The sequence below is a fragment of the Mauremys reevesii genome, linkage group 8 (genome assembly GCF_016161935.1).
Source record: "Mauremys reevesii isolate NIE-2019 linkage group 8, ASM1616193v1, whole genome shotgun sequence".
In the NCBI taxonomy this organism is placed as follows: domain Eukaryota; kingdom Metazoa; phylum Chordata; order Testudines; family Geoemydidae; genus Mauremys; species Mauremys reevesii.
This window is the reverse complement of record NC_052630.1, coordinates 48,270,841-48,411,491: the sequence shown is the minus strand read 5'-3', so window position 1 is coordinate 48,411,491 and position 140,651 is coordinate 48,270,841. Positions and strand designations below refer to the sequence as shown.

Here is a 140,651-nt window from a genome sequence, read left to right as displayed (position 1 = left end):
CTGTCAGGTTGACAGAAGTACGTACATGCAATCCCTGTGGAGGAAGGAACGCTTTGCATTACTTATCAGTCTCTATTTTGGCTTATTAAATAGCCAGGTAACTGGGTTCCACACAGGATTCTGGTTCATTCTTCACGTGGAAAGAAGACGGCTGCAAGGATGGTGGCACCAATAAGATGGGGAAAGAGATGGAGGAGAGAGGATGAAAAAATAGGGAGTTCTTTTAGGGCTCTGATAAGGACATGGATATAGAGGCATAAAAACAATAGCATCTGCCCCTTCCAAGTTTATATGAACTGTTTTGAGTAAAGAAAAAAATACTGTTGTAATCACGGCAGCAGCTTTCTAAAGGCCACACTTCAGTTTAGTAATTTATACATGAATATATTTGAAGGGGAAGTTGTTTTTTTTTGGTTTTTTTTTTTGGCAGCCAAAGCTTTTGTGTGGCATGTCATCTGATGTGGGTAGGAAAAAAGACAGGGAGCTGGCTGCAGTGGGAACATAAAGGAAGAAATGGACTCCTTGCCATTGGGACCTAACACTTTCAGATTCTAGCTGCCTGTATCAATGCTTGAATATTTCAGTACAAAAATACTGGACTTTAAAAAGTTATTTAGAGGCTTGTAGTCATGCCCTACTCATGTAATAGTGGAAAGAACACAGCTCTAATAACTGAAAACAGCAAGCACTGAAAATAAACAACTGGCTGATTACCGTCCCTCCCCAAGAAAACAGCAGAATTAATGCAGTACAGAGAAAATGTGGAGTGGTATGGCAAGCTTGAAGCTTGGGCCTGAAAAATTCACTCATCTATGGCAAATCATTAAGTTCTACAGAATTTAGATTCATAAAAAAAACTCTCAGCTTCTAGCCCTTATGTCTGAGAAGCCTTCCAAATACATCTGGGCATAAATCGATGCAGTGTGTCTTCAGTTAGCTGTGGAGCAGTCTTCAATGTGTCTGAAGACAGTCAAGCTCAAGCCTGTCTGCCCCTGCTCATAATTTACTAAGTGGCACCAGACTGAAATGAACACAACTCTGGTCAGTTTCACACAGGTTTTTCAGAAAAACCTGTGGGTCACAACCAATCTGTCAATTACATACTGCTGAGGTTTGGGGAAGCTATATGTAGAAGGGAAGGCATTGAAGTTATTCACAAGGGAAGGGGATCCAAAAATTGGTAGTGGGGAAATAGAGTAGGAGTAACTCCTTTCAAGCCTCCTAGCTGCTGTGAGGGGTAAAGTGGTGCAGGTTCTGGAGGAGGTAAGAGAGGTAATGCTCCTTCTCCCACCAGAGGAGTACAACTTCAAGTTCAGAAAACACCTTCTTGCCAGAGGCTGACACAAAATATATAGCCTCCAAACCACCAAACAGTGATCAGGAAAAGCATCCTGATAAAAAACGCAGCCCTATTACTCCCAAAAGAGAATGTGAGGAGGGGCTATGCTTCTCACCAGAGCTCTGCCCATGGGATTCCTTGGTGGGACCCCACCCTCTTCTGTCATATCTATTTCTGGCTAGTAGGACTAGTCCCTCACTGAGCTGATGTCTGGTAAGTCTTTCACATCTGCTAGAAATAACTGAAAAAGTAAAAAACCTGGCTTGGGTTTAAAAAGGTCACCTCTGCAGATACACATTTGAATTACTTTCAAACAACTGTTGCTGAATGACAGATGTGAAACACAGTTTCTGATTAGGAAAGGGAGTTGAAAGCTCCTCTGAGGCCTCTGCAGTTTTTCCCACAGCTTCCCCAGTTCTCTCCAATCCCTTTATTAAAACTCTATATTTAGTTTTTGAAGTGTGTGTGTGTGTGTGTGTGTGTGTGTGTGTGTGTGTGTGTGTTTTAAACTATTCATCACCTCAAACACTTCTGAAAGGAGAGTGGAATGTCACAAACTATTGTTCAGGAACAGTGTGTCAGATACAATCCATACACATTGTCACTTACCAATGAGCTTTCAGCATTCACTGTTTATAATATGTGTAGTATTCACATCAGAACATTAAGTTGAGAAATAACTACTATGTAATATAGAATAGTTATCATGCAACTTAGTACTAGTGCTGCAGGTACATCCTCTCTCTCTTACTACGCTAGTCAATACTGACCAGGAACAAGAGACATTGCAGGTGGAAGGGCAGGATCTGTAAGGAGGCATTAAACAAGAAATGCCCAGAACCCACACCCTGCAGCTTACCTCCTGAAAGTTATGTTGTGTGAACTTGTCAGCAATCCTCAGCAGCTCACGGCAGGAGTGAGTGTCAGCAAAAGCCCGGATACCCAGGCAGTTGGAAGGGTCCAATTGTCTTTTTAGGAACTCACAACAGGCTTCCTGGATCTCAGCCAACTGGAGCAGGCAAGCAGCTGGCAGTAAGGTCTGGACGTTGCCCTCTTCCACTGTGATCTGGGAAGTGTATGCAAAGTCAATCAGCAGTTCCATGGCCCTTTCATCGATGTCTCGAATCACTACCTCTGTCTGCCGACTTTCTGCTAGTTCCCCAGTGAACATGGCTCGGAAATAAGGACTGCAGGCTGAAAGTATCACGCGGTGTGCATAGATCTTTTTGGCACCCACGACTAGTACCACATCACACAACTCCCGGTGCTTCCGCAGAAGATTGATAACCTCTAAGGTTTGTCGAGGGTGCTTGTCTGAGATGTAGGGCATGCGAGCAGGTTGTGGTACCCCCTCTGGCAGTTTGTTGGGATCTCCAAGGGTGCAACGGCTCGTCACATCCATTCCGGTCTCTCCTGGTCGAGTACTGGTACACCTGCAAAGGAGCAAGCCATGAAACAGGATCATCATTGACTCATCTCTCACCAAATGTCATTGGTGACTCTGTGTCCATCACTGTCTGGTCTGAGCTGGACACAGAAATAGCACCACTTCCAGCATCCTTGGCTACCTACAGAAACAAGCACTTCTGATCAAATAGCTACAGAAAAAAAAAATCAGTCTAAATCAAAGCATCCCAGTGAGTTAACAAAAACCAGCTTGCAATAGGCTCATGTTTACATCTATTTTATAGACTTTTCTGGTACTCATCACTGTAGTATCTGAGCATGTCTTACACATTTAATTGAACCTCATAACAGCCCTGTGAGGTAGGGAAGTAATATCCCCATTTTACAGGCAGTGAATTAAGGAATAAGAGAGTGACTTGCCCAAGGTAACACAAGAAGTCTGACACAGAGCTGGAACTAAATCCCAGATCTCCAGAGTCCCAGTCAAACTCCTTAACTACAAGATCAACTTTCTTCTCTTCTTCAAGCTTCCCCTATGTAGATTGTTATATCACCCATCACCATGGTATCTGAGCACATGGCAGCCCTGTAGACTTTCATAAAGTAAGACAGTTGGCTAGTATCATGGTTATGTCCCAGCTTCCTGGTGCATCCACTAATTTATTTCTCTCTCTGATTTTTGTACCTGGACTCTTCAGACACAATACACACTCTGCTGTTTCTGGTGGGTTCCAAGAGGTTGTTAATTTCTCCTAGGAATGGCATACTAAGGACTGCAATTAGTGTGATTGGATCCTAAACAGTCAAAATTCCGAAAGGAAGAAAATAAAGTCAAGATGGAAACCTTAGAAACTAGAAGCCATTCATCAAGATATATAAACAACAACATTTTTTACAGAGACTGGGGGCAGGGGACTGCCCTGGTATTTCACTAATGTCACTGTCATTAGCTAAGGTGTAAAAAGTTCTCAGCCACTGGTGCAATTCTTTAGTTCTTTGTTGTCCTCCACTAGATTTTTAGGCCACAACTACCTTTCCCATACACCCTCTTGCCCCTGGATGGGTATCAGCCACAGGGCGTCTTAGGAGTAGAGCCACTGCTTTATACTATCACCACGAGCCACACAAGCCCTCCAAAAAAAGGGGTAGAAACTGCACTGTACCCCACCCACACTGGCTATAAATAGGGAGAACACAGTTGCAAAAAAGGCTAACATAATTCTGTGGTGTATTAATGAGTGTTGTATGTCAGACTTGGGCAGTAATTTTCTTGCTCTACTCGGCAGTGGTGAGGGGTCAGCTGGAGTACTATTCTCCAGTTCTGGGCACCACACTGTAAGAAAGCTGTGGACAAATCAGAGAAAGTCCAGAGAGAAACAAAAGGTTTAGAAAACTAACCTGTGAGGAAAGGTTAAAAAACCTGAATGTGTTTAGTCTTGAGAAAAGACTGAGGAGGGACCTAATAACAGTCTTCAAATATGGTAAGGGCTGTTATAGAGAGGATGGTGATCAATTGTTCTCCATGTCCATTGAAGGTTAATCTACAGCAGGGAGATTTAGGGTAGATATTAGGAAAAGCTTTCTAACTGTAAGGATAGCTAAGTACTGGACTAGGCTTCCAAGGAAGGTTGTAAAATCCCCATCATTGGAGGTTTTTAAGAACAGGCTGGACAAACACCTGTCAGGGATGGTCTAGGTATATTTGATCCTGCCTCAGTACAAGCACTGGACTTGTTAACCTCTCGAGTTCCCTTCCAGCCATACAGTTCTATGATTCTATGCTGCTCGCAACCACTAGTAGCAAAACATTCTCACTCAATCTGCACTAAGAGTTACAAGGAAATTTAGCCTCACTTTGCAATTGCAAGGTACATTTTGCTGCATGCTTGAAGAATTAAAAATAGATCACATCTTTTTCTCTCATTATGATGTCAAATGCACTTTCTAAACACAAGGAAGTTGTTCTATTCATGACATTTCAAATAATTCAGTTGCATCTTAAACTGTTTTCTCTCTTTCTCCACACTTCCTTCCCAATCGTCATATTCAGATGTTTCAGACCATTACCTTTCCCTCATATCTTGGTTACAAAGGTTCAGCTGGGTCTCTCCTCTAGGTTTTGCTGGTTACTCCTATTCAGTCTATGTACACTTCAAATAGCTTGGCTGGTTCCTCCTCAACTCTATCCTTTTTATATGCTCATTGTTATCCCTTCATAACACCTCTGACAAATCCTTTTGATTTTAAACTCTCTCTTCCTTCCTGCACTTTTCTAGCTCATTTCACCAGGTGGGGCTTTCTTATCATTTTCAAAGACATGCCCTGTTTTCAGAAAGGTAATTTCACATACAATGTTGGGAAACTCTCCAGTGTGGATTATGTAAATTAATCTCAGCAATATCCCCATGCAAACCCTAGAAAACTTGGTTATACATTCATGTACTTGCCTTACCAGTTTCGTTTAATAGTTTTTAGTAAATCAGGCCAGAGGATAGGTACTTTATCCTTCTATCAGGAGATGGAGAGGGACTCAAAATAATTTGGGACAAAATCCTCCTGTAGGAGGTCTAGTGCTAGCTAGGCAAACAAATTAGATTGCATTATGCACCACCATTTTTAAGAGGCATCAAGCCTTCTCTGAAAAAGAGAGAGCATGAGTAAAATGTGTACCACCAAGATCACTTTGGACAGCGTTTCTTGAACAAGCTTGCAGCCATAGCATCTTTGAGCAAGGTAGATGCTGCCATCAATTGCAAAATGACCCTGATGAACTTATAGATCATATCACAGAAAAGTGTGGGATATTTCTATTAGGGGAGCCATTTTCTGAAAAATGGGATGCTCCTTGTTATGCCTGAAGATGAACTTTTGAAGACATGTGGGCTTCCCAACTACATAAGCCCCCTGAAATGTGGTCCTGGAGCAGCTCTCCCAAACTCTTTTGAGAGCTGTATCTGTCTTCCATTCTACAGAGTCATGGCAAAGGCTACTCCCCTACAAGTAGGATGGTCTATTTAGCTAGTACCATTATCTGGAAGTCTTAAGCCATGTCTACACTATCGTTTATGTCGGCAAAACTTATGTCACTCAGGGATGTGAAAAAACACACCCCTGAGCAACATAAGTTTTGCTAGCATAAGTGGCAGTGTGCACAGTGCTATGTCGGCGGGAGAGCTTCTCCTGCCGACATAGCTACCGCTGCTCATTAGAGGTGGATTAATTATGTTGACAGGAGAGCTCTCTCCCGTTGGCATAGAGTGGCTACATGAGAGATCTTACAGCGGCTCAGCTGCATTGGTACAGCTACACTTCTGTAAGGTCTCTAGTGTAGACATATCATTAGCTGATTTTGAAAGCTGGGAAGAGAACCAGGCAAAAACTATGAGTGTCCTCTAGATCAGTGGTTTTCAAACTTTTTTTCTGGCGATCCGGTTGAAAATTGTTTATGCCCGCGACCCAACAGAGCTGGGGATGAGGGGTTTGGGGTGTGGGAGGGGGCTCAGGGCTGGGCCAGACGGTTGGGGTGTGGGGGTGAGGGCTGCGGGGTGGGGCTGGGAATGAGAGATTTAGGGTGTGGGAGGGGTCTCTGGGCTGGAGTGCAGGAGGGGGTCAGGGATCTGGGCTGGAGGTGTGGGCTCGGGGGTGCAGGAAGGGCTCCAGGCTTGGAGGGACTCAGGGCTGGGGCAGGGGATTGGGGCACATGGTTGGGGCACAGACTTACCTCCGACGGCTCCGGGTCAGCAGTGCAGCTGGAGTGCAGAGGCAGGCTTCTCGCCTCTCCTGGCATCGCGGACCGCACTGCACCCTGGAAGTGGCCAGCAGGTCTGGCTCCTTGGTGGAGCCGCGAAAGTGGCTTCGCGCGGCTCTCGCCCGCAGGCACCCTCCCAAGCTCCCATTGGCTGGGAACTGGCCAATGGGAGTGTGGAGCCAGTGCTCAGGGTGGTGACAACATGCAGAGCCCTGTGGCCCCCTGCCCACGAGCCGGACCTGCTGCTGGCCACTTCCAGGTAGGAACTACTAGTTTTACTACTAGTTTTTACTGGCCGGCTGCCAAGGTCCCTGGGTGCTGAGCAAGGCGACCCAGTGCCTTGCATGCCGCAACCCAGTACTGAGTCACGACCTGAACTTTGAAAACCACTGTTCTAGACTGAGTAAAGCTCCCTATGAAATCTTAGGCTCGTGGGCGTTTTATTCAGCTAAGGCTATATTTTAAGTTAGTTGAATTTGTGTGGTGAAAAACCTTAGCCCTTTGCCTCTAGTTGGGGAGAATGAAATCTCCTCCCTTCCACTAGATTGAAGCCGGTTTTAAACTGAATAGCTGAAAATGTGGCTTGTTAATTAGAAGAATTCTATTCTATTCAGGTTCTTACACCATGCCCATCGTCCTGGTATTCTAGTACCTCCAAGGTATCTGGTATATTTCCTAAAGGAAAGAGTGTTTCTTAATGATTAAAGCAAACTGAACAGATGTAAAAAGAATGAGTACTTCTGGCACCTTACAGACAAACAAATTTATTTGGGCATAAGCTTTCGTGAGCTAAAACCCACTTCATCGGATGCATGCAGTGGAAAATACAGTAGGAAGATATATATATATACACAGAGAACATGAAAAAATGGGTGTTGCCACACCAACTATAACAAGATTAATCAATTAATGGGCTATTATCAGCAGGAGAAAAAAAACTTTTGTAGTGATAATCAGGATGACCCATTTTCAACAGCTGACAAGAAGGTGTGAGTAACAGCAGAGGAAAAATTAGCATGGGGAAATAGTTTTTACTTTGTGTAATGACCCATCCACTCCCAGTCTTTATTAAAGCCTAATTTAATGGTGTCCAGTTTGAAAATTAATTCCAAGGTATGGTAACACCCGTGTTTTCATGTTCTCTGTGTATATATATCTTACTACTGTATTTTCCATTGCATGCATCTGATGAAGTGGGTTTTAGCCCACGAAAGCTTATGCCCAAATAAATTTGTTAGTATCTAAGGTGCCACAAGTACTCCCGGTTCTTTTTGCTGATACAGACTAGCACAACTACCACTTTGAAACCTGAACAGATGTAAGGAAATTTAAAGTCAACACTCCAATTAATCCATAACTTATCTCTGGATCAGGGGTCGGCAACCTTTCAGAAGTGGTGTGCCGAATCATCATTTATTCACTCTAATTTAAGGTTTCGCATGCCGGTAATACATTTTAACATTTTTAGAAGGTCTCTCTCTATAAGTCTATAAACTATTGTTGTATGTAAAGTAAATAAGTTTTTAAAAATGTTTAAGAAGCTTCATTTAAAATTAAATTAAAATGCAGATCTTATCAGTTTAGTGCAGTGGTTCTTAACCTGGGGTGCACGCACCACCTGGGGCAGGGCCAGTACAAGGATATTTTGCGCCCTAGGCGAAATTTCCACCTTGCGCGCCCCCCCCCCCCCCCGCACATCGGTTCATTGAGGGGCAAATCCCAACGAGCCTTTATAGACCCCCAAGGCCAGCCTACCCAGGGGCCGGCTGTGCCCAGGGGCTGCTCCCCAGACCAGGTTCCCCCCTCCCCGCCCCCTGAACTCCTCTGGAGGGTGCACAGCCCCCTCCCCCCCCCGCCGCGAGCCCTCCCCACCCCGGTGGCCCCCGCCCCGAGTCCACTCACTGGCTTTGACGGGCTTGGGCCACTGCAGCAGCTTGGCAGGGAGGAGCCACCTTCTGGAGGCACCAGAGAGCCAGAGCTTCCCTCTTGCGGCAGCAGCGAGCCCCAGCCATGGAGGAGCCGGCACGGTGCAGGGGGGCAGCAGCTCTGCAAAGGTGGCGGTGCCACTAGCGGGGAGCAGCCACGCCCCTCCCACCCCTCCTGCCCAGGCTGCGGCCCGGCACCCCCCCGGGAGCTCCTGCAGGCTGCAGTGGATGTATGCAGGCACCAGCCCCCATGTGCCCCCTGGCTCCCCCCTCGCCTAGGGTTACCATATTTCAACAATCAAAATAGAGGGGGGGAGCGCTGCCCTAGCCCAGCACCCATCCACTCCCTCCCACTTCCCACCCCGACTGCCCCCGTCAGAACCCTCAACCCCTCCTGCTCTTTGTCCCCTGACTGCCCTCTCCTGGGACCCCTGCCCCTAACTGCCCCTCAGAACCCCATCCTCTATCTAAGCCTCCCTGCTCCTTGTCCCCTGACTGCCCCCTCCTGAGACCCTCCCCCAACTGTCCCCCTAGGACCCTACCCCTTATCTGTCCCCTGACTGCCCCAACCCTTATCCACACCCCCGCCCCCAGACAGGCTCCAGGAGACTCCCAGGCCCCATCCAACCACTCCCTGCCCCCTGACAGGACCCCCAAAACTCCTGACCCATCCAACCCTCCCCCTGCTCCCTGACTGCCCCCTGGGACTCCCCTTACCATGCCCATGCTGGTCAGACGCTGGCTCCATGTGGAGGCAAAACTCCTCATAGAGTGCTGAGGCAGCAGGACGGGGGGAGCTGTGGGAGGGGCAGCGGCGGCGGCTCACACTTCTGGGAGCCCCAGAACCTGAGCGTGGTGAGGGAGGAGCCGGGGGGCATGCCTGCCTGGGCTGCGGCCCGGTGGCCCCCTTGGGGGGGCTCCTGCAGAGGATACATGTGGGTGGCGGTCCCTGTGCGCCCCCCAGCTCCCCCCTCGCCGTGCTCGGGCTCTGCGGCTCCCGCGAGTGTGAGCCGCCGCCGCCGCCACTCCTCCTGCAGCAGGCTCAGGGCCCCGCGCCCCAGCGGCTCACACTCCTGGGAGCTGCAGAACCTGAGCGCGGTGAGAGGGGAGCCGGGGGGCATGCCTGCTTCTGGTCTGGGGTTCCGGCCACCGGCCCCGCTCAGCCTCCTGCCGGCCTGGAGTTCCGTTCACTCAGCCGGCAGCTGGCTGAGTGGGGCCGGCGGCCAGAACCCCAGCTGGCAGCCGCGTGCCAGGCAAAATCGGCTCTCATGCCACCTTTGGCACGCGTACCGTAGGTTGCCGACCCCTGCTCTGGATAGTGCTGGAGATCAGTGGACTTTGGGAATTTTCACATTGGATCAGACCAGATGCTTGATGTTATGTACTGGGAGTTGCTGCTACATAGGGGGTACGTCCAGACTACCCGCTATATCGGTGGGTAACAGTCGATCCCCAAAGGCGCTCCCCGTCGACTCCGGTACTCCACCGGAGCGAGCGGCGGTAGCGGAGTCGACGGGGGAGCCGCCGCTGTCGATCCCACGCTGTGAGGACGGGAGGTAAGTCGGAATAAGATACGTCGACTTCAGCTACGGTATTCCCGTAGCTGATGTTGCGTATCTTACATCGACACCCCCGCCCCCCAGTGTAGACCAGGCCAGAGGCACAGAAGAGTGAATTAAAAGGACCCAGCTGATGGCATATGTCTGAACCAGGATAATAATTTAACTGCATAATATGTGCATTATGCATAAATATGTGCAGGGAATGAAATGATGACTCAGTGGCTTAGAAGTGTGAAAGACAGAAGGCAGCACTTGATTCTCACATGCTAGGCTGGCTTCCTTCCCCCACACAAAGGGCTGAGAGATGCTCCTGGGAGACTGAAGAGGAAATAAAAAACTGAGGATTCCTTGTGGCACCTTAGAGACTAACATTTATCTGGGCATAAGCTTTCGTGGGCTAGAACCCAAGCAACCCACATCCTTTCATGTATTTATACCTGCTCCTGCATTTTTCACTTCATACATCTGATGAAGTGGGTTCTAGCCCATGAAAGCTTATGCCCAAGTAAATTTGTTAGTCTCTAAACTGCCACAAGGACTCCGTGTTTTTTTGTTGTTGTTTTTTTTTTGCTGATACAGACTAACACGGCTACCACTGAAACCTGAAGAGGAAATGTGTATGCAAGGATCAAAGATTCACACTCAGCTATACAGATATTCAGGGATTAGCTTCCATCAGTGTGCAGGGCTGGGGAAATCAGCAAATACAATGGGATTAAGGACGAGTTGACAAGATCACTTTGTAGCATACAATGCTGAAAAGTAAAATAGGAACACAGCCAGCCTGCAAGTCAGCTAAATAAATGGGCTGTTTTATCTCCTCACTGTATTTGGCTGTGCTGGTTCCCAGAGCTTTATGTCACAAGCATTTATTATGCTGATGTCTACACTTAGGGAGTTTTTGCACTGCCAGTTTCACCTGTGATTAGGGAACTGGTGAAAGAAAAGCCTGCTGGTTTGTGAACTCACTTGCTTCCACAGGCATCAGATAGTGTTTACACTTGCAGCATTTCCATCACCAATGAGCAGCGCACTGAGGGCAGCTACCCCACAGTGCAGCTCTCTCCATTTTGACCATAGGTCTGGAGGTGGCGGGGGGAGCTCAGGGTCCAAACGGGAGCTCCTTTGCTCTGTGGAGCAGCCATGGTCACTTGGCCAGATGAGCGCTTGCAAACAAAACAGGAAAGGGAGTTTCAAAGTTCCCGGGTGCTTTACAGGGGGGAGGGGCGGATGTCTGTTTACCTGGTGTCAGAGCAGCAGAGCCTCTGGCCAGAGTGGTCACCCTAGGCTATCCTCCAGAGGCTAAATGCTGTTTACACAGGAAAAACATGTCTCCACTTGCACATCACTGCAAAAGGATCAGCAGTAACAACTATACACTTCTCGTAGAAGTGGTTCAGAAGGTCATCTACTCCAACCCCCTGCTCAAAGCAGGACCAACCCCAACTAAATCATCCCAGCCAGAGCTTTATCAAGCCAGGCCTTAAAAACCTCTAAGGATGGAGATGCCACCACCTCCCTAGTAACCCATTCCAGTGCTTCAGCACCCTCCTAGTGAAATAGTGTTTCCTAATATCCAACCTAGACCTCCCCACTGCAACTTGAGACCATTGCTTCTTGTTCTGTCATCTGTCACCACTGAGAACAGCCGAGCTCCATCCTCTTGGGATCCCCCCTTCAGGTAGATGAAGGATACTATCAAATCCTCCCTCACTCTTCTCTTCTGCAGACTAAATAACCCCAGTTCCCTCAGCCTCTCCTCCTAAGTCATGTGCCCCAGCCCTCTAATCATTTTTGTTGTGCTTCACTGGTCTCTCTCCAATTTGTCCACATCCCTTCCGTAGTGGGGGGACCAAAGCTGGACACAATACTCCAGATGTGGCCTCACCAGTGCTGAATAGAGGGGAATAACCACTTCCCTCGATCTGCTGGCAATACTCCTACTAATACAGCCCAATATACTGTTGGCCTTCTTGGCAACAAGGGCACACTGCTGACTCATATCCAGCTTCTCGTCCACTGTAATCCCCAGGTCCTTTTCAGCAGAACTGCTGCTTAGCCGGTCTCCAGCCTGTAGCAGTGAATGGGATTCTTCCATCCTAAGTGCAGAACTCTGCACTTGTCCCTGTTGAACCTCATCAGATTTCTTTTGGCCCAATCCTCCAATTTGTCTAGGTCACTCTGAACCCTATCCCTACCCTCCAGCGTATCTACCTCTCCCCTCAGCTTAGTGTCATCTGTGAACTTGCCTAGGGTGCAATCCATCCCATTATCCAGATCCTTAATAAAGTAGTTGAACAAAACCAGCTCCAGGACCGACCCCTAGGGCACTCCGCTTGATACCGGCTGCCAACTAGACATTGAGCCGTTGATCACTACCCGTTGAGCCCCACAATCTAGCCAGCTTTCTACCCACCTTATAGTCCGTTCATCCAATCCCTACTTCGTTAACTTGCTGGCAAGAATACTGTGGGAGATCATATCAAAAGCTTTTCTAAAGTCAAGATATATCACATCCACCGCTTTCCCCATATCCACAGAGCCAGTTATCTCATCATAGACGGCAATCAGGTTGGTCAGGCATGACCTGCCCTTGGTGAATCCATGTTGACTGTTCCTGATCACCTTCTTCTCCTCCAAGTGCTTCAAAATGGATTCTTTGAGGACCTACTCCATGATTTTACCAGGGACTGAAGTGAGGCTGACCAGACTGTAGTTCCCCAGGTTCTCTTTCTTCCCTTTTTTAAAATATGGGCACTCTATTCGCCTTTTTCCAATCGTCCGGGACCAATCCCAATCGCCATGAGTTTTCAAAGATAATGGCCGATGGCTCTACAGTCACATCAGCCAACTTCCTCAGCACCCTTGGATGCATTAGATCTGGACCCATGGACTTGCGCATGTCCAGCTTTTCTAAATAGTCCTTAACTTGTTCTTTCAGCACTGAGGGCTGCTCGCCTCCTCCCCATACTGTGCTGCCCAGTGCAGCAGTCAAGGAGCTGACCTTGTCTGTGAAGATCAAGGCAAACAAAGCATTGAGTACTTCAGCTTTTCCCACATCATCCATCTCTATATTGCCTCCCCATCAGTAAGGGTCCCACACTTTCCCAGACCGTCTTCTTGTTGCTAACATACCTGTAGAAACCCTTCTTGTTACCCTTCACATCCCTTGCTAGCTGCAATTCCAATTGTGCTTTGGCCTTCCTGATTTCACCCCTGCATGCTCGAGCAATATTTTTATACTCCTCCCTAGTCATCTGTCCAAATTTCCACTTCTTTTAAGCTTCCTTTTTGAGTTTAAGCACATCAAAGATTTCACTGTTGAGCCAAGCTGGTTGCCTGCCATATTTGCTATTCTTTCTGCATATCGAGATGGTTTGTTCCTGTGCCCTCAATAAGGCTTCTTTAAAATACAGCCAGCTCTCCTGGACTCCTTTCCCCATCATATTAGCCTCTCAGGGGATCCTGCCCATCAGTTTCCTAATGGAGTCTAAGTCTGCTTTTCTGAAGTCCAGGGTCCATATTTTGCTAATCTCTTTTCTTCCTTTTGTTGGGATCCTTAACTCAACCATCTCATGGTCACTGCTGCCTAGGTTGCTACCCACTTCTAGTTCCTCTACTGCATCCATCCCTGCAGTATAAAGGGAACTCCTACAAGGTTCCAAACATCTATGGCTATGTTTCTGAGTGAAATGCACACTGACACTTCAGTAATAATTTACTTTTAAGCACCTTTCGACTCTCAGCCCCTCACCCCCCAACCCCCACCCTCCCTAGGGTGGAAAGCAGGCAGCTCTTTAACAGCACTCTGCAACATTCATTAGGAAAATAAGTGAAGATTACAGTATCCAACTGAAGCTGCAAGGGGACTGCATTTCAGTTTGAAGAATATAAATATCAGTGTTGGAATTTGGTGTGTACACCAGGCTACAATTCCTAAATCTGTCATGGGATTTTCAGAACACAAGGAACTTGATTTTATGTCTCAACCAGAATAAGTTACCTCCAACAGCACAGTGCCCACTCACAACATGTTGGGACATTAGTTCAGTACCGATCATGAATGCCAGCTATTAAATCCTCAACACTATGCACTGGATCAACTAGATGTTTAGTGGAGGCTTCTAGGAGCAGATGACTCTAGTCATCAACAGTGGGAACAAAACCGTGTCCCTGCCCTTCACAGATTTTGGGATTTAAAGGGACACTGACAGTTTACAGTTATGCGTTGTGAACAAGCACTTTTCAAAACCTGATACTAATACCGTATATTATTAAAAATTAAATAATTGTAATAAGCCAGTTTATCTGTCACTATTTACACTGCTTACTATGACAATTCTCTTAGTTTAGTGAATTAAAATCAATTAAGTCAGTTTCACTATGAGATTATCTATATGCAGAAAGAAAGAAGCCAATGAGGCTCTGCATCCTGAGTCTTTTAATAAGGTTTCTATGCCTTCTGCAGCTAATTTCACTCAGATGAAATCCCAGTCCATGCAGCTGGCTGACTTCCCCAGTGAGAAGCAACAGCCTTCCCCAAACTACAATTTAATCTTTAATTAACTTCATCTCATTCCTCCATTGTAATCACTGCAGTGAAAACCCATACCTGCTATTTTTTCTTTGCTCAAAGAAGACAGTTTTAACCAGTTCCCTCTAAAGGCTGGATACTTGAAGCGAAAAAACAGACTGACAGAGCCAGAAGAGTACCCAGAAGTCACCTACTACAGGACAGGCCCAACAAAGAAAATAACAGAACGCCACTAGCCGTCACACCTTCAGCCCCCAACTAAAACCTCTCCAGCGCATCATCAAAGATCTACAACCAATCCTGAAAGATGATCCCTCAATCTCACAGATCTTGGGAGACAGACCAGTCCTCACTTACAGACAGCCCCCAAACCTGAAGCAAATACTCACCAGCAACCACACACCACACAACAAAAACACTAACCTAGGAACCAATCCCTGCAACAAAGCCCAATGCCAACTCTGTCCACATATCTATTCAAGTGACACCATTATAGGACCTAATCACATCAACCACGCCATCAGGGGCTTGTTCAACTGCACATCTACCAATGTGATATATGCCACCATGTGCCAGCAATGCCCCTCTGCCATGTACATTGGCCAAACCAGACAGTCTCTACGCAAAAGAATAAATGGAGACAAATCTGACATCAGGAATCATAACGTTCAAAAACCAGTAGGAGAACACTTCAACCTCTCTGGTCACTCAGTAACAGACTTAAAGGTGGCAATTTTGCAACAGAAAAGCTTCAAAAACAGACTCCAACGAGAAACTGCTGAACTTGAATTAATATGCAAACTAGATACCATGAATTTGGGCTTGAATAGAGACTGGGAGTGGCTGGGTCATTACACAAATTGAATCTATTTCCCCATGTTAAGTATGCTCACACCTTTTTGTCAACTGTCTGAAATGGGCCATCTTGATTATCACTACAAAAGGTTTTTTCTCCTGCTGATAACAGCTCATCTTAATTAATTAGTCTGGGATGACGGAGCAGTGGCTGCAGAACTTTCAGATGAGAAAAGCCACTTTCATGGGACTGTGTGCTGAGCTCGCATCCACCCTGCAGCGCTAGGACACAAGATTGAGAGCTTCCCTGCCAGTGGAGAAGCGGGTGGCTATTGCAATCTGGAAGCTGGCAACTCCAGACAGCTACCGATTAGTTGCTAACCAGTTTGGAGTGGGAAAGTCGACGGTTGGAATTGTGTTGATGCAAGTTTGTAGGGCCATTAATCGCATCCTGCTAAGAAGAACCATGACTCCGGGTAACGTGCATGACATTGTGGCTGGCTTTGAACAAATGGGTTTCCCTAACTGCGGAGGGGCGATAGATGGGATGCATATTCCTATTCTGGTCCCAGCCCACCTAGCCTCCGAGTACGTTAACCAAAAGGGGTATTTCTCCATGGTTCTCCAGGCGCTTGTGGATCACCATGGTTGTTTCATTGACTTTAACGCAGGCTGCCCGGAAAGGTGCATGACGCACGCATCTTTCGGAACACTGGCCTGTTCAGGAAGCTGCAAGCCAGGACTTTTTTCCCAGACCAGAAGATCACCTTAGGGGAAGTCGAAATGCCCACTGTGATCCTTGCAGACCCTGCTTACCCTTTAATGCTATGGCTCATGAAACCCTACACAGGGAGCCTGGACAGCAGCCAGGAATGGTTCAACTACAGACTGAGCCGGTGCCGAATGACTGTGGAGTATGCTTTTGGCCGTTTGAAGGGCTGCTGGCGCTCTCTTTATGGGAAGCTGGACTTGGCCAAAGACAGCATCTCCGCGGTTATACCTGCATGCTGTACCCTCCATATTATTTGTGAAGGGAAGGGTGAAAGCTTCACTCAGGCATGGGCCTTGGAGGTTCAACACCTGGAGGCTGAATTTGAACAGCCAGAGAGCAGGGCTATTAGAGGGGCCCAGCGTGGGGCTGCAAGGATTAGGGATGCCCTGAGGGAGCAATTTGAGGCTGAAAGCCACCAGTAATGTCTGGTGCTCTGCATGGGAGTTAAGTCCAGTGGCTGTGTGTGATCTTTCTTGCAGTCCTTGTTGCTTTCCTGGGCTAAGGTATATTTTGCTTTATGCACTAATAAAGTAAAGTAAAAAACTCCATTTATTGAAAAGAAAATTCATTTATTGAAAAAAACCAAAGTAACACAGAAATAATAAGAGGGCGAGTGGGGTGGGGACCAGTTCACTCATAGGCTTGAGTATGTCCTGATTTCATACACTCGAATCCTGTCTGGAGTGCTGTGCACTGAGTGATGCACTTCAGGATGGCTATAAGGCATGTTGAGGGGGGCTGAGTGCAGTGAATAAGGGTCATAGTTTTTGTGGGTGGGTGGTGAAGCTACGGGTGTAGGAGGCAGCTGGGGGTGGTAAGAACCCGGATGTTGGGGAAAGTGGGTTGGAGGGGACATGGGGGCACAAGGGGAAGAGTTTTGGGACAAGGGCTGCGGGGGTGGGGGTGCGAGCACAGTAGTGCTCTGCCTGCATGGTGACGAATGCTTGGATAGAGTCTGATTGTGGCTCCATTATGCTAATCAGCCATTCTGTTCTTTGTCGCCGGTGTGTCGCATTTTCCTGGCGGATCCTCCTTTTGCTCTCCCTCTACTTCTGCGCCTTTCGATTCTCGTTTACAGACTGCTGCATGACTTCATGCAGCATGTCTTCTTTGCTTTTACGCAGTCTCTTCCTGAGTCTTCTCAGTCTGTCGGACGGTGATAAGAATGGCGGCTGAGAGATCTCAAGGTTGCACCTAGACAGGCAAAATGCAACACTTAACAGAGGCAGCATTGTACACACCAGACAGAGCAATGATTCCCCCGCACTTTAGGAGGGCAATCACAAAAAACATACTTTGCCTGTCCCAAAGTGAGCGCACATAACCCACGGGAGCCCCAGAAATGGTGAGTAAGCACGGGGTCCAGTGGGGACTGATTGTTTCATGGCTGTACTGTCCCCTGGGTTTCTGTGCCTTGGGGAGAACCAACAGCTGCAGGGGGCACCTACACTGAACACTATCCCAACATTCTCCACAGGAGTTTGTCCTGGAAGATATCTCGCTTCTGAGGGTGACCAGGGAAGCAAGGGAGGGTCTTCTCCTACAATGCAGTTTCCACCCTGGCTCATACGCAGCTTACCTGTGTGCAGCAATGGTCCTCCCGCCCCTCACGGCACAGTGGCACGGACACATTAGCCTGACTGGGACAAGAACCACGCTGGCTCTCCCAATAAACCTGCGCAAGCGCATTGCCCACGTTCTGGCTGAGTCTTTTGAAGAGATCATCGATGCCGATTACCGCAATGTGATAGACCACATCAATGCGCTATTCCGCATCTAGGCATGCATGCAGCCCCTACCCTCCTCGCCCAAAGAGCCCGTACCTAAAAACTTCCTTCCCAAAAAGAAAGACACTTACCAGGAACCTCCTCTGTTGTTTGTCCTTCCCCAAGCACCGGATGCTGCGACTGGCTGCCTTCCTCCTGGCTCGAGAAGAGCTTCTGGCTGCATGCATCTAGGGCAGGGGTCGGCAACCTTTCAGAAGTCGTGTGCCGAGTCTTCATTTATTCACTTTAATTTAAGGTTTCGCGTGCCAGTAACACATTTTAATGTTTTTCAGAAGGTCTCTCTCTATAAGTCTATGTATTATATAACTAAACTATTGTTGTATTGTAAAATAAACAAGGTTTTCAAAATGTTTAAGAAGCTTCATTTAAAATTAAATTAAAATGTTGATCTTACGCTGCCGGCCTGCTCAGCTGCTGCTGGTCTGAGGTTCTGTTCACCTAGGCTGGCGGCGGGCTGAGTGGAGCCTGCGGCCGGGACCCCAGCTGGCAAGAGTCCGGCAGCCAGAACCCCAGCGGGCTGTGTGGGGCTGGCGGCCGGGACCCCAGACTGGCAGTGGGCTGAGTGGCTGATCCCGGCTGCCGGACCCGCTCAGCCCGCTGCCAGTCTGGGGTCCCAGCCCTGCCCACATACAGTGGGTACCTACCTTCTTCCTGGTTCTGGCCCATTCTCTTCCTCTCTCTGCACTGAGATGAGGGTGGGAGTGCACTGAGCACAGGGCTGGGGGTGAAGGGTCTAGCCAGGAGCTAGAATGAGGGAGGGGGCTCAGGGTTGGGGCAGGAGGTTTGGGTGTGGGGCACTTACCTGGGCAGCTCCCATTTGGTGCGAGGGGGGCAGGTGGAAATGTGGTGGATGGTGGTGCAGGAGCTCCCATTTGGTGCTCGGGGGGGGGGGGAAATGTGGGGGGTGCAAGAGTCAGGATGTGGGGGGAGCATGGGGTGGGGGGGGGCTGGGTATGTGGGGGGGTGCCAGAATCAGGGCTGGGGTCGTGGGGGGGCGGTGAAGGAGTCAAGCAGAGGGCTGGGTGTGTATGAGGGGGGTACAGGGCTCAGGGCAGGGGCCTGGGGTGTGTGCGGGGCACAGGGCTCAGGGCACAGGCCTGGGGGGTGTGCAGGGCTGTGGGGCTCAGGGCAGAGGGCTGGGTGTGTGTGACGGGGGGTCAGGGCAGAGGGCTGGAGGGGATATGTCCCTATTACACCCCCCCTTCCCCAAGGCCCTGCCCCCACTTCTTCTCTGCCTCCGCCTGGAGCAGCGAGCACGCTGACTCTGCTCCTTCCGGACACCCTCCCTCGCAAGGGCCATCAGCTGATCAGCCAGCAAGGAGAGAGGGACAAAGAGGAGGAGGAGGAGGGGCAGGAACCCAGCACACTAGGGAAGAGGCAGGGGCGCCAGCAGGACCAAGCTTCTGCCCCTTGCCCCCGCTGGGGGCGGACGGAGCGGAGGGCAGAGAAGAGTGGGCCGGGCCGGGCAGGATTTTTAATGGCATGCTTCTGGCAGGCAGCAGCGTGCCATTAAAAATCGGCATGCATGCCATAGGTTGCCAACCCTTGATCTAGGGATTCTGGGGTGTCTCCCCTGGCCCCAGCACCATCGCTTGTGCTTTCCTCCTCCTCCCCTGCATCCTTGCTGTGCTGGGCTCGGAAGTGTCCATGGTGGTCGTTGCAATGGAGGTGGGATCACCCTCAAGTATCGCGTCCAGCTCTCTGTAGAATTTGCAGGTCACGGGGGCAGCACTGGAGTGGCCGTTTGCCTAGTGGGCTTTGCAGTAGGCATTCTGCAGCTCCTTTACTTTAACCCGACACTGCACTGCATCCCGGTCATGGCTCCTGTCCATCATGGCCCTTGATACGTGCCGGAAGGTATTGTAATTCCTATGGCTGGAGTGCAGATGGGACTGCACAGCTTCCTCCCCCCAAACACTGATGAGGTCCAGGACCTTGCTATTGCTCCATACTGGGGCTTGCCTGGCACGTGGAGGCACGGCCACCTGGAAGGATGCACTGAGAGCACTCCACACCTGGCTGAGCAAACAGGAAGGGGATTTTCAAAATTCCCAGGGAATTTAAAGGGCGGGTCTGATGCTTGGTCACCTGAGGACAGGGCAGCAGAGTTCAAAAGCGATGACCAGAGTGGCTAGAACAGGCATTGTGGGACACTTCTGGAGGCCAAACAGAGCGCAGTAAGTGTCCATACTGGTGCTGCGGCGCAACGAACGTTATTCCTTTCGGGGGGGGGGGGGGGTGGAGTATCAGGAGCACTCCAGCCGTGGAGTCAGAGCGCTCTATGTGCCTTTATTGTGCTATAACGTGCAAGTGTAGCCAAGGCCTTAGTCTCTAAGGTGCCACAAGTACTCCTGTTCTTTTTGTGGATACAGACTAACACGGCTGCTACTCTGAAACCAGATCTAATATAACCATCTATCCAAGTAATGACCCAGCCCAACCCCACTTTGCTTGTGAGCTCTGACAAGACCATCACACAAGGTGCTACTATGTCTGCAGGGCATTGATTAAGGATAAAAGTAAATGCTTCCCCAATAGTACAATGTAGCAAGATTTGTTTGAAATACATTTTGGAAGCAAATAAGCAATAGAATGACAAACAAAACAGGAACCTAATGGGTCACACAGAGCTCCCTGAGATATGCAAAAGATTAGGAGCCCTCCCCCCACCCAAAAAAAAAAAAAAAAAGATGATCCATGCCATTGTCAGCTTCTGGCTGGACTACAGCAATGCAATATACTTGGACATGAAGCTGTCAGCTCTTAGGAAACTCCAGTTAGTACACAGCACAAACACCTCAACAACACAAGTTAGCATTAGCACATCACAACTATCATCTGCTCTCTCCACTAGCTTCCTATAGAACACTGAGTCAAATTCAAGATCTCTGTCCTTCTCTTCAAGGTGCTAGAGGGTCTGGACCCAGTATATCTAAAAATTTTGCCTAATGTTCCAGGATTAGGACCATGATAGAAAAATCTGCTGCTCATTACCCTGTCCATTGCCAGGGTAAACTTGTCTGTGCAGGAGACAGAGCTAAGACTGAGAAATGAACTTCCACAGGATCTAAAAACAACCTCAAACCTCAACACTTTCCATTCCTTGTCATACAGCACAGCAGCCAAAATAAATGCAGAAACAATTTTTAAAACCTCACATATTTTTTTCCCTTGTGCGCGCACACACACACAAAAAAGGGGGGGGGGGGGGAAGAGAGGTAAGCCACACATAGCAAATGCTTATCACACTGTTTTATGCGTTTAGGCAAAGCATTCAGGTACTACAGTGATGACGGCAGTACAAGAACCCGAATAGAATAGATGTGGCCTTATGGTTGCTAAAAATGTTTAAACTGCTCCCACTGAAGAAGATCAAGATGCAAATATCTGGTAGATTATTCAGTCCGTCCTCTGAGGAAAAAACTCACAGTAGAAAGGCAACTGTGTCCCCTCACAGCCTAAATCAATCTCCTTGTCTCAGCAAAATGCTGAATGATACAATGACACCTGTGTCACGTCCCAGGATGTATTTATTAGCTTAATTGAAGCAGTAGCATGGATAATCTTTTTCTGGTTGTTGAGGGGTTCATTTAATTCAATAAGGGTTTGTACAATGACATTACTGAGCTAATATGCAATGCAATTCCTACCACCCTGTTACACAACCAAGTTTATGTTAGTACTTGTTTCTGCAAATGCAGTAATTAATATCCCTCTACAAAGTGGCTAATGCTAAAATCCCACCTCTTTTCTTACTGTAATGTTTATGTGATTACCGGTGTGCATCTAATAAGTTTTCCCCACTTCCAACAGATATTTTGAACTAAGGGACACAACCAGCTTATCAGGCTACATGATATTCATGAGTCTTGGCTGTCCAATACCTTTGAAAAGTGATTCTCAACCATGCAAACAGACAGGCCTTTTGTAGGCAGCCTGTTTAAAAATACAGAAATATATCTGCTATAAAGCATAAACTATGGCACACTCAGTATTAAAATAATCAAAATGGACAGATACAATTCATGTCAAACAGGCTGGTCAATGTCCCTTTTTAACAACACAATTCTTCTTTCCTTTACAGGACAGAGACTGTTTCTGACATAGCTGATGTCAGCATTACACAGGAAAAAGCAGCAAAGTTAGTCTATAAGGTGCCACAAGACTCTTTGCTGCTTTTACAGATCCAGAATAACACGGCTACCCCTCTGATACATTACACAGGAAGAGATTGCAGATGTGTCCACAGCCCATTACAGTAGATGCAATTAGTATCCACAAATAGGAGACAAATCCCCTTGGCCTGTAGAGAACTTGAGTCTACAGTAAAGGTCACACTAATGCACATCAGGAGCATGATTAGGTTTAAGAAATACTGCTAGATGGTTCATGAGGAAATATTGGTATAATCACACCATAAAATAAGTGGTCCAAAGTACATTTTTTAAGCAACACAGGGAACTATTTTAAAATGGATGATTATGGCAACACATATCTTGTATACTTCCTTTCTCTAACAGCATATTCGTGTTAACAGATGTTTAGTTTTGCCCCTTAAATAAATATTCTCAGTTGTAGAATACACACCTCAAATAACCATGTTATGGACTAGCTACTTACCAAATCAACTCAATATCAATTGTCAGGTTTTGATCAGAGAAGAATAATTTCTTCTTCTGCACCTTACCTGCGCATTGGCTTTCCGTCCATGCACCGTGAAGAGAAGTCTGCACCTTACACTTCAAGATCTGACCTAAGGGGGGGAAAAAAGGATGAAAAAAGTGAGAGTATGTCCTCTTTCAGCTCTTCACCATGATACAAACAATAACTAATCATACCCAAATAGTATGACTTCAAGCCCTTATCCAGCTGCAAAATTCACAATCTTGCTAAACAATGGCTGGGTTGCAGAGAATAAGACAGAAGAAAAGTTAAGCACCTAACAAATAATGAGTTTAATACATTTAGCACAGTGATGGTGTCGGCACATGTGACACCCATCATGCGCTCAGTAAACTGCATACTACGCTGGACACTCTAAACAATTTTATCAAGGAAAGAAAGGTTATCTGGACACTGGGGGGTGGGGAATGGGATGCTTCTCTCGATATTTCCAAAAAAGTGCCAGAAAATATTTATACTTCACACACTAATGAGAAAAAGATGGCACCCATTAAACAGTACAGCACTGACCTAGGGTCAGTATTTGGTATACGATCAGGTTAGGGGCTGAACAACTGTATGTCCCAGAGGTAAGAGGAACGCTAACAAAGCCACATATCCACAGAATAAATAGATGAAGTTGCATGATACTGTAACTCACTTTCCAATTCTATTAAATGTATATTTACTTTTTAGTAGAAGCAATAGTTACATACTTTGTACTCCTCAGACTTCCAATTCTAATGCTGAATACACCCTCTTTTTACAGGAACCCTTGTCAACTAGATTATTTAAGAAAATGATTAATATAATGAAACTCCACTTTTCTGGTACAGCATCCTTTAAACCAGTGGTTCTCAAACTTTTGTACTGGTGACCTCTTTCACACAGCAAGCCTCTGAGTGTGACCCCCCTTATAAATTAAAAACACTTCAAATATATTTAACGTTATAAATGCAGGTGGCAAAGCAGGGTTTGGAGTGGAGGCTGACAGCTTGCAACCCCCACATGTAATAACTTTGTGACCCCCTGAGGGGTCCTGACCCCCAGTTTGAGAACCCCTATTTTAAATGATATGTGAAGCTTCTTTTTATTACTCTCTCTCTCTCTCTCCCCCCCCCTCGTTAATAATCATAAAGGTCTTTTCAGCAAGGGAGAAGCTTTAGGTAGAAAAATCTATAGTAAGTACAAAAAAGAAGTGCAATGTTCATGTTTCTTTTAAAATAGGAACATCAAGCCAATATATAAACTAAACTTTACAAAAACACCAAATACTCCCTCTGTATTGTGGTGTTTCATAACAGCCTTTAACATTTGAACTCAAGAAGCAAGAGCAGTATAACAATACTTTCTAATTCCATAGCACCTATTCAAGAATCAAAGAGCACTTCACAAACAATTAAGATGCACAACATTGCTAGGAGACTGGAAAGCGGTAAATTATACCATCTACAAGAGCAGACATCCTCAGCATATGAAAAAAGCTTCAAAGAATGGTCTTGTGGTTAAGGCACCAGACAGGAACTCAGGAGATCCGGACACAATTCTCCACTGTCACAGATTTTCTTTATGACCAATCTCTCTGCCTCAGCTCTTTATATGTAAAATGGGGATAATAATAATTCCCTAACTCCTGTATATATTAAAGGTTTAGCTTTACATATTGTTTTTCCAGCCTAATTTATAAAAATCTTACATGGTCAGATCAAGAAACAATCATACATATATTCCATCAACATGATATATTATGAACACATAGGGAAAATTTAATATTTTGCCCCAACGAGGTTGTTGATTAATCAAGATGATGTTTAGATTTGCTCTCTTTAGTTTTGCAGGCTTCTCAAATTAATCAGTACCTATTTATTATTTGCTAGTAAATGTGACTAATAAATCATTTGGAACCTATTCCTGGAGGGTGTTGAGCACATGCAACTCCAATGCAACACGTGAAACACTTTTCACATGTATGAAGGGGCTTCAGAGAATTATAAAGATCATTCCACTACAAGATTAACGGTACTGGATGTCACGAATCACCTGTATACATTTAGATAAATGGGCATGTCCACACCTGACCCTTTTACAGGAATGTGAATATAAGATGTTCACAGTATGCTGCAGGCATTTTGTGCTGTAAAGGGACTGAGGCTATGTTCTTCACAGTCCTTGTGTGTTTGTGTCAGAATTAATCCCCTCAAAATATCATTAAAATCAAGAAAATACATTTCTGTACAATTTTGCTATAATGTCCCTGATTTAATGTCCTCAATGGGATAGTAACACCACGTAATACTTAGTCCCATTTGTTGTTCCATTCAATTAATAGTGTTCTTTACTCTCTGATAGTGGTCTCAGTTCCAGGATATACAGATATAGCTATATAGCAGATATATGCTGCTGTTTTCATGAATAAGCATAGCTGGTTTTCTATCACCTCCTGATATGAGACCTTCCTTTTGCATCATGTCATGTATAAGACGTGACATGAAACGAAAAGAAGTCAGCAAGAGAACTAGCAAATAATGTTGTTGAAAAATAGAAAAGCAACTTAAACAACATTATTCCCTGCATTCCCTTCGCCTCCAAAAAAATACCAGATCAGGACCTTAGGTGCATCATCACTCCTTATACCTCATCAATAAGAAGGTTTAAATCTCTATGCCTCTGTTTCCCCATCTGTAACACTCAGGGAGGGGAGGGAATTTCAAAGGCACAAACAGCAGTTAAGAACTTAAATGTATTGACTTCCAATGTGAATGGGCCCCCTAACTACCATCTGTGCCTCTGAGACTCTCCCCAAAATCAGGTATTCATCTCACCGTGATGCTGGATAATTTGTTCACATTTGCAAGGCAGTACCGTGAGCCCAGGATGGGAGGTGCGCTCAGATACCATCAGTACCCTCCAGACACAGACAAGACTCCAGCGTGACCCACTGTCTATTCCCAACCAGGCCGGGGAGGAGGAACGGCTGCATTGGGAAGGGTAAGGAATTACAGTTGAAGATGGGAAGCCCCCAGCCCCGACCCTGCACCCTGCTCCTCCCCTACTTCCCCAGCCCCGACCCTGCACCCTGCTCCTCCCCTACTTCCCCCAGCCCCGACCCTGCACCTCCCCTCGTCATCCCCCCCACTCCCTCCCCACCAAGTCCCAGCCCCAGCCCCAAGGCCCGGGCCCCCGGCTCCCCGCCATCCCTTGCGGAGGCCTGACCCCTTCGCTTGAACGGGGGCGGGGGAGTCTTCCCCTGAAGGACCCGCCACCTGGGAGACTGTAGCCGGCGGAGAAGGGACCCGGACCCCCGCCCTGTCACTCACGGGAGCGGGGTCTGTGCCTGCGGGTGCGGCGGCGGCTGCTGCTGCGGGTCCCGGAACAGCGAGTAACCAGCCCCCTCAGCCCGTCGGCTCCGCCAGCAGGACGTGGTCCGGCCTCTCCAGCCTTCCCCCCGGAACCGCAGCCGCGGACACCGCCGTTCCGGGCTCAAACCGGCCCGCCCCCTTTCTTCCCCCGGAGATGGGGGCTCAGGGGGCCCAATGGCGGCACCAGGCTGAAGGCGAACGCCTGGCCGTCATGGCAGCGGACTGCGCTGGTATCGCCCTGAGTTGTCACGGCACCACCATGAAGTGTCATGTGAAGCCTCCTGGCAGTGGGTCACCACCAAATAAGGTGGCCACCAGTCCCTTATTACAAGAATGTCCTTTATTTTTCATCTCTGAACAAGATTGGGAGTTATTGAGTGCTGCAAAAACAGCAAGAAATACCCCCACGCGAATGTAGGTGAGTACTGCTTATTATTATTATTAATAATGATGATCATAATAATGTCAGGAGGAGGAGTGGGGTGAGAGTGCTAAGAAAACAGTCCCTTATTTTTTGAAATGTTGGCAACCCTGCTGTCAAGTGTCACTGTGTCACAGGAACGGTCACCACCAAGCATTATGGTAATGGGTCACCGCCAAGTGTCACGGCAAAGTGTCATGGTAACAGGTCACCGCTAAGTGTCACTGTGTCATGGCAAAGCATTATGGCGGCAGCCACCACCTAGTGACATAGTAGCGGGACACTGCCAGGGGTCACTGTGTCATGGCAAAGCATCATGGCAACAGTTACCACCACGTGTCATGGTAATGGGTCACTGTAAAGTGTCACTGTGTCATGGCAATGGGTCACCACCGAGTATCATAGTGTCCTGGAGAAGCACTCACCTCACAGCAATGCATCCCTCCATCATGGCAGTGTGTCATGGAGAAAAAGTCACACCAAAGGGTCATACTGCCATAACTGAGCATCACCAGGCCACAGGAAAGCATCCTAGCAAAGTAGCACCACATCACGGTGAAGTGTCACTGTGTCATGATAAAGCGTCACAGCGAACTCTTGTGGAGAAACATCCCAATGAAGCATCACCATGTTGAGGCAAAGCATAGCCATATCATGGTGAAGTGCCACCAACCCACAGTGCAAAATGTCGCCAAATGTGGCTTAATGCCTCAGCACTCCCGATGACAAGAATTCAGAATAATAAAATGCAGGGTTACACATTTTTTTAAACATTCAAAATTTGTAGGCATGTTCAGGCTACATTAGGATCCATAATTACAGCGCTTGGCACATTTTCACTTATTTAAAGTGGGATGACCCTGGAAATTTTGGGGACAGGTGGGATTTCTTCCTGTTTACTAGGTAAGGATTATTATCCCCATTTTGCAAATGAGGAAATGGAGGCATGGACAATTTACAAGACTAGCCCATGATCACACAGTGAGTTAGTGACAGAGCCAGGTATAGAACTCAGGACTTAGTGCAACATTCCAGCACAATCCAGCAGCCTAAGTAAACCTGAACTAATAATATTTTACATTTCTAGAGCACCATTCCTCCCAAAGAATATCAAAGTACCGTACAAATTGCAACCTCTGCAACAAGTGTGTTGTGATTTTTATTCTTTGCCTATCAGAATAACTCAAGATGCTCAGAATGACTCAAGACAATTCCCATCTCCACACCAGGCAATAACAGTGGTGAGAGAATAGCAGATTTGTGTTGGGTCAAAAATGAAAGAAGAGCAGTTGCAAGATCTCATCTCAGTGTACTTCAACTGGACTCTGATTCTACAAAGACTTATGCTCCTTCCTAAGCATGACAACCCATTTCAAAACAAATTACATGATACCAAGGGTTTGGAAATGGCTTTTAAATCCCTTCCCTAAAAATTACAGTGTCAGGAGATGCAGGCTGGCATCAGAAAGCTTTGATGATTCCTCCAGCCGTATTCACCAGTGATTTCCCTCGCATTTCCAGACTCAGTGGTATTGTGCACCCTGGAACTCTTGGCAGGGAGGAGAGTGACAGTGGCACACAGAGAACTGTTGCTATGGCAACAGCAGAAGCTGTTTGCATCGGTGGGGCCAAGCAGGGCCCGGAATAGCTTTCTTGGGACTCGGAGGTGAGGACATCCCCGCTGTGCACAGGTTTGTGTGAGCCCTAGAGGGGCCATGGGGCCCTAATTGTGTCTTGTTCAGTGTGATCATTTAGGGCCTGATCCTGAGAATCTGCACTAGGGAGCTGTGGGACGTTGCAGGTGTGGTGCTTGTTTTCCCACAGCAGCCTGGGTCCAGTCGAGAGCCACTAAGAAGCATTTGAGCAGAGAACAATGAAGTTGCATGCACGAATCCAGTGCAGCAGGCCCCTGTCTTGTGAGCTTCGATGCCACTGTGCAGGGGACCTCCCCTTGGCAGCTGGCCCTTTGTCCTATGTTTTTCAACACAGTTACCCTGAAAACTGTGTGAGCATGGTACCTGCAGCTCCCACTGGGATCAGTTAGTCTGGGGCACCCAGCACCAGTCAGGATCAGATCCTTCTATGACAAATCCTCCTCTAACATGGCTTTCCTTCTTAAATGTTTGTGAAAATGGCACTTTCCCATGGGCTGGAGAGAGAAGTAGCCTCACAGTAAGAATGTATTTGCCCTCTCATGAGAAAACAGAAACAAAATGGTTCCTGTCAGCTTAAGTGACGTTGGGCCTGATGCAATTTCCAGGTATGGACCCTTTCTCCTGTGCAGAGCCCCACTGACTTCACTGGGACGCCACGTAATCCTCTGTCCTGAATTAACTGAGTTAGGCCCTGATCCTGGGAAAATACATGCCAAACTGTCCCTAGAAAGTCTCTCTCTTATGGAGTACATAGATATTAAAGTCCCCTGTGTTTTTGTTCCTTAATCTCCAAGTATTTGTGTATTTGAAATCTATGAATAAGTGCTTTTGTGATAAAATGAAAATAAACAATGGCTATATATATATATATATATATATATATATATATATATATATATATATATATAAATGGCTGTCAAACGATTAAAAAAATAATTGCAATTGCGAGATAAAAATATTTGCAATTAATCAGTTTTAATCACACTGTTAATAATAGAATACTAATTTAAATATATTATAAATATTTTGGATGTTTTTCTACATTTTCAAATATTGATTTCAATTACAACATAGAATACAAAGTGTACAGTGCTCACTTTATATTTTTTGATTACAAATATTTGTCATGTAAAAAAGATAAAAGAAACAGTATTTTTCAATTCACTTCATACAAGTGTTGTACTGCAGTCTCTTATCATGAAAGTGCAATTTACAAATGTAGATTTTTTTTTTACATAACTGCACTTAAAAACAAAAGTCCACTTCTTCAGCCAATTGGTAAGACAAACAAATTTGTTTACATTGACAGGAGATAATGCTGCCTGCTGTTTGTTTATAATGTCACCTGAAAGTGAGAACAGATTTCGCATGGCACTGTTGTAGCCAGCGTTGCAAGAAATTTCCGTGCCAGATGTGCTAAACATTTGTATGCCCCTTCATGCTTGGACCTCCGTTACAGAGGACATGCTTCCATGCTGATGATTAAAATAAATGTGTTAATTTCTGATGGTGGCATCTGACTCAGATGATGAAAATGAAGGTGCATTGCTCTGCACTGCTTTGGGTCTTTTTTTTTTTTACTGTGCAAATACTTGTAATAAAAAATAACATAAAGTGAGCACTGTACATTTTGTATTCCATGTTGTAATCAAAATCAAAATATTTGAAAAATGTAGAAAAACATCCAAAATATTTATAATAAATTTAAATAGGTATTCCATTATTGTTTAACAGTGTGATTAAAACTGTGATTAATCCCTGTTTTTAATGTAGTTAATTTGTTTTGTGTTAACTGCAATTAATTGACAGTCCATATATATACAAAAAACATACTGTGCCCAGTTTCAATGGGATTAAAAACTATGTCCCTATCCCCCAACCAATATCACTGTTGCTAGCTTTCTTGGGCTGTAATTAATTGCCTCACAACAACCTTGCAAATTTACATTATTATCCCCAATTTACCAGTGGTGAAACCAACACACGGAGAAGTTATGTGACTTTTTTCTGAGGTCACACAGGGCCTCATGCTTCTACTGAAATCAATGGGAGTTTTTCCATTGATTTCAATGGGTGATGGAGCAAGACCATTGCTAATAAGTGACAAAGCAAGATCTAGAACCCAGCAATCCCAACTTTCAGTGGTCTACTCTAATAATTAGTCTTGCAGACTCCCCAACAGCTGCAAGAGAATAGGAGCCCATGATCTTCAATACCAAAATAATTATCCTTCTCCAGCAGCCCAGTAAAAAGTAAAACTGCGAATTGCTATGTTTCACTTTAGCCAGCAGGAGGAGCCAGTAATGGGATGAATATACACTATAGTAATGGAAATAAATTGACACTGGGCAGAAAAATCACATTTGAAATCTTTATGTAAGGGCTACTGAGTTCAAAGAAAGTTCATTGTCTTGCTCATACCAAGCTCTTCCTGATGTATACTCATGGAAATCTGTCTTAATTTATCACAATGATCTGCACTTAATGTGGTCACTAGTTAATTTGATCTGCTCTGCCTGAGTTAGGTGGCAAGCCCTTTTAAACATTACATTCTGCAAAACTGGCATGTGCATTGGTAACAATATAAAAACAGTATTGCCAACCCCAAAGTTCAAAACTCATGAGTCTGACTCACACAAATCACAAAATTGGCTTTAAAATCATGAGATTTTTTAAAAAATAGTAAATGTTGGGTTCTTGGTATTTGCCTTCTGGGGTTTAAGCCATTAGGGTTGACATTTTCCAGCTGTACTCTGCAACCACAAGGCACGCAGTGTACTTTGTTTTTTAAATGAAAGTTGAGATTCTCATGCAATATCATGGTTCCAACATCTGGGGCTTTAAGAAAAATCACAAGACCCACGATAAAATAATGAGAGTTGGCCACACTGTAAATAAAAATAATACATTCATATCAGGGAGGGTCATTGGTGAATATTGGATGTGCCCCATTCTATTTCGGAAAAGACCCAGGTTACAATCCTGGTGAATATATATACGGGCAAACCACAAAACCAATCAGCTGCTTTAAAGGATTCCATACTGTTCCTCCTTTTTTGGCAGACATTGCTCTAGAGACAATGGAGCTAGTAGAAGCTACACAGCCAGCAGATACAGGAGAGCCTAAGGAGCCAGAATATTCTAACCCTCTCCTGAGGCATGCTCTCACTGGAGATGTGGAAGGTGTGCAGCAGATTTTTGCCGACCCAGAAGACCCTGATGGTGAAAAGGCCATGCAACTTCTCATGGAAAAGGACATCGTAGGGAGAGACCTACTGTACGCAACCAGCATGGCTGGACAGAGTGCAGTCATCAGAGCACTGGCAAAATACGGAGTGGTCATGAAGGATAAAACAGCCAGAGGTATGCTGCTGACAGCAGCGGGCGACAGATTGGGCCCCACACCTGCTCACTCCGGCCCTGACCCAGTTCCCATCCAAGCCGACTCATTGACTTCATTGGTGCAGGATCAGCCCTTCTGCTCCTTCAAGCTTAGCCTGACTTCTCTGAATTCACATTCACTTACTCCTTCCACCTTCTGTGATCCAAGCACCACTGAAGTAATGGGAGTCTTTCCATTGACTGCACTAGGCTTTGGATCTGACCCTAGATCCCCACATGGCTTTATACTCACCTCCTCTCTATGCTCACTCACTCCCCCTATCCTGGCCTCTCCTCTGTTCCCTTCCTGTAACTCTCCACTGTTAGAAATTGATCTTCCTGTTCTGTTGTCCCAGCTGCTTGGTCATCTCTCACTTCCTGCAACCTAAATTCTCTAACCCGCTTGCTGCAAAACTTCCCTTTCCTCTGTTGTACCACTGATTCCAGACTCCATATGCCTTTCCCCTCCCCTCCATGGCTGGCTCCTTCCCGGTACATTTTGTCGGAGGATTGCCCTTGGCCACAATTTTCTCCCCATCCGCACTCTGCTGTGCAGCACTGGTTAGTTGCTGACCTCCCCTCCAGTGGCGGCTGCATTACAGAGGGGTTTCACATGTACTTAGCACTTTGGGAAGAAAGTTGCTCTGAAAATGCAAAGTATTATTAGCTGGCATTTGACCCCCAGCAAGATACCTCTCCCTTTGATTCTGATGACTTCTCTGTCATCCCCCAGGTTACACACTCCTCCACTGTGCTGCGGCCTGGGGCCAGCTGGAGACTTTGAAAACTCTGGTAGAACTGGAAGCTGATATTCTAGCAACGACTTTCCAGGGTGAAAAGGCCCGAGATATAGCCCACCGTTATACACAGACAGACTGTGTCGAATTCCTGGACTGGGCAGGTGAGACTGGTAATGCCCAGCTACACAGAGGTGGTTGTGATCACCATGGGTTAGAGCCTCAGCTGGTGAAAGTCCATCAGAGCTCCATTGGAGTGAATGAAACTATGCTGATTTACACCAGCTGAAGATCTGACCCCCATGTCTGTAGGTCACGTGAATTTTAAATACTACTCTAGGCCTGACATGTAAGGTGATTGATTCAACAACAAATGCAGCTCCTAAGGTGAGAGCTGCACCAGTAACTCTGTGGGTGGACCGTTGGTGCCCATGCCCTAAGGAAAGTCCTGGATAGCAGAAATGTAAAGCATCAGGCTGAGGTTCTCTGGTCCTGCCAAGCAATGCTCAGTGCAGGACCAGAGGAAAAGGGACAAAGCTGCTTTACCCTGTCCATGCAGCTCCCTGACACGCAGGGAGCAGTTTGGCCCCTGGTGTGACCCAGCAGCTAAAGCCCTAAGGGGCCATTCTAGCAGCCAGGGGTTGCTGGATACAGTGGCTCTCCAGTCATGCCCCCCGTTCCTTGGCCATGCCCACTGTGCTGGAGGAGCTGATGTACAGCACTTATTCTGGTTCTATGCCATATGGGGATTCACCTTTGGCTAGAGGAGTTCCCAGCTATCTGCAATAAGGCAGCTTTCTAGCTGCCTTGCATTGAGGGAGTGGCTGAAAGCAGCTGGATCACAGGAGAGAACTGGGGCTTCTTTCTGCCTAGTACAATGTAATTTGCTGATGTTCCAAATTCAAAGTGCCATCACCACGCTTCTGAAAGATTTTTTTTTAATAGTCCCTCTTTCTCCCCTCCTCCTTCCCCACCTTGTCCACAGGAACATTGACAACATTCAATTCTCAAACTGTCATCATTAGATAAACGTTCAAACAAACAGACATTGACTTCGGATTGGCTCTGTCCTTGACCTCCCCACTCTCCTGCCTTCGCAACATCTTAGCAAAGAATATGGAAAAACAATTATCAGAGCACAAAAATATGATTGTTGTCCAAGAAGGAGGCCTTTCCCTTATACTTCCTGCATCACGGTATCCGTGCTGGAGTAGTGGCTGTACAGACAAATAGGGAAGATCTCCTCATCCTTAATTTCTTCTTCCTTCCTCTTCTTACTTAACTTCCGGTGCCTGGCTTCTTTCCTATGATGGTGGCATACATACTTCAGGCATTTCATCATGATAGACGTGTTTGCCACCAGCCTGCAGAGCATTTTGTCCACGTTGCAGGTGCACTCAGCATGAAATTCTGTCGTGACAGAAACAGAAGAGGTCTTCACGGACACCTGGAAAGACAAAGCAGATGACATTGTGACAGTAATTCTTTTCATTGAGAGCCAAAAGCCATCAGCCTGGATTTCTTATTTACCAATTCAAGAGTCCGCAGGCCAGATCTTCAGCTGGTGTAAGTCACCTCCACTGACTTCAGTGGAGCTATGCTGATTTACACCAGTCTGGGGATCTGGCCCATGGACTTCAATGGAGATATGCTGGTTTACACTAGCCTGGGGATCTGGTCCAGTCTGTTGTTCTCCAGAGATTTACTTTTTGCAGGTCGTTATAAGAAAACTTCAGACTTATCCTCCCATCCACCTGCTAAGCTCCCACTGGGTTCTATCCTGGCTGTTACAGTACTTTCAAATGTCTCCATTGCCCATTTTAGGGCTTAAATCAATCTCTAACTCTTAGGGACTAGGATGAGACCTTCCTGGGGGCAGATCACCCCCACATCTGCCTATAGGGGGTTTCTTGCACCTTTCTTGGATGTGTCTGGTTTTGCCAGAGACAGGCCACTGGGCTAGATGATCACAAGTCTGAGCCAGTCTGGCTGTTCCTATGTTATGTTCATGGTGCATGAGATAAATCCTTGAGCGAGCCCATGCTACAGAGTCCTTTGCCGTTAGGTTCAGTCCTCAGAATACCAATTCAGTTTAAAACGATGAGGCCCAGTTGACCTGTCCCTTTAAAATCAGCCCTTTCCCCTTTGATGGTTCATGGAGAGGTTTCCAGCCTCTTGGAACAGTGCTGAAGAAGGAGCCAGAGCATTTTAAATAATCAACAAGTCATGTTTCTTCAGCATCGTCTAGAGACTGCTGACAAAGGGTCTAATCCTGGGCCTGCTGATGTCAATGGCAAAACTCCTCTTTTCATCGGTGTGAGCAGGACTGAGCTGTAAGGGCCACTTCCTGATGCACTTACGCTGAGCTGTACCTTGCTTTGTGAATAGTCCCATTGACATACAGCACTCTGCCCCAAAAGCAGCAGGGCCTAGGTCCTCAACGGTATCTAGGCTCCTAATTTCCATTGATTTCAGTAGAAGTTAGGAGCCAAAATACTTGGAGGAACTGGGCCAAGATCTGACTCCATCTGAAAGCCCAGGTGCAAGTATGTTGCCTCACTGAGGGCGCGTGTGGTCTGAGTACAGATGGCAGCCCTGCCATGTGGGCAAGCCGGAGCAAATCCTTGAATGTGGATTAATTTGGAAAGCTCAGTGTTTGCAGCAGCAAGGCCCCAGGCATCGACTGTTTGGTGATCACCGAATGTTTGTAGTGTTACCCCCTCTCATCTCTCCGCTGCTCCTTTCCTTACCTCTTTGGATTCAGAGAGCACCATTCGGTATCCCTAGTCCAGTGGTTCTCAACCAGGAGTCCCCTGGGGGCCATGGGCAGGTTTCAGGGGGTCCGCCAAGCATGGCCAGTGCTAGACTTGCTAGGGCCCAGGACAGAAAGCCAAAGCCCCGCCATGCAGGACTGCAGCCTGGGGCCCCGAGCCCCACCCCCTGGGGCTGAAGCCGAAGCCTGAGCAACTGAGCTTCACAGTGCTCCCTGTGGCATAGGGCCCCAGGCGGTTGCCCTTCTTGTTACCCCTTAATGCCGGCCCTGGCTTTTAGATGCAGAAGAACAGTTGTTGTGGCACAGGTGGGCTGTGGAGTTTTTATAGCATTTTGGGGGGGCCTCCGAAAGAGAAAGGTTGAGAACCTCTGCACTAAGCGACACTGTAAGCTCTCTGGGGCAGGGACTATTTTTGTTTTACTACTCTCTGTACAGCACCAAGCACCATGGGACCCTGATCCTTTACTGGGGTTCATAAGTGCCACTCTAATACAAATAATAGTAATGGCATAAGGGTAGGCTTTCCCTAGATCTCTGGCCATACCCAGAGGGCTCCCACCTCCCCCAGGAAATGGGACTCAAGGCTCAGGGATGATCCAAGCCAAAGCGGTGGGTGCTATCCTGGGCTGGTTGCTATTTCCCATATTTAAGTGCCTTGACTCTAGCTGTTCATAGCCTTTAGCTTGTATCATGGCACAAAACTCGAAAGCTGACAACCGCCTCTGGCCAACACAGGATATTTCAACACCTAAATAAGTGGTCTGACTTCCCAAAGTGCCAAGCACACAGCAGAGCCCCTGGAGACATGAGTACCATCAATGGGAGATCTTGAGTTTATTGACAATCAGGCCACTTTCTGAGGTACCCAAATATGGACTTAGCTTTAGTCTCCTATTTCTGAACCTCTTGGCCTTGGTGTCTTCAAAAGTTAGGCTTAAGTGACTTGCCCAAGGCCACCCAGTGAATCAGTAGTAGAGTTAGTCGATTTCCAGTCCCGTGCTGTAATCTAACCTGCACTGTTCCTACCTTGCTCATTTCCATCACTCACCTTCTTCTGCGGTCTTCTCAATTTGCTCCAAAGACCGCATACACATAAGCCCCCTAGGAGGAAAAGTATAATTTTGCAGCTGGTATACAAAACCTCCAACCATCCTTTGGCTATTTCCAGGTAAGTAAAGCAGTGAGACAGTTGGTCCAGAGGGTAGGGCAGGCAGTTAGATTGAAGTGCAGTTCCAAGTTGCAGTTGCTCCAGATCCTCTGGAAGAATTTCCCATCCAACTCTAACCCAGCTGGGGCGATCACAAAGGCAGAGGGTCTCTTGGAACAAGAAGGCAATCCAGACAGGAAAGACTAGGGAGACACCTCGGACAAACATTATCTTTTTTTAAGAGGAAAGGTCTCCAGTGACTTGATCATCAGCATGTACCAACTGCAGCCAGAGATCCAGCAGCAAATAGCCTGTAGAATTCATACTGTAGTGCCTTGGATGGATTTTAAGCAAATGAACCACTCCACCCTGGCGTTTTGTGGCTTGGGACCAAGCTCCAGTCCTGAGTGCCAGAGAAGTTGTCAGCTGGTAACATCATCAGCCAGTGGCGTTTGCTTTCAAGAAAGGTATTGTGATGTCATAAGGATCTCAAAGCTTTTTTCAGTGGGCATCGTAAGAAGTTAAAGATATAAGCAGCCTAACATGGTCTAGCAGCTAGAGTGGGGAAGGGGGAGTTAGAAAGATTGACTTCTAATCCCAGCTCTGTAACTGATTTAGCCGCTCTGTGACTCAGTTCCCCATTTGTAAAATGGAGATAATATTGATCCGTTTTGTACAGTGCTTTGAAATCCACAGATGAAAGGAGCGATATAAGTGCAAACTATTGTTAATACAGATGTTTGACTTGCTAAGGATGCTGTTCTAGTACAGCCAGTTATATTTATGAAACTAGGGAACATGAGAAACCTGGTGTCATTTAGTTGTGAACCTCTTGTGCACACAACTAGTCCCATTGAAGTCACAGCTTCTCCTGTGAGTAACTGCTCTGTTGTGAGTCAGGGGTTCACAGTCTGGCCCCCGAATGACTTGGTCAGGGCAGTGCTCTGCATTGTACTCTTTCTAATATACACAGTTTTGCCAATGACTGACCCCTCAAGTTTGCAGCCTACAAAGATGACCCTTAGTGTAGGTGTGACCCTGTGGGAGGCTGAGCTCTTGGGACTTCCCTTGAAGTCCAGAGGAACTAGGGGCACCCACCACCTCACAGGAGCAGGCCCATCATTTCTAGATCCTTAGCTGGCATAAATTGTCATTGAAGGCAGTGATTTACACCAGCTGAGGATCTGTCCTGTTGTGCCTAGTTTCCCAATCTATAAAATGGGACAATAGACTTATCCACCTCCCGGGAGTATGATGAGGCTCCATTCATTATAATTATAAACCCCAAGGGCTTCCAAGGAAGGGCAAATAATTGGTACCTAAATAGCCTTAAAGCAGTCTGGATCAATATGGGACACAAGGCTGGTTCCTTTTGTGTAGCAGTCTCTCTCTCTATAAGCCCCTGCCTCGTTCTGTGACTACTTCCCCATGACTAACCTTGTCTCTTCATCGTGTGTGTCCTGTTTCACAGAAGCTAAGCAGGCTCTGCAGACGTTCATTGCCCACATCCAGGCAACGATTGCAGACCCAGAGAAGGTGCAGGGAAGGCTGAACAAGGAAGACAAGGTACAGTGCAGAGCTCTTATCAGGAGAACCGACCTATTCGCAGTAAAGTTTAGAACTGCCTTCTTGATTCCATGTGGGGATATGTTTTCTGCTCACAACACCCTTTGCAGAATAAGAGAGAAGGAGACTACACTCAGCAGTGCTTGCAATGGGGAGCAGATCAGTGTATGAATGATAATACTTTGATAGCCTGCTGGAGAAGGTGCTGGATAAACACAAAGGCTCAGATCGCCAAGGTATTTGGGTGTCTAACTCCCATGGATTTCAGTGGGAGTTGGACACCTAAATCCCTTTGAGGATCTGATGCTTTGCACATATGAATGAAGCCTTATAGGTCCTGTGTGAGGTGAGTGTTATCCCCAGTTACAGATGGGGAAAGCGACCCATGGGAGAGGTATTCCAAGGTTACACAGGGAGAACGGAGCCCACGCTCCTCCTGCCTGCTCTAGCCCTTTCACTGCACTCTTAACGCTGAATTGCTTGGCACCTCGTATTGCTTTGCAGCATCTCCTGTAGCCCAACAGCATTTATGGGCTCTGAAGAGAGTCGCACCCACTTCTCCTGAACCCAGAGGCACAGGAAGAGTGAGCGTCTGGTTCTGGATGATATCTTGGGAGCTCCTGGCTCCCAGTCCTGTGCTCTGATCACTACACCATACCTCTCTCTTCAATTAACTGATACAAACTTAATCTATGTACCTTATTTGTAACTCCTAACAGGAGAGGCCAGTTTCAGTTCAAGAAGGCCAATGTTGCATCCTCTCTTTTGTGGCTGGCAGAGGCAGGCATGTAAGAGATCACACGGGCAGTTTGACCCTGGGTTGTTACCTGACCTTCTGATTGAATGAGAGGGGCCACTTGTAACCTCATCTAAAACGAAGTAACTGATTTCCGGAGGTCGCCTTCTAAAGGTTAATGTCCCTTGTCTCTTCTACAGAACATGTCTCTCAGCGCCTGTCGTGTAAAATCTGACTGGCTTGAGAACGCCAAGGAGCCCACCAGACAAGACTTCCTGGATCAGAAGCAGCAGCTGGAAGATATCTTGCTTCCCATCTTCACAAAGCTGGCCACGCCCCGTGAGTATTGGGGCTACAGAGCTCAGAGCCTGAAGGGCAGGATGAATCCATTATATGATTATCAGTATCTGTATATAATAATAATAAATAATAATAATGAATAGACTAATAAATTATTTAAAAATAAATTAAAATAGTCATAGCCACTGATTACAGAGTGGGGTCTTGAGTGACCATATAAATTAAAATGGTACACATTTGTTGCCCTACACAACATAGTATATGGTATTTCTAGGACAAGATTACCTGAGGGTGTGCTGTGGCGGAAAGATTATGGGCCCAATTCTCTAGTCCTTTAGGGTAGCTTTGTGCTGGTCTCCACCCCTTCTGACTGGAAAGCGGGGAGGGATGGATGAACACCTCCATCCTGTGTGTACAGAAGGTGCTCAGACTCCAGGCAGACAGGTGCCATAACAGAATGCAGGTGGAGAGATGGGAACCTGCGATGGGGAGAAATGAATCTGAAGAGTTATTCACTTTTGAGTTAGGAGTGTGAGAAGGACACGCCAGAGGCCAGGGAACCTCCTAAGGATGCAGGGGGCTCTTTTCCTCCTACTGCCGTCTGCCTCAGGAAATCCTGGATTTCCTTGCCCAAACATATCTCACACCCAATTATCCCTGGCTCGGATGCCCTCCCACTCTCCTGTAGCTCCCAAACCCCAGCAGTCCCTCAGTCACCCAGCCTCTTGACCTCTGCCACCCAAATTCTCCCCTTGGAGCCACACAAAGCAAGTGATGGGGAGAGACCCTGCAAGCTCTAAGGGGGTCGCTCTGCACGTGCCAGCTGTGCGGGGACTCTCCTTAGACACCAAAGGAAATTCCCAGACAAAGACTTTGTTAGTTGGAGTTAAGACGGAGAGCACAGCAGAGACTTCAGGCTAAAACCCCTCCCAGGGACTAAAAGCACTGAGATTCAATAAGTCTGATGAGGAAGGGGCACACAGCAAGGGAATGGTCATTCAGCATTGCTGTCAAAAGTGACCAGAGCACAGAGCCCTCTGTCTCTATGTCTGGAAATGATGTTGACAGTTTTCTCAGCTCTCTCAGCTGCAACACATTGTATTTGCCATATCCATTAGTCTGTAACTGCACTAGAGGAGGTAGTATTAGAACGCAATGAAGCATCGCTTGGAAATCTGCTGTCTTGCAGGTCCTCCGACAGCTAAGAGCACCAGGTCGACATTGAACTGCAGCAAAATCTGAAGCTTCATTTCCACAGCTCCTGCCTGTCTCAGGTCTTATATTTTTTTAAGCCTCACACATGTATAGTCATTAATCTGAAAATGCAGCCCTAGAGCCAAACTTTGGGAGAGGCTGGGTCCACATGCAGACCCGGCAGCATGGACCCATCCCTGATCAGTTTCTAAATGCCAAGATAGCAAGGTTGTTTTCGGTTCGTGAAAGGTCAGATGAGGTGCTGGCTATTCTATGTTATCTGGGTCAGTGGCACTTTCAATTCAATTCAATTCAGCGAGACTTTATTGGCATGACAAGCTTTACAAGTGTTGCCAAAGTGTTAAAAAGGGACAGACCCCTTAGGCCTCTGTCAGAGGCAGGGATGACCCACTCAGGCTGAAATTAGATACAGTCTTTGGGGTTAGATCTCCTGTAGCTCGGTGTCATTGCTGGCCCTTTCTGATCCAGAGGCTGGTTGTTTCAGCACCACAGTAATTTAGAGGCTGATTTTGAGGTGCTGGGCACCTGCAACTCCCAGTGATGCCAATAGGGGGCAGTCCTTCTCAGGGTTAGGGCCTTCATTATAGTGTTTTTTTGCACCACAAGTCTACTAATTGCAGACCTGAGATCCCCAGCTCCTGCTCACCCTGAACTTTCCACTTTAAAAAATCAGCCTGACTTTGCAGTACCTCTTTGATGCTTTCCCAGGTGTAGCTGTTGTCCCAGATGGCAGAAAACCTTCTGAGGATCATGCCTCCTGAAACAGGAAGGACAAAGCACAGCTGGGCTGTCAGGCTCGCTCTCCCACTTCAGTTATTACTATAGGGCGCTAGTCATGTTAGCTGCTTTACAAACACAGAAGGCAAAAGCCCTGTCCTGGAGAGTTTGCAATCTAAAAATAGCAAAGTCTCTCACCTGTCCCTCCCTTGAATCAACGGGTGCAGTTTAAAATCACCCAGCTGAGCACGTGCTGGAGGCTGCGCTCTGGCTGCTTTGGCTGTCCTTAGTGGAGCTTCTGGTTTTTTTTTTTCCATGCTGGTTTAAACCTCAGTCTCCTTCTCGTTTGGGTCAAGGCCATTCTGTGACTGGGACAAGGGCTTGGCCTACATGTGCTCATTGTGTTCTGGGCCAAGCATGGGTGGTCCCAAGGGTTATGCTGGGGCATCTTTCCCCAACTGGAATTGCCTGGCTGCCAGAGCCTCCGTGACGTGACTCCCATTCTGTAGTGCTATGTGCTGCCCACAAGCAAGGTGCTCACAAGAGGCTTTCAGCCAGGATCCATCAGAATGAATTCCATCCGTTCACCTGGCTAATGGAGCCAGCCCATGGCTGCTCACATCATCTCCTTGATGATGCAAAAAATTAATCAAATAGCATAATAACTCCTCAGCCATCCAGTGTGACTCATTGCCATGGCAGCAGACAGAAAGCCAGTTTGCACCAAACATGCCATAAAATTAGTCAAATCCACCGCGGTATGAGCCATTGCTTTTGATTACTTAGCTGTCCCGTGCATGCACCCTTTGGCTGAGCTCTGACTAGGTCTTAAGGGAAGCTTGTGGGTAGGTCAGAGAGTAGCTCTGTTTGGTCCTTCTGTTGCCACAGGCACCTTATAAAATGCCCTCTTTAAAAAGTGTACCTGTCCGTTCACTCCAGGTGAAGTTCAGCCTATGCAGATAGCCACTGCAAAGCTCATGCCTCATTTAAACTTGACTTAGGGCTTGGCTACACTTACAAATTTGCAGCGCTGCAGCAGGGTGTGAAAACACACCCTCTCCAGCGCTGCAAATTGCGGCGCTGCAAAGCGCCAGTGTGGTCAAAGCCCCAGCACTGGGAGCGCGGCTCCCAGCGATGTACGTTATTCCCCACAGGGAGGTGGAGTACGGACAGCGCTGGGAGAGCTCTCTCCCAGCGCTGGCGCTTTGACTACACTTAGCGCTTCAAAGCGGCTCCCCGCCGCCGGTGAGTGAGGGGAAAGGATCGCCTCCCGCACTCACAAGCAGCAGGAAGCAGAAGGTTTAAGTGGAGCATAGGCCTCAAGCTGGCTCTCTGCATGAGCAGAGGAGAATGTCACAAAGAGCTGATACATTGCTAAGCTAATGACCCTCAAGGTGTCATTGTAAAGGACTTGCTGAGTGGGGCCCCTGTGAGTGACACTAACTAATTAGGGCATGGCTACACTTGCAGATGTAGAGCGCTTTGAGTTAAACCAGCCTTCGTCGAGCGCAGTGGGGAAAGCGTTGCGATCTGTCCACACTGCCAACTAGCATTGGCCTCTGTTCGAGGCAGGATACTGGGCTAGATAGAGCATTGATTGGTCTGACCCAGGCTGACTGTTCTGATGTACACTCTCCTTGGCAGCATTGTTGGGCTCACTAGCAGAGATTCCAATGTGTGGGCGGAAGAAGTGATCTGAAAGAAACCTCACCTCAGGCTATGCATATGTTAGTACCCCACAGAGCTATGCAGGAGGCAGTGATTGGGTTCCAGTCACACACTCACTAGGCTTTGGGGACCAGACAAATTAATTAAAACAGTGTTATTCCAGAGGGAGAATCTTAATGGCTTGGGGAGCATAATGAATCATGCTGTGGTATTCCCCAGTATTAACCTATTCCTCATGAATAGTCCAGTATGTTTAGAAAGACCAGCCTAGTCCCTCCATTACCTCATGTAAGAAACCTTGCATCTAGTGAGCTAAAACTTTGTTAGGGCCAGGGCCATCCTTAGGCATATGCAGCATACGCAGCTACGTAGGGCACCATGAAATTTGGGGCATGAAATTGCCCCATATTTCATGGTGCCCTAGGCAGCTGTGTCCTGCATATGCGGCAGCTCCAGCCCCGGCGACCAACCCTATACCTCGGCCAGCCCCCCCTGCAAGGGGCAGGGCCGTCCCTGGGGGGGGGGGGGGGCCCGAACAACTCCCTCCGCCCTGCCTCTTACCCTTCCCCCCTGCTCCGCCCCAGGCCTGCCCCCATTCCACCTCTTCCCTCAGCGACCCTGCACTCACCAGCAGCGGTGGGAAGCAGAGCAACCGGGCCGCAGCCTGCTCTACTCCGCCAGCTCCCAGCCATGGTGCTCCCCGCCGCCGGTGAGTGAGGGGAAAGGATCGCCTCCCGCACTCACAAGCAGCAGGAAGCAGAGAGACGCGGCCCCAGCGATGTCGCTCAGGTTGGGGAAAGACCCGCCCCCAGCTCTCACCGGCGGCAGAAAGCGGAGCGCCGCGGCTGGGAGCTGGCGGAGTAGAGCAGGCTGGGCCCGGACTGCTCTGCTTCCCGCCACTGATGGTGAGTGGGGGATCCCTTCCTCCAAGCCGTCTCCCCGAATCGATATGGCTGGGGCCAGGGCGAGGGAAGCGGAGTGGGCTGCTCCCAGCCCCCACAACCTCCCGGGCCACTCTGAGCCTGTGGGGCCCCCAAAAGTGGCCCCCCACAGCTCCTGCCTCCCAGACCCTGGGGGGGGGGGAGAGGCAGGGGGGCAGTGTAGGGCACCCAAATGGCTAGGGATGGCCCTGGTTAGGGCTGCCAGCTCTGTAGCACTTCTGTGCCTGTGTTAATACTTCTGTGGCACCTGGAAACCAACAGTCCCATGACCCTGAGCTAAACCTCACCACTCCTAAGCAGGTAGGTATTATCCCAGTTTTACAGAAGGGGATCTTAAGGCAATTAGAAGCTAAGTGACTTGCTCAAGGTCACATGAGAAATTTGTGGCAGAACTGGGGACAGAACCAGCTATCTTGAGCTAGCTGATAGAAAAAGCCTAAACTCCAGAACTTAGAAGTGGAGCAGAAGAAGAGTCGCACCTTGGGGTCTAACTTTTACCTTCACAGGCTATTTCTAACTTGCTCATGCCCCTCATCAGGTTTTTATTAACATGGTGTTGATCCTCCAACTGCAGCTGCTTCTGCTGGTGTGTGAATGGGCAGGGCATGTATGGTAGCAGAGCCTGCCAGGGAAGTGTATGGTGGTACATTCAGGGCCGGTGCAAGGATATTTTGCACCCTAGGCAAAACTTCCACCTTGCGCCCCCCGCCTCCCCTCCCCCCAGAGCATCACTTATTATAAACTTTCAAACATGAATACTGCATAATGTGGCATTGTTCATTAGAATTAATACACGTTCGCCTTGAAAATTTATTAATTTCATTATTTAGTCTACTTATTTAATGAAAATAAATGGCCTTGGGTCTCCTGCACGTGGCTAGAATCCCTCCTGCCCCCTCCCCCACCTGAATCTGGAAAGGGCTGTTTGGGGGGATCAGAGCACAGAGCTGGGAGTCAGGATCTGGCGTCTGTTCTCCACCCTGGCACCAACTCACTGGATGACTTCAGGGAAGTTACTTTGCTGTTCTGGGCTTCAGGTCCCCTCAGCGCCAAGGTGTGAAATGGTTCCTTGCTCCTGGGCTGGAAAGTGCAATGCTGGCGGGGGGGTGTCTGAAGGCCTGTCTTCCCTACAGGTGTGAGGTGAGAACAGAGTTCCAGCCTCCGTCATGACCCTCCTGGTTGCTTTACTCTGCCCCATGCCAATCACTGCTGAAGCCCCTTACTCAGAGAGCTCTGGCCCAGGACAGAGGCATCAGTGTCATTCTGGGCCTGATTTTCAGAGATGCTGAGCACCTGCGGTTCCCCCGATGTCTGTGGGAACTCCAAGGTTCTCAGTACTTCTGAAACACAGGGCAATTTGTTTTGAATGCTGGGCCAGGACTGAGCCTGCAAAGGCAGGTCCATATACACCCCTCAATCCACAGCAGATCTCCCATCACTAACAATACACGCAATCAGGAGAATGATGAGGGGCAGTTGGCCCAATGCTGGGAATGAGGAGGATATGACCCTACTGTGGTCACTAAACTTCTACCTAGTAAAGTTACTGGTGCATCTGCTGTCATTCAGTGGGAGAACAAAAATCTCTTGGGTGCTGCAGCTTGCCCAGGGTTCAGCTGCACTTAACCTAAGTTGCTCGCACACTTGCAGTGGTTGTGCACCACGCAACTGGTCACCCATGTTACATGAAAAGTCTAATTATGACACCGTCAGAGCCAGATTAACAGTTACTGACGCATTTCCTAGAGCTGTTGTCCCAGGCTGGCTGCAGACTCAGGCAGACCGAACTGTGTCAGCTAGACGCCCATCACCTTTGGAAGATTTTCCTTGTAGCCATAAGGGCTCGAGGCAGCCATGTTTCCTCACTGAAAACTTGCAGAGTGCTACCTCTGAATCTCAGATTAATGCCTTGTGTGGGCAGGTGCAGCGCTCAGGGCTTGAAGGCCTCTGGTCGAATGGTCTGAGCCAGCGCAGAACTAGGAGCCTCACTCTCCTGTGTTCAAAGCAGGACTCCGACAATGACTCCCCAGGTGACCTTGGGCAAGTCATGTCCCTGTTCTCTGCCTCAGTTTCCCCAAAATGGGGCTCTATTTACCTGCTCCACAGGGTTGCAGGGATGAAGGGGGATGAAGCCTTGGAAGGTGGCATGTGCTGAGGACGGTTACACTTTTGCAGCTCTTTAACCCTGTATCTTCTGGCAAGGCCATGATCCACCCCCACAGGTGGACCAGTGGGTACAGTCTCCTCTTCCTTTCTCCCACCCCAGCCCCCGCTCCCACTGCTGCATTGTGTCAACAGGGCCAGCTGCAGGCAGGCTGATGTCACCCGCTCTGATCTGCAGCCGGCAGCCCTTGGGCAGCAGCCGCTGCAGTGGCATGGGGTCCGGGACCAGGGCCGGTGCAACCATTTAGGCGACCTAGGCGGTCGCCTAGGGCACTAGGATTTGGGGGGCACCATTTTTTTCGGCAGTGACCGCGGCCCAGTCGCCGCTGGCATTTAAGTGGAGGGAGCTGGGGCAGGGGCGCGCGGGGAGGGCCACCTGCAGCAAGTAAGGGTGGGGGCGGCACGCAGGGGAACTCCCCGCCCCAGCTCACCCCTGCCCCGCCTCCTCCCTGAGCATGTCGTGGCTGTTTCACTTCTCCCACCTCCCAGGCTTGCGGCGCCTAAGCTGATTGGCACCGCAAGCCTGGGAGGTGGGAGAAGTGAAACAGCGACGGCGTGCTCAGGGTGCTCGTGCATGGAGCTGGGGCAGGGGGGTGCCTCAGGGCAGAGGGTGGGGAGCTGCCGTGGGGAGGGGGCACCTCAGGGGAGGGCGCAAGGTGGAAGTTTTGCTTAGGGTGTGAAACATTCTTGCACTGGCCCTGTCCGGGACTGCCAGAGCCCGAGGGAGCAGGCTAGGGAGCAATGCAGAAGCCCGAGGGCTCGGGGAGTAGGCAGCTCTGGGCTGGTGGCGGGGGGGAGGCGCGAGTGGGCAGAGATGTGGGGCGGAGCGGAGGGAGGCGGCGGCGGGGCCCGCAGTTGCGGAGGACACCCGTAGAGGTAGGTGCTAACGTGGCTGCGAGCGACCCATCCCCCTGCCGGGAGCAATAGTATAAAAATATTGGGGGGCACTGCTTTTTGGTACCCTCAAATCTTGGCGCCCTAGGCAGCCGCCTAGTTCACCTAGTGGTTACACCGACCCTGGCTACAGTTGGGACTGCCAGTGGTGGTGGAAGCAGAGTTGAGGTAGTTCCTTAAACCAACTTTACTAATTCCTTTCCCTGAGAGACAAGCAAACTAGACTGGCTTCTTAGGGTAGGTTTACACTTACCTTCTGGGTCGATGCGGTGAGTTCGACTTCTCGGAGTTCGAACTATCGCGTCTGATCTAGACGCGATAGTTTGAACTCCGGAAGCGCTGCGGTCGACTCTGGTACTCCACCACTGCAAACGGCGGTGGCGGAGTCGACGGGGGAGCCGCGGAGTTCGACCCCGCCGCGTCTGGACGGGTGAGTAGGTCGAACTAGGGTACTTCGAATTCAGCTACGCTATTCACGTAGCTGAATTTGCGTACCCTAGTTCGACCCCCCTTCTTAGTGTAGACCAGGCCTTAGTGAAATGACTGTAATTTAAGATTTCAGAAGCCCTGGATGTAAATCCAACAGAAGCCATGCATCACAATGGTGTGAAATCTGAGGTCCCTTCACATTGCTGACAACAAACCCACCATAAATAAATAAAAAAATAGTTAATGCTAATTTACACATTCCTTTCCCAGAGAAACAAAAACTAACCCCGCAGCTGGCTTGATTGGGTGGGGCTGTGCTTTGGGCACAGAACATAAGTTCAGTTCCTGATGAACTTTTGTGTTGGTGAGAAAAATAAAGGTGGGTGTGTTTCATGCTGACTTGAGCTGTGTGACTTACCAATTCATTGTAGTAGCACACACCTAAAATAATACATCCTGTATGAAGATGAAAGCCAGTTCTGCTGGTTTCAATACGTGATAGGCCCTCAGATTGGTTGGGAAAAAGATATCTTTGAACACTGAGGCAACAGCTTGTGGGGGATTTACAAGTTCCTATCAATGAGAGAAAAAAGCAGTGTGTGTTTCAGTCTCAGGGGATGGTTCTGCTTGTGTGTGACACACATCCTACCTGGGCAATGGTTGTGACACATCTTGTGACACATCGGGTGGTGTTCAATTTTGGAGGACATTCCTCTTGCTTAATGTGCAAATTACTTCCCACGGAAAGCCAGGCACCAAGTTGGCTTCATTAGTGGACATTATCAAGGTGAGACTCTAATACAGGGGTTCTCAAACTGGGGGTCAGGACCCCTCAGGGAGTTGTGAGCTGTTGGCCTCCACCCCAAATCCTGCTTTGCCTCCAGCATATATAGTAATGTTAGATATATAGAAAGGTGTTTTTAATTTATAAGCGAGGGGTCACACTCAGAGGCTTGTTATGTGAAAGGTGTCACCAGTACAAAAGTTTGAGAACTACTGCTCTAATAGGACATTAGGGGTCCCAAACCAACCCTCGTGTGCAAGGCCAGAAGGATGGCCCCTTTACATTTCTCTCCAGAATAACTTGGGCCCAGATTCTCACAGGTATTTAGGACTCCCACTGCAATCAGTGACCTGAGGTTTGATGCCTTAGGTGGCAGTGCCCAATGGCACTGGCCCCTTAGCTCAGGCAGCACAGACTCATGTGTGTAAATCCTGGGATCTCTCCCTGTAGCTAGCTCATCCACCTCTAAGAGCACATCCATTCACTCATGTCTGAATACAGGTGACATCATAGCAAAAAAATTTTTTGGATGCCTTCTTGAGCCATTGCTAATTTTGCATGCTTGGCAGCTAGCTGCTCAGTGATATGCTGCACACCATCTACCATCTCCTCAGTGGTCATCCCCTACTACAATGACCTGCCACCATTCCTTCCTCCATAGCCTTCTCAATGCTATTTCCCTCTGTATGCCTGATGTGACCAAAGTACATAAGTTTGCGCTTGTTGATTTCCGACAGCAGGGGCTACTTCTCTCCAATTATATTTCTAACATAAGCATTCATCACCTTTTCCCCGTAGGAGATACTGAATAGATTGTAGGAGCCAGCACCACAGCTCAAAGGCATCAGTTATCTCCTTGGTTACAGCTTTAGTTTCCAAAGATTCGCTGCCATAAGTTGCTATGGAAAAAAAATGAAGCTTTTTATCAGTCGAACCTTGGAACATTTTGAGATAGCATGGTTTTCCCACGCTTTCATGAGGGAAGCCATGTCTGAGTGAGCCATCTGCAGGCTTCTTCTGATTTCTTTGAAGCAGCCTCCATGATGGGGTATGTATGAGCCCAGAGAATTACATTGATGTACTGCCTCTACAGCTTGGCCATTAATTGTGATGTCCTGTTATTATTGATGGGGTCAATAATTGCTCTGAGAGCACTCCCTACTAAACATGCTTTGATTTGATTCCTAATGCTCTATTTCTCTGGTAATCAGGGGAGCTCTACCAGTAGAAAACTGGAAAACAAGACCCCTGTTCTGGTTGCCATTACAAACAGCTCATCTATAGCTTTCCTCTCCCCCCTTTTTATGCTATGCGTACCATCCTTTGAGCTGATCTTCATCTCTTGGGTTAACAGATTAAACAACTCTATTGTGTCCAAATGGACGCCTCTCCAAGGGAAGGGGCTACAGCTTGGCTGACCCTGGGGCCTGAAACAGGGTTAAGGGCATGAGCTGTTACAGTGCCAGTCTCTCCCTATGAGTGCTGTACTAGACTCCTCTCTGCTGTGTAGCAGTTGCAGAGGGGGACCAGTAGCAAACACTGCCCAGTGCATTAACACAGGCACACTTGGAAACAAGTCAAGCTCTTCTCACTCTGATTATCAAGCACTCCTCCAGGTCTGGAACAGCTTGATAGACAGGTAAACAATCTCTGAATGTTAGGAAAGGCTATTTCACTTGCTTGTCTAATGAAAACAGAATCAATAGAAGAGAAAGTATTGTATTGCTTCTCAAAGCTAAACAGTCCATTTCCCTTGGCCTGGTACGTAGAGCCTGATCCTCAGCTGCATAAATCAGCATAGCTCCATTGAAGTCTCCACTGAAACTCTGGCCCATAGTTGTCCTTCGTTGCAAAAGGAAATGACCCGAGCTGTCCAAACCCTGCCGCCCCCATCACAAAGTCTTGGTAAATTGTTCCAATGATTAATTACTCTCACTGTTAAAACATTTGCACTTTATTTCCAGTCAGAATTTGTTCAGTGGCAACTTCCACCCATTGGATCACGTTTGACCTCGCTCTGCTAGATTTAAAAGACATTAAATATTTGTTCCTGACGTAGGCTTTTATAGGCTGTGACCAAGTCACTCCTTAACCTTTGCTTTGTTAAGTGAAATAGATTGAGCTCCTGGAGTCCATCACTACAAGGCATGTTTTCTAATCCTTTGATCATTCTCATGGCTCTTCTCTGACCCTCTCCATATTGTCAACTTTCTTCTTGAACTCTGGGCACCAGAACTGGCCATGGTATTTCGGCAGCGGTCACACCCGTGCCAAATACAGAGGTAAAATAACCTCTCTTCTCCTCCTCAGTATTCCCATTGATGCATTCAAGGATTGCATTAGGCTTTTTGGTCACAGCATTGCACTGGAAACTCATGTTCAGCTGATTATCCACCACCACCACCCCCATCCAAATCTTTTTCACAATCTCTGTTTCCTAGGATAGAATCCCCCATCCTGTAAGTATGGCCTACATTCTTTGTTCCTAGCTGTACGCATTTACATTTAGCTGTATTAAAATGCATATTGCTTGCTTGTCCCCAGTTTACAAAGTAATCTAGAATGCTGTGTTAGTGACCTGTCCTCTCCATTATTTACCCACTCCCCCAATTTGTGTGTCATCTGCAAATTTGGGGGGAGGGATAGCTCAGTGGTTTGAGCATTGGCCTGCTAAACCCAGGGTTGTGAGTTCAGTCCTTAAGGGGGCCATTTAGGGAACTGGGGTAAAAATCCATCTGGGGACTAGTCCTGCTTTGAGCAGGGGGTTGGACTAGATGACCTCCTGAGGTCCCTATGATTACTTCTTTATCTCCCCCCACCCCATCCAAGTTTCTATTCTAGTGCACATGGCAGGTTCTTGCAAATCTCTGTAAAAGTGGAACACTGCATCTACCAAAGCCAAAATAATACTGTCTCTTCTAGAATATGAGTTTATAAAGAGGTAATTTAAGTGGACAAACTGATTAATCCAATCCCTCTAAACCTGAAAGTACTCAAAATAATTGTTTGAGACTGATCGTGTCATAACATGAATTTATTAAATAAAAGAGGACAAAACCAGGCAGGTGTGGTAGAAATCCCTAAGAGGGAAAGGAAGCAATATACATTTGGAAACAGCACCTCTTACTTTTAGCTAAAGCTAGATTAAGAAACAGCATTGCTGCACTGATGCCATCTACTGGATAATGCATCCATTGCAGTTCAGAAAACTCAAAAGCAGTTACTGTACTTCCAAATGCAACATAGTCCAATGCTCTAGCCACTGATGTTTGTCATGCCACCGTTCACTCTATTGCTCCGTCCCCAATGGCCCTGCACTGTCACCTTCTGCTGTCACCTGCCACTGTGACCTCTGCGAGTCAGTCTCTTGAGGTTCCACCCAGCTCTCAGGGATTTCAGCTCTCAGTGGGGGAACCTCACTGCTAGTGCAGGCTGGGTTGTCTCTTCCACAGCAATGCTGTCCTGCAGCAGGTCTAACCACTTAGACCTGATTATCACTGATTTCAGCTCTCATGGCCACTTAACAGATCAAAAGACTTTCTATGAATCCTAATCAGCTCTCTCTAAACAGGAGAGAGGGGCAGGTCAAATAGTGTCTGTGACTCTTAGGCAGAGCCCACACCACCAAGCAAAACACCTGTGCCCCACCCCACCTCTCTTCACTAGGAGATGGCATCCAAACCTCCTACTTAGTGAGTGCAGTTCAGTGAGGGTGACCAGTGCTTAATTTGTAATGAAAGTGGTGCCAGGGCTCAAACAAGTTAGTTACTTTCATAACTGATGTGAAAAGCCCAGAGGTGCTGGGGCTATGAACTGCCAAGCCTAGAGGTGCTGAGGCTCAGACCTGCAAGCCCTGGCACAAATTAAACACTGAGGGAGACCCCCTCATTCAGTCAGGCTAAGCACAGTTCTGCTGCCCTTTACTCATACAATAAGAACATTTCATGACCCTCACATAAAATACTTAAGTGATTTGTAACTCAACACCAGCCAAAATTGATCACTTGGGTAGCACAGCTCAGTCTGCTAGATAACTAGGCAGAGTAGGTGTTCATGTAAATACAGTCTGGTCCTGAAGCCTTTCCACTCACCACTGGCTCATCATTAGCTGTCAGGGGAGAGCTCATTCAGACGAGTCTCATTTTACGTGCATTTAACATGCATGAATTCAGCTTTGTGCAATTGGCAAAAAACACACACACACAAAAAAAGAACAATTTAAATACTGTTCGTGCAGTGTGGGCGATTCCGCCTGCCCTTACACTCAATGTAATTTTGACTGTGTGTGTTTTTTGCTTTATGAGCTGACAGTGGAACATAACTCCAGCATAAAATGAGACTCGCCTGTAAATAATTTGAAATTATTAGGTAGGCCAATGTAGCCTAACAAATGCATCGACATTGTCATAAACAACAGCTGTATGAGGAAGCTAGTCTTTGTTCATACTTTTCAAACCCATTATGCTTTCCCAGGTACAAGTATTTTCTCATATACTGTATATGCTTTTCAAGTGTGTATTGATGTTTCAATTTCAACTCAAATTTCAAACCAACAATTAATAGCAACAATGCATGTAACTGGGGGAGGGGTTTGGAGAAATTGGGGGGTACTTCCCCCCCCCACACACAGGAGGGAACTAGGGAAATCCCTGCCTGGAGAGGAAGGCCAGGGCAGGAGAGTTTAATCTCACCATGTGGAGGTTGTGAAAGTGCATTAAAATACAGGCCAGGAATACAGAGAGCCAATCCACATAGCCCAAGAAGCCAAGGCAAAATGGCCTTACAATACACAGGGACTTAATTTTTTAATTACTAAAGCATCATGCAGTGAGCAGTATTACATAACTTCCAAGGCCAGCAGGGTACTGGGGTCATCTAGTCTGAACTCCTGCATAACACAGGCCATAGGACTTTGAGTTAGGGAGCATACTTTTGGGCCTACCGCTATTGCACAAGCTGCAGTGGTGTGCGCAAGTAAGATTCACGATTGGACCCCTAAACCATGTGGGAAATCTGCTCTTTAAAGTGCCATTGTTAGGCTACGGCTGCAGACCATTCTCCAATTTGCTGAGTTGCTGGACTAGGACAGAGTTGCACCTGGAAGGTTCTCTCTGGCTGTAAACCCCCCCCCCCCCCCCAAAGGGCTAGTCTACATTGGCAATGCTAAAGCGCTGCCCCGGCAGTGGTTTAATGTGCCTTGTGTGGTCACGGCGCTCTCCCAGCCCTCAAAACACACCACACAAGCCCACCTCTACAGGCAGCGTAGCTCCCAGTACTGGGGCACGGTCTACACTGGCACTTTACAGCGCTGAAACTTGCTGCACTCAGGGGAGTGTTTTTTCACACCCCATAGCAAGAAAGTTGCAGCGCTGCAAATTGCCAGTGTAGAAAAGCCCAAAAGCTTTGATTCTGCAGGATTCTTCACAGCTGCTGATTAAATCCACCCTCCAGGCTGGGTGGATGACACCCTCCTCTAGTGAGTCAGCAGGGAGTGCTGCCTGGGTAGTCAGCCAGCTGTCAATCCACAGCCATGATTTTTCAGCATGAGAGTTTAGACAGAACAGCCCCTTCAGATGGGATTTAGCTCCAAGGACATAGGGGCAGGCTCTCCCCTACAGAGCAGAAAGCCGGGAGAGGCCGTGCAAGCCCAAGCCTGGGCCACCCAGCTGGCAATCACCTTAAGAGAGAAGACAAGAAGCACCAGTATCCAGTTATTTCATCTTTATTTACAGGGAAGGGCAGAACAGTACATCAGTCTTGAAAGCCACCCCACCCAGGCTGAGCCTCCAGCCCCTGGAAACCACCTCCCCTCTGTAGGGCTCCAGACACTAAGCTAAGGGCTGGCCTCTGGCCCTCCTGGGACAACCCAGGCATCACTGGGTCTCAGGAGTAGGGAGACTGAGATGCCTCAGGAGTTTGTTGGAGGGGTTTCTGGACAGGGTGGAGGGGAGAAGGGCTTCCCATCCCACAATAGGAGAGGAAGAGAGGGAATGGTTTTCCCCTGGCAGTGCTGACTTGGGGCATCTATTCCCTTCCTTGCCCCCTTGTGGTCTCAGAGAGCCTATCACACACACCACAACTTCCCTCTCCTCCAGCTGAACAGAGATGGGAGAAGAGCCAGCAGAAGGTGAATAATAAGCTTCTCTTTTCTCTAAGAAGCCAGGCCTTTAAGTTATTCCTCATTAGTTAGCCCAAGAACAGGACAGGCAGCAGCCTTGCAGGACTCTAGATGTCCACAGGGGGGCAAGAACAAGCCTGAGCTTTGAAGGCTCACCCCAAAGCACAGGAGCCTGGTACTGAACACAGCTCACAAAGACACTGAGTCCCCAGGGAAGCCACCCAGTCCCATGCGGGGAGCCGCTCAGGGAAAAGGAGAGCAAAGCGCCAGCAGGCTTGAGGGCAGAGGCCACGGCACAGAGCTCAATGGGACATGACAAGGTTAGCACTGGGGGAATTCCTCTGTTCTTAAGGGAACCCAAGATGAGCAGAAGAGACCCTTTCCAGTGCTGCTCCTTCCCCATAAAGAGCCATCCCTTTGCTCCCAATTCCCCCCAATGGAGGCTCTTGGGGGGGGGGGTCTCTAGCACCACAGTGATAGCCCCTCAAGTACAGCTGTGCCTGACAGCTGCAGCACTGGCATTAAATTGAAGTCCCATGGTCTGTGCCACATCATGCACAGTCACTTACAGCCAGCATGGCCACCTGCCCCTCGGAATGAACTGTAATGGCTTTGGTCTCCGCAGAGCTCTGTGAAAAGAGCAAGTGCTTCGGGATACTCTCTCTCTCTCTCAAGGCAATACTGGCAGGCTGGGGTCTGAACACAGGCACATGTGGGTTTAGCACCGTCTCAGGGAGCAGAGAACTCTCTCCGGGTCCAATCTAGCTCAGATCCTTAACCAAGCCAATTCTGAAGTAATTTGGAGGGCTAACATCTCAGCCCAATCAGGATGGCCTCTCAGGACCTGCCCTCTACCGTACTCCCAATAGTGGTGACTGCTCAAGCCTTTGCTTCTCTAGTAATGGGGAAAGAGGGCATGTGCCCAGGGGGCTCTGAGCGAACAGCAAGCCCAAAGCTAATTCAAGGGCCCTGAAAAGAGGTTGCTTTGCCCAGCACCAGCGGGGAGAAGATCCCACCAGCTGGCAAAGAAAGCAGGTAGCAGGGAGAGTGTGGAGACAATCTGCTCCTCTGGCCTAAATCCCAGCCAAGGCACTCAGCGGTTTGCCGTGGAAGCTTCAAGTAGAAACTGGGCATGGGGCCAGGCTTCTCTAGGGGCAGAGGTTCCAGTCTCAGAGGGGCTTGCTCTAGGGTGGCCCCAGAGTGCCAGCAGCGCTAGGCTCTCCACAGCCAGCTGGGCATGGGACACGCCCCCCGTACCAATGCTGCAGTGCCCTGGCATAGCATTACTCTGCAGGGCTTACTGGGAGGGGCTGCTCTGTAGCTTCTAACCCAACTGCCCTCTCTTCTCCCCGCAGACCAGCTGGGGAGCAGCCTCAGGGATGCTGGGAGCAGCTTCAGCTCAAAGCCCGCTCAGGGAGGAGCAAGGCCCCTTCAGACAGTATGCACATTCTCTGCCCCCGCCAAGCTCTCACCTGGCGCTCTTGCTATTTCAGCAGCTGGCCAACGGGTTGTGCTAGAGCACATGCATGTCTATCATATTGCTCCACCCATGGCCCCAGGCCTCCCCTCTACCCACCTTCCAGGAAGCTGGGGAGAGCCCCCAGACACTTTTAGCCAGGCAGGGGTGAGGTGCTCCTGACACCCAGCCCTGTGGCAGGAGTCTGACAGGCCAGCAGCTGTTAATAGCCAAGCCCAGAATTTCATCCTTTCAAACCCCTCCCCCACCATGCCAGTTCTTTGTGTGATGAATCACTCCAGCCCCAAAACCACAGCCAGCAGGAAGTCAGCTGTGGGACAGGGGCAGCGCTGAGTGACTCAGGCAGGAGCACTGGGGAGCCTTGGCAAGGAAGGCAGCTAGCAGGGATGGGGGAGGGAAAGCAGAGTAGGAAAGAGCAGCCGAGGTTTCAGCCATTGTTCTCCCCTACTCCACCCTCCCCACCAACCAAACCCAGCACCCTCCTGCAGAACAAGCACAGCAGCTGTGTGACAAGCCATACAGGCCAGCAGCAAAAGCATCACAGTATGCACACCAAGCCTCCACCCACCCCGCAGCCATGGGGTGGCTGCTTCTGGCTCCTAAGCCACTTGGTCACCTAGTTTGAAGCCTTTGGTGCAGGTTCTCCGCCCCCCCCCCCCCACAGACACACCAGTTCCCCATGCCAGAAGCACCCATGTGTCCCCCTCCACCCCCGTCCCAGCTGCCCTCAGCAATACCAAGCCTGGCAAATACCTTATGGCAAGTAGTTTTACATTGTTCTTTTTACACAAAAATAGAGCGATTCTTTATTGATAGCTGGTTCCATGCTGGAATGGTTACTGAGCGAAGCCAGCAGTAGGCATCTCCAGCGGCATCTGGGAATCCAGATGCGCCTCTCTCATTTCCAAGATACAAAATTAAAGGCATGTGTCTCCATCTGGTTTCTTAAATATCGAGGTGGGGATGTGATTGGACACAGTACGGACAGATCAGCTGCAGCAGAGCCTAACCACCATCCACCCCCAACCTCACCCCAACGTCTGGGGTCAGTGTGGCCGACTACTTGACTCAGAAGGCTGCCTCTGGCATGGAGCGGTGTAGCCATTCAGACAGCTGTTGATCTGGCGTTTGCTGTGTCCTCCGTTCAGAATGTCCTGGATGTGCTGCACGATCAGGTTTATGGCCACTGGGTGTGGGGGAAACAGAGCTGGGGTTAGGATTGTATAGTGTAAACAAGTCCCAAGCTACAGAAAGGTGGCCACTCTCAGCTCCCTTTGCAATGCAGTGGGGCACACGCCCGGGAGTGCCAGGCTGTCAGCACTGCAAGGAATAGCGACGCCAGCCAAGTCATTGAGTGATAGCTTCCCACATGCAGGCGGCGCCTCGTTCTAGCCACACAAGTCAGTGAAGTGACACTGATTCACAGCAGCTGAGGAGCTGGCTTTGCCTCTCTACTGGGACTATCCGAGTATATGTACTTTAGACATACTAAGCCACCTTTGCCTTAACGTCTTACTCCAGAAGGAGTTCACGCTGCAGGATACGCCCTACTCTGAGTTACTGCCTCTTGTACTCACACAGTAAGCTGCAGCCTGCCAGCCCACCCATGCAGCGACAGGGAGTACCTAGGAGTTTCCCATGGGAGAGCACCTCCTCCAACCAAGTCTGCAGACCGTAACTGACCTTGAAAGCCAAATATGGGACTCAACACCTCGCTAGGAGCCACACTGGCTCCCATCTAACCCCAGCCCTGCAGGAGTCATTGACGTCCACATGCCAAACAGCAGTCATGGCCCCAATTAATCAGTTTCCCCACATGAAGCCTCCCCCATCCATTAAGAAGGAGAATCACCACTCACCTTCATTATCTGCCCCCCTGGGGATGATCACGTCAGCATACTTCTTGGTCTGTGAGAAGAGAGTGGGAGAGACCAGAGGTGTAACTGACCCAGCCTTGAAGTATTTTAATTGCTCCTGTGCCTCTGAAGATTTCATACCATAATCTAGCATTGCCAGCCCCAGTCAGGCCTCAGAAACCAATGAACCAGCCATCCCACCCTGGGATGTTAAAAACATATTCTGGCTTCTTTTCATTAGCCCTCTTGTTTGAGCTTTAGGCTACATTCCGAGTATGTTTTCATGCTTTTCTCCACAACCATGGAGGTGACAAAGTTTCATTAGTAAAAGTTGTGATCAGGTGAGACTCATGATTCTGGAAGTTGGTGCTTCAAGATAAACATCCCACCAAAGATCACCAGACTCGCAATAAGGGTCACAGGAGTTGACAAGACTGAGTTGCACAGGGAGTTTGTGGGGAGAGGCTGCCAACTAGTTTGTTTAGATGGGATTTCAATGTTGCTTACACTATCCTTCTGGAAGGTTAACGATGCAGCATCCTACTCTTTGCTGGCTCACCCCTTCCTTCCCCACAATGCCAACGCCAGCTTCATCCCCATCTTGGCATTTAGCCTGGAGCACAGCGAAGCCACCCACACTGCACTGCTATCAGCAACAAAACCAGAGCACCGGGCCAAGCCTTTAATAGTTCTCGCTGCTGCAGGATCTGCCCTGCACAGCCACCCCTTGAGGGCTCCCAGAGGCAGTGGCCAGACTGTGGAAATAGCCTCTCCCCACAAACTGCTACATTATTCATGGATTTAGATAATGACAGTTATGAGAGCCCATTACAGCCTAGCTCTGGCTCTTAATGCTTATCTACACTAGCACTTTACAGCACTGCAGGGGCATGAAAACACCCCCCCGAGTGCAGCAAGTTTCAGTGCTGTAAAGCGCCAGTGTAGACAGTGCACCAACGCTGGGAGCTACGCCCCTCGGGGAGGTGGTTTAAAAAAAAAAGCTGGGAGAGCTCTCTCCCAGTGCTGTGCCATGACTGCACAAGCCATGTTAAAGCACTGCCGCAGCAGCACTTTAGCGTTGCAAGTGTAGACTAGCCCTAAGAGAAGGTGGGGAAAGTAATATTGTTTATTGGACCAACTTCTGCTAGTGAGGGAGACAAGTTTGAGCCACACAGAGTTCTTCAGGTCTGGGAAAAGTACTCTGAGCATAACAGCTGCATACAAGAGCAAACAGATAAATGTACACTAACTACTTAAGCTAACCTAACTGTTCGCTCTGATATTTAGTTGTGACACTCTGCCTACCTTTCCCACACCCGAAGAGCTCTGCGTGTCTCAAAAGTTTCTCATATCAACATCAAATGATCCAATAAAAGACATTACCTCCCCCATCTTGTCTTTCTAGGATCCTGGGACTGACATGGATACAAGAACACTACATAGCTATGGATCTGTCAGATTCCAGTCATGGGGATTCCCTCCCAGCTCGTCTGACCCGGAGCTTGTTAGGAGATCAGCACCAGGTTGCCTGTTCTGCACTGCATGCAAGTAGAATAGCTGCCCCTTGAGCCATGAGCCTAGGGCAGGGGGTGCAGATCAGTCAGAGGCAGGATTCACTAGGTCAGGAGGAGAAGAGATGTTGCGGCCATCTCTGTTGCGCACTCCTCTCCCTGCAGGACCATCAGCAGATGAGGGCAGCAGTGACACTTTTGCTGGGGATTGATGATCAGTAGAGGAGTGTGCCAAGGTGGCTAGAATACAGCTTCTTGCCTGCTTTCTGGAGTCGACTACCTACCCTTCCTGCCAGGCCTCTACACCCTTCCCTGACCCTATCAAGGAAGGCGCTAGAGTTGGCTCCCATGACAGGTCTGCTCCACTCCATGTCTCCCAGAAGCCAATGATGACTGTGTGTGACAGCAGGTAGCTGGAAAGGAGGGTCCAACCCTGGACTATCCCAGAGCCTCCTTAGCCAGGCCTTGCATCCCCAAGGGACCCACTAATGTATCTCTCTCTCTGGAGCAAAGCAAGGCTCTGTCCCACCTTTTCCCTCCCTGGCTTGAGGAGAAGGAAGTGCAGTGCTGGGAATAGGAAAGAAACAATTAAGGAGGAGGGTGGTCAAATGGTTAAGGCACTTGACTGAGTCAGGAGTTCTGGGTTCTATTCCCACCTCTGCCACTGACTGACCTGCGACCTTGGGCAAGCCATCTCAGTGTCTCACTTCCCCCACGTGCAAGAAGGGGATAAAAATCCTTCCTGGCCCGTGGTGCTTAGATGTGCTCTGTGGGGCAGGGTCTGTCTCTTACTAGGCACATGGCCAGTACCTAGTGCAAGGGGGCCCTGATCTTTGTTCCAACCCTCTAGGTGCTACCACACAGACTAGCAATGTGGGCTCCTTGTGTTCACCTCCCAGGTCCCCCGCTCTCCCTCTGCCTTCCCTGGGAGCCAAAACCATCTCCACCTCCACTGGCAGCACCTGAAGTCACTACACTTTGATTCCAGGAATCCACAGCTGGCACCCAGCAAGCTCTTCTTTGGCTTTGTAGCCAGCCAGAAGTGGGAACCCCAGGCCAAGACCTGCAGCACAGAGCTCGGTCCCCTGCCCCTCCATTTGGGCCATTCAGAAGGCATGAGCACTAGCTGCCTCCCAGGGGTGGGGAAGGGAACATCAGTGTGTCCCAGCACACCTATGACAGCCCGTAAGCCACTGGGGCTATGCACAAGCTGCAGCCACAAGTAGGGACTTCCCCTGCTGCTGCATCCAGCCAGAAATTCCAGCCACAGGGAAGTGACCATTGAGAGCAACAGACTATGTGCCCTGCCATACAGCCATCTGTGCCTGCAGGGAGAGAATGCACACTGTCCAGGCTGGCGCTGCCCTGAGCAAAGTGACGTTGCTGCCTGGTAGCGCAGGTCCCAGCGAGAAGAGAGCTCCCAGCCAAGGAGCTCCCAGCCGTCTCGTGGGGTGGTTGTTTTTCCTCACTCACTGGCAAGCAGAATTCCTCAAAGGCTGGTTTGACGAAAGTAATGTACTGAGACAAGATTTGCTCAAGGTCCCGGCCTCGCTCACTGATGTCTCGTAACACTAGGAGGAGAAAAACAAGGCAGTCAGGAGCCAATTGCATGGGCCAAAGCATCCCCGCCCCCGTTTCCCAGACAGGCTCCTTTCCCAGCACTCTTCAGGCCACACCCCAGGCAGGCTAGATTGCTCACAGTTTAATGCCATTTGTTGCAAGAGCTGCTGATAAGAGGGGGCTGATATTACAGGCCTGAGCCAGGCAACACGGAGCAGGGGCTGTGAATGTTCCCCCCCTTCTAGGTCCATCAGTGCACAGCATTCCAGTCCTGCCTCCAGAGTTCGCCCAATGCACCAGTCCTAGCCTATAGCCCAGATGTTACTACATTACTGGGGTCCCCCCACAGCTCTGCTGATGCCCCTCAATCCTGACCTGCAGCCCCCTGTTATTCTAGTCATAGGCCCCTCACACAGATCTGTGAATACCCTTAAATCCTGCACTGACCCCCAAGGCAGGGAGACTCAGAAGCCGAGGCTAACAGTTCCACAGCAGCTTTCGCATTATAAATCGGATAGTTCTACCTGGGGGGCAGGAACACAAGGGTGGTGGCTCTCAAACCAGACAAGTGACCTCACCAAAGTCTCTAGAGTGGAGAAGTGAAAGCTACCCCACTTCCCCACCATGGACAAGCCACTGCCTCGCTATCCTTGTCTAGCCCCTTTTGGGGGGTGGCTGGTCTGAGTGCAGCTTGTGGGAGGTGAGGGATAAGAGAAGGTTGCATGATGCTTGGGAGTTCCAGGGCTCATTCTGGACCAATCCCATCCTTCCCCACAAACTCCTGGTAGCTATCAGGAGAGGACAGTCTCCACTTTCTCCTGGTGGTGAGATAGCCGGGCCTTGCCTGCACTGGAGATTCCTGCTGACTCCAGCAATCGGCTGTAACCGCCTCAGGGAAGACAAGAGAAACAGATTCACACCAGTGCAGGTTCTGTCTCCCTCCCATGCAGGAGTCGGGCTCCGCTGGTGTAGAGTGGCTTTGCCCTCTACATGAGGGACTGGCCCTGGTACAGCCAGCTGATGGCTGAAGTTGGGGCAAACCCACAGAGCAGACAGTGCCAGGCTCTTTTCAGGAAGAGCTTGAAGGAACTTCTCCCCCAGCATGCCAGGGCAGCATGGAGCAGGGTGCTCGCAGCACCAGCCAGCTGGCTTTTTGTGACAATTGTCAGCAGCCTCCCCAGGAAGCCAGTCACTGGCCCGGCGAACATCCAGAGTGCTGTCAGGAGGCAAAGCAGCACTGGTCTCTCTTTACTAGTTTGGAGCTGACCCAGCAGCTCCGATGATCTCTTTTCCTGCTTGTGTTTGGCTGTCAGTTCCAAGACACGCCTTTCACATGCCATGGGATCCTGGGGTGGGAACAGGGACTGGCAAGCCTGGCGTCTGCTCCTGGCCTGGAGACCAGACCAGCCCCATTTCAGGCTGCTCCTACTGACTTCTTCCCTCTCCAGAAAGCTTCATAAAACCCAGCACAGATTTTCTGAGCAGCACACAACAAATGGGCAAGAAGAGGGAGAGTTTAGCTTTCCTGGTGCCACACTGCACTCCCTGGCCTGAGGGGGAGAAAGCCTGTATGAAGGTCACACACAGCCCCATGCGTGGTGGGGTTTCTACAGTTCCCTTCTAACACAACTGAGTCGATTAACCATTGCTCAAACCCAGAGCCAGACAGATCCTCATGCTTCAGGGCATAGCTAACAGGGGATAGGAAGAAACTTTCCCGGGGCAGTTTATCCCTTAAACTCGCACTGTGGGGTCCTTGCACCTTCCTCTGAAACAACTGGCACTGGCCACTGTCTGAGACAGGATACTGGACTAGCCTGATCATGGGTCTGTTTCTGGGTGGCAGTTCTTCTGCCCCACGTGCCGGGTGCTTCAGCATACAGGTTACAGCTGCAGGGAGTCCAGCATCCTCAGACTTAACCACAGCATCAGCAGTGATACTCTGAATAGGTAAGGCACCCTCAGGATACGTAGGGAGAGCATCCAAGATGACAGGGGAGGCTCCAGTTCCGTTTCCACAAGGCTCCTCCCCTGAGGAATTGGGCTTTACAGTAACTCCTCACTTAATGTCTTCCCGCTTAACATTGTTTCGAAGTTACGTCGCTGCTCCATTAGGGAACATGCATATTTAAAGTTGTGCAATGCTCCCTTATAATGTCATCTGGCGGCCTGCTCTGTCCACTGCTTGTAGGATTCTGTGGAAGAGCTCTGCCTCCCCCCACTCCCTCCCAGCACTTCCCCTGCCACCAAACAGCTGTTTGGTGGCACTTAGGACTTTCTGGGAGGGAGGGGGAAGAGCAGGGACGTGGCGTGCTCTGGAGAGGAGGTGGAGTGGGGGTGGGAAGAGGTGGGCCTGGAGCATCCCCCAACAAAGCTGGCACCTGTTCTTCTCGGGGGAAGCTGTCGCTGTACAAGGTGCTTCCTAGTGTCCTTGCCTGCAGCGGGCTGTGCCTGTGTGGGGTAAGCCGGGGCACCTCCCCACCACAGTACGGTACAATGCTTTTTGTCTGCCTAGAAAAAATTTCCTTGGAACCTAACCCCCCGCATTTACATTAAGTCTTATGGGAAAACTGGATTACTTTAACATCATTTCACTTAAAGTTGCATTTTTCAGGAACATAACTACACTAAGTGAGGAGTTACTGTACCTGCCACCATGGCTATTCTTTTATTTCTAGTGGTCTATATGCTTTGCTGATGCTTTCTGGATGGGTGTTAATCGTGCCTGATATACATGTGAGAATGAGAAGGGCTGGCAAAGATCAGATCAGGCCTGATGCATCACCCATCAGAGTCCCTGTACAGACTCCTTTGTGATGGGGCTGATCGTCTCCTGTCAGTCAAGGAGTAGTATCTGGAGCAGCTGGCCAGTTCTGCGATCTTGCAGCAGAACCACTCTTGGCGGAAAGAGCATGATGCAATTTACAAAAACCAAAGTCCCAAGTTTACTGCTCCAGCCCGTGCTAATCCAGGATTCTGGGCTCTGGTTCCCACAGTAACATTCGATTACAGTAATGTCACATGAGTGGGCTGCGACTCAGTAGCCAGATCCCACTACATCAGTGGTTCCCAAACTTTAACAACCCGCAAACCCCTCTCACTAAAATGTCAAGTCTCTTGAACCCCCTCCTAAAAATGAATGTTTCCAGGGATTTTCTCCCTTACCTGAGGATAAAGTATAAAAGCAGTAATCTTGGAAGTATAAAATTGGTTTTTATGACATGCTTATTACACATTATTTATCACAGTATTTTATTACATTATGAAAACGGCAACACTCTTCCAAGATCTCACTTTCGTAGCTTGTATCACTTTGATTAAGCCTGTTATAAGACAAGACTTTTAGATTTCATCAAGGAGTATCAGATGTGAAACAGCATAAAGGTATTTAAGAAGCCAACTCAGAGTTCCGCCTGCACAAGCATTCAGGTCTTGAGCAGTCCAGGCAGACAATGCACGTTACACAAAGCTTAAACTTGTTCTTCATAATAATTTAAAAAACAATACTAGCAGCCTATTTAATTTTAAAAACAGCAAAAAAAATCCACCTCCCTTTCAGTTTCTTATAAGGAATGTTGAAGTTTAAATCTCCTCAGTGTGATAGATATGCTTGCTTTGATCTGCATAGCTCTTGGAAGTCCCCAGGGCTCTGGGCTGCTGGCCCTGTGGTGCCTGGGATCCCTAGGGACAGCTCTGTCCGCCATTAGAGAATCCCCCACCCCTCCCACGAGAACCCCCTGTAACATTTTGTGAACCTCCAGGGTTTCACAAATCCCGGTTTGGGAACCACTGCACTACATCATCCTGCCTAGTTTCTGCAGTTCAGAGGTTACAGCCAGAAAGGACCATTAGTCACCAGCTCTGGCTTTCTATGGAACACGGGTCATTGGATCTCCCCCCACATCCCATTACTGGTTGAGATAAGTACATGCTTGGTCATTGATCAGGGAAAGAGAAACAAGGCTGTGACTAGTGCTTTCCACAATGCCTATGAAAGGTAACACACAGAAAGCTTTTGGGTGGTCAATCCTTTTTTTGGGAGGAGTCCAGTCCCTTGAACAGGGAGGGGGCTGCTTTGCAATGGGTCTGCTGGACTCCAGCCAACCATATTGCAGGGCTTTAGAAGCATGGGTGGGGTGGGGGGAGAAGAGGAGGAAGAGAGAGATTGAATATGAACAGTTCCTAGTCACTGACTTTTACCTATAGCAAGGGCTGCAAGAGGGTAATCGAGCACTGATTTGATGATCGTTATCTTTAGGGGCTGTCTGTTCATCACCTATGATTTCTTGCTTCCAGGGCTCCATTAGCCAAGACCTAGAAGCCCCACTAACACACCCACCTCAGCGATCAGAGAGGTCTTTCCAAATCAGCTGGCTCAGTTTCTTCATTGAGGTGGTGGTGGGTGGGTGTGTGTGTGGTATCATTCCTCAGTTGCTATCATTGCAGTGAGGGACATTTCTCAGTTCCTAGCACCAGGAAGAACTATAGCTGGATCTTAAAAAGGGATTGGATAATTGTAAGATCACCAATGCTAGAAATCACATGCTAAGACAAAGGTAACCAAATCTCATGCTTCAGGGCATGAGCCGATTGCCACAGTGGTCAGGCAGGTTTACAGTGATCCTATATAAAGCACTGTACTGTCAGCCAAGTACAGATGATTTTCACCTTCTCTTGGGACATAAGACACTGGCCACCTACAGAGGTGGGAGACGCAACTGGACAGATGGCAAATCCTAGATCTCCAATATCATGACCACTGGTTAAGGGAGACTCGTTTTGCAAGGTCCATATACAGTGTGTGTGACCTGCTAGTTCTCCCTCCCCCACAGCAGTGACTGTACTGTGACCTCCCTGAATGAGTCATGTGGAAGCAGCAGGCTGGGCAGAGAGGAGACAGATGGGTGTTAAACAAACAAACAAACAAACAGCGTTCATCAGTAATGACGACATCTTAGCTACTGACAAGACAGTAACGTTGGCTTGACGGTGGCAGGCATCCTGGAGTATCTCCGCTCCAGCTTTCTCGGCCAGCACTGAAATCCCATCTCAGATGCAGGATGAACACATCTCTGGAATTCTACAGAGACACTCACTTGCCTTCCCTAGAGTCCCTTAATAGAGTTCTACTCTAGTGTCCAGTTTTATCTATACTCAGCAGAGGGGAAGTAAGCTGGTATGGCGTACTGGCAAGAGCCAGCACTGTGCCAGACTGGACTGGCTTCCCCAGGTTGGCAATTTAAAGGGCTCGGGGCTCCCTGAAGCGGCCAGAGCCCTGGGCCCTTTAAATCGCCACCCAAGCCCCGCTGCATGAGCCCGAGGGTAGCTGTGGCAGGGCTTGGGAGGTGCTTTGAAGGGCCCAGAGCTCTGCTGCGGTAGCAGTGGCCAGAGCCCTGGGCCCTTTAAATCACCCCTGGGGCTCCCAGCAGCCTCTGCAGCTGGTAGTTCCGGGGGCGATTTAAAGGCCACACCCCCTGCCCAGGACTCCAGGATACCAGTAAGTCCTTTAACTTACTTTCACCCCCCGATACTCAGACACCTCAGCTGAGATTTCCAAGGCTGCATACATAGGGCCCTGTGTAAAGCACATCTTTAGAAAACTCGTGACAGCATGAATGACAGTGTTCAATTTCACAGTTTGCACAGAATGAATTTTACAAACAAAATGTAGTCCATTAAGACAAAACTATTTAAAATATTGTTTGTGGGCATTTTCACAATTTCCATTCCCTCTGGGCAATCATGATTGACACAAGCTTCTAAGCACAGGGGATTTAAAGACATTAAAAAGGTGTCTCTAAATCCCTTCGGTGGATTAAAAAACTCGACCAGCATTTGCCAGTAGATGAGATCCCATAACCTCTTGCAGACCCTGTGGTGCCAAAGTCCTCCCTGCACTGCGTGAAGAGGCATCCTAACAAACAGTTGGTTTTAAGGCCTTAAATTTGCAACACAGCTCCCACAGCAGCTGGCTCAGGCTCTCAGCTCTTACAAAATGCAACACACGGCACCAAGTCTTCAGCCCAGGTCCTGTCTGTCTGTCACACACCCACCTTCTTTCCAGGGTGGCCAGAAAGCAACGAGTGTGACAGCAGCACCACTTTGTCTGCATTTCCCCAATGCCATCCTGCAACACGGCAACTTGTGTTTTATAGTTAACACTAAACCAGGCCTCTCCACCACCCGCCACAGAGCGGTGCTACCCATGGTCCCTTTTTGCTCTATAATGCCCAGCCTCCGCTGAGTGCGCATGTGGTAGCCAGTCTTCTGCTTCCTACATGCAGTTCTTGCTCCAATCAAGACCTTCAAAAAGACTATGAGCTGTGCAAGAGCCCCGCTCAGCTTCTGGAGCAGTTCAAGCAGAGCTCACTTCCACAGCCTATGGCCAGCAGCCCTACATCAAGCATTGCCAAGATAGAGGGCTGGGAACCATACCAAGGGACTAGAGTCCTAGTACAATAAGGTTCACGTTGTGAATTGTGCCTCCGCGGCTCTAAGTCATTGGTCTGAATCACTTTGAAGGAAATCCCTTTCTGAAGAGGCAACTATCCCAACTCCTCTTTGACAAGGTCCCTCACCAAAGACTCTTAAGCAAAGTAAGTAGTCATGGGATGAGAGGGGAGGTTCTCTCATGGAGCAGTAACTGGTTACATGATAGGAATCCATGGCCAGTTTTCAGACTGGAAAGAGGTAAATAGAGTCCTCCAGGGATCCCTATTGGGACCAGTGCTACTCAATATAGTCATAAGTGAAGTGGAAAAAGGGGTAAACAGTGAGGTGGTAAAATTTACAGACCAGTACAAAAATTACTCAAGATATTTAAGCCCAAAGCAGACTACGAAGAGTTACAAAGGGATCTCACAAAACTGGGAGACTGGGCAACAAAACAGCAGATGAAACTCAATGTTGATAAAAGCAAATGCACATTGGAAAACATAATCCCAAACTATACATACAATATATTGGGATCTGAATTAGCTGTTACCACCCAAGAAAGATCTTGGAGTCATTGTGGATAGTTCTTTGAAAGCATCCACTTAGTACTCAGCAACAGTCAAAAAAGCTAACCGAATATTAGGAACCATGAGCAAAGGGATAGATAAGACTGTAAATATCATAATGACACTATATTTATCTCTGGTACGCCTATACTTTGAATACTGCATGCCCATCCCAAAAAAAGATGTATTGTATTGGAAAAGGTACAGAGAAGGCAACAAAAATGATTAAGGGCATGGAACAGCTTCCATATGAGGAAAGATTAAAAAGATGGGGACTGTTCAGCTTGGAAAAGAGACAACTAAAGGGGGATATTATAGAGGTCTATAAAATCATGACTGGTGTGAAGAAGTGAATAAGGAAGTGTTATTTACCCTTTTGCATTACACTAGAACCAGGGGTCACCTGATGATGACGACAGGCAGCAGGTTTAGACAATCATAAGGAAGTACATCTTCAAACAGTGTACAGTCAACCTGTAGAACTCATTGCAATGGGATGTGGTGAAGCATACTGGGTTAAAAAAAAACTAGAGAAGTTCCTGGAGGATATGATCCATCAATGGTTATTAGCCAAGATGATTAGGGATGTAATACGATGCTCTGGGTGTCCTTAGCCTCTGACTGCCAGAAGCTTGGAATGGATCAGTCAAATATTGCCCTGTTCTGTTCTTTCCCTCTGAAAACAGGCCACTGCTGGAAGACAGGATACTGGGCTAGATGGATCATTGGTCTGACAGAGTCTAGCTGCTCTTATGTAACCCATCCAGAGTCAGCCCAGACTGTCGATACTAAGCCAGGAGGCTAGGAGCAAAGAGGGCTGACTGCAGTGGGAGCAGCCCCCCCCCAGTACTGCAACCCCATGTAATGTTGTGCTGCATGTGCTTGGAGCCAGGTTCAGGTGTTGCCAGGGCTCTCAGTGGTACTGCACGGGTCGGGAGTGGGGGGGAGAAGAGGGGAGTTTCCTCAATACCATATTGCCAGCCTCTGGAAACCAGAGCACCCAACTGACCTGCCTGCTTTATCCCAATTGGAAAACACATGACCTCCCTCAACTCCAGTCCTTCCATTGCCCCATCAGAGTCCAGCCTCCACAGCAGGCCAGCTCCTGCCATTAGGCATTACTATCAGAGTGGCAGTGGTTGTCTGGGGATAGAAGTGGCAACAGGACTCCAGGGATATACATTAGTGTTAAATACGCCTATTACTCCACAAGTTCTACAGGTAGCTAAAAAAGACAATTCAGTGTCATAAGACCTTCACCTCTCAAATTCTGTGTGTCCTCATTCCCAACCCTGAACTGCCATGCCATGCCATGCCATGCCCCCCCCCGGTCAGTTCTTGGCCAGCGTACATAGCCAGAGCTGACCGGGCCACGGGAATCCTGCCAGGCAAGCCCTTCAGCTCCCAGAAAACACTGCACCCAAGGAAATCAATTTTGGAAGTGACCCCCAAGCCCTCTGCTCCCAATGAGCACTAGGCAGGTGAGGAGTTCCAGGATGCAGTGGCATTAGCCATCATGTTGTAAGGAGAGACTGTTAGTGCAGGCCCTTAGAGACAGCCCCTTATCCACCCAAAGCAAGAAAAGTATCTGCAGAGACTACCTTCCTATAGTCACTCCCTGAGCTTACACAGCCCATCCCCACCTGTCATGCCCTCTCCTACACAACAAGCCTTGGAACTAGTCTCTAAACAGCTTTGCCCTACCGTTGCTTTTGGCACCCCATGACTGGCAGAGAACTGGCATTCCAGCCGTCTGCACTGAAGGGAATCTGTAGGGCTGCTGCAGCTAGGCACAGCTCTCTCAGAGCAGCTTCCACAACAGAACTGAACATCTGGTCTGGAATCCTGTCACTCATGCTCACCAAAGCCAGCTGCTTCAGGAAGCATAAAACCCACACAACCCACTACACTTGGAATACAGGGCAGGAGTTTCCTGATGCCAACTGGGGGTTGATCTAATACCCTGGATCATGAAGGCCAAGTGCCCTTGCATTTCTGTCTAGCTAGGAGTCACAGAAGATGCTCTTCCATCCTGGGCCGGCTCCAGGGACCAGCTCAGCAAGCAGGTGCTTGGGGTGGCCAAGGGGAAGGGGCGGCACGTTGGGCTCTTTGGCAGCAATTCGGTGGCGGGTCCCTTGGTCCCTCTCAGGAGGAAGGACCGGCCACCGAAGAAGAAAGCGGCGCGATGGAGCTGCCGCCGATCGCAACTTTTTTTTGTTTGTTTTCGCTGCTTGGGGCGGCAAAAACCCTGGAGCCGGCCCTGCTTCCATCAATCCAACAGACCAATCCTGCTTCAGAATCTCTTTGCCTTCAATGTCTCACAGAAGCAAGCTCCCCAAACCAGGTAGCATCTTTCTACCTGGCTAGCGACACGCCCTCACCTCTGCGGGACAGCCGGGTGTCTGCATCCGTGTCCACAAACAGCTTCATCCGGAAGAGATCCCGGACCTCCTGGGTGTAGAAGGCCAGGATGCCCTCGAAGAGGACCACATCAGCTGGGTACACAGTCACCGTCTCCTCCTTCCTGCCATGCATGAGAAAGGCATGTCAGAACAAGAGCTGCCCTAATGGGAGGAGTGTTGGGGCTGGTGGCTTCTTGACCCAGCTTTCCCCACTCCGTCCCATCCCAATATGGCAAAGCTTAACCAGGGAATCCAAAAGCTATGGACGCTCTTCCCTAAAACATGGTGAAAGGAGGGAGCAGGCTAGACCTTCCCCCTTGCTGCCACCACCATGTGCACATCTATCTCCCCCAGGCAGCTGCTGCATGCAGGAGTCAAACTACTCAGTCATGCTCAGGAACCCACCCACAGGTCCCTGACACCCCTTCCAGTTTCTCCAGTGGAGGAGGCAGGTGTCCTACAGACGACAGCCCCATTTGCCATGCTGCATTCCCCGAGCACTTTATGAAGCAGAGATCCTGTGGGAAATAGCACGTGATTGTACCATAACCGAGTTTAGGTTGAGTGGCTAACCTACATTCTGGTGTTTTTTTTATTTGAGTGCTTGACTTTTTAACCCTTGTAAGCTAGGGTGTTTTTGGCATTGGCTATTCAGCTCAAGCATTTGGGAGATATACAGTGCATACAAGAGCTGGCAAAATAAAGATGCCTTCTCCAGAAATAGCCCATATTGCTAGTTTCTGCTCAAGAGATCATTGCTTGGGGTGTCAGGGGAGAGAGGGTGCCGCAAATGAGGATGGCAGGGCTGCATCCCATGCTCCCGAATCAGAGCAGTAGGTGCAGAGCAAGGTGGGAGTAGTGTCTTACCTGGAATGGGAAACAAAGTCATAAACAGGAATCTGGACTGTCTTCCCTTCCATGATCTCTTTGAGCGTTTTGACGATGAGCTCGTTGTCAAAGGCATCTGAGGAGAGACAAGCTGTTATGAAGGCTGCCTGCCAACCTCTGCTCCCTACATCCTGGTATTTCAACCTAGACAGAGTCCCGGCTAAGCTAGACATGGAGGAGTGCAGGCAGACAGATTCATGCTGCCTCAAGGCCTGAGCTCTATTGGGCCAGATCCCAGCTGGTGGAAAGAGGCAGAACTCTACTGAAATCAGTGGGGCTATGCTGCTTTACACCAGCTGAGGATCCAGCCCTGGAAGATCAATACAATCTTTGTACTGATTTTGTTTAAAGCCAAGACTAAAGAGTGAATCTCCTCCTGAACCCCAGCCCCTTGAAGACCAGAGCGGCCTTTTATCCCTGAACAGCTCCCTCCCACAGCTTCACAGAAAGGGCTCTGTTAGCAAGGCAGCTGGGGTTTGGGTGAGGCGGTTCTGGAATTTCCCACCAGCCCATTAAGCAGTTGAAAGAGTCTCTGTTGTAGTAACAGGAATTGGGTTTCCTTTGTATTTAGTCCTAGTTTGTTTTCTGGATAAATCCAGCTCAGTAGGGTACCTTCCAGGAGGGGAGGGCTTAGGGGAATCAAGCACCAGTTTGAGCTACTCCCCTGCCCACTCCACCATCATTACATGCCAATCAGTGATCTGCCTGGAAAGGATGGAAGGCTGCGTCAGCTCTACTAGCACCTTCTTGGGGTTGGGGTAAGTCTTAAAATTCCAGCCTTTAAGGAGATGTTTTAACCCTACTCTCCTTGGGCAGTGTTCCCTCTGTCTGGGCAGTGCGCTGAGCACAGGCGGCTGCTTTTCAGTGGTGCAGTTTGCATAGAGAGTCTGCAGAGCACTCTAGGATCTTCAGGATGAAACCGGCTGTAGAAGTGCAAATAATGTTATAGGATGGTGCAGCCATCTTTTGGGACAAGGACAAGACCCAGGTTCATTTCACTAAGAACCTAACCAGGATATGACAACTAGTCCCAAGCAAGCCAGTGCATTGCATCACTACCCGTCCACCCCACATTAATGCAGTGGGGCAAGAAGCTGGGTCCCTGGCATTACCAAGAGGTTCTGTGCCAGTGGAATTAAAGGAACGACTCAGATCAGGAGGAGAGGTGTCACAGCCCAACACCTCCTCCCAAGGATCAGGCTCCATTCACCTGGGTGGTCAAAGTTGAACTGGCCCTTGAGTGCCTTGGACTTCTGCTCAGAGGTAAGGACCCGATAGAAGCTGTCTTGACTCAGGATCACCACCTGCTTCTGGCGATAATCCACTTCATTCTGGCCCAGTAGCTGGACGATTCTGGCGCAGACTGATGACTTCAGGCGATGTAGCAAGGGGGAAAATGAAAGAAGAGAGTCTGATGCAAATGGAGACTGAGCAGGAGACTTGCAGACTGAGGAGAAGCCTGCCTTGGGTGGCAGGGAATAGGAGGCTGCAAGCTCAGGCAGGAGACATTCCCATCCTCATCTGATGCTTGGCTCCTCAGCCAAGGAGCAGAGACCTCATTTGTCCTCTTGAGACATCCCAAAGCCATCTGAGTGCTGCCCCTGGATCCTTTTCTAAGGCCATTGTTTTGTGGCCTATTGCTCATTTATTTAGCTAATAGGTGTGAATCCACCTGCCCTCTCATTCCCCCTTGTGCATTCTAGCTGCTGGGAGGGAGAAAGGGTACTCTCGCTCTCTGTGCATCCCAGATCTGTTCTCCCAACCAGCTCAAAACCTCCTAGCTGCCATGAGTCTTCACTATCCTACTCTTCCTCCAGCCTGTCTTGTCCCCCATTCCAGGAGTAGCTCCAGGGGCTGCTCGGGGCTTTCCCCAGGCAGCAGCATGAAACCAACCTGATCCAGGTCACTTGCACTGCTGCCAGCAGGGGTCCCATTAGCAGCGATGACAGCAAATGTGACTCAGGGTCTGCCCTCACTAAAGAGCAGCTGAGGAGGCCTACAAGGAGCAGCAGAGGCTCAGGATCTGCACTTAAACTGGCTCCAAGATTAGTGTTTGTGGGACAAAAGCCAACAAGCTCGATTCTCCCCTCACTCAAGTCTGCTGAATTCTGTTACGCCAGCGAAGGGAGAAATCAGGCTCTCATTGGGGAAGTTCGAGGGGAAAAAAAAAAAATCTGTACCGAAGTTTGTTTTAACACCCTAAATAAAGCCCAATGGAAAGTAGCTAATTCTGCACCAGCCAGAAAACACAAGGGCCTTTCTCCAAGAGCAAGCAGGGCTCGGAGGAGCAGCAGAAAGCACATCCTGGTGCCTCTTGGCACAGAGGCTAAGGGAGCTGTTGAATGAGCAGCTCAGTTCATGGCTCTGGCTGACATCTCACACATTCACACTGACAGAGGGAGCAGAGCAGAATGAAGAGCCATGGAGCTGGGGACAGGTTTCAGGGAGGAGCTGCTGGGAATCCCAACCTGCTCTGTAAGGAAGATGTTTGAAAAATCACCCTTTCGGGTGCCCAAGCTCAGATTGTTTGGATGGCAGATTAAGCTAGTCTGGGGAGGGTCCCAACAGCTGGGGGAGCAGACACATGGCTGGCGGAAGCCTTCCCCAGCTCCATCCCTACCGCTGTTCCCCAACTGACTCATCAGGGAGGCAAGTGGCACGCAGGGGCGGCTCCAGGGGTTTTGCCGCCCCAAGCAGCCAAAAAAAAAAAAAAAAAAAAAAAAAAGCCGTGATCACGATCTGCGGCAATTCAGCAGGAGGTCCTTCGCTCCGACCGGGAGTGAGGAACCCTCCACCGAATTGCTGCTGAATAGCTGGACCTGCCGCCCCTCTCCGGAGTGGCCACCCCAAGCACCTACTTGCTAAGCTGGTGCCTGGAGCCGGCGCTGGTGGCACAGAAGCATCAGAAGAGAGGGAAGTAAGGAGGTGGCAGAGTACAGGTGTAGAGAGGAGGAACTTTACTCCAAACAGGTTTGAAGATTTAAAACTGAACTAACAGCACAGAGAGGAGAGCTGCACTGGACCCCATGGGTCCCTGGGAGCTGCAGGAAAAAGCACCTCTGGGAAAAGGGGACGGGGATCCCCTAACTTTAAGTTGTGGCCTCAGTCCCACACCACAGCACGTGGCTGTGTCACTAGCAGGCTGCCTCACTGGAGCCCTGACCAGTTTGAGCTTAGATTAGTTACAGAAAGTAAGCTGATGCCTGCAAAACTTCACCTGTTTAGGCAGCCACGTAACCACACTAGTGCTTGCCTCAGGCAGTTAGTTGGCAAGGGATTCTGGGTACCTATTCCACAATGTACCAACACACTGCATTGGCTTGCGAGCCTCAGAGGAACAATCAGGAGCTGTTGTTCCACTTCTCCCACTACTGACTCAGCTAGCCTCCTAGTTTGCCAGGACGGACCTCCCTCCCCTCCACGTTCCCCACATTTCCATTCCCACCCCAAGCCATAAATAATGCCCCTGCTTCCAGCTACACACTCTGAGCCAGAAATCCCACCCTGGAGTGCCAGTTGGATCGCCAGCTCAAAGTGCTTAAAAGCAGCAAAGAGGGGCTTCTTAGCATTAACATACACCCCTAAAAATGCCTGTGGCCATGCTGCAGCCTACACCCTCCCACCCCCACCATTAAGTCAGATGTTCCACAGTTGGATTGCTGGCTCAGGAGGTGGAGTTGGAGCCAGGGGCATTATCAGAGGCCAATGGGAGGAAAGTCTGTGGGGGTGGGTGGGTAGGAGGGGACCTTCAGCTGGAGAACAGATGAGCAGATTTGACAGCCCCATGTCCCTTCCCCCTCCAAGCCCAGATGGACCCCTTCTGCTATGAGCAGTGCACTATGGGCCAGTGCTTGGAGGATTCTCTAGCCACTGGAGCTGTACAGAGTGAACGGATAAACCGCTTATAACTGGTTCAGCTCTAGAGAAGTGGGCTGTTTGAATTGTTCTGTGGACAGCTCAGCCCTCACCTCAGAGTCCAGGGGCTGGCAGAGCTACCGTTCTCACCAGCCTCTGTCTTGCAGAGCTCTAATTCTGCAGCCACCTCTGCAGCAGAAGGCCTGACAAGAAGCTAGGATAGGAGTCACCACTTAAGTTTCTGAAGCTCAGCCTCCCTATATATAGATAGAGCTAATTTCTGGAGTTCCCCAGAGCTCAGCTAGAACAGCAGCAGTTGGGAAACTTCAGGTTGTGTGTTTTTAGTATGAAAAATAAAGAAATTCAGGCTCAGAAAACAAAACAAAACAGCATCCAGTAAAAGAGGAGGTAATTTAATTGGGGGTGGAGGTTGAGAGAGCACACAGGCAGCTATGCAACCCACTCCCATCTCACGTGGCTTGGCTACACTTGCAGATGTGCAGCGCTGGGCGTTACAGCTGTGTTCATACAGCTGTGTAGGGAAAGCGCTGGTGAGTGTGGCCACACACAGCTACCAGTGCTGCAGTGTGGCCACATTTGCAGCGCTGTTGGGAGTGGTGCATTATGGGCAGCTATCCCAGCGTTCAAGCGGCAGCAACGTGCTTTTCAAAAGAGGGGGGTGGGGTGGAGTGTGACAGGGAGCGGGGGAGAGAGAGAGGGGATTTTTGGAGCCAACACTGTGTGTCAGCTCCCTGCCTTGCAAAATCTGAAAATTTCCTCGACCCCTCATTCACTCTTATCTGCAAATAGCCTGCAGACCAGATAAGCAGCTGCTCCAACTGACTCCCTTTCTCCCCCCCCCCCCGTTTCTCTCCTCAAGCAAACACTCATCCCCCTGCCTGCCTCATTCACAGCAAGGTAGTGGGTTATCTCAATTGATTGGTCACAGTCAGTTACAGATTGATCACAGCAAACAAGAGCTGTGTTTGTTTTTTAGATAAGCAGCTCTCGGAGCCCCGAGTTCACAACAAAACAAAGAGTAATTTAGTTTAAAGCATTCTGGGATATCTCCTAATACCCTGGAGGCCAATAACAGCGCTGGTATGTGGCCACACTTGACGAGCAGCGCTGCATCACCAGCGCTGCACTTGTTATACCCCAAGCAGACCAGGCGTTCAGCCAGCGCTGCAGCCAGGGAGTTGCAGCGCTGGATGTGCTTTGCAGGTGTGGACAGTTACTAAGTTGCAGCGCTGTAAAGCCTCCACCAGCACCGCAACTCTCCAGTGTGGCCAAGCCCGTAATGACTGTTGGCCAATGGTGCTTTATAGGTAGGAGGTGGCGTCCCTTCCTGATATCTGCAATGGACAGCTGACACCCAGAAGCAGGATATTTAATTCCAATAGATCTTATCAAATGGATATTCACTTATCCAGACTCTCTCATTAAAAACAGAATTCAACTAGAGCCTCTGACCCTGCAAGCATCCCACACTGTGGGACATAGTGCTGGGGAAGGAGGCAGGGAATGGGAAAACAAAGGAGAGGTGATGGCAAGCAACTCATGATGATTGGAGTCAGGAAACACTGTTTCAACATTCCACTCTGGCTTATCAAGCTGTATCCCACTGCTTTCATAAACACTTGCCACACAGATCATCCCTTCCCCTCCTCTTCCTGTTCTCTCTCTCCTAGCTAGATTGCTGCCCATCAATATTGACATTCCAACTCTGAGAATCACTCTGTCAGGAGTCAGCAACGTGCTATGGGCAGAGCTATCAGCCAGCAACTCCTTTGGGTTCTTCTTGCAAATTTCTGATAGCCTTTCCATTTGTGAATTAGCCCTCTGTCTCACACAGGGACAGAGCCTCTGCTGGTGTCAGTGTAGCTCCATTGTAGTCAGACTATTTGCCCAGCTGATGAGGGAGGGGAGATTGGGTTCCCTGGAGTCAAAGGAAGAAAGTTCCAGACTCAGTTAAACTAAAGCTCCTATCTCCCCACTCCAGGAAGCAGGAGAGAACTGATGTCACGGCAGAGGAACACTGAGGGGTAACTTCTGGCCTCTGTGTTCAAGCAATAATTGGCTCTTGCCAGGCTTGCTGATCCTACAGAACATGGTAAGGCATATAAGGAATGGTGTCTTTGAGGGTCCAGCTGTACAGCTATGCTCTGGCACTGGAAGTGGAGGAGTTCTGGGAACATGTCAGACGCTCGCCATCTCTTCCTCTAGTGGGATTATTTTCCCCCTTTGCAATCAGCTTACGTGGCACCCCGTGTATTCAGCAGCATGAAGTTAAACACTAGTTGTGAAGTGTGGCCCGTGATTGGTGGGGGGAGCTAGCCATGCCTCCACCTTGATCATCATTTAGAAGATTGAGGGCAGAATGCAGGGCCCACCCGCACACCTGTTTCTCTTCATCTGACCCTTTAAGGGTGAAGATCAGAGCGCGTGCAAGCTGCATTTGCCTTCCAGCAGCCTGCTTCTATCAGGCACCAGACAGGATGGCTGCACAGTGTGGGCTGGAGAGCCTACTTCATTTTTCTTAATGAATTTTAAGGGCTATCAGAAACAATGGGGGAGGCATCCATGAGGATTTCCTGCTCTCTAGCCAGGAAAGACAGACACAGATGCTACCCTCCAGCTCCAACTACTGCAGCAAGGCCTCCAAAACAGCATGTGCCTCTCTCACATAACAGACTGATTCAGCTCCAAGGCAGCCTGAGCCTCCAGCTGTGCAGAGCTCTGATCCAACCCTGAACGTCAGGGTTTTCTGGATCAAAGCAAACCAGAACTCCCAGGCAGGGAGCAATGCTTCAAAAAGGAGGGAACTGGGACAGCTCAGAATGCAGTGGGGTGGAGCTGGAAGGAGATGTGTGTGTACAAGTAGAACTACCTGTGTGACGAGCAGCAATGGGGAAAGAAACAACCAAGCTTCACAGGGGTTTGGGTTTCCAAGAGTGACTACACTACGCATTTAGCAGCGTTAAACCGATTTAACCCTGCACCCGTCCACACAACGAAGCCCTTTATATCGATATAAAGGGCTCTTTAAACCGATTTCAGTACTCCTCCCTGATGAGAGGAGTAGCATTGAAATCGGTATTGCCATGTCGGATTAGGGTTAGTGTGGCCGCAAATCAACTGTATTGGCCTTCTGGCGGTATCCCACAGTGCACCATTGTGACCGCTCTGGAAAGTGATCTGAAGTCGGATGCACTGGCCAGGTAGACAGGAAAAGCCCTGCGAACTTTTGAATTTCATTTCCTGTTTGGCCAGTGTAGCGCGCTCACCAGCACAGGTGACCATGCAGAGCTCATCAGCACAGGTAACAATGCAGTCTCCTGAGAATCGAAAAAGAGCTCCAGCACGGACCGCTTGGGAGATACTGGATCTGATCGCTGTATGGGGAGAGGATTCCGTGCTAACAGAACTCCGTTCCAAAAGACGAAATGAAAAAACATTTGAAAAAATTTCCAAGGCCATGATGCAAAGAGGCCACACCAGGGACTCAGTACAGTGCCGTGTGAAAGTTAAGGAGCTAAGACAAGCCTACCAGAAAACCAAAGAAGCAAACGGAAGATCTGGGGCAGGGCTGAAAACATGCCGCTTCTACGCTGAGCTGCATGCAATTCTAGGGGGATCCGCCACCAGTACCCCACCCCTGTCCGTGGATTCTGAGGTGAGGGTGGTAATCGCAGCCATGGCTGAGGATTCTGCGGACGGGGAAGATGAGGAGGAGGAAGAGGAGGACGAGCTTGCAGAGAGCACACAGCACTCCGTTCTCCCCAACAGCCAGGAGCTTTTTCTCACCCTGACGGAATTACCCTCCCAGCCCTCCCAAGCCACTATCCCAGACAATGAAGGCATGGAAGGGACCTCTGGTGAGTGTATCTTTGTAAATATAAAACATGGTTTAAAAGCAAGCGTTTAATGATTAATTTGCCCTGAGGACTTGGGTCTAGAAGTCTGTTAACATGTCCCTGGAGAATTTCCGCTCCATCCCCAGACATCTCCATGAAGCTCTCCTGGAGGTACTCCAAAAGCCTTTGAAGAAGGTTTCTGGGCAGGGCAGCCTTATTCCGTCCTCCATGGTAGAACACTTGACCGCGCCATGCATGTAGCAAGTAATCTGGTATCATTGCATGACAAAAAGCCTAGCTGCATATGGTCCCAGTGTTTGCTGGCATTCAAGCAACATCCGTTCTTTATCTCGCTGTGTTATCCTCAGGAGAGTGATATCGTTCATGGTAACCTGGTTGAAATTCAGGAATTTAATTAAGGGGACAGAGATGGCCATTCCTAATGGGCTGTTTGCCTGCGGCTTAAAAGAAATCCTTCCCTGCAGGTAGCCAAGCAGGGGGAAGGGGGAGTGATTGGAGCTGAGCCTTTTCGCGTTTGGCTAGCGGGGATCTTCCCAGCTACCAGCCATGTGGTGGTGGTGGGTGGGGGCGTAAAGCGATCATCCTAGAGAATTAGATGGGGGTGTGGTTTCTGCTGCTGCATGTTAACGGGAAAGAAGCAGCACTGAACAAGCTTTGCTTGGTATTTGGGAAAGGAGGCACTGTGTATACGAAGGCTGCAGAAGCGGAAAGACAATGGCTTACCATGGCCACATGCAAGTTGAATTCTGCTACCTGGACCTGCGTCTGTGAGATCTAACACCAGAGCCGCAGGCACTCAATATTAAGATGCAAAATGCGACCTTGTAGTGAAATCACATGTGTTATGTAAGGTGAATAGTGTTGTTCACCGTGAAAGACTACAACCATTGTTCTGTAAAACGTATCTTTTTAAATACTTCTCTCCCTTTTTTTCCCCCTCCCTCATGCAGCTGCAAATTTTTCAAGCCTCCCTACTCCATCCCGAAGGCTCTCTCAGATAAGGCGGTGGAAAAAAAAAAAAAAGACGCGAGACGAAATGTTCTCGGAAATCATGGAAGTGACCCGCAATGAAAGAGCTCATCTGAATGAGTGGAAGGACATGGTATCAAATTACAGGAAAGATGCCAGTGAACGTGAGGACAGGAGGGACGCTCGAGATGAGAGGTGGTGGCAGGAAGACCAGAGGAGGCATGATGCAACGCTGGGGCTGCTGCGTGATCAAACTGACATGCTCCGGCGTCTGGTGGAGCTTCAGGAACAGCAGCAGGATCACAGAGTGCCGCTGCAGCCCCTGTGTAACCACCCTCACCATGTTGCATATCCTCCTCACCCAGACATGTAAGAACGCGTGGGGTGAAGCTCCGTGCACCGCCCACTCCACCCCCGTGGACAGCCCAACCAAAAGGCTCTCATTATTTTGAAAAAAATTTTAGTGGCCTTTTCCTTCCCTACTATCCTCCTCCCAAACCACACCTGGGCTACCTTGTCAGTTCTCTCCCTCTTTTTATAATGAATTAATAAAGAATACATGATTTTTAAATGATAGTGAGTGACTTTATTTCCTTAAGCAAGCTGTAATTGAAGGGGGAGGGTGGGTTGCTTACAGGAAATGAGTCAATCGGGGGGGGCAGGGTTCATCAAGGGGAAACTAACACAGCAGTCACACCATACCCTGGTCTGTGATGAAACTCGTTTTCAAAGCTTCTCTGATGTGCACCGCTTCCTGGCGTGCTCTTCTAATTGCCTTGGTGTCTGGCTACGCGTAATCAGCGGCCAGGTGATTTGCCTCAGCCTCCCACCCTGCCATAAAGGTCTCCCCCTTACTCTCACAGAGATGGTTATTGCTGCTTGCTGTGTGCTCCACAAAAGGGGACATTGGTTTGGCTGAGGTCTGAGCGAGTCAGTAATGTGCGCCAGCGTGCCTTTAAACGGCCAAATGCACATTCTACCACCATTCTGCACCTGCTCAGCCTGTAGTTGAACAACTCCTGACTACTGTCCAGGCTGCCTGATGCCATGGCTCATGAAGCCATACACAAGGGGTAGGCTGGGTCCCCCAGGATAACTACAGGCATTTCAACATCCCCAACTGTTATTTTCTGGTCTGGAAGTAATTCCCTTGCTGCAGCTGTTTAAATAGAGTAGTGTTCCTGAAAATGCGAGTGTCATGAACCCTTCCCGGCCATCCCACATAGATGTTGGTGAAACGTCCCTTGTGATCCACCAGTGCTTGCAGCACCACTGAAAAGTACCCCTTGTGGTTTATGTACTGGGTGCCCTGGTGCCAAGATAGGGATACGGGTTCCATCTATCCCCCCACCACAGTTAGGGAATCCCATTGCAGCAAAGCCATCCACTATGACCTGCACATTTCCCAGAGTCACAACCTTTCGTAGCAGCAGCTTAATGACTGCTTTGGCTACTTGCATCACAGCAGCCCCCACAGTAGATTTTCCCACTCCAAATTTATTCCCGACTGACCGGTAGCTGTCTAGCGTTGCAAGCTTCCAGAGGGCTATTGCCACTCGCTTCTCCACTGTGAGGGCTGCTCTCATCTTGGTATTCTGGCGTTTCAGGGCAGGGGAAAGCAAGTCACAAAGTTCCATGAAAGTGCCCTTAAGCATGTGAAAGTTTTGCAGCCACTGGGAATCGTCCCACACCTGCAAAACTATGCGGTCCCACCAGTCTGTGCTTGTTTCCCGGGCCCAAAATCGGCGTTCAATGGCTAGAACCTGCCCCATTACCATCAGGATCTCCAAAGCGCAGGGGCCCGTGGTTTGAGAGAATTCTGTGTCCATGTTCTCATCACTCTCATCGTCGCGCTGCCGTAGCCGCCTCCTCCTCGCCTGGCTTTGCAGGTCCTGGTTCAGCATAGACTGCACAATAATGCGCGAGGTGTTTACAACGTCCATGATTGCTGTCTTGAGCTCAGCAGGGTCCATGCTTGCTGTGCTATGGCGTTTGCACAGTTCACCCAGGGAAAAAAAGGCGCAACACAGTTGTCTGCTGCTTTCACGGAGGGAGGGGTGAGGCTGTACCCAGAACCGCCCCCGACAATGTTTTTTGCCCCATCAGGCACTGGGATCTCAACCCAGCATTCCAAGGGGCAGGGGAGACTGTGGGAACTATGGGATAGCTATGAGACAGCTACCCACAGTGCAACGCTCCGGAAATCAACACTAACCTCGGTACATGGACGCACACCGCCGAATAATGTGCTTAGTGTGGCTGCGTGCACTCGACTTTATACAATCTGTTTTAAAAAACGGTTTCTGTAAAATCGGAATAATCCCGTAGTGTAGACCAGGGGCGGCTCTAGAAATCGGGCTGCCCCAAGCAGCGCGGAGCGCTGCGCCGCCCTTCCCCGGTCCCGCGGCGGGTCCCCTCTTCCCGCGGCTCTGGTTGAGCTCCTGCCGGCATGCCTGCGGCAGGTCCACCGGAGCCCGGGACGAGCGGACCTGCCGCAGTCATGCCTGCGGGAGCTCAATCGGAGCCGCGGGAAGACGGGACCTGCCGCAGTCATGCCTGCGGCAGGTCCGCTCGTCCCGGGCTCCGGTGGACCTGCCGCAGGCATGCCGGCGGGAGCTCCACCGGAGCCAAATGCCGCCCCCCCGGGAAACGGCCGCCCCAAGCGCCTGCTTGGCGCGCTGGTGTCTAGAGCCACCCCTGGTGTAGACATACCCTTAGAAAAGGGATTCTACCTCTCTCCCCCTGTGGAGAGTCACCAATCTGGGGTAGTTTAACAATTGGTGCTTGTTTTACACTTACACACACCCTCCTTCACCCATTAATGCAGCCACTTTCTTCATTTAGCTTGGACAGTGAAATGAGACCGCTCAGGTTCACTTCCTCAGTTCTCCAACACCATAAGGAGCTTGTTGCATTTCAGCCAATACAACAGGGAAAGAGTTAAATCTCTCCAGCCCCACCCATAAAAACCCTCACCCATTCCTGAAATACAATATAGTGTCCTCTCCCCATACCCTCTCACTATATATTGGGGGGAGGGGGAGGAGGAGGTGGGAAGGAGAGTAGGAGCATAAAATACTTGAAAAATAGGACTCCATCCAAGTACCAGCCCCCCTTAGATGATCTGCAGCTGGAAGCAGGCAGAAGATGAGCTGCTGTTCATAGGGCTATTGCCCTCCCCCAGCAGCACCAGACTGGAAGTGAACTCTCCCCTGCAGACTCTTTCAGGCTAACACTATATGATGAGGAAAAGCCCTCAGGAAGTTCCTGCCAAAAAGCTGGTGATATAGAGAAAAGATCCAGTCCCTCTCTGCAAAGCTGCTTCTGACAGACACAAACCAATCATGCCCTGGTGGGAAAACTTCAGCCACTGGCTTGAAAGGAAGATTCTGAGGAGGAGGAAAGACTAGAGACACACACAGAGGTCATAAGTTCCCCTGCACAACAGGAACAGAAACTCCTCTAGCATTGGGAAGCATCCCCTTCAAATGAATGACACAAATCCCCAGTACAACACACAAGAGGACGCAATTAGGAAGAGACATGAAAACTCCTTTAGTGGTCTGGAAGAAGGAATGACCAGTGAGGTGGCAACCTTCAAGTCAAGACCTGAGAAGACTATGGAGAAATTCAGGAGCATCTAACCAAGCTAGGTGAATGGGCAGCAGGATAGTAGAGAAAATTCAGTGCTGACAGATGCAAGATAATGCATACTGGAAGTAATCTGGACTCATACATACTGCTGGGCTCTAAGTTAACTGTAATTGCTGCAGGATGAGACTTGGGTGTCATTTTAGACAACTCAACGTGAAGCAGATGTCAGTAAAAGAATGTAGTAGGATCAATAACAAATGGAATAGAAAATATAATGCCTTTAGAGAAGCAGCATGGTCCAGAAAATAGGGCACTGAGCTGGGTCTTCAGAGAACTGCAGTCTATTCCTGCCATTGACCTGTGTGTGACCCTAGGCAAGTCACTTCCCTTCCCTGTGCCTCTAGCCGGTCTATTTAGATTGTGCTCTCCTGAAGAGCTTGCAAAGTACAGGACCTAGTATAAAGGCCCCCCCCCCCCAAGTCTCAGCTGGGGCCTCTAGGCATTACTATAATACATATAAACTAACTCCCTTTATATAAACTAATGTGACACTGTCACCTAGAATATGGTGTTCAGTTTTAGTCATGCTATCTCAAAAAGGATAGGACACAAATAGAGGGGCACATGTCACAGAGGGGCACGTCACAGAGGGGTTAAAAAAAAAAAAAAGGCCATTCACCCTCAATGAATAGGATGCTTTCCCAGGCAAGTGCCTTCACCTCTTCCAGAATCTAAGCTTTCACTTAAATATCATCAAGTACCATACCTGTCTAGTCTTTCTTGGTCACAAAGAAAGGCTTTGTAACCATGAACTGAGTGAAGTCAGCGCACTGATGTCTCCCTAAGCCTGCAGGCACACAGCTCTAGTGCCTCTGCTGCTGCTCAGAGCTTCCACAAGCTGCAGTAGAGTGAAAACTGACTCAAGGCCCTTCCACTTTTATTACTCTTTCAGGTGCTGTGGTAGCAATGCAACTGACAAGAATCTGATCAATTTCATTCTGCTAGGTCTTGGAGAAAATTCTGAGTAACAGCAAGGTAAGTGCTAGAGCTAGTAACTAGAGAAGCCCTACCCCTCCTGCAGCAAGGCAAAAGGTTATGTAGTGGAAACATCTTCCTTCCAGCTGACGGAGGCATCATGCCCAAACAGTGCTGACTGCATCTCCTCCTGCAGTCTTTCATATCTGTTTGCAACACAGGTGCAAGGTTGGGCAATGTTAGGAGGGGATGGGGGAAAAATAAGGAAATAGGAAATGAATATTGAGGCAATTCAGGAAGAAAAATAACATGGTCTATAAAGGAGAGTGTGGAGTAGAAGGAACTCAGGAATGGCAATTAGTAAGGACCAGTGGAACACTCATTTCATGAGTTTTACCTGCATCCATCAAATAATGTATTCAATTCAGCTATAGAGCTGGTTAAATACTATGGATGAAGATGGTCTGATACTATTCAGAACATATTAACCTGTTAGAATAGTAAAATTAATGCCTCTACCCCGATATAATGAGACCCAATACAACACAAATTCAGATATAATGCGGTAAAACAGCGCTTTATAAAAAAAAAGAGGTTGCTTTATCTTCTCCCGTGTAACTGGATGTTCTCATTAGCCATATGTGTCTTTTTATGGTTGCATGACACCTACAAAGCCAGAGTTGGGAGATACATTAACCTCTGGAGTACCAAGCTCAAAGACCCTTTTCATGCTGAGATAATCCCAGCTCAGTCAATGTTACAGAAGAGCTATCTGAACAGTGCACCGACTCCAGGTACAGATAGAGAGGGGAATCCTGCTGCAGAGATAGCTGCACTGATCCTAGTGGAAAAGGAAGCAGATCTGCCTACGTGACAGACAGGCATTTTGCTCCAGCACCCTCTGCACATCATCTTTACTCCTGGGAAAAGCTTTCCATTTCCACAGGGACTCTCCTCATTTAGATCCCTCTGTAATGCGGAGAGGGGACGGGAAAGAACCATCCCTATTCTAACTCTCAGCATCTCCTCTCCACTGCTGGGCTTGATTGTGCTTCAGAAAGAGCAGAAACTGACCCTAACCCTGCAGCTGCAATCTGATTGCCCTGGACCACAATGCTTTGTACATTTGGCTACTCTGGTTATGGGGCTAGATGTGATGGATTCTGAAATGACCATTCATGTCACCAGCCCATGCCTACCGTTGAACCTTAAAAGGTAACAGGAAGCAAGGCAAGGTCCACACTGAATGCCTTCCACCAAGGAACAAGAGATGAGTGAAGACTAGTACCTATGGGCTCAGCCATTAGCTAACCCGTTCCCATTTCAGAATTCTCTGTCTGGTGGGTGCACTGTCAGCCCCTCCTGTGTCAGGGCCAGGCTCCGAACCACACTGAAGGCTTGTGGGGCACTGGGGCTGGAAAATCCCCAGTCAGTCTGCTTTTCTCCCTTCCTCAGAGAGGCAGACTACAGAACGCTGTGAAAGCCCATCCCTCCATCCAGAACCCTTCTGGTGCAATCCCACCACTGCTCCCTTTCACTCCAGGAATAGCAGATCCCTTGAGACAGCGAGAAAGATAAATTTCCCTGAGATCAAGAGAGCAGTTCTCATTCACCAGTAGAAGTGTGCAGCCAGACCTTCCACTGACATCCATGTGATCTCTCTGGGCCTGGTTCTCTGCTGCCTTGCTCTCACATAAGAGCTGAGCAGGATTTTCTATTCAATGAAAGCTTGATTTGGGGGGGGGGGGGGGGGAAGGATTGTGTACTGGAATAAAAAAAGAGCTCAGAATTTCAGAGAACAGCTCCAGGAAGGCAGCCCGGAGAGAGAGCTTCCCCAGGAAGCCCCAGCTCATTGCAGGCTACGGGGGCTTGCAAAGAAGCTGGGAGCCTAGAAGCCCAGGCTGCGGGTGAACCAGGCAGGGGACCATTGGAATGTCATCAAAAAAATCAACATATTCCCACGAAGCCATTTGATCTCCATGAATTGGCATTTTTCCAACCAGCACCAAGTTACACATACACATATGCAGAGAGGGTGTTAGTGACTTCCCCAATGCCTTGCAGATCAGACCCTTACCCTTTTTACTGGTCAGAAAAGCAACATCCTGGAGGTGGTGCAAATTTCAGGCATGGTTGTCATTAAAAGGAACTGAAACTTCAAATCACCAGGGTGCCTCAACCAGCACTGAAATTCTCTTGATCCACAGATCAATGCACACTCCCCCATCCTAAAGTCCCCACCAATGTAGAGGAATCCCCACAGCCAGCCTTTGGAGCCCACAAAGCCCCTCCCCTTGCTAAGGCGTAGGACCCAGAAATGTAACATGAGAACTCCCATGTATAGAGAAGGAAGATCCCCTCAAAGAGATTTCCCTCACTGTGCAAGTGAGTGGGGCTGACAGCTAGTCTCAAAATTAGTTACAGTTCCACCACAGCTACCCAGCTCTGGCTATTAGAGCCACAAAACCCATAGCCACAGGTCCTGGAATGCAGGGAGGACCCCTGTCAGTTCATTGCTGGGCAGGGCCAGCTAGGATTCTGCCAACACTAGGCCCTCTGCTGTTCCCCTACCCAGCCACCTGCCATAGGCTGAGCCAGCTCCTCTAGGCAGCCAGCAGGCCCTCTTGCCAAAAGGAGGGGCAGCTCACCAGCCTGGTCTAGTGGACTGAGCTAGAGACCAAGAACCAGAAGCCAATCCCAGTACTCACACCAACTCCCTCTGTGGCCTTGGTGATGCCACACAGGCCAAAGAGTTCAAACAAACATGTAAACTTGGGCACCTCAGTAAAGGCAACTTATAGTCTCCCCCCACTTCCCCAGAGGAGCTGAGTACACACAGCTAGCCACCTTCAAAATCCATATTTGGATTCATGTGCCAGGAAGCTGTGGGTACTCAGTACCTCTGAGCAAAACAAAGCCACAGTTGAGGGCCCCAATTCTACTTACCCATATTTGAGTAGTCTTAAATTACACCTCAATTTCCCTATCTGTAAAATGGGGACAATCCTGACCTACCACATAGAAATATAGGAGATGCAGCATGTAGTTAGTATTTGTAAGATCTTGCCCAGGCCCTAAAACTCATCAGAAGGTGCATACAAGCCTTGAGTGCCCTGGGACCAAGCTGCCCCCAGAACCAGAGTTTATTTTGACAGCTGCTCCTTGGCAAAGTCTTTTTTAAACAGTGGCATCTATGTACAGACCTCAGCACAGGCTGCTGGGCTCCAGTTCTGCAGCTGGAGGGGAGAGGGATGAGCCAGTTAAATCTATGGCGCATTCCAAACACACACCTCTGCTCAGTAACCCTGCCTAAAAATCTTCCAACCCAACACTTCTGTGATCATACCCCACAAGACAGTGAGCCAGCCAGAAGGGACTCGAGAGGTCAAGTCCAGCCCTCTATGCTGAAGCAGAGGCAAGTCACCCTGTCAGGGATGATCTAGGTAGTTTGTCTAACCTGTTCTTAGAAACCTCCCATGCTGGGGATTGCACAGCCTCCCTTGGGAGCCTGTTCCAGAGCTTAACTACCCGTATAGTTAGAAAGTTTTTCCTAATATCTAACCAAAATCTCCCTTGCTGCAGATTAAGCCCATGACATGTCCTACTTTCAGTAGACATGGGGAACAATTGATCGCAGTCTTCAAATGTGTTAAGGGAGGTTATAAAGAGCACAGTGATCAGGTTGCACCCTCCCATGAGTCTTCTTCTCTCAAGAATTAAATATCCCCTTGCCTTGTTTTTGTTTTATATTTTCCTCATAAGTCAGGTTTTCTAAGCCTTATGACATTTTTGTTGCTCTTTTCTGAACTCTTTCCAATTTGTCTATCTTTCCTAGAGTGTGGTACCCAGAACCAGACACAGTACTCCAACTGAGGCCTCACCAGTGCAGAATAGGGTAAGACAATTATGTCCCATGTCTTACACACGACGCTCCTGTCAATACACCCAGAATAATAATAGCCTTTTTCACCACTGCACCACATTGTTGGCCGATATACAATTTGTGATCCACTATAGCTCTCAGATACTTTCCTGCAATACTACCACCTAGCCAGTTATTCCCCATTTTGTAGTTGGGTATTTGATTTTTTCCTTCCTAAGTAAAGTATTTTGTACTTGTCTTTACTGAATTCCATCTTGTTGATTTCAGACCCGTTCTCCAATTTGTCAAGGTCATTTTGATTTCTAATCCTGTCCTCCAAAATGCTTGCAACACCTCCAGGCTTGACGTCATCTGCAGATTTTATAAGCATACTCTCCACTCCATTATCCAAGTCATCAGTGAAAGTATTGACTATTACTAGACCTAGGACTGACCCATGTGTGACCCCACTAGATACACCTTCTCAGTTGGGCAGCAAACCATTGATAACTACTCTTTGAGTATATCTTCCACCCAGTTTCGCATGGAGCTTATAGTAATTTCATCAGACCACATTTCCCTAATTTGCTTATGAGCATGTCATGTGGGACTATGTCAAAAGCCTTACTCAAATCAAGATCTATCACATCGACTGTTCGCTGGAGGGGAGGGCACACTCAGTCAGTAACCTTGTCTCTCTCTCACACACACACACACACGTCCTTTATTTGAGGAGAGAGAAAGGAGAGCAGGAGTTCTCATTGGGATCTTTGGTTCCGAGAGGAAGTGGAGTTGTTGCAGAGTGTTTAACAGAACTGTCAAGCAATATTAAGACCAGCGTTGGGAAATCACCTGGAGGGGTCACGAGGGCAGGGAAAAAAAAAGAAAAAAAAGTCTCCATTCAATTCTGCACTTCTCTGGTGGAACTGCCTACAAGGGAGCCAGTTTCACCACTTCCTAAAGACCACTAGACAGCCATCAGACAATAATGTGCTTTGATTAGGCCCAGCATAGGCTGGATTCTGACAATGGGAAGGCTTTGTATCCCAGCCAGCTCTTACTAGTAATGCATTTCACTGGACAACAGATGTTTAATAAAGAAGCTGCATTGTGGCCTCCTAGGCCATCACATTACTACTGCTCCTTTGACAGTTCTAGTCATGGGCATCAGACTGAGTCCTCATCTGCCTATTACCACTTATGCCAGCAACAAGGCTTCTGCAACACATGGGCAGGGCCAACCTTATGGGTGGGCGACTGCCCAGATCACTGTGGCCAAGAGGCAAGGAACGGGGTGGGCCTGGGGTGCGAGGCTGCAGAAGGGAGCTCAGGGCCAGGAGGAATGGGTAGGGAGCCTGAGGGCCAGGGGGGCCAAAATACAAGTTTGACCAGGGCACCATTTTCCCTAAGGCTGGCCCTGCATATGGGCTTCAGAGGCACACAATCCAGGAGGCTTCTAAGGCCTGGTCTACAGTAGGAGTTTATGTCGAATTTAGCAGCATTAATTCGACTTAACCGTGCACCCATCCACACCAGGAAGCTAATTAGTTTGCCCTAGAGGGTTCTTTAGTTTGAATTCTGTACTCCTCCCTGACGAGGGAAGTAGCGCTAAATTCGACATGGCTGTGTCGAATTAGGCTATGTGTGGATGGAAATCAACCTTAGTAGCTCTGGGAGCTATCCCACAGTGCACCACTCTGTTGACGCTCTGGACAGCAGTCCGAGCTTGGATGTTCTGACCAGCCACACAGGAAATGCCCAGGGAAAATTTGACATGCTCCGGCGCCTTGTGGATGTTCTGCAGGACCTCAGGCAGGAGGACAGAGCCCCCCTGCACTGTATCTGCAACCGCCCTCCCCCGCAACAAAGTCCCAACCCCCCCCTCACCCAAAGTAACAAGAAGGAGGGGCGACAGGGGCTGTGAAAACTGTCACTGCACCCCTGCAGAGTGCACAAATACAAGAAGGCTCTCATTCCCTAAATGTTGAGAAGTCCTTCCCTTCCTGGCTCACCGAAGCCCCACTCCCAGTTTCATCCCCTAACTGTGTAGTTGATTATTAAAAGTAGTTTGCTGTTAATTACTATTTCCATCAAGTTTTTCTATAGAAGACTGTCTGTGAAGGGGGGGGGGAAGGGGATTGTTAATTGCATAGGACAGTCACCTTTACCAGGGTACAGACACAGGGGCAGGATCAACAGCAGGTCTCACACACACACAGTGCAGTCAGTAGGCACCCTGGTTGGTCTGGGAGGTGTTTTCCATGTTCTGTGTGGGTGGGGGGTACGTGACTTTGTGGCATGGGAGGGCGGTTACAGAACTTATGCAGCGGTCCTTGTCCCGGACCACAGAGCCACGCAGCAGGGGAATCTGTAACCGTCCTCCCCTGCCACAAGGTCACGTAGCCCCCGCACACAGAGTCCCGAAAAGGAGGGATGGCAGGCTCCATTGAAACAACCAGTCCGGCACTGCAGACCGCTCTAGGAGCAGGAGCCTATCATTCCTTGAGTGTAGAAGCGGTGTTAACATCTCTGCACACCCTACCCACCACAGTCTGCGTCCCTGTTTCAACCCTTTAACGCGAATTCATTAATAAAGAAAACGTTGTTAATTAACAAGGTTCCATTAACTTTATTTTTAAACGTGTGTTGGAAGGGGGGGAAACGTGGTGAACGGGTATGTAACCGCAGAAGAAAGTCAACAGTAACTGATGCAGGGGCAGGTTCAGCTTCTCTGTAAAGAAACTTAACAGTCACAGGTTACCCTGCTCCCTGAGGAACCTAGCTTTCAAAGCCTCCTGGATGCACAGCGCTTCCCGCTGGGCTTTTCTAATTGCACGGCTGTCTGGCTGAGCGTAATCAGCAGCCAGGCGATTTGCCTCAACCTCCCATTCCGCCATAAAGGTCTCCCCCTTGCTCTCACAGAGATTGTGGAGCACACAGCAAGCTGCAATAACAATGGGGATATTGGTTTTGCTGAGATCTGAGCGAGTCAGTAAGCTCCTCCATCTCCCCTTGAGACGTCCGAAAGCACGTTGAATGATGACCGTTACCCAAGACCACCCTCGACACATTTTTCCCCCCAGCATGCATTGTGGGGAAATCCCAGAATTCAAATGGGCAGCGGGGACTGCGGGATAGCTTCCCACAGTGCACCGCTTCCAATGTCGACGCTTGCCCCGTTAGTGTGGACTCACAAGGTCGAATTAGTGTCCTTAGTGTGGACACACAAATTCGACTTTGTAAGGTCGATTCCACAAATTCGAATTAAGTTAAATTGAACTAATCTGGTAGTGTAGACATACCCTTAGTTAGTTCAAGTTTGTTTATCCTGTTTGAATTTTTCTTATTTTCCATAATCAGCTGGATCCATTTACTAAATGCTAACAAAAGCCCTCTTCCCCAACCCTCTAGAGAAAGCCTGGTCCCTTTGCAAAGGAATGCCAGCTCACCAAGAGCAGCACATGCTGCCTAAAACCCAGTTTGGTGAGCGACGAGCTCTCGCTATACTCCCCTTCCACGGTCTAACACAGCTGCTTATTTTAGAGCACCATTTCTCAAATGCAGCCACCAGGGCATTTCCCTGCAGCCATGACAGCTTCCTGGGCAGTGACTGAGGGTGGGGGCAGCAAAGCATCGGCCCCTCCCCCCCTCACTCCTGGATGTGTCACTTTGCACATCTCCAGAGACAGGTGGGCAGGGGTAAAAGTAACTTAATGGACTTACTGATACAAAAAGCAGTTGGGTCCTGGGCAAGGGTGTGTGTGTGTCGGGGGGGGGGAAGCTCTGGACCCCTGGAAGGGGCAGTGCCTCGGGCAGAAGGGACGGGGCTGGGGCCAGGGCCAGACTCCCCCAGCCAGCCCTTCAGCACTGCCCAGGGCTCCAGCGGTGATTTAAAGGGCCCAGGGCTCTGGCCACTGGCACAGTAGTGGTAGCGGTAGTGGTGGCTGGGAGTCACGGACCCTTTTAAAATTGCCAGGCCCCAGGGCAGCTGCCCCTTTTGCCTCCCCCCACTTCAGCGCCCTGCTGTGTACTGGTGGCCACTTTCTTACCGGACCCGCTTACTTTCACCTCTGCAGGTGGGGCATAATGCTGAAGGAGCAAGGCGAGTTCTCTACCTGGGGGAGGGCTTAATTGGGCTCAGACTTCAGCCCTGGGTGGTTGGTGGCAGAGACTTGGGGAGCTTGGCTGCAGACTAGGGCTCCAGCTCTGGGGCTGCAGACTCCAAGCCCTGGCCGCACAGCAGCAGGCTCCAATCCCTGGCTCTGGCCATGTGGTGCTGACCCCTAATCCCACCAGTGGCCGCTGACCCCCATCCGTGCACTCTGGAGCCAGCACTCCTAGTCAGTGACTAGGGCTGGGGGGCAGGCACTGACCTTGAGCTCCAGCGGCTGCCGGCCCTGGGTGCAGATCCCCAGCACTGGACTTGGGCTCTGGCGGGTGCTGTCTCTGGATGCCGAACCCTAGCCCTGGGGCAGCAGGCACAGACCCCAAGCGACAGGCCCAAACTCAGCATCAGCCAAACCCCGGCCCCGCACTCTGACCCCCACCCCTGGCTGTCGACCCTGGGTTCCAGCAGGTGCTGGCCCTGGGCACCCATTCCCAGACACCAGCCCTGAGTACAGATTCCCAGTCCAGGTCACGCAGCAGAAGGCACCAGCCCCAGGCTCTGGCAGGTGCTGGCCTTGGATGCCGACCCCCAGTCCTGGTCACGCAGCAGCAGGCTTGGGCAGGTGCTGGCCCAGGACAGACTCCTAGCTCTGGCTGTGTAGCAGCAGCTGGCACAGACCCCAGGCACCAACCCTGGGTGCCGACCCTCAGCCCCAGTCACACAGCTGCATGGCATTGGATGTCCCTGGCCACCAATCCCTGGCCCTAGCCATGCAACTGCAGGCACGAACCTTGGGTTCCAGTAGGTGCTGGCCCAGGGTGCCAATCCCCAGCCCCAGGCACCAACCCACACCTCTGACTACGCAGCGGCAGGGCCCCCACATCCATTGCCCCAGCCTCTGCTGCCTCACCCCTCCATCCATCCTCCCTGGCCTCCGCTGCCTCACCTCCAACCCCTCCATCCAGGTCCTAGCTTGCCAGGACTTACTATAAAAAGCGATATTAACAAACATACAAATATCACTTTTCACAGCATTATTTTTATTATCGAGTCTGCAAAAAACCCTACATAAATTACAATTATCTGGATGTGTATACATGCATATGTATTTGTTTCTCCTAAAGTTAATCAAGTAGTTTAGGGGGAAAAAGTGTCAGCATGGCCACTAGCAAGAGTTTTACCCATCTCTGACTCAATAACAGCAGGAGGGGCTTTTTTGCATGTGCGCCTTTGCAAGGAAAGCATCCGCTGTTATCTTCACTCTGGTGTGTTGCCAACCAAGTGTGTTACAACGAGCCATAGTTTTGCTGAGGGTTAGATGGATTTGCAGCTTTGGAATAGGAAAATGTCTCTCTCTTTCCACCCCCTACCCCCGATCCTCTCTGCTTCTAACCAGGGCCAGCACATGTGGACCTTAAGAACTGATAGTCAGCCATACTTCTAGCCACAGGACATTCAGGAAAGTTTACTTGCCCTGCTGCAGGGAACCCCTTGCCTGGGCTCAGTGTGGTGCATATCACCATAGATGTACAACATTCTTTGTTCTTCCAAGGATCCATTTGCCTTCTATTATAGCAATCAAGAATATCACCAAAATTGGAGGCCTTGCCAGGAACCAGCTGGGCAGATCCCTGTTGTCACAGCTGCATACACACCTTGCCTTACCTCTGCCACCAAGTACGTTCTCACTTTGCTGCATCATGAGTCACATTAACTATAATACACCAGTTTGGGATATTAGAAGCACAAGCACCAATAAGCTCTCCCTGCTGCTTCTGCTTGAGCATAGCCAGTTAAGAACGGACTACAAGAGAGCTGGCTATGAAGTTTGCACCGATCTGCTGAGTTCCTTTTAAAGGGTAGCATTGCAGTGTGTGTGTGTGTGTGTTTTGGCAGCAATCATTGCAGAGGGGAAATCAAAGCTAGAAAGGAAAAGCCATCAGTACACCACCCTGCCAATAAAGAATTTCTTCCCTGTTTTACAGGAGAGCCTACTACTGCTGAGCATGTTTCACTTTGAAGTGGAGAACAACTGTGCCCTATTGGACTCTAATCCCTGGCCTTACCTTGTGGGTTCAATAGACTGCTCTGAGACACAGCACTTCAGCAGCAACAGACACAGTGTTACTGAGACAGCTATACAGAGCTAGGCCCACGCGCTAAAGGCCTCACATGAGCCCAGAATACTTGAGTCACCAGAAAACTTAGTGCAAGAACAATTCAGCATTGGTTCCCAGATAGAGATTTCCACACACACCCTCCACCTTCTGTGGGATTTTTTTCATGGGGGAGCAGGCATATGTGTGTTTTCAACAAGCAAGAGAACAGATAAAAGCCACCCCCATCACTGCAGTGAAAGCCTGGTGTATTTTTTTTTTTAAGTAATCTTTAGGAAAAAAACCTGAGTGCACATAGCCCTATGCTCCTCCAGCTGCAACCAGGCATTTAGTGCCCCCATAACGAGGAAGATCTCAGGTGCATTCCCACCTATGAACATGAGCATGTTCACCTGGAACACTTTTTAAATGGACACCATACGCTGGAAGAAATTCCATCCCCCCTCTGAACAGAAAGACAAAATGTACATAGAGCAACACTTTGCCAGGGTTTGCCTCTACTGGTAATTCAAACAGCTAGCTCACCATAAACCTCAGCCCAAGCTATCTCCCTAAAGCTTGGCAGTTCCTAGAGTTTTCCCTAGCCCCAGTTCTGTGTCCAGAGGAACTCTCCTACACTCCCTTACACCCGGGGTGGAGTTATAGAGTCACATCTGCCATTATGAGTCAGCATCTCCCAGTAGGATTCCAACACCTGCTACCAAACACCCCTATGCCCTCCCATCAGACACACATCTTTCTGAAAAAAAAAATCTGTTACTCACCATCATTCTAAGCAACACTTCAGATTACTGGAACAGTAAGGGATTAGAGAGGGGCAAATATTTGTCCTTTCCCTCCTCCATCCATGTTGTCGTCTGTGTATAGCCAGTTTCACTGTTTCCCTTATGCCTGAGTCTTTCATACACATTAAATACATTAAAGAAAAGCACAATTGTAAAACCACTGAAGTTACCAGAGGACCCTGGGGATGGTGTAGTACACAGATAGAGCCACACACACAAAAACTAGTGTGCAATAATTACAGCTCCAGTCCTGCACGCAGCTAAACAGGGCCATAGCACGAGTCAAGTGGGGGGGGGGGGGGGAAGGAGGGGAGGGGGTGTCTGCTGACAGAATGAAACTGGTGTTGCTTTAAAGCTGTTTTGCTGTTACTGATTACACTGACAAGTTTAAAATTAATGTGGAGAAGAAAATGAGGATCTAAGCACCTTTCTCTAAGAGATAGGTATAAAATCCTAGGACCAGCTTTTCTAGGAGTGCTTGTACGCATGGGCATGGACAACTGGGGGTCTGGGGAAATTCATTAATAATGAATAAAGAAAACAGTTCAGAATAGCTGCTCTTATCTCACTTTATTAAAAGTGGACAAGTTTAGTCATGAAAAAAACACTAGTCAAGTTATATTCAACAGCTACTATTTTTCAGCTCTACCATCTAATAAGAGAGTTGTCTGTGCCTCTAGTTTATATTTTCTTTCTCCCCAGCCTAGGAGCGCAGGTGCATCTCCAGCAGGAGCAGTTAACACAATGGCATGACTGCCACTTCCAAGCTCCCTCACCAACAGCTCCTATTAGCCTGCTTCCAGGCAGGCTGAGGGAAGGGAACCCCAGTGATTCCGCCACATAGCTTCGATCAGAGTCAGAGGAGGGGAAGCTGGGCAGCCCCAGGAGGGACTGGGGAACAAGACACTTATTGACACCCCCACCCCATTCAGCCCAGCCATCCGTGCAGCACTGAGTCATCCCGGCACGGAGCAGCGTCACCACCAAGGCAGAAAGGGGGGGGGCGCAAGGAGCAAGGCGTTAGAAACAGGGTAACCGTTTAGAGAGATGTTTACAGGCGCACAAAAGCCAGCAGGACCCATCTGTGTCGATCCCCCACCCCGGCACAACTGCCACACAGACACCTGCTCCCCCTGGGGCCGGAGCGGAGTGGCAGGGGTGTCAATCAGGAGGGAGGCCGCCGAAGCCGCTGAGTGCCACCTGCCCGGGGATCAGGCCTTTGTGTCGGGCACAGAGAGAGCACACGGCAGGAAGCAGCCGCTTTGCGGAAAGCGGAGGCACCCACACAGCAGAGCCGAGCTCGCTCCCCAGGGCAGGCGGGCGGGCTGGCTGCGGCCAGACAATGTGCTACAAAGCCGCGCTGCCAGTCAGCAGCCGCCCTGCCTTTCCGCAACCCGCCGGAGAGATCCCAGTGCAGGAGGGGGACACGGGCGGCCTCCCTCCAGCCCAACGCCTCCCTAGGAGCCGCACCCCATCGCGGCAACAACACGCCCCCCTTCCCCGCGCACACGTGTTCCTACAGCCCGGAGGGGGCCGGGGGCTCTCCAGCAGGGTCTCGGCTGGCACCCAGCCGCCAGCCTACCCGCCCGCCCCAGCCGCCGCCGCCGCCGCTAGCACAAGCCGCGGCCATGTGTCCGCTGCGCTGGGCTGGGCTCCCCGTGCACCGACGCGGGGACCAGCCACCCCCGGCTGCGCGCTCCCCCGCTCACCTTGCCGCTGGCTGTGCCGCCGCTGACCCCGATCAGGAAGGGCTCCCCACCGCCGGGCTGCTCGTGCTCCTGCAGGCTCTGCTCGCTGTCCCCTGCCATGCTGCTGCCGCCGCTCAGTCTCCGGCTCACCAGGCGCCTTGGGGGGGGGGGGGCTGGATTTATCTGATGAGTCAAGGAAAGGCCTTCCTCCCCGCCTGGTTCACATCCCCAACGTGCGGCTCCCTGCCAGGTGCCTGCTACAGCTGCACATGCTCCCGCCACCCGGGCTGATGCTTGGGTTTGCAAACTGGCTGGGGCTCTGGAGCCGCAGAGACCCAGCATCCATCCCCTTTCCGCCCACTGCCTCCTCCAGCTGTTGCTGAGGACGGAGAACAAAGCGGAACGTGTCCGGAAACGCCTCCTACAACACCTGTACTCAGTTAACTCTCTCTAGCACCGAGGCCGTTTGCTCCAGGTTGACTGCACTGTGAGTTGTGTTATGCCTCTGAGGCTCCAAATCTTCCAATTATCCTACTTTGCTCGCTTCACCCCAGGGCTGGGCCCCTTTCATTTCCAGGGGAGGCTGCCCAGGGAGGACACCCTGATTTTGCACTGAATGCATTTGATAAATTCATTCTCTTTACCCTAAATCAGTTCAGAGCAGGGCCGCCCGGGGGGGGGGGCAAGAGGGGCAATTTGCCCCAGGCCCTGAGCCCCACAGGGGCCCCCACGAGAGTTTTTCGGGGCCCCTGGAGCGGGGTCCCTCACTCGCTCCGGGGGGCCTGGAAAACTCTTGCAGGGCCGGGCGCAGGAGCTTCTTCGCTCCCGGTCTTCGCCGGCGGGGGGTCCTTCCGTTCCGGGACCCGCCGCTGAAGTGCCCCAAAGTTCCGCGGCGGGCAGGGGCGGCTCTAGGCACCAGCAGGCCAAGCGCCCGCTTGGGGCGGCATCCTGGGGAGGGCGTCATTTGGCTCCGGTGGAGCTCCCGCCGGCATGCCTGCGGCAGGTCCACCGGAGCCCGGGACGAGCGGACCTGCCACAGTCATGCCTGCGGCGGCGGGTCCCGTCTTCCCGCGGCTTCGGTTGAGCTCCCGCAGGCATGACTGCGGCAGGTCCGCTCGTCCCGGGCTCCGGTGGACCTGCCGCAGGCATGCCGGCGGGAGCTCCACCGGAGCCAAATGCCGCCCTCCCCAGGATGCCGGAGCCGCGGGAAGAGGGGACCCGCCGCGGGACTGGGGAAGGGTGGCGCAGCGCTCCGCGCTGCTTGGGGCAGCCTACTTTGTAGAGCCGCCCCTGGCAGCGGGCCCGCCCCGCGCCGCCGAAGACCGGGCTGCACTTCGGCAGCGGGTCCCGCTTCGGCGGTAATTCGGCGGCGGGGGAGGGGGGGTCCCCGCTGCGGGTCTTCGGGGCACTTCGGTGGCGGGTCCCGGAACGGAAGGGCCCCCTGCCGCCGAAGACCCCAGGCCCTCGGAATCCTCTGGGCGGCCCTGGTTCAGAGCAGCCCTTTTAGCTATGAATTTCCCCAAGCCATTTCCAGAGATTCAAATCAGCTTCCACTGGAATGCCACTTGGGTTGAACCACTGTATTGCTCATGATGGGAACTCAAATGTCACCCATCCTAGGTTCATCACCCTATCCCCCCATAGCCCTGATCCAAGCACATATGTGTATAATGTATGCACTTAACTTTACACACATGAATAAACTTAAGCATGGTCAGGACCCAAATTCCAGCACTGACCACTCAGGATACGAATTGTGAGAGAAGGAAGCATTGAGAGGAATTGGAGTCATCTGTTCATCAGTGCCATCTCTCCTGTCCCCACATCCCTGCAGAGTGTTTCTTGTAATGTCAGAGGGTCCCACCTCAGCATCAGTTGTGCTCTACTTCTGCTAGTGCCAAGTAAGGAAGTGCTATAGGCAGACAAACAAATGAGAGATTCCTGCAATGGTGATTTCCAATGGGATTCCCATGACCCCATACCAACTTTAAAGCTGTGATTGGGGGCACAGTGCTAGGCACAAGGAACCATCAAAAGTTTGTAACAAATAATACAACAGTGCCACAGCACTTCAGTGCTCTGGGCATTATTTAGGCCCAGATCCTCAAAGGTATTTAAGAGCCTAATTTCCATTGGCACCTAAATACATTTGAGGATCTGAGTCTTAGCTCCATTTCTCCCATTGTAGCCATCTCTGTAACTATTCATAGTATCTTCAGGTCATTTTGCTCTCCTTGTGCCCACACAGACCTGCACCAGATTCTACCTTCTCTGAGGTCAGAGTTCAGTTTCTCTCCCAGATACCCATCATTGAATTTCGTCACCTATTAGTAGCCACAGTCCAATCCTTGTCTTAAAAGCAGGGATTTTTTTGGCATATAAAAGCAATTGAGAAAACCATTAATAAAAAGATAGGATCCTGTCTTGTTAGGATACTATGAAAAACTAGGCCAAACCAGCACAAAGCTTATGTTACAAAATACAGAAATATTACCTATGGCATATCAGAATAAAGGCTCTATCCCAGTCTAAAGTTAACTTTCAGTATCCCCCTTTGTCTTAAAAAAGCGTATGTAAGCAAGGCCAGGTCTTCACTACAGACTTACACTGGTATAACTACGTTGCTCAGGAGTGTGAAAAATCCACACCCCTGAGCGACACAGTGATGCCTACCTAACCCCTGATGTAGGCAGCACTCTGTTGATGGGAGGGCTTCTCCCATCGACATAGCTACTGCCTATTGTGGAGGTGGATCAACTACACGGATGGGAGAAGCTGTCCTGTTGGTATAGTAGCTGCAGCGTTTTAAGTGTAGACCTGCCCAGTATAATATGAGCTCCTTCTCTCATAGAAAATATATATTTTGTCTTTCCCCAAGAACTAAGATCCAAATCCTCAACGGTATTTGGGTACCTAACTCCCATTGAAATCAATGGAAGTTAGATGCCTAAATACCTTGAGGATCAAGGACTAAACTCTTTGTAATGGAGATAATAGGCAAGACACTACTTCAACTTTAAAAAACAGTCCAGAATGGTAAAATGGAAGTGAATCAAGTTCAGGTACCAGTTTGTGCTACATTTAAAAACCAATACAATTTCCTATACACAGGCTAAAAGCTTACCAAAGCTCATCTGTCAGTCTTATGGGATCCTAGTCGGCCAAAGTCTTTCCCACCCTTCCAGAAGGTTTGGACCCCTGTTGGACAGAAGGTCCTGTCTGTTTGCTGGATCAGAAAGAAGGCCTGAGTCAGTTTAAATGCAGCCTTTTCATACCAAAAGCCCTTTCTTTGTCTGTTGGTCTCTGGAAAACCCAGTTTGAACCATATATGCAAGCCTCCCCTGGGGTGCTACCTCTTTGGAGATGTTACAGGCTGAGTGATTCATCTGAATACCCCCCATTATTTTCGGTTCCTGAAGGAGCCATGGTAACCTATCTGCGGTAGGTGTATACAATCCCTGGCCCACAGTAATACATAAGCTGTAATACAATATGGTCACCAAAGATACTGCATGCAGTTGCAATATCTGTCACAATTGATTTTTATGCTTCTCCATCCCATTAAAGATTGTTATTTTGGATTATTTTTCCCCAAGTGTATTAGGTTGCATTTCTCCAATCTGAACCAGATTTTGTTGTTTTATACCCATGTGTCTAACCTCTCTACAAGTCTGATCCAAAGATCATTGAAGTCAACCAGTTTTTCCATTGACTTCAATGAGTTCTGGATCAACCTTAAGTGAATCAACAAGTCCAGTATCCTCCCTTTAGCACAGTGGTTCCCAAACTGGGGTTCGCGAAATGTTACAGGGAGTTCTTGGGGAAAAAAGTTCCTAATGGCAGACAGAGCTGTCCCTAGGGACCCCGGACAGCAGGGGGCCAGCAGCCCGGAGCCCCTGGACTTCCAGGAGCTAAGCAGTTCAAAGCAAGCATATCTATCAGACTGAGGAGATTTAAACTTCAAGACTCCTTATAAGAAATGGAAAAGAAGGTGGATATTTTTTGCTGTTTTTAAAATTAAATACGCAGCTAGTATTGTTATTAAAATTATGAAGAAAAAGTTTAAGCTTTGTTGTAACGTGCATTATTTGCCAGACTGCTCAACACCTGAATGCTTGTGTAGGAGGAACTATTTCAGTTGGCTTCTTAAATACCTTCATGCTGTTTCACATCTGATACTCCTTGATGAAACACAGGAGCCTTGTCTTATAACAGGCTTATTCAAAGTGATACAAGCTATGAAAGTGAGATCTTGGAAGAGTGATGCTGTTTTCATAATGTAATAAAAATACTGTAATAATCAATAATAATTAATAATAAGTAGTATGTAATAAGCACATCATAAAAACAAATTTTATATTTCCAAGATCGCTGCTTTTATAATTTATACTCAGGTAACGGAGAAAATCCCTGGAAACATTCATTTTTAGGAGGGGTTTCGTGAGACTTGACATTTTAGTTAAAGGGGTTCACGGGTTGTTAAAGTTTGGGAACCACTGCTTTAGCAGTATCTTAGGTTTCATAGGATGGCTCAGTGCACCTTCCCACATGTGCAGTAATGAGGGGAAGGAAGACCCATGAAGACTAACGATAAAGAGCAGGTAATGGAATATTTATAAAATTCAATCATAGAATATCAGCCAGTCTTGATGATCTGCATTGTTGAGTATTAATGGGATCAGCAAATGAACTGATTATACAGTTTTGAAAAATCTTGACAAATGGGGAGGTACTGAAAGACTGGATGAAAGCAAATGTAATAGCAGTGTTCAAAAATGAAAGGATCCCTTAAATTTAACATTTATTCTTATGAGAATAATGGAACAAATATTAAGAGGGAAAAAACCTGAACATTGTCAATAAACAGGTGGAGTTATAAAGCACAGATATTGCAAATCAAAAGGGGTCAATTGTGGCTTTGCACAGGCCCCACATATGGGCCAGTGCATTGTGTTGCCCTATGAGCACATCAGGAAGCAGATTGTGACTGAGGAAATCAAAATGGCCAAGACTCGAGATCCTCTAAGTATTTAACTGTCTGATTCCAATTGATTTCAAATGGAGTTAGGCATCTAATTACCTTTGAGGATCTTGGTCAATGTACCTACTAGTCCCCTCAGCTCCAGGTGAGTGGGGGGAACATACCGTGCCCCAGCTTTATACCTATACATCCCCCAATACTAAGCAGTGGTGCTAAGGTTGCCTACTCCCCATCTCTTCCTGCCCAAATGTGCAGAGGGACAGCCCCTTGAAAACAGAAAGCTAGTGCAGGGAAGCAAGGGAGTACTTTTTGCTCCCTTACTCCCTTTTGTAGGATGGGCCACAATCTGGCCTAAACTTTGATGCCTTTGTTTTGATAATATTTTTACCCCTTTTGACATGAGCGGTTGGCCAAAGTTTGGGGCCCTGCAGGTTTTTTCCACTAGGATGGGGTCAGGTATTTCTTTGATGTAATCCTGTTTATTTACAAAGAATGTACAAAGTCATGTTTCCCAGACACAGCAGGAATCAAACAACAGCTTTGCTCACAGCTGCAAGATTCTTTTTGGCAGCACCCACCTTGAAAACTCTTTTTAGGCTTTTCTCAGGGCCACGCACTGTGCTTGTTCAGGCCACCTGTGTCTGGACTCTGGAGCTTCCTTGCTGCCTTCTCTGCTTCTCTTGTGTTTCTCCCCGTTCCCTTCTCTCTCCCATACACATAACTCCACCAAACAATACTCAACAAGAACCCTCCGCCCACATCATTCTAAGTCCTAGCAGACTCACATGTGTGTGCTTGTATTCTGGTTTGATGCCCCTATTGTTTCTAACATTTATTCTGAATGAAGGACTGCTGCTTCACGCATCAGTTTCAATAATGTTCTGCCCAGCCCACAACAGTATTAGGCCTGGTCTATGCTTGCAACTTAGGCCAACATAACTACAGTGCTCAGGGATGTGAAAAACCCATCACCTAACCCTCAATGTAGACGCAGTTAGGTGGATGGAAGAATGCTTCCGTTGTCCTACCTACCTTCATTCAGGAAGGTTGAGTTCCTACAATGATGGAAAAATCCCTTCCATCGCTGCAGTTTGCATTTATGCTATGGGGTTACCAAGGCATAGCTATGGCACTGTAACTATGTATGGCCTGGTCTACACTAAAAAGTTACATTGACCTATGTATCTCAGGGATATGAAAAATCCACACCCTGAGCGACGTAGTTAAGCCGACTTAAACCCTGGTGTAGACAGAATTCTGTCAACCCAGCGTACCACCTCTCGGGGAAGTTGATTACTTATGCTGATGAGAGAACCCCTCCCATTGTGTAGGTGGTAGTGTCAACACTGAAGCACTGCAGCTGTGCTGCTGTAGTGTTTCAAGTGTAGACAAGCCCTAGGCCACTAAAGCACCCATAATGTAGACATGGCCTTATTTAGGGCCAGATTCTGCTACCCTTATGGTGTGAAGTACCAGACTCTGCAAGTAGTAGAAATGATTTCAGTGGGCCTATCAGACAGCATGAGTAAGGGTGGTAGAACCTCCAGACCTAAAGGGCTAGATTGTACTTTCAGACACAGTCCTGGGCGAGCGTCAGTGCATAAACTGCATGACTCCAGAAGCAGCCTCAGGAGGAAAGGTGACTCAGAGATATCTCTTGGAAGCACCACTTTCTCTTGGTTCCCCTCTTGCACAAGGGTAGTAATCTACTGGTAGCCTATGCCAGCAGCATATTATAACACTTCCTTATCCCTCATTGGCTCGGATGTGCTGGCCAGCACATTGGGAGGCAGACTCAAGGCTCCAATATTCCCTATTCTTCTCTGCCCACTCACTCCAAAGAATGAGTAAATGGGCACCACAACACCTGTTTACTTTTGCACACTTAAGTTCCAGGTAGCTTCTACAGGGTGAAAGGGGAGTCTCCCCCTCATGCCCCTGTGCTAGTGCATATTTCAAGTCACAATCTAGCCCAGGGGTAGGCAACCTATGGCACGCATGCCGAAGGCGGAACTCACACTGCCAGGGTCCTGGCCACTAGTCCGGGGGCCTCTGCATTTTAATTTAATTTTAAATGAAGCTACTTAAACATTTAAAAAACCTTATTTACTTTACATACAACAATAGTTTAGTTATATATTATAGACTTGTAGAAAGAGACCTTCTAAAAATATTAAACTGTATTACTGGCACATGAAACCTTAAATCGGAGTGAATAAATGAAGACTCGGCACACCAATTCTGAAAGGTTGCCAACCCCGATCTATCCCATAGCTAGTGGATGAAGTAGATGCACTATATTTGACTTTTACTAAAGCATGTGATACGGTCTTATGAATCACTCTTGAAATTACTTCAAATTGGCTTGAATAGGAACTCTGTCATGTGGACTGAAAAATGGCTGAAGGACCATAAACAAAGGGTAATAGCAATGTATTGAGCTATGGGGAGGATTTTAACAAGTCAGTGTTGGGTCCAGTCTTATTTAATACCCTCATTAATGATCTGGAGAATCCACTTTGACATTGACTTCAGTGGCCTTTGGGTCAGGCCCTTAAAGAGGGTACATATATAGAAATAAACCAACAACGTGAGATTCCTAATGTGATCATACCTAATAGTTATTCCATCCATGGTAGACCAGATGTCCGTTTTTTTTTTAGACACACACTGATATTTTTTGGGGTTGTGTATTATATAGGCACCCCCACCCCCCACCTCATCATTTCACACTTGCTGTCTGGTCACCCTATTCCATGGCCACTAAGAGAGAACTAAGGGGGATACATGTAGACAGGGGCGGGTTCAGGCCCCAGCACACCAAGCGCGTGCTTGGGGTGGTATGCTGTGGGGCGGCTGCGGGGTCAGGAGGGGGGCAGGGCGCGGTGGACCACCTCCCACAGCTTCGGAGGGTCTGCTGGTCCCACGGCACCAGCAGACCCTCCACAGGCACACCTGTGGGAGGTCCAGGAGTCTCTTAACAGAAGTTCAGGAAGCCACATTGTTCTGGACATTTACAATTACACTGTCCAATACAAAATGTAAGGTAGGCAACAATCCCTCACTGAAGGACTATGCACTGGATATTTGTCATCTATTTCTAAGACTGCGTCACGGTGGAAACGTGCCCCTGATTTTCACCCAAGATAATCCGGGGACTAATAAGGCATTCAGTCCTTGAGACGGAAGCATGGGCCAATGGTTTGCTCCATACTCAGGAGACCTCTGAAGCACCCGCCCGCCAACAATGGCAGCAGCGCGGGACTCTGAGGAGCGCTCGCGGGCCGGGCTCCCCCCGACAGGGCTTTGGGGAGGGCCCCCAGCCTTTGCGCGAGGGGCTGCCCGGGGCTTATCTACAGCGGGCCCGGGAGCTCGGCACGCGCCAGGGCTGGGGGGAGGGACTCGCCAGGGCCTGGTGCTGATAATACGTCGCGGGCGCCAGGCGGGGCTCGCAACACCGCTGCGAGCTGGGCCGGGCTCCGCACCCCCCCAAGCCTGAAGGGGAAGCCGCGGCCCGGCCGGGCACTCAGACCAGCCTGGCGCTAGCCACGCTGGGTCCGGCGCCCCCTGACCCACGGGCTGCGGGAAAAGCCCCATGCGGGGGAGGCGGGTTCCAGCTTGAGGGAGTGAGTGGGCGGGCGGGCGCTGGCGCGAGGTGAGTGTAACGTCACTATTGGCAGGCTGCTCGCCCAACCAGCAGCTCTTCCCGCCCCTCACCTGTAGGCGGGATTTCCGCTTGGCGGTGCGCCTTGTTGCCGGAAATCTGAGTAACCACTTCCGGAGAGTGGAGCTAGTTGCTAGGTTGCTTGTCGGACCCTTTGTAGCTTCCGGTCTAGTCGTGTGTGTGCGCGCGGGAGTCTCTTCCGGGTTTGGGGGCACCATGAGTACTATGTTCGCTGACACTGTCCTCATCGTCTTCATCTCGGTGTGCACGGCGCTGCTGGCCGAGGGTAAGCGGGGTCGCGGCCCGCGCTGGGGTGGCCGGGCGGTCTCCTAGGCCCTCGGCGTGTTCCAGTAGGGAGAGGGCGCCTGTCAGGCGTAACCCGGTGAGCAGCCGCCGAGCCAGCCCCTTCCCGGTTCAGGAGCAGGCAGGCTGCGAGTGGGGCTCCTCTCTGGTCACCCAAAGAGCCCATAGTGGGGCTCCGGCCTGGGTCCCCGACTGCGATAGCCCTGAGGCCAAGGGCCAGGCCTGGCTCTGCCACAGCGACCGTGGGTGACTCTGTGCCTCAGTTCGCCTTATCTGTGCAATGGGGGCAATAGCCCTTCGCGGGATGTTGTGAGGAGAAATGCATTGCAGATTTTCAAGGGCTCTGGTGATGGGGATTGTGTACGTCCCGTGGCTGGACAGAGTGAAAATGACTCTACAGCCTCAGCTGTGTGTGTATCTATTTATATAGATTTCTGAGGTAAATAACTTTCAGTAGTGAAAGTGCTGGGAGATATGAGGTCTGCTTCTCCCAGAGGTGTCTGTGCCATTCAGTGCATCTAATGCTTCCTTGACAAAGACAGCCCTATGCTTACTGTATGTTGCTGTTCTCTGGGTTTCTTTCTCCTCATTAATGTACTCAAATCTAAATATTGCAGCAGACCTGGGGTAGTTGTAATAGAGCTGTATAGAAAGTCATTGTCCCCTTATTTTACCTGATGCTTTTTTCAGGTATAACATGGGTGCTGGTTTACAGAACAGAGAAATACAAGAGACTGAAAGCTGAAGTAGAAAAACAAAGCAAAAAATGTAAGTGTTGCCTTTCAAACACCATAAATAATATGGCTGTTTTTGTTTTCTCATTGTTTTCTGCTCCAGGATTTTTCAGATTAGGGTCTGCTCTTGGCAAAAGGTGCCTTTGTTTGCTCCCAAGGGTCCCTACCTCACCATAGAATACTTGGGAGCTATAAACATGACTACTGCCATTCTGGTCTGAGGGAGCCAGCCCCTAGCTTTATCCCTTTTTGTCCTTCACTTGAAGGAGAAGGGTTAGTACTGAGACCTGTCCTGATGTTAATTCCACCTCCTACCTAACTTCCACTCAAGAACAGGGGGAACAGAGATGGGTGTAAACTTCTCTTTCCTTAGTACAGTTAGCCCGTGGTTATGTATATAGATTCCACCAACTGCACTGAGGTGAACTCAGGGATCCTGCCTGTGCTCTTTGAGAGGGACCCCAGATCTGAGGAGGAAAGAACAGGAGGTGTTACTGAAAAGAGGAAGAAATGTGGTTGGCTGAATGGTATGAGAGACTAGGGAGGAATAGATAAGGAGTGAGAATAAAGGTGCCAGAGGAGAATGAGGGCGGATGATTTTTATGGTGGGAGAAAAAAAGTGACGGAAGAAAGAAGACCTTATACATACACATACAGAATTTGCATGAGTTTAAACTGTTTTTTAAACTGATTGCATCAGTTTAAGTACAACCTCACTATATAAAATGATCCTGAAAGGACTTGGAGAAGGCTGGAGGGAGTACAATGCAGTAAAAAGAGAAAAGGAAATGAGGGATGGAGATAGAGGGAAGAAGAGAGGTGGAGGAAGAGTTGGAAGATCTATGGTATTAGGTAAAAGTGGAGCGCAAAAGCATCAATAGAAATAAGTGAAGAAAGGGATTTAAGCAAGTGACAGCTCGACAGAAGTTTGGCTTGGCTTCTGCCTCTCTCTCCTGAGCCTTCAGGAGAAGACCAGGTGGAATCATAGAGTCATAGAAGATTAGGATTGGAAGAGACCTCAGGAGGTCATGTAGTCCAACCCCCTGCTCAAAGCAGGACCAACACCAACTAAATCATCCCAGCCAGGGCTTTGTCAAGCTGGGCCTTAAAAACCTCTAAGGATGGAGATACCACCACCTCCCTAGGTAACCCATTCCAGGACTTCACCACCCTCCTAGTGAAACAGTGTTTCCTAATACCCAACCTAGACCTCCCCCACTGCAACTTGAGACCATTGCTCCTTGTTCTGTCATCTGCCACCATTGAGAACAGCTGAGCTCCATCCTCTTTGGAACTCCCCTTTAGGTAGTTGAAGGCTGCTATCAAATCCCCCCTCACTCTTCTCTTCTGCAGACTAAACAAGCCCAGTTCCCTCCTCCTCATAAATCATGTGCCCAAGCCCCTCTGTTGGACTCTCTCCAGTTTGTCCACATCCTTTCTGTAGTGGGGGCCCCAAAACTGGTCACAATACTCCAGATGTGGCCTCACCAGTGCTGAATAGAGGGGAATAATCACTTCCCTCAATCTGCTGGCAATGCTCCTACTAATGCAGCCCATTATGCCATTAGCCTTCTTGGCAATAAGGGCACACTGCTGACTCATATCCAGCTTCTCATCTACTGTAATCCCCAGGTCCTTTTTTGCAGAACTGCGGCTTAGCCAGTCAGTCCCCAGACTGTAGCAGTGCATGGGATTCTTCCATCCTAAGTGCAGGACTCTGCACTTGTCTTTGTTGAACCTCATCAGATTTCTTTTGGCCCAATCCTCCAATTTGTCTAGGTCACTCTGGACTCTGTTCCTACCCTCCAGCATATCTACCTCTCGCCACAGTTTAGTGTCATCTGCAATCTTGCTGAGGTTGCAATCCATCCCATCATCCAGATCATTAATAAAGATGTTGAACAAAACCGGCCCCAGGACCGACCCCTGGGGCACTCCGCTTGATACTGGCTGCCAATAAGACATTGAACCGTTGATCACTTCCCATTGAGCCCGACAATCTAGCCAGCTTCCTATCCACCTTCTAGTCCATTCATCCAATCCATATTTTTCCCAGGCATATAAAACAGCGCAGAGTAGTTAAGTCTAAAACCTACTAGTAAAAGTTATGAAAGCAACTGAAACCCCACCAGAGGGTTTAGAGCAGGAGTGGGCAGACTTTTTGGCCCGAGGACCACATTGGGGTATTGAAATTGTATGGTGGGCCATGAATGCTCACAAAATTGGGAGTAGGGGTGTGGGAGGGGGTGAGGGCTCCGGCTGGTGGTGCAGGCTCTGGAGTGGGGCCAGAAATGAGTTTATGGTGTGGGAGGGGGCAGGGGGTTGGATTGGGGAGGGGTGATGGCTCTGGCTGTGAGTGCAGGCTCTGGGGTGGGGCTGGGGATGAGGAGTTTGGGGTGTAGGAGGATGCTCCAGGCTGGGACCGAGGAGTTTGGAGGCCGGGAGGGGGATCAGGGGTGAGGTTAGGGAACTGTGTGTGTGTGTGTGTGTGAGGGTTCTGGCTGGGGGTGTGGGATCTGGGGTGGGGGTGGGGCTTGGGGTGCAGGAGGGTGCTCCTGGCTGGGACCAAGGCGTTTGGGAGGTGGATCAGGGCTGGGGCAGGGGGTGTGGGGGGAGGCTCCTGGGTGCAGACTCTGGGCGATGCTTACCTCAAGCAGCTCCAGGAAGCATGTCGCCCCTCCGGCTCCTATGCAGAGGTATGGTTAGTCCAATGGGAGCTGCGGGGGTGATGCCTGTGGATGGGTCAGAGTGCAGAGCCGCCTGGCTGTGCCTCCTCATACTACCTAGGAGCTGGAGGGGGGTCATGCTGGCTGCTTCCCAGAAGCCATGCGGAGTGGGGAAAGCCCCTGACCCCATTCCCTGGTTGGAGCGCCGGAGCAGAGCAAACCCCCAACTCTGCTCCCCAGCAGGAGCTGAGGGCCGGATTAAAAGGTCTGATGGGCCGGACGTGGCCCGCGGGCTGTAGTTTGCCCACCCCGGGTTAAGAGATAATGTGCTACTTGTTCGGGTGTTGTGGCACTTATAAGCAGCTGGTATAGATTAATCTCTGCTGTTTAATGATTGCTGTCGAGCAGGGGTGGCCAAGCTGGGGCTCTGGAGCCACATGCAGCTCCTCAGAAGTTAATATGCGGCTCCTTGTATAGGCATCGACGCCGGGGCCGGAGCTACAGATGCCAACTTTCCAATATGCCGGGGGGGTGCTCACTGCTCAACCCCTGGCTCTGCCACAGGCTCTGCCCCCAATCCACCCTTTCCCACTCCCCTCCCCTGAGACTGCCATGCCCTCACTCCTCCCCACCCCAGAGCCTCCTGCACAACATTAAACTGTTGATCAGGAGGTGCAGCGAGGGAAGGGGAGACGCAGATTGGCAGGGCTGCCAGTGGGCGGGAGGTGCTGGGAGTCGGGGGAGAGGGGTGTGTGGAGCTGATGGGCGGGGAGGAGTGGGGCTGCTGGTGTATTACTGTGGCTCTTTGGCAATGTATGTTGGCAAATTCTGGCTCCTTCTCAGGCTCAGGTTGGCCACCCCTGCTGTAATTCGTCCTATCTCTGGTTTGTGTTTCCACGAAGAGCCAGATGTGAGGTGTATACACCAGTAATAATTGCTAATATTAATGCTTGTGAGCTCAAGCTTGAGTGGCAGAGCTGAGAATAACAATTTCAGATTTGATTAGCATTTATTCATCATAATTTATCCACATATCCATTTTAAAAGGAGCACTTATCTGTCCTTTGACAATTCTTAAATATACAACTGTAAAATAGACCACTCCTGCCACACCTTTGAACCATTTGTCAATGTACCCACAGCAACAACCAATAAAACAGCAAAAAAAAAACCCACGGATAAGATCACTAGGCTCCTCTGCCAGAACCTTGCCATCCTATCACAGCTACAGAAAACAAATGGGTCTTGAAAGTGAATAAATTAGGGCTGTTAGATTGGGGGAGTGTTTATAATTTAATCTCTCAACAAAACATACTTGTGGTATATGGCACAGCCATGTCTCAAAACTCAGTGAGCCTGAACGTTTCAGGATAGATGTCTGATTGTTATCTGGCAATGGAAGAAATTGCTAGACTGAAGCATGGTTATAGTGAGAATAAAAATGATGTGCCACTTTTTTTACCCTTAGTGACCTTTCTGAGCAAACTTGCTCAGTTTATGCTGAAATAATTCCTCTCCTTCCTGGGTATTTATCCCTGATATATATTTAAAAGTGATGATATCTCCTCTTTATCCGATCATTCTAGTGGCCCTTCTTTGTACCTGTTCTAGTTTGAATTCATCTTCTAAAACATGGGAGACCAAACTGCACACAATACTCCAAATAGCCTTGAGGAACTCACTGGTAACCCTCCAACCGGACAGTTCTGCAGTCTCCCCTAACCAGCTCCTTTATCCACCTCTGATTTTTTCATCGATCCCCCCATTTCCAATTTAACCAGTGAAATCCAGATATATTAGATCCACCGTTTTTTCCTTTGTCTAAAAATTACTTTCTCAAGAAGGAGATCAGGTCCAGATATATTAGATCCACCGCATTTCCCTCTAAAAAAAAATCTGTTACTTTCTCAAGAGAGGAGTTGGTTTTTCCATGACTTTGCATACTACAGATGTTAGACTAAACAGGCCTTCCCATATCTTCATTCCCATCGGTCCTCTATCACTATTCCTTAGCCTTTCATTTAGCCTCATTAAAGACCGGCAAAAAAAGTTCTCAGATATTGTGCCATTCCAAGATTATCAGTCTAAAACTGCTACCTATGAGCCGCTTCTCTCGGGATACATACCCTCCTGACAACTCCTGCAAACTTCCTGAAGTATACTCACCAAAATCAAATCTAAAATGCATAGTATGACTTATAGATCTAGCCCAGTGTCTAGTTTAAAGCTCTTTTAATCAGATGAGCCCCTAGTTTAAAGCTCTTTAATCAGATGAGAGCCCTGTAATCCCTTGCATAATCCTACTGGCCTGCTTGCTTGAGGTGTGTGATTTTAGTTTATGGATAAGTAAACTTCACCAATAACCTTTTCATCAGCAGCATTGTGGTAAAAGCAGATGAATAGGTTTGTGCCTGGGCTGTTGGTTTTTTGACAATTGTGCAAGGTTGGCTTATGAGTCATTAGAATTGTATCTGTTAGCACCACAAATTCTCCTGTGATCCGGAAATTTAGCTGTAGTCTTTCTGTCTTGGTCAACACCAGGATTAAAAGTTCTGTCATTAAAACTGAACTGATATACTAATATGTGAGACAGAAGTCTTCAGCACTGACACTATGGGACAACAGGAGTGAAAATGGGTTTGTTGGTAAAGTAGATATACAGATGTGCTGTTGGAAAAAGGCAATCAATATGCCTTATCTTATCATAACTGTACTTTAACATTTATCATCCCATTTTCTTATTGTGATATTGGCTATATAAACCTGAAACTAAAACTTGGCTTTCACTTTCTTGGAATATCAATCAAATTTCTCTGCTAATGGAGGTGATTCCATTTGCAGAGTGAAAAGTATAATTGCTGGATCATAGTATCAACCGATCAGCACTCTGGCTTGTGACTATCTGGCTTTGCTTGGAGCAATCTGTGGAGTGCCTACTGTTTGGATTGGTCGTCACTTGGTTTTCTGGTAGCCTTGATAACTAAGTTTAGACTTGCTACTTAATTTTTAACTTTAAAATATTGGAAATATTTCAGCCCTAACTGGATGACCAGCAAGAATGGAGCTAGTTGTGCCAGACTGCTGGCGCAGCACTTCCACTGAGAATGCCTGCCTGTGAAGAAGGGATATAACAGAACACAGGCCTTTCTGTGTTTTGCTTCCCACTGCAGATAGCTAGGGTCAGGGTTTCTCATAAAGCTTGTTTCATCACACTTGTTGAATTGAAAGTACTGTCTAGAATTCATAATGACAAATCAGCAAGGGCTGTTTAAACCAAAATGATACTCAAGCTCCTTGGTTCATAGTGCAACGGGCTCCTTTGGCAGGCTTTAAAAGTCTGACTTTTGACAGGAATTGAAATTTTTCTTTTCCTCAAGTAGGATCAGGGCCTGGAAAATATTCCTGGTCTTGTAAACATTTGTACCAGTCCAGCTCCGGCAGGTTATAAGACATTGAACATATATCATAGACATATATCTGTATCTTGTTTCCTTCCTCCTCCTCCTGTCTGCATGAGGGTTTTGGGTGTAAGGGAGAGGAAAAGAGAAGGGATTAGTAGCATAACTCTTCATTGTTTGTGTGAAAGTGATTCTATATTGTCTTTGCCCTTTGCAGTAGAAAAGAAGAAGGAAACAATAACTGAATCAGCAGGCCGACAGCAAAAAAAGAAAATAGGTAAGATTTGGGGATGGGGGAGGTGTGATGCTCCAAAAGTGAGTGGGGGGCTGTGAGAAGAAGCTGCTGGACGTGACTTTCCCTTTTCTCCCCCCCCCCCCCTTAAAACTTTAACACTTTATTTGAGGATGGGAGGAGACTTGGTTCTTGATGGGATGGCTAGAATGTGACTTTCTCTTCTTCCCTGTGCACTGTTGGAGCCTATTTCAAGGGACCTAGCCTCTTCCCTTCTAGATTAAGTTTAGGCAAACCCAGTGGCACTGGGATTCCAATGCATGCTGGCGCATAAGCGGGACTGGTCACATGGATCCAGACCAAGTAGTCTTTTAGCCTTAACTGTTCCCAGATGCTATCCCTGAGAGCTCATTGTTGCAATGCATTATCACCATGCAATAACTGTGGGACTATCAGAATACATGGTAGCATTTGTGGTTCCAGATTGTATGAAACCTATCTTTTTAGAGGTTAGATTTTTCATTTTTTTTCCTCATAGCATGACTGTAGGATGGAGTGAAGGGTGTATGGGTGTCGTAACGGCATCTTTATAGCTAAATGTGGTCAGATTTCTTTCAAACTTGGCGTCAGCTGCGTTTGTAGCATTTGTTTTTGGGATAATTACAACATTCCTTTAATGTGTCTCTTCCTTTAAGTTACTGATGTATACTCCTTAACTCCAGTTCAACGTAATGTTTTGTCTGGGGATATGTGAGAGAAAATGTGTTTAGAATGGCCATATTACTCACCAATGTTCAAGCCATGAGCGAGTGATGCAGAGCTACCAGTTGAATTGTTACAGAAAACTTATCAGTAACATCCTAGACAGATACAAAACTTATTGGGACTGTATTTTCGTCCCTCTTCCTGTAAAACCAGATGTCTTCATTATAATCAGTTCTGTACAAGGCCCAGAATAGCTATAAATGATTTAAAATAGCTTTTCCTAGATACAAAACTTGTGATCTCTGGACTTCTCCTAGGTGCAGAGTCTTAATTCCTTTCCTTTTCACGTGTACATTATGGTACAGGCCTTAATTACACAAGCACATCTCCTTCCCACAGAATCTGTGGGAAATTCAGTGCATAGGATGGAAGGTGCTTATGAAAGAGGAAGCTTTTTGCTATTCCTTCTTATCCTCATTATTCAGTGTGGACTCGTACCTTATTTACAGCTAACTGTCCAGACACTACTGTGACCAAGGAATGCCTTATTTCCCTTTGGACTTCTCACCTATTCATCACTTGAGTATGAGTGCTTCACTAACACAAATGAAGTTATTTTTACAATGCCCTTTTGAACTAGTGATCTGTTAATCCCTCTTTTACAGATGGGGAACTGAAGCACAAGGAGATTGAGACTAAAACTAGTAAAAACAACCGCTAATCTTTCCAGGCCTTGGTCTTGAGGTGCCTAACTTGAGATATGTAGGGCTTAATTTCTTTAGAGATACTGAATACTCCCATTGTCTTCATTTGGACTCGAGTGCCTAGTACTCATGAAAAATCAAACTCTGAGGGTCTCAATCTGGGCATCTAGAAAATGAGAAACACACAACCACTGGCCATTTCTGAAAACAGAAGTATTAAAACCTATCAGTGGAAGAGGTGAGATTTCATCTCAAGGTTTCCTGGTTCCCAGCCCAGTGCAACTTCATCCAAAGTTATAGGGTATATTGATGAGGGGGGATGGCAGGCAGGCTAGTGCAGTGCAGGCAGCTCATTGAGGCTTCGGACCGTGCATGGTGCCCTTGAAACATTCTGAAAATTAAGGAGCAAGTGGTGAACAAGTTCTACTGAGCATGAGCAAATGGCAGTTTTTCCCCCTCCCCTGGGTTGATGTTCATGAGAACAGTAAGAAGTACCTTTCTGAGCTCTTGACCCTCCCTATGAAATTGTAAATTCCTGCTCTAAACAACAAAAGTGCTAGAGCTGTTCAAAGAAACAAACAGTTTTAATATAAGGAAAATAATTGTTCTCAAATACAGCTGAAAATTTCCAAAACCAGAGTCATAAAGCAAGCCTGGGAAATTCTAGCCTAAATGGTTTGTTTGATAAAGTTATATGTGGGCTTGGAAGGATTAGATATTTATTGGTAAATGTTTGTAAATGTCAATTTCATTGTACACACAAACATGAAAAAATATTTCCATCTATGATTGAAGTTTAGATAGGCAAACTAAGAAAAATTCTGCTTGAGATCTTTATTAGAGTCAAAATCCACCGATTTAGAACATTTAAATGGTTAAATCTAAAGAGCTTAAAAATAAACATCAATATTGTTTGTCAAAATTATTTTAAAAAATTTGAATATTGTTAAGCCTAGTTATGAGAAACTGGAACCGGGCCGGGGGTAGAGGAGTTACTATTGCTTCACCTAACACTTCCCATTTTACCCTCTATATTCAGCTGCTTATAACTTTGGTGTTTGAAGGACTCTCCTGGTGTTACTGTCTCACAGCAACAGTGCTTTAGGGCCCACCCGTTGTGTTGATACCCCAATATAGAGATGCTGGACTCCCAGACACCTTGCACTGCCACAGACTACTTCCCCCAGGCCTCACTCACATTCCTGCTCCAGTATCTCTTGGTTTTCCACATTCCTACTCAACGCCATATCTGTGGCTTTTTCAGGCTGCCTCTGGATCTTTATCTGCTGAGAGGATCAGGACTGGCGAGATGGGGCAGTGGAAATAGCAGATGGAACATGACAGTTCCATTGGCTGATCTTGACATAGCACAAAACAGCCCTCCTGAATAAGGGAAATAAAAATAACGTTTTAAAAAAAAATTAAGTGACCTTTGCGTGAGATGTTATCAGGATGTGTGAAACTTAGAGTTTGTGGTGACTGAAATGGCAGGGGCAATGCAGCACAATGTTTCCAAAAGGAGTATCCTAAAGTATTCTGTGCAGAAAGCTAGTAGTACATATTTTACTTAAATATTTCATAGAAAATTCAGTCTTTGTATGAATGGTTCCTTAGGCTTTTGAAGTGTGAAACAATAGGATTTTTATCCTAATTTTAAATGCAGCTTTGGTGATCTGACCTTGGAATCCCTACAGACACGTCTGCAATGAAGTATGAGTTAACATATGTAGTGCATTTCCTTACAGCAGTGGTTTTCAAACTTTTTTTTTTTCTGGTGACCCAGTTGAAAATGTTGATGCCTGCGACCCAACGGAGCTGGGGATGAGAGGTTTGGGGTGTGGGAGGGGCTCAGGGCTGGGGCAGAGGGTTGGGGTGCAGAGGTGAGGGCTGCAGGGTGGGGCTGGGGATGAAGGGTTTGGGGTGCAGGAGGGGGCTCCAGGTTTGGGGTGGCTCAGGGCTGGGGCAGGGGTTGGGCTGTGGGGTCAGCGTTCTGGGCTGGGGTGTACGCTCTGGGGTGGGGCCAGGGATGAGGGGTTTGGGGTATAGAGGGGGCTCTGGGTTTGGGGGGAATCTCAGGGCTGGGACAGGAGGTTGGGGTGCAGAAGGGGGTCAGGGCTCTGGGCTGGGGGTGCAGGCTCGGATGGGGCTTGGGATGAGGGACTAGGGGTTTGGGGGTGGGGCTCAGGGCAGGGTGCTGGAGGGAGTCAGGGCTCTGGGGTGGGGCTGGGGATAAGGGGGTTGGTATGCAGGAAGGGACTCCGGGTTGGGGGGGGGCTCAGGGCTGGGGCTTACCTCGGGCGGCTCCCGGACAGTGGTGCAGCGGGGGTGCTAAGGCAGGCTTCCTGCCTGTCCTGGCACCACAGACCGCACTGTGCCCTGGAAGTGGCCAGCAGCAGGTCTGGCTCCTACGCGGAGGCACAAGCATCTCTGTGTGGCTCTCACCCACAGGCACCACCCTCCCCCAGCTCCCATTGGCCACTTCCCAGCCAATGAGAGTGTGGAGCCGGTGTTCGGGGGGAGGGGGCAGTGCGTGGAGCCCTGTGGCCTCCCCCGCCTAGGAGCCGGACCTGCTGCTGGGTGCTTCCGGCCCACAGCGTGGTGTCAGAACAGGTAGGGACTAGCCTGCCTTAGCCGGGCAGCCCTGCTGGCGGGACTTTTAATGGCCCGGTTGGTGGTGCTGACCAGAGCTGCCGTGATCCAGTGCCTGACATTCCGTGACCCAATACTGGGTCGCAACCTGCAGTTTGAAAATCACTGCCTTACACTAATAAGATTTGATATGCAAATAACATTCTTAGAACAATACTACTTCCAGAATAAAATATGCTGGCACTACCTGATTTTTACAAGCACTATTTGATTTTCTAGTTGACATGTCCATATGTCATCATGCCCATTGTCTGAGTTGTTGTGCATTGCCTTTGAATGTTGACAAACCTCATATACTTGTTCTGACTCAAGGACAGTTGGCTCTGTGCAGTTTTCACACTGTAATGTCTGGCATACAGAGCTGGAGTCTGTCTTGGAACTATTCCTGGCTTGGATAGCAAAGAAGGTTTAGACTTCTTGAAAGTGAAATCATTCTGGTGTCTGGGTTGGTATAACCTCTATTCTCATTCCTGCTTTACAGAGAGGCAAGAGGAGAAGCTGAAGAACAACAACAGGGACCTGTCGATGGTAAGAATGTTGTAAATTAGGGGCAATGCCCAAACTAGTGAAGGGCTGGATCTTGAACTCTCCAGGAGGTGAAGGATCACTCTTAATTTCTGTACTCTAAAGCACAGATGGTAGGTGCTCAGATTCACGTATCTCCATGGGCTGCACTTCTGACATCTGCAAGCTACAGTGTGGCTCAGAGTTCTACACTAGTCCCCCCTTCACTCCACACATAGCTTCATTAATTCTCATTCCCCTCCACCCCCACAATCTCTCTAGTGCTTCCAAAATAAAAGCAGTTTTCCTGACTTTCCACTTACCACCCCATCGTCCTAGTGAGCCCACTGCTTTTGTTATTTCCCTTCCCTCCTCACAGTTCCTGTGGACTCCCCTTTCTTTATGCATGGTCAACCTCTTGGTTAACAGGACAGCCCTGAGCGCTCCCTTTCCTCCATAGGCTCTTCACCCTTATGATCCCTTTCATGGCTGTTCCAGTACTCGTAGCTATTCAACCCTTCTAAGAGTTTTCTGCCTGGTCTCCTCTCCTACAAGCTGAGAGAGTGAGTTGAAAGATTGCCTTCTCTTTTGATCCTGATGCTGCTGCACAAAACCCACTATTCAGCATTAAAGCCCCCAAGACCTAACTGTGGGACTTGCCTTTATTTTTAATCTGTTTATTTCTCTCTGCATTAGCTGTCAATAATGAATGACTCTGACCTCTCTGGTTGCAGGTTCGAATGAAGTCCATGTTTGCAATTGGCTTTTGCTTTACTGCCCTCATGGGCATGTTCAACTCCATGTAAGTATCAACTCTCCCTCCCCAGCCTTCAAAGTGAACGTATCCCATCTCCTCTCTCCTTTGCTACTTGGACTCATTCTACTGATGTTCATAGGATCCCACTGAGAACTGCACCTAATTTGTATAAAATGGATCAAACTGCAGCTCTCCTCATCTTCAATAAGGAGGTGCAGTCTGTGAATCTGCAGGTCACAGCACTCATTGCTTCTGCTCATCTCAGCATGGAGCATTGCATGCAGGGATTCTCTAGTCTGCACTTTAGCCACAACTGAGCATGCTTGCTGTTCTGGAATATATGACCAGGATGAAAGTGTGGCTAATTGAGAATAGCTTTGCAGAGATCAGGCAGTCTTCCACAGTCTTCAGACCTTTCTATCACATCTGCATCGGCTATCTGCATCAGCTGCTTCATTGCTTTCTAAAGCAGTACTGGCTGGTGTTGTTTTGTTTTTTCCAGAAGCTGAGATTCTTAAAGAAAAAAAGATTTTGGAATTGACTAGGGTATTTCTATAAGCTCTACTTTTCATATGGTTATATGTCTAAATAATACTGTCAGAATATTTTGTTTAAGAGTGCAATAATAGAGCTATGCTTGAATTTTCTCGGGGGAGCTACAAAACTTTTCTTCCTCCCTACCCCCAAAAACAAATTAACAAACAAAGCTGGGGGATTTTTGTCCACAACGATTTTGACAGTAGTTCTGTGGTTGGCCTCTGGATTTGTGGATGTCTCAAACTTCACTGGTCATTCTAACAAATCTACTGCGCCCTGGTTATCTGCACATGTTGTCACCTTCTCCATCACCAGTAATGCCATCCTCAGCTCCTTGTTTGTCCACCTATCCCACAACCATCTTTGTGGTTTCTTCTTTGGAACCCCTTTGTATGGAACACCCTCTCTGAACTGGACCATAAAGCCACTTTCCAGTCCCTCCTCAAGTCCCAGCTCTGCCATGATGCTTACATGAAACTTAAAGGCTGCCTCAAGAGCCAGTGAGAGGGATACTTGATGTACTTTGGGAAGGGTGAATGCAGCTTGTCTCAGATGTGCACTCTTCAGATTAGGAAATCTCACTATATTTAGACAGTACCTAGTATATTGTGGGTGCTCTGTGATACAAATAATTTATGTGAAGGGATCTTTCAGTCTGGGGCCAGGAGGGACACTTCCTGCTGTTGGTGAAGTGAAGCAAAGTCTAGCCCTTTGTATTAGGGTCTGGGCATAAATGCCAGCACTTACAAATGTTCTGCCAATGACAATTCTTTGTTGTACTAAGGTCAGTTATAATGCAGCTTAGGTGCAGAACCAGATCTGTCACTCACTAGCATGAAAAGGTGGGTCCCTCCCCACTGAAGAGTCTGCCATTTCATTTTGTCTTCACAGCAGCAGGCAGATAGGTTTATGCCGCCCCGCTGTAGAGCTTTAACAGAAGCACCCTTCCTTCCATAGTGTCTACTTTGGCCCCAAATTCTCCAGCAGTGCACTTGCAGGACAAAGTATGTGCCTCTTTCCCTGATTGCTGAAGAACACTAGAGGCTGGAGCCCTTGTTCATCCACAGGGAGTTCAGTATGTCGGGCAAAGAGAGAGGCAGAAATATACACTTTGTACCATTCCCCTCACTGAAGCACTCAGTAGGGATCTGCTTCTTTTGAAGGGCTCAGGTTATGCTTACAAGCAGCTCATTCTGGGTGAGGGTTGTTCTGACCCTTATCTCTAGGGAAGGAAAAGTCCATGGGAGGTGCAGGCAAACAAGCACACTTAGAGAAGCAGTCAACCATATGGAACCACCCCCTGCTCCTCCTATACATAGTTGGAAGCTGCAGTACAAGGCCGGCGTTCTGCATCCACCTGGCAGAAGCAGTTCTGTGTGCTTTGCTTTACGGAGGGCCTTGGATTGTGGTCCCAATTCTCTTTCTCTCCTTCTCTCGGTCCCCCCATCCCCTCCCCCACCTCTCTGTGCAAGGGTTCCATGTTAGTCCATTTGCTAAAACTACTTTTGAAGGTTCTCACAACTATGTATCATCCCATCCTAGAACCTACTGATGCTTGTGATTAAACTTTGAGCCTACTGTCTCTTGATGTGGTTTTGAAAATTTCATTCTTGGTGGCCATCTTCTCAGTCTCTGGAGTACAATCTGCTATCGCCAGCTTCCCCTGTACTGTACTCACATGGGCCCATTAGAACTTGGGCCTCACTCAGTCTTGACTTTTTTTTAAAAAAAAAGAAGATAATTTTAAAAGTCTAAATCATGCCATGTTGCTGTCTGTGTTTTCTAAAGCTATCGCAGGAAGGTGAAGCTGCATATCCTAAATGTCACATCCCAGATGTCCAGAGAGCTCAGTTGCTATTTAAACAGGACTAACCCTTTTAGCAAGTCCAAGAGACTAGATTTTTCTTGAAGTGCCATAGACAAAGGTTTGACAGTTTTGGCTTAATGGCAATCTAAGTGGCTAAGACTATGCTTCCAGTCTTATGAGCTGGCTAGTGTACCTGCATGTGAAGGGCAGCTTCAGTGACTTGTCAGTGCCATGCCCTCATCTGAAATCTGTATGGCTGTTTGGGGTGGGGGGAGAGAGCTGGTTGACACCTTCACCAATTGCTGTTCTCTTGATGTGGTATCAAGAAGAGATGTTGGTTTTAGGAGGATAGTGTTCAATCACTGTTCAGCTGGGCTCCTCAGGCCACTTCCTGGGAGGTCATGGCTACCTAGCTACCTACAGAGGTGCTCAGGATTCAGGGTTGGGAAGGAGAAAAGGTGATTGCTTGTGCTTGGAACAAGAGTCAGTGTATTGCTTCATTCACCCACTTCTCTCCCCCACTGCCGGAGAGCCCAAGGCCTAAAGTTTTGGGGGAGAGGGACTATAGGTTGTCTGGAGTGAGCATGCTGTGTATACCTTTGGACAATAGAACGTAGGTTGGCTATGTACCCTTTCTGTCAGCTAGTGTCTAAAAGCCATGACCATACAGTTAGGCATAAGATTCCTACAGAGAGGCTTTGTACATGCAAAACAAACGCACGCATACACACACACAAAAACGGTAACTAGCCCCTTTCTTGCTGTTGAAAATGGGAGCTGTAATACACGGTACAGGGATGGGAGGGACAGGTGCAGGAAGGCTGGCTTGAACTCTAAAAGCAGAATGCCACGTTGAGGATCTAGCATGAGGATCCTGATCCATTCAGGGCCAATCTCTTTGTAGGTTGGTGGGATCCAGGCAAAACTTATGCATGCTAGGGGTAGGGCGATCTGCAGGTGAATACTAGACTGGGATCCAGGTAGATAGGGGTATCTAGCGAGAGAAGTTACCTTGGTTCTCTCTGGACATGAACATCTTACTCCATGAGTCCTGATCCATGCAACTCTGCCAAAGCATCAAACCTTACAGAATTCCCTACAAGAGTGTGCCTTAGAACCTAGGTTACCTGCCAGAAGAGAAGGTAGATATCTCAGGGTACCACCTCTGAGCTACTCTATGTTCCCACAGCAGGAGTAACACAGAATCCTAAAACACCGGGGATGTTACAGGGAGACAAACATCCGTTCCTAGCCCTACTGCCAAACTGCCTGTGAGATGTAAGCAAAGTCGGCACATGTTAGAACTATAGCTCTGTGTGAATGCCTCTCCACAGGAAAGAATGCTCATTTAGGAGCTGTTGAAACCAGAAACACCTGTTAGAAAATCAGCACTCAAGGAGAAAATAACATCAAACGCTGAACATATACTGATGCAGCATGATACGCACACTGCTTCAAAGGGTAGTGTTGGCTGTCTGGTTTCAGAGGCTGAATCTCTTCAGTCTGTCCAAATTCACACCATGTCTCAATCTCTGGAATGTAGTACTGAATTCTTCCCACCTCCTGGAGCTGCACAGGTACCTTGGAGGAATATACAATGTCCCCTGCTTCTGAAGAGCGAATGCAGAGAAGGAGTATTGTATGAAAAGGAATTCTCTTCATGGCAGTTGCCCACATCCCTTTTGGTAACTGATAAATGTAGCAAATCTGGAGAGAAAAAAAGAGTTGGGCTTTGGTTTGTCTTCTGAAAGCTGAGCATACACCTCTAGTACAAAAATCCATCAGTCTGCATAAAGTAACTGTATTACAGGCTTGTAATTCAGTCTCGACTCAAGTGTTACAGTACTCTGGGAGAAACCTGTGTGTGACTTGGATTTTAAGTACACCTCTATCCCGATATAATGTGACCCGATATAACACGAATTCGGATATAACACGGTAAAGCAGCGCTCCAGGGGGGTGGGGCTGTGCACTCCGGTGGATCAAAGCAAGTTTGATATAACACAGTTTCCCCGATAACGCGGTAAGATTTTTTTGGCTCCCGAGGACAGCGTTATATCGGGGTAGAGATGTAGCGGGTGTCAGTACTTGAGGATGTTGATTAGAAAGTTCCTAGTCTCTGTCCCGCAAACCTTGGTCAGCAATTTATCCAACCAGTAATCTTTAATAGGGACCCCTTGTTATTCCACAGCATCTGCTGAGGGAGGCCTGCACAGTCCATCCAGTGGATGGCAGGCTGCTGTGATATGCGGGGGCTTGAGGATGGCAGGTGTGTATATTAGTCTCTCTTGTATTGTGTATGTGAAGGTGGGGCAACATCGCTTTTTTCTAGGCTTTTGACTTGATCTTGCATCTGATTTTGTCCTCGTGGAGGCCTGTTTCATTTAAACCACTTAATCTATTTTTCTGCAATCCAAGGACCCAATTACTGTCCCAGACTGAAGCCCTTCTCTAGGCTGGGTACTTGGTTGACGTCTCACATTAAGTGATCTCTTCTCTTCCAGATTTGACGGCCGGGTGGTGGCAAAACTTCCTTTTATCCCCCTCTCCTACATCCAGGGCCTGTCCCATCGCAACCTGCTGGGGGAGGATTACACTGACTGCTCCTTCATCTTCCTCTATATTCTCTGCACCATGTCTATCCGGCAGGTGAGTGCTGAGCTTCCCATGGGTGGGGGATGGGGCAGGTATTGATCTGCCACCCAATAAGGAGTAGCAAGTGCCCAATAACCAATTTAGCACGTGTCGTCGGTCTTTGACCTACGTTTGTTTGAAGCTTTCTTTTTGACCTCTGGTTCCCATAGGCTTAGTTGTCAAAGGAAATGTAGTGCAGAAAAGTCTAACTTTGTAGGAGGTCTTCTCTCCGCCCATGAGGGAGACCTGGCTAAAATCATCAGGATTGCTCCAGGACATTCAGACTGAGCCAGTGGAAATAGTTTCCACCCTGCTATGTGTCTCCAGGTAACTTTGTGGATTGACAGGATCATTGTTGGCAAAGAACAAGTTGCATGATTCACTGACTTCACTGCAGGCTTCAGAAGATGCCTGGATTGCTAAGAAAAAACCCTTACTAAAAACCTGTCAGTACAGTCATATCAGAAAGAAAAACACTCCTTCTTTAGTGTACCCTGAGGGCATGTCTACACTGCATGTGGAAGTGAGCCATCTAGCCCAAATTCTCAGATTCATGGTAGTGGGGCTTGTGCTATGTAGATGAGTGGACTCACCCCTGCGGCACCTGCTGCTGGTGACTTCCAGGAATTAGCTCGATTTCCAGCCAGGAGCACCCTCTGCAGGCCGGTGATCCACTACTGCTTGGCCCGCCATGTCCCTCCCTGGACTCTGGTGTCCTGTTAACTGGGGTGCTGCCCCCTGGCAGTAACTCCTTTCTCTCAGGGTCTCCCCTCCCCGGGAAACCCCCACCCACTATCCCCACCTCGCCTCAATATCAGGCTACTGCCAGTCATCATCTAGCCCCCACGCCCTGGGGCAGACTGCAGTATCAGCCTACTCATCACTGGCAAGGTTGGGTTTGGACCTGCTGCCTTTGCCTACCCCTGGGCTGCCCTCTGCAACCCCCAGTACCAGTTGGCCTTGTGCTAGGCCGCAGTCTGGAGCTTTTCAGGCTGGAGCTCCCCAGCTCCTCTGCCTTTCCCCAGCCCTGCTTCACTCAGGTACTCTGTCTCTAGATCCCTGCAGCCAGGCCCTTCTCCCTCTACAAACAGAGACATTCCTTGGGCTTCAGGCTCACAGCCTCTTATAGGGGCCAGCTGGGCCTGATTGGGGCATGGCCACAGCTGAGCCTACTTTCCCTGATCAGCCCAGGCTTCTTGCCCCAGCCACAGCCCTCTGCTGGGCTGCTTTAAGCCCCTCAGGGCAGGAGCAGGGGACCACCCCGCTAAAACTAGCACTCTAAAAATGGTTCTGTGTACGTGTTGTGGCTCAGGCTCTGAAGCCAGTGGGGGTGGGCTCGAGACTCTGAGCTACAACATCAAAGCACGATCTACATGCTATTTTTAGAGCATTAGCCTGAGCCCTGCCAGCACAAGTCTGTGGACCCAGGCTGGGATGCTCATTCCCAGATGCAACGTAGCCTTATCGTAAGCTGCCTTTGTGCTCCAAAAGGCTCAATTTGTGTCCAAAAAATCTGCTGAGGCAGCAAGAAAGTCTGGGGTCAAACCTGCATTTTTTCTCAAGTGCCTTATTCTCTTCCCTCCCCTTGCCTGCTTAATACATGTCTCTCTCTGAAGGCTGAATAGCTTTCCCTTCAGAGTATTGTCTATTCTCAATCACCAGAGGGTGGAGTAATTTATAGAATGGGGTCTGGTGTGACAAAATGCAAGGCCACGTTAGAGAACACTGTTAAGAATTTACCACTATGGTGAACTGTGACCCATACACAGGCCCTTCTGTTACAAGGGGGAACTGCTGGCCCTGAAAATGGGAAGTTTCTTTGTGGTTGGGAATAGCTTGCAACAGTGATGCCATCATTTTATCAGCTGCAGTGCACTGAAGCAGGGATAATGGTGAAGCAGCTGTTTAACTGACAGTAGATCTGCTATTAGCACATGACTAGGTTGGATGGAATGTCGGTCTGTGTTGGTGAGGACCAGTGGAACTTGAGTGCTGCTGAAAGTGTGTTCTGCTTGTTGAATTTCCCCCAGGGAGTGGGGAGAGGCTAATAGACCCTGGAATCTGGATTAATGCTGATGCACTCTAGCTAGTTCTCTATTTTTATCTTTCCTCTCACTTTGGTTCACTTCCTGAATGCTTGCTGCTTATTTCTCCTTGATCTGCAGATCTTGGTTGCTTTTTCCTCTGGAGGTGCCAAGGGACTTAGAAACCCTTACAGCAGGTCAGCAGAAGAAATGACTCTTGTGCCAACTTCTAACAGAGGGGTCAGGATGGGCTTGGTGAAGTGGCTCAATAATAGAATGAAAGCTCCTTTACCCCAAAATAAGTACATATTAATGGCTCAAACAGATTCTGTCCCTCCTTCCACAGCGGGATCCTTCAGTACATCAGCTCTGTGTCCAATCTTGTGTAAAGGAACAAGGCAAACAAATTAGCAAAAGCCGCCAAGTCCACCGACCCTTAATTAAATGCTGTCAGCACAGCAGGTCTTGTCCAGTGCTCTTTCCCTGGCCTGGAACTAGAGCAGCAGGTGCTGTTGTGTGCTGAAGGGTTTGTCTAGTTTTTGTAGTTTTTGTGCCACCCACTGGGAAGCTTTTGTGCTGTTTCTACAGTGACTGCCCCTCAGTGAATCTCACACCAGATAGCCAGTGCCTTGCAGTACCCTGGAGAAACTCTCCTTGCCACCAATCTCTGTTGCAATGTGGCTCTACGCCTTTCTATTCTGACACCAAGGCTATGGCTACACTTAAACTTCAAAGCCCGCGCCCGCAGCAGCGCTGGGCGGCGAGCGCTGAGAAGCGTCAGTAGTCAAGCCAGCCAGCCTCCCAGCAGCCCCAGTCCGTCCTCTGTCCCCCCTGTGATAGGGAACAGACGCTGGGCGCCCGCGCCGCCCGGGGCTGGGGCTGCTGCTTACTGGCGCGGCGCTTTGCAGCGCAGCGCGCGCAGGCAGTGCCAGAGACACACCTTGCTGCTGCTGCAAATTTGTGGCCGTGGGGGCAATAGACTTTCTTTTGCACCCTGAAAGGCCACGAGCAGTGAGAGTGAAACTCAGATTGTGCTGGCTGCTGCATGTCTGCTCTGCACCAGTTGGATACTTGGAGAATTCAGTGGCTGAAAAATCCCAAGTGGCTTTTTTGTATGTTTTAAAATTAAAAAAATCCCATGGTAGATTCCAGTTTTGATGATTTCCTGCTGTCACCTTCTGCGATGAAACAGACTAGAAGCACGCAAAATGAATGGCTAGGCATAAACACCTGGGTTTTCAACAGGGGCAGCTCTAGGAATTTCGCCGCCCCAAGCACGGCGGCACGCCACGGAGGGCACGCTGGCAGTCGCTGGTCCCGCGGCTCCGGTGGAGCATCTGCAGGCGTGCCTGCGGGAGGTCCACCGGAGCCACGGGACCAGCGGACCCTCCGCAGTCATGCCTGCGGGAGGTCCACCGGAGCCGCTCATCCCGTGGCTCCGGTGGCCCTCCTGCAGGCATGACTGCGGAAGGTCCGCCGGAGCAGCCTGCCGCCCTCCCGGCAAAATACCGCCCCAAGCGCGCGCTGGGCGCGCTGGGGTCTGGAGCCGGCCCTGGTTTTCAATGCAGGTGTTCAGCTTGTTCAGTCCAACAAGCCTTTATAGAAAATTCCAGGAAGGGTCTTTACTTGTGACCGAGAGTCCCTGCTAATGGCCTGGTGGGGGGAGTAGCACTGTTGCCTTGGAAAGGGTATTTCAGCTGTGTAGCTTCATATGCCGCAGCCTCTCTAGTTTAACACTTTTTTTAATTCCCTGTAGAACTGATGTACTTTGTATTCCCAGCACTACAGTAAAAGAGGTAGCTGCTCTTTTCATACTCAAATCTTTACCTCTAAGCTCGTTTAAACTGGCCCCCATGGAGCTGGGAGGCGGAGGAACCCCCCTACATTCCATGAGGGCAATAGCCCAAGAGAAGAGCTGCAGCGCAGTGGGGCACTGGAATTAAATAGTGGGAGAGCAGGGGGAGATCCCAGAGTCCATTTAGGGGGATGGGTGTGGGAGAGAATCCCCAGAACTCTTTAAGTTGAGGCAGAGCCTGGATTTAGTTCAGGGTGTGAGTGTCTCAATCTGCTTTGCGGGAGGGAGAGGACTAACTGGTGGGGAGTGATTTAAACAGGCATTGCTTATGGGGTGGGGAGTGGTAGCACAGCTACTCTTCACCTAGGCTGTTAGTCCTGAGCCCTGAGTTTCCTGAAGCCCTGGCTCGACACCTTTTTGCCTGTGACCTGGGGCCAGCATCTCCTGAAATATCCAACTTTCAGTGAGTAACTTCCTCTGTGCTGTTCCCATCTCCCCCTGCACGTAAATCCTGTCCGGTGGTTCCTCGTGCCTTCCTGTTTGGATAGGGCTGCTGCTGGGAGAGGCTTTCTACAGGCCGTTGAGCTGCTGCCTTTCAGCTGGGGAAGTCTGCTGCTGAATTGGGTGTGATGTGGAATGTCAGTTATATCCTCTGCCCCTCCTCCTGTTAGTGCACTAACAGCCTTCACCTGTCCTGTTTATGTTGAGTAATAAACCTTTATTACACAAGCGACAGAGTCTTATGGCACCTTATAGACTAACAGACGTATTGGAGCATAAGCTTTCATGCGTGAATACCCACTTCGTCAGACTCGTGTAGTGGAAATTTCCAGAGGCAGGTATAAATATGCAGGCAAGAATCTGATCTGGTTAGGTCCTGTGATGGTGTCGCTGGTGTAGATATGTGGGCAGAGTTGGCATCAAGGTTTGTTGCATGGATTGGTTCCTGAGTTAGTTACTATGGTGTGGTGTGTGGTCACTGGTAAGAATATGCTTAAGGATAGTGGGTTGTCTGCGAGTGAGGACTGGCCTGCCTCCCAAGGCCTTTTGTGTAGAACGTGGCAATTCTTCAACAAAAACACTTCAAAAACAGACTGCAACGTAAAACTGCAGAACTGGAATTAATCTGCAAACTGGACACCATCAGATCAGGCCTGAATAAAGACTGAGAGTGGTTGGGTCATTAATTTCCCCAATACTAATTTCCACCTCACACACCTGCTTGTCAGCTGTCTGAAATGGGCCACTCTCATTACCCCTTCAAAAGTTATTGTTCCTCCCTTGGTATCCTGCTGTCAATTGAATTGTCTCCTTAGACTGACCTCACACTTGGCAAGGCAAACCACATCTTTTCATGTATTTATACCTGCTCCTGTATTTTCCACTCCATGCATCTGATGAAGTGGGTTCTAGTCCACAAAATTTGTTAGTCTCTAAGGTGCCACAAGGACTCCTTGTTGTTTTTGCTGATACAGACTAACATGGCTACCACTCTGAAACCTGTTGATAGGTAGGGTATACTGTACCATGTGTCTCAGGAGAGAAAACACTGTTTCCATCTACATCATTAGCAAAGAAATAGGCTCTGTACTCAGACTTTTGGCAGGAGCTCAGCAATTCCTCTGGTGACCGAGTGGGTGAGCTACTTCTGATTGTATTGTGTGAGATCCTTCCTGTCTCGGTTGCAGATTCTCAGGCTTTAATTACAGCCTCCCTTGACAGTGGTTTTTGGAATGTGTGAAAACAGCGAAGTGCTGCTCCTAGATTTTCTGCCTGTAAGCAGAGAACAGGAACCTGCTACTGCATATGCATTGTAGTTGAATTGCAAAGATATCTAATGTTACCATCTTAATTTAAAGAAAACAAAATAGGCAAAGGCTGCAGCCTGCAACAAGAACTCTATTACCTGCCCATTGCCTTTATGACTTACGTAGGTGAAGATAAAATTGAATTGCAGCCCTGGATGGGACCCTACTCCACCTATGGGAAGCTTGATCAGGAAACAAATTCTGGAGTTTAGGCCCACCTCTAATTGCAATTAATTATGCATATAAATCAGTTAATCTCTCTGGGTTGCATTTCTTCCGGGCCCTTTTGCATGGATACAGATATATCACATACAGGGGCGGCTCTAGCTTTTTTGCCGCCCCAAGCACGGCAGGCACGCTGCCTTCGGCGCTGCGCCTGTGGGAGGTCCTGCGGATTCGGCGGCTTCAGCATACCCACCGCCGAATCCAAGGGACCAGAGGACCTCCCGCAGGCAAGCCGCAGAAGGCTGCCTGATTGCCGCCCTCACAGAGACCAGCAGCCTGCCCGCCCCCACCCAGCTTGCCGCCCCAAGCACGCACTTGGAGTGCTGGTGCCTGGAGCCGCCGCTGATCACATATATACACTGGCTAAACTGAGTTGTAAAACCCTGGAGGTTGAAGTTAATGAGAGGTTTGCCACTGGTCTAAACAGAACCAGGATTTCACCTGTGTATGGGCTTCCTTTTCACCCCACCACCATCACGTCATTCTGTTTTTCATTTTCACAGAATATTCAGAAGATGCTTGGCCTGGCCCCTTCGCGGGCTGCCACGAAGCAAGCAGGGGGCTTCCTTGGCCCCCCTCCTCAAGCTGGGAAATTCTCTTGAAGTATAGTCATGCACCTTCTACAGCAGCTCCCCTTGATGTCAATATCAAAGACAGATTGCCCTCGGTTTGTAACAAGGTTGGATTCCACAGCAGGCTTTCTATTCATTTGAAGCAGCCTTTGGGATGGATAGTGCCTTCACGGAAGCATCTTTGTGTTTGGCATGTTCTACAAGCAGCCTGTCACGATTGAAGCAAAGTTCTTGGCAGATAATGTGAGATGTGTTTTGTGTAATAAATGTTTTTAAGCCCTTTGCATTTAAAATGTAGTGACCTAATCCCATTGCAGGGACAGTGGAACTGTCTTGCTTTATAGAACTACTGTAAGGATAATAAAACCTTATTTGGAGCCATGATAGGGAACCTGCATCAGGTGACAAGGATCTGTAAAATAAACATTTTGGAAAGCCCTGCACCATCATGCTCTAGTACTGATTGTGTCCCAGTTCTCCTAGACAAACTGGCTAGATACCTCTGTGTATTGGGAGCCCAGCTATAGGGAAACTAGGCATGTTCAGTTCCATTCTATGAATGGGAGGAAAAATACATCTAAAGCTGGAGTTTGTTTCCTCATTAGTGTAGTACCCAGGCCCCCATGCCATGTTCCAGTTAGCAGTTGTTGGCGTGATGCTTCTGAACATTCCCCCTCTCCTCCCAAGGAGATCAGCTTGGCAGTGGTTTATGTAGCATTACAGTGCCCACATTCCAGTTGTCTGCTTAGCTGGCATCTTTTCAATTGCCATCATAATTTAAACAAACCTGGCCTTCAGTCTTACCTTGATTAAACAGTTACATAATCTCTGGCATACAACAAACAAATGATACCATCTGCACCTACCCTTTACTGCCTACTGGTTACAATGTACACACACCGCGTGTACCGGATGTAGAAGGTTGCTGTGCTGTTCACTGTACTTCTAAAGCTGAGTGAGCGGTTTGCATATCTTAAAGGCCTCTAAATTGGTTACCACTCACCCACATGTTCTTAGTTCAGTTCCCGATGCTATTTCTACATTGCCAGATATTTACCTAGCTTAGTTTTATTAGCTGGAGCCCAACTCACTTTGTTTATGAGGGGACTTAAATAAATCTTGAAGCTAAACTTTTATCAGGCTCACTATAGACAAAGTTCTAGAACTGCTGAGAGGTGGAATTGCCTTAAGTATCATCTCTGTACTTCTACCGCCACAAATTATAAACCCCTCTGCAGGATGGAAGTCTGTACCTGTCTTTGGAGGCATTTATGTTGCACCTATCATCCATAGTACCTCTGCACTAACAACTGAACTAAATGTGATAAGATGTGCTTGGTTAAATGATGTGCTTGAGGTAAATTCAAGACTCCCTGTATGTGGCAACATGGGGCATATCCACTGGATTATTTTAAATAAATAATGGGAGAGTTCAGAATAATAAACCCTGCCCTTAAATCCTAGCAGAGAGTGCCTGTGCATATATAAACTTGGTTTAAAACTGGTTAAGGTTGCTTAAATGCCACACCCCCCCCCACCAACACAAGCCCTTAAAAACAAAGAAATGCCAAGTTAAGGGACATATTTTTATCCTATCATGAAGATGGCACAGCATTATCAGCCAATAATGCCAGATCTGCATCTTTGCAAGAAACGTTTTTGCCTCCAAGAAAATAACTACCGGTACATGCAGCACACAAAGTTCCCTCACACTATCATGCAAAACCTTCTACAAAATTAACAAGTATTCAGAATTGAAACTTGTGCACTGGTTAGGTGTGTAGATGGGTTTAGAGGAAGTATGAAATATTAGTTAAGATTTGTGTTATAGTTCATTATGTTGTGTTTGTTTCCTTAGCCGTTAGAGAGAGAAAGGAGTTAATTCCTTGTTCAGACGCAGAGTGAGCAAACTATAGGCCACATCTTGCAGTTGTTAAATAGACAAAGTTCCTGTGAAGTTCCAGGGATCATTTGGCCTTGTATAGAAACTACACGATCAGGTCTTATTGGACTTCTTTTGTATAAACACTTATAATGGACTCAGTCATGGACTGCCATTAATTCCCATGTTCTCACTGAGCTAAAATCATGAAATTTGGTGGTCATGATATAGAATCAATTATGTCTTAAGCAGGATCTGTTAAAGAAAACAGCTTCCACACAGTTTGAGTTCCAGCTTTGTCTCCCTTATTTATCTGGCACCACACCCTGTCTGGACCTCTTATACAGCTAATGGTTCAATAATGCACTGCAAGTAGGTCATTCCACTGAGTAGAGGAAAAATCTCACATTTACTCCTGAGGGAATTCTATGGCAAAAAAAATGAATAATTCTGCACACAATTATTTTAAAATTTTGCAAATTTTATTTGTCAATAAATTAATGTGGAGGCACCAGCATGGCAGGGGGGAGCACAGGCCACTCGCTGCACTGAGTTGAGCGATCACCCTGAAGCTCCCCCATCTCAGGACAGGGACTTGACAGTGAGGCTGCACCCAACCCTGACACAGTGAACGGGCCTTGCCTGCCCCAGAAACACACTAGTGCCCTGCCCCTCGTTACCAGGTGCACCCGATGTGGGCAGGCAGGCTCGGCCCAGCCGGATCCAAGTGCAGGGGAGCTTAGTGTGGGTGAATCCAGGTGAGAAGGTTCTATGGGGGGGAATCTGTGTGTGGGCGACTCAGTGTGGGATCTGGATGCACAGGGGCTTATTGGGGATTCTGTGTCTAGGGGCGATGGGACTCTATGGGGGTATAGGTAAAGGTGTTCAGAGCTCAGCAGTGCGGGGTCTGGGTGTGGGGGGGATGGAGCTCAGCAGTGGGAGCTGGGGGAGTGGGGTGGAGGCCCAGGTGCAGCTGTTTGGAGCTCAGTGGGGCAGGGGTCCAGGTGCAGGAGGTTCGTCAGGGTGGTCAAGGTGCAGGTGGTGTGGGGCTCTACAGGAGTGGGGGAAGGGGGAGGGTTGAGATGGGCCTGCTTAACCGGTGAGCCCCTGCTGCTACTGACAGGACACTGCATGCTGGGCTCCCTTTTCTCTCCCACCATTCCCCATCCCATCCTCTTCCCCACTCCCTCTTCCCCTCCTCTCCCTCCCACATCCCCCTCCCCATCACACCCCCTTTCTTCCCCACTGCCCCCCCCATCCTCCCATTTCCCCACCCTGGCCCACTGTAGGCACTCACCATTGTACAGAAAACAGGATGTGCTGTGTCAGGGTCAGGTTCCGTCTCACTGCCAAGTCCCTGTCCCAGGGGGGCGGGGGAGGCTGCAGGGTATTCTCCCACCTCCATGCAGCCAGTGCCCTGTGCTCCCCACTGCCATGGTGGAATTTCCACATTTATTTATTATAAAAAAAAAATCAGAATTTAAAAATATGCACGTAGTTTGATGCAGGATTCCCTCAGGAATATGGGGCACTGTATAGCTGTGATGGTGGGACTGTGAGGGGGTGCTGGACAGTAGGGGATCTGTGGGTGGAGAAGCTGGGCAGGGGGTATGGTGTGCAGGGTGCTGTGTAGCTGTGGGAGGTCAGCAGGAGGGGTCTCTAGGCAGGGGGCGCTGGGCATAGGGATCTGTGGGTAAGTCTCGGTGAGGGGGTGCTGGCATAAGGGCAGGGCACTGGGCAGGGGGGCAGTGTGGAAGGGGCACGCTGGCAGCACAGGGCTGGGTGGGCCAGTGTGCGTCTAGCAGTTTTGGGTTTGTAAACAGTGCCCTTGTGCTGGGCTGAGTGGGGCCTCTCCCACTGTGCCTCATTGCCCCCAACTGGCCCCTTGCTCTGCGGATTGCCCCCCATCACATGCCCTTTTTCCCCAGTGGGGTCCCACAAATATGTTTGGTGCCGGGCCCACAAAAAGTTAATCCGGCCCTGCCCCTCCCACCGTGGCAACAACGCACAAGCTGCTTTAAGAGCAGTCCCCCTCCCCCCCAAAGCTGAGTCTCAGGCCTTGCTAGCTGCTCAGTGCCACGGCAGCCCCAGGAGATGATTGCTGTGGGCATCTTGGCCCAGGGGGAGGCAGTGACTCCTAGAAGCAGGGAGAGCAGCAGCACCATAGATCAGGGAGGTCTGGCAATGCCAGTGGGTGGCTGGGATCTGACAGCCCAGGCACCCAGAGCAGATTGTCAAAGGCCAAACCCCTCTCACCACCGGCTCTGTAGCTCCCTCTTGCTTTTGGTCTGTCTTAGGCACCACCCTGGCCCTCATCCCCATGGCATCAGAGCACTGCCCAACCTCAATTGCATTTATTCTAACCGCCCCCTGCAGGGCAGGGCCTGGTTGCTACCCCCCAGTGTATAGACGGAATAAAGGGCTTGCCCGAAGGCACGCAGAGCATCTGTGGCAGAGCTGGGAAATGACCATGGGTCTCCTGGGTCCCAGGCTGGCATCTTCTCTTCCAACCTCTTGCCCCCTTTGTCCCTGGTTCAGTGTGAGCTGTGGGAGCTCTCTGGGGCACAGGAGCTGGCTGGTGCCCAGATGGAACTACGTTGCCTATTGCACAGATCTCACTTTTCCCGAACATTGAGTCTGCTGCTACAACCATACCAGGGCCTGCCAGGATCCTTGCAGCTGGTCAGTGCTAAGTTATGAACTGTGCTAGGTAGCAACTGATATACCTGCTCTGGGAGTCATGGGGCCAGTTACTGGCTTGTGGATTGGCTGGAGCCCAGCACAGGACGGACTCGGCACCTTACAGATGGCTCCAGGGTGCGCTTGGCTCCCGGCACTGCTGGGTACTGACATGCCAGGTGCCCCAGGGCCTTATCACCAGCCCGTTCCCAGGCTTGGCATGGCAGTACATTTCCTTCCCAGTTGCTGTCCCCTGGCATTAAACAAGGGATTCTGCACTGGGGATGTGCACCTGGCAGCACATAGCCCCTGAGAACAGACAGGCCAGGCTGCGGGGCGAGGGCTCCCAGAGACAAACGGCAAGAGGGCAATGCTGGAAACTCCCAGGCCGTCTTCAGCTAGAGCATGAGGGTGCCCTGGCATCCTGGAGAGCATGAATCTAGCTTCAGCTGAGCCTTTGTCCCCCCTATTGTCTGTGCTAGATGGGTCGGTCTCCAGGAGGAACCTAACGGTCGATCAGGAGTTCCTGGCTTATGCAATGTCAGTTTCCAGCTCTTGTTAAAAAAACGGTGACTTCCCTTACATAGGAGCTGAGCTTCTTCAGGCTGGGCTGTGCCTGCAGACGTTCCACTGTAGGGGTGTGTGCACCAAGGGCATGTGAGGCGCAGATGTTTGCCAGCAGTACCACGGGGCGGTGCCTGCACCCCCGCTCTCCCCATGTGCTCAGGCATGGGCATCAAAAGGGCATGTCCGCCACCTCCCTCTCAAGTCCTTCGCACCTGCGTGCTGCCTGGTGAACATCCCCATTTCTACTGAGGCCTCAGGGACAAGGTTTATGATGAACTGGCTCTAGGCTTTTGCTACCCGAAGCAAAAAAAAAAAAAAAAGTGTCTGGAATGCCACCCCTGAAAATATGCTGCCCCAAGCACGTGCTTGGTTTGCTGGTGCCTAGAGCCGGCCCTGGGTGAATCGCCAGGGAGCCCAGCCCCAAGAGCAGTGAATGGCAGATGGTGACTCCCATGGCTGGTGCCGGGAATGGCCCCAGAGCTGGCAGTCCCAGCTGGGCCTTCGCCGCCCCCTCTACCATCCCCACCCTGCCCTGGGGGCCGGCAGTCCCAGCTGGGGGCTCACCGTCCCCCACCCCCAGCCAAGGCAGGGTCTGCACGAGTCCCTGAGCCCTTAGCACCAGCAGGGTGTGATCTGCCCCCAGGGGGCCTGTCTGGGGAGCAGGCTGCCCCGCAGCCTCTGTCTATGGTTTGCTTTGCTCCAGAGCCCCACTAGCAGGCCCTGGCAGCCTCGCGGGGCGGCATCTGGCTTCATCCTGGGTCACCCTGCTGATGCCTTTGCTCTCTCTCTCCCACGGAAGGGGCCTCATTAACCCCATGGGCGGTGCCAGGAGCACCCGGACAGCCCCACTGCAGTGTATCTCCGTGCTGGAGGGACGCTCCAAGCCCGTTCTCTGCGTGGACGGCACTGATGAGCTGCTCTTGTCCGGATCCAAAGGTACGTGCCTTGGGGGCGGGCTGGCTGCTGAGCTCTGGGTGTGGTCAGTGGGGAGTGAGCCCGGGGAGGGGCTGAGCTGCCCCGAACTGCGGGGACAGGCCACGAGCCTCCTGCTTGGACTGCACCGGCCTGCCTGAGAGCCCCAAACGCCACAATGGGCCGATGCAGTTCTGGGTCTCCCCATGCTGCACGAGTCATTAGGCTGAACAGCTGTGTGGTGACATCCATGAAGCGAGTAGTTGGGGCCTCTGCCCAGCCTCTAGTGGCCAGATGTTCACCTCACACCTGGCACTAATAGACCCTCCCCCTATCGGCAGTTCTGGGATGCCAGGGGCTGGATGGGCCACGAGGACTGAGTTGCCCTCTCGCCCCTGGGACTCCTTGGAGCAGGGGGAGGCAGTGTGTGTGTGTGTGTGTGTGTGGTGGGGAGCCGTGGGGGTCCTCTGCTGAGGATGGGAAGGTCCCGCAGTGTCATGTGCTCCTGCCTCCTCCCGCAGACCAGAGCTGCAAAATGTGGAACCTGGTGATGGGCCAGGAAATCGCCTCGCTGAAGGGCCACCTCAACAATGTGGTGTCCATCAAGTACTGCAGCCACTCAGGGCTGGTGTTCACCATCTCCACTTCCTACATCAAGGTGGGGACATCCGGGACTCGGCCAAGTGCGTCCACACCCTCACGTAGGTACCTGGTGCACTGAGGCTGCTCTGGGGGCCTGGCCAAGCTCGACACACTGCCCTGCCAGCGTCCTGCACCCAGGGCAGCATTGCAAGGCCAGGAAGCCGGTCCGGTCTGCAGGGCTGAGTCTAGGAATGCTGCAGTGCTGGTTGCCCGTGGCTTGGTGCTCTGCTCTCAGGGGAGTTGCTCCTCTCATCTGTTTCAGGGGCCACCGTGCACCCTACGATTGCTTTGATGGAGCAGCTGCCAGCACCGTTTCCAGACCCCAGCGAATCAGCCCCTCTCTCTGGTGCCCAGTCACAGACTGAGACGTCTCTTTGCCTGCAGTCCCTCCCCAGGCCTAAAATCTGACTGGGGGGAACGCACCTGGGCTGCCTGTCAACATCAACTCCAGGCCAGGGGTTGGGTTTGTGTCGCTCCGCCCCAGGCGTGGAGCGGGCATACCTGCTGGTATGGGTCTCGACAAGGCACCTCCCTTGGGGATGCCCCCGAAAGCTGCTGCCTGGGTCACCCTTGCTGTGCCGTTGCTCCTGGCTTGAGGGGATGTGGGACTGAGAGGGGGGTCTCATCCTGGCACCACTAGCACTGCATGTGGTCAGGAAGTGGCATTGCTTCAGCCTCTAGATGGCTGGGGACAGATGCTCTACAGCCTTCTAATCAGTCCACAATGGGCTAGATCTTCCATTCCACACAATGAAAATTACCCGCTCCCTCCCCCGAGGGTCTCTGCCTTGAGGCTCACCTGTTTCTATCTCTTTGGCTTAGCTCTTTGGGTCAGGTGATCTCCGGGGACGCCTGTGCCGGGACCATGACCTGCACCATCACCAGCGTGCAGGGCGAGCACTAGATCAACCGATCACGCTCAACCCCACTGCCGCCAGGACCTCCATCCGTATCTGGGAACTCAACAGGTCTGGGCAGAGCTAGCTCGGGTCCCCAGGCAAGAGCAGCCCCCGGCCTCACTTCCTCTCTCTCTTCCTTCCCCAGCGACCTGACCGTGAAGCTCTGGAGCAGGAGAAAATTCCTGAACGGCCCGACCTAGGCGCTGGAAAGGCCGGAGCCAGGACGACTCTCAGGCTCCTTGGCGGGCCCAGGCCACAGACCCTCTCCCTGGCCGTGAAGACCTCGGAGTGGCCTGGCCTGTGTGTGCTCCAGTTCCCAGGACTCTGGGGTGATGGCATCTCAGCTGGGGCTTTGTGCACTGCCAGCTCCCACAGCTAGGGGCGGTTGTTCCCGTCCAGCCCCACACTGGGTTTCCATGGTGCATAGGGCTTTCTGCTGCCCGGGGCGTGGCCAGGCAGTGCTTCGGGACATGGCCTTGCCAGCCACGGGGAGGACCCCAAGCTGAGAGACCCAACGGGATCATTCCAGTCTGTCCCGCAGCCCGTTCAGCACCCCCCACACCCCGGAGCCTGGATGTGCGTGAGGGATCCTGCCACCTGCATCCTGCTGCTGGCCTCCGCACCGCCCTGGTGCCTGGGGTCTCGTTCCCTCTGGAAGCGGCTGCAGGCCCCTCTCCACAATTTGTCGTTCAGCAGAGCTGGGTTGTGCCAGCCGGTACCGAAATACGGAGGGGGCTTGTGTACTGTCCAAAAATCACCCCAGCGCCGCGCTCAGGGCCAACCCCAGCCTGGCGCCAGCAGGGTGCATGGAGCACCGCTGGGGAATGACCCGATCCCAGAGACGGCTTCCCAGGCCCGGCACTGCACTGGGGCTCCTTGCAAGGGGCTCCGGCAGCAGTTCCATCGCTGGGTCTCCTGACCAAATCCACATGCTGCCTGGCAGTTGTCAACCTCTTCATCTGACCCACCTTGTTCTGCCCCGGGGGTGGAGAGAAGGAAGCTGGCACATCGGGAAAAATCCCTGTGGGCGTTTCCAAGGAAAAGCGGAATTTCTGGCTCTGTTCACTCTGGGCACCCCCTGACCTGACTGAGCCTTAATCATACGCTGGTCCGTTCGCTCTTCCCTGTGGGCCCCTCACTGCCCATTTGGACACCCGGCTTGGTGCCATCTCTGCTGTGCGTGGGACTAGCTCGTTCCCAGCAGCTGAGGGAAGGGATCGAAACTTTCAGAGTGGGGTTTTAAAGAATATTTTAAGCAGCCTTGAGAATGGATTGGGAGTTGGGGGTTTTTAATAGCTGGGAAAGGCTTTAATGCCGGGAAAAGGGCTAAGCTCTCGGCACCATCTCACAGGAGGGGTTTAGGTTTGCTTGGGGCAGTTCCCTGTCTGCCGGCCTGTGGGGCCTGGCTTGGGAGAGGTCCGGGATTGGAGTAGTGCATGGAAGGACGGGCAAAGGGTGGTTATATGGTCAGGAGAGAGGTGCATCGGCAAAGGCAGAGGGCGTGGGGCGCTCTGGACGGGATCTGCAGCAGGGAGCGGGGCAGGGCTAGAATGGAGCTGGACGAAGGGGAGGATGGGGGTAGTGTGAAGGGCCCATGAGACTTGAGGTGCATTAGCAGAGCTGGGGGGGGCAATGAGGGGTTGCCCATGGCCTGCCCATGCTCTGCTTGCCACCCGCCTGCACTGCCAGTCTGGCACAAGACACTAAATCACCAAGGTCACCCTAGATTTGGGGTTTATAATGGTCAAAATTCCGTAAGGTCTCTCGCCACCATCTCCCGCCATGCTTGAGTGCCCCTCTTCCTCTGGGGCATCCGCAGCCAAGTGCCTGCAGCTGCCAGAGCCACATGGGCATCCCACAGCACTGCACTCCCCAAAGCACATGGACTCACTTTCACTGGGCTCTTTTGCTACTTTCACTCCCTCCTCCCCTAATGACTGGCTAAGGCATCCCAGTCCCATGCAGCCAACGCCCAGTGCAGTCGGACCCTTCGTCAGCCAGCTTCTCGCTGCTGCTTAACACCCTGGGGGTGCAGAACTTGCCACGAAACGGACCTGAGGGAACTGCAGCAGGCTGGCCGTTTTCCCCGGGTGCGTTTCTTGTGTCACTCCGCACGTCACATAAGAAACGGCAGTTGAAGTCTGATTTTACAGACTGAGACCAGTCAATGTGCTGGGGGTGGTGAAGTGTTGGCTCTTCAGCTAACTCCATCAGCAACAGATTGTGTGTTCTCTGGGATCCAAGACTTTCAGTATCCTTGGTTAACAGGTGATTTCCCCTGGTGTCCTTCTACATGGCAGCTCGAAGGACAACAGCAAGGGGTTCTTACCCCAGATTTGACCTAATTCAAATATATAAACTGGATGGGAAATGTTTCAACTTTCTAAAGAGCAGCAGCCTCTTTATTTGTTTTGCCTTTTGATAATCCAGTTGCCCTGTCTTGTAGTAGCAAATCCTACAAAAACAGTGATTGATCGCCCCCTGCTGGACAGACTAAAAATTGCCTCCAATTGCTGCTGCTCTGTGGAACCAAAGCCCTGTTTCTGAGGTGGGAAAATGTGTTTATTTCCATCATGCCTCTGAGCATCTGGCTACTGACTGGGATGGTGTAAGCTGGTGGTTGGGGCTCAACCCTCCAGCTGGCGGGAGGGGAGCCACACCGACTTGCTCCACGTCCCCTCTAACTGGTGGGCGGCAAGAAGTCAGGGTTAGCACCGTCTCAGGAGTCAGGCCCTCTGGGTCAGGGGGCTGAACAACAATCAGTCTCAGCGCCTTCAGGCCCCCTAGATCAGGGGGGCTGAAGAAGAATCAGTCTCAGATTCTCACAGCGATCAGCCTCGTGAAGGTTCACAGGTTCAGACCCTCAGGCAGGGGCTGAACACAAGGCACACAGTCACTTAGTGTAAGCCCCGGGCCCTCAGTCAGGGCGGGGCAACAGCAGTTCAATATAAACCCCGGCCCTCTGGAGCAGGGGGCGGGGCCACAGCAGTTCAATAGAAGCCCCGGCCCTCTGGAGCAGGGGGTGGGGCCACAGCAGTTCAATAGAAGCCCCCGCCCTCTGGAGCAGGGGCTGGGCGACAGCAATCAGTCTCAATAGAAGGTTCACAGGTTCAGATCCTCGGGCAGGGGCTGAACACCAGGCACATAGTCAATCAGTGTAAGCCCAGACCCTCAATTAGGGCGGGGCAGCACAATAGCAGTTCTATATAAGCCCAGGCCCTCTGGAGCAGGGGGCTGGGCAATAGCAGTTCTATATAAGCCCAGGCCCTCTGGAGCAGGGGGCTGGGCAACAGCAATCCAGTTTAGGGCTCAGGTCCTTGCCTCAGGAGCTGAGCAACTACAAAGTCAGTAAGCCCAGATTCTCTGGTCAGGGCGGGGCAACAAACCATAGTCCACAGGACTCAGGTCCTGGTGTCAGGAGCTGGGCAATGACAGCAACTCAGCTTAGTGCAGGCATCTCTGTCTGCGCTGGGGTGAGGGGGAGACTGCCACCCGTGAGTGGGGTGGCAGGGGGGACACAGGCCCACCCACTCCACTGTGTCCCAGCCCGGGGCCCTATTAGCGGCTAGCACTGCCGCTGGTCAGTGGGGTCCTGACCGAAACACACCGACATGGGCACCTCAGTGCCTATAGCCTGACAGGGGTCGGCTATCCCCGGGCTACATTCCATTTCTCCCTCTATGGGTACCTGCTCCTCAGTCGCCATGAGTTCAGACCAGTCCATCGGCATGGGGTCTGCAGGACCAGGGCTTGGGGTCAGGTCTGGCAACTCCTGCTGGAAGTCCGGCCCGGCTGCCTCCGATGGCTCCTCCGGATAACAGCAGGGCGGAAGCGGCGGCGGCGGCTCCTCCTCGTACCAGGCGGGAGGAAGTCCTAGCGGCTGCTCCGGGTTCCGATCCCGGGGAAGTTCCGCGGGTTCCTCATCATACCGGGCGCGGGGCAGTGGGGGCCAGTCCGGATCGCCGCCTCGGGTCCTGGAGGGTTCCCCGTCTGGAGCTCCCGCCGGCACGTCTGCTCCCGGCGGTGGCTGGCTTCTGACTGAGCTTTGGTGTTCTCCTTTTTTACTTCCTGTCCCACCCCTTGACTTCCGGGGGGCGGGGACAGGAAGTGGTGGCTCAGCCCAGCTGGGCTTCTGGGAGGGAGCGCCCTCTGCTGGGCAGGAGGGGAGCCACACCGACTCGCTACAGATGGGGAGCTCTGAAGTCCTGCCAGAGTGCTGGCTCTGGTGGGATCCAAACACAGTGCTCAGCTACGCATGACAACCACCCATCATTCTCCCACTCCTGCCACCAACGAAAGGAGAAGCGTCC

The 140,651-nt window shown here is 49.5% G+C and overlaps 6 protein-coding genes and 1 long non-coding RNA gene across 10 annotated transcripts in view; 3 read left to right on the top strand and 4 right to left on the bottom strand.

Annotated features, from left to right (window-relative positions):
- The window catches only part of KLHL20 (kelch like family member 20), a 43,860-nt gene extending 17,844 nt beyond the window's left edge, over window positions 1–26,016 (bottom strand). The window contains exons 1-3 of the mRNA XM_039485091.1: window positions 25,849–26,016; window positions 22,557–22,622; window positions 2,199–2,772 (exon numbers count right to left, since the gene is read on the bottom strand). Coding sequence (XP_039341025.1) covers window positions 2,199–2,772; window positions 22,557–22,579 — 597 coding nt within the window. The 5' untranslated portion in view covers window positions 22,580–22,622; window positions 25,849–26,016. The remainder of the gene's footprint in view (window positions 1–2,198; window positions 2,773–22,556; window positions 22,623–25,848) is intronic.
- Window positions 26,017–26,051: 35 nt separating this feature from the next.
- Window positions 26,052–39,866, top strand: ANKRD45 (ankyrin repeat domain 45). Of its 3 annotated transcripts, none has more exons than XM_039485099.1 (6): window positions 26,052–26,308; window positions 31,030–31,329; window positions 32,081–32,248; window positions 37,476–37,570; window positions 38,507–38,645; window positions 39,796–39,866. In XM_039485099.1, exons 2-6 carry the CDS (start codon window positions 31,047–31,049, stop codon window positions 39,846–39,848), a joined length of 738 nt encoding a protein of 245 aa, XP_039341033.1. In that variant the 5' UTR covers window positions 26,052–26,308; window positions 31,030–31,046; the 3' UTR covers window positions 39,849–39,866. The 3 variants fall into 3 exon arrangements, with proteins under 3 accessions (XP_039341033.1, XP_039341032.1, XP_039341034.1); XM_039485098.1 differs by lacking the exon at window positions 26,052–26,308 and adding an exon at window positions 27,909–28,002; XM_039485100.1 differs by lacking the exon at window positions 26,052–26,308 and adding an exon at window positions 27,925–27,977.
- Window positions 33,006–36,441, bottom strand: TEX50 (testis expressed 50). Its single transcript, XM_039485101.1, has 2 exons — window positions 35,906–36,441; window positions 33,006–33,531 (listed from the first exon to the last, which is right to left on the bottom strand). The coding sequence occupies exons 1-2, from the start codon at window positions 36,230–36,232 to the stop codon at window positions 33,262–33,264; spliced, it is 597 nt and encodes a 198-aa protein (XP_039341035.1). The 5' UTR covers window positions 36,233–36,441; the 3' UTR covers window positions 33,006–33,261.
- A 15,923-nt stretch (window positions 39,867–55,789) lies between the features above and the next one.
- Window positions 55,790–96,436, bottom strand: UCK2 (uridine-cytidine kinase 2). Its single transcript, XM_039485097.1, has 7 exons — window positions 96,083–96,436; window positions 71,441–71,600; window positions 70,210–70,306; window positions 69,322–69,464; window positions 59,853–59,950; window positions 56,872–56,920; window positions 55,790–56,198 (listed from the first exon to the last, which is right to left on the bottom strand). Exons 1-7 carry the CDS (start codon window positions 96,401–96,403, stop codon window positions 56,059–56,061), a joined length of 1,008 nt encoding a protein of 335 aa, XP_039341031.1. The 5' UTR covers window positions 96,404–96,436; the 3' UTR covers window positions 55,790–56,058.
- Window positions 96,437–97,818: 1,382 nt separating this feature from the next.
- On the bottom strand, window positions 97,819–104,851 carry LOC120370384. The gene is made up of 3 exons (XR_005583723.1): window positions 104,760–104,851; window positions 99,186–99,287; window positions 97,819–97,973 (listed from the first exon to the last, which is right to left on the bottom strand). It is a non-coding gene; the product is annotated as an uncharacterized LOC120370384 (long non-coding RNA).
- Window positions 104,771–129,702, top strand: TMCO1 (transmembrane and coiled-coil domains 1). Its single transcript, XM_039484984.1, has 7 exons — window positions 104,771–104,992; window positions 105,700–105,777; window positions 112,025–112,084; window positions 116,579–116,625; window positions 117,336–117,403; window positions 122,207–122,351; window positions 128,692–129,702. Exons 1-7 carry the CDS (start codon window positions 104,923–104,925, stop codon window positions 128,788–128,790), a joined length of 567 nt encoding a protein of 188 aa, XP_039340918.1. The 5' UTR covers window positions 104,771–104,922; the 3' UTR covers window positions 128,791–129,702.
- Window positions 129,703–134,693: 4,991 nt separating this feature from the next.
- Window positions 134,694–138,698, top strand: LOC120370383 (kinesin-like protein KIF21B). Of its 2 annotated transcripts, none has more exons than XM_039484985.1 (3): window positions 134,694–134,824; window positions 135,322–135,458; window positions 136,487–138,698. In XM_039484985.1, the coding sequence occupies exons 1-3, from the start codon at window positions 134,704–134,706 to the stop codon at window positions 136,718–136,720; spliced, it is 492 nt and encodes a 163-aa protein (XP_039340919.1). In that variant the 5' UTR covers window positions 134,694–134,703; the 3' UTR covers window positions 136,721–138,698. The 2 variants fall into 2 exon arrangements, with proteins under 2 accessions (XP_039340919.1, XP_039340920.1); XM_039484986.1 differs by having other exon boundaries at window positions 135,322–135,501.
- The last annotated feature ends 1,953 nt before the right edge of the window (window positions 138,699–140,651 follow it).

What these genes read in the sequence shown, in the direction of transcription:
- ANKRD45 (XM_039485099.1), top strand. Translation starts at nt 31,047, where the DNA reads ATGGAGCTAGTAGAAGCTACACAGCCAGCAGATACAGGAGAGCCTAAG. An exon ending in GAAGGATAAAACAGCCAGAG is followed by an intron (nt 31,330 to 32,080) that starts GTATGCTGCTGA and finishes GTCATCCCCCAG; the next exon opens with GTTACACACTCCTCCACTGT. An exon ending in CACAAAGCTGGCCACGCCCC is followed by an intron (nt 38,646 to 39,795) that starts GTGAGTATTGGG and finishes GCTGTCTTGCAG; the next exon opens with GTCCTCCGACAGCTAAGAGC.
- TEX50 (XM_039485101.1), bottom strand. Translation starts at nt 36,232, where the DNA reads ATGTTTGTCCGAGGTGTCTCCCTAGTCTTTCCTGTCTGGATTGCCTTC. An exon ending in TGAGAAGACCGCAGAAGAAG is followed by an intron (nt 33,532 to 35,905) that starts GTGAGTGATGGA and finishes TTGTCTTTCCAG; the next exon opens with GTGTCCGTGAAGACCTCTTC.
- UCK2 (XM_039485097.1), bottom strand. Translation starts at nt 96,403, where the DNA reads ATGCTGGGTCTCTGCGGCTCCAGAGCCCCAGCCAGTTTGCAAACCCAA. An exon ending in GCGGCACAGCCAGCGGCAAG is followed by an intron (nt 71,601 to 96,082) that starts GTGAGCGGGGGA and finishes CATCGCCTGAAG; the next exon opens with TCATCAGTCTGCGCCAGAAT. An exon ending in CACCCGGCTGTCCCGCAGAG is followed by an intron (nt 59,951 to 69,321) that starts GTGAGGGCGTGT and finishes TTCTCCTCCTAG; the next exon opens with TGTTACGAGACATCAGTGAG.
- TMCO1 (XM_039484984.1), top strand. Translation starts at nt 104,923, where the DNA reads ATGAGTACTATGTTCGCTGACACTGTCCTCATCGTCTTCATCTCGGTG. An exon ending in CACGGCGCTGCTGGCCGAGG is followed by an intron (nt 104,993 to 105,699) that starts GTAAGCGGGGTC and finishes TGCTTTTTTCAG; the next exon opens with GTATAACATGGGTGCTGGTT. An exon ending in ACAACAGGGACCTGTCGATG is followed by an intron (nt 116,626 to 117,335) that starts GTAAGAATGTTG and finishes CTCTGGTTGCAG; the next exon opens with GTTCGAATGAAGTCCATGTT.
- LOC120370383 (XM_039484985.1), top strand. Translation starts at nt 134,704, where the DNA reads ATGGGCGGTGCCAGGAGCACCCGGACAGCCCCACTGCAGTGTATCTCC. An exon ending in GCTCTTGTCCGGATCCAAAG is followed by an intron (nt 134,825 to 135,321) that starts GTACGTGCCTTG and finishes CTCCTCCCGCAG; the next exon opens with ACCAGAGCTGCAAAATGTGG. An exon ending in TCTCCACTTCCTACATCAAG is followed by an intron (nt 135,459 to 136,486) that starts GTGGGGACATCC and finishes TTCCTTCCCCAG; the next exon opens with CGACCTGACCGTGAAGCTCT.